Source organism: Choloepus didactylus, chromosome 4 (genome assembly GCF_015220235.1).
Source record: "Choloepus didactylus isolate mChoDid1 chromosome 4, mChoDid1.pri, whole genome shotgun sequence".
In the NCBI taxonomy this organism is placed as follows: domain Eukaryota; kingdom Metazoa; phylum Chordata; class Mammalia; order Pilosa; family Megalonychidae; genus Choloepus; species Choloepus didactylus.
The window spans coordinates 55,019,911-55,164,089 of NC_051310.1; the positions used below are offsets into that span (position 1 = coordinate 55,019,911).

At 36.6% G+C, this 144,179-nt stretch overlaps 2 protein-coding genes and 1 pseudogene across 5 annotated transcripts; 2 read left to right on the forward strand and 1 right to left on the reverse strand.

Moving 5' to 3' along the window:
* Window positions 1-7,143: 7,143 nt before the first annotated feature.
* AP5M1 (adaptor related protein complex 5 subunit mu 1) lies at window positions 7,144-45,949 on the reverse strand. Of its 4 annotated transcripts, none has more exons than XM_037832638.1 (8): window positions 45,495-45,949; window positions 39,986-40,631; window positions 28,550-28,777; window positions 26,718-26,857; window positions 25,286-25,371; window positions 25,074-25,192; window positions 22,083-22,179; window positions 7,144-7,551 (listed from the first exon to the last, which is right to left on the reverse strand). In XM_037832638.1, the coding sequence occupies exons 1-8, from the start codon at window positions 45,566-45,568 to the stop codon at window positions 7,472-7,474; spliced, it is 1,470 nt and encodes a 489-aa protein (XP_037688566.1). In that variant the 5' UTR covers window positions 45,569-45,949; the 3' UTR covers window positions 7,144-7,471. The 4 variants fall into 4 exon arrangements, with proteins under 4 accessions (XP_037688566.1, XP_037688567.1, XP_037688565.1 ...); XM_037832639.1 differs by lacking the exon at window positions 7,144-7,551 and adding an exon at window positions 15,330-19,589 and having other exon boundaries at window positions 40,058-40,631; XM_037832637.1 differs by lacking the exon at window positions 7,144-7,551 and adding an exon at window positions 15,330-19,589 and having other exon boundaries at window positions 45,495-45,948.
* Window positions 41,560-42,647, forward strand: LOC119531423 (annotated as a pseudogene).
* A 23-nt stretch (window positions 45,950-45,972) lies between the features above and the next one.
* EXOC5 (exocyst complex component 5) lies at window positions 45,973-119,527 on the forward strand. The gene is made up of 18 exons (XM_037832635.1): window positions 45,973-46,252; window positions 77,529-77,623; window positions 78,396-78,543; window positions 80,428-80,622; window positions 83,632-83,696; window positions 85,773-85,801; window positions 87,069-87,178; window positions 88,523-88,567; window positions 88,668-88,808; window positions 89,803-89,885; window positions 90,923-91,132; window positions 92,718-92,865; window positions 105,012-105,120; window positions 108,867-108,987; window positions 110,179-110,265; window positions 116,351-116,459; window positions 116,702-116,917; window positions 117,526-119,527. Exons 1-18 carry the CDS (start codon window positions 46,226-46,228, stop codon window positions 117,712-117,714), a joined length of 2,127 nt encoding a protein of 708 aa, XP_037688563.1. The 5' UTR covers window positions 45,973-46,225; the 3' UTR covers window positions 117,715-119,527.
* The last annotated feature ends 24,652 nt before the right edge of the window (window positions 119,528-144,179 follow it).

A 144,179-nucleotide genomic window follows, 5' to 3' on the forward strand; every position in this document is an offset into this window, starting at 1 on the left:
TTTTTTTTTTTTTACAATCAATGGCTTTCAGTATATTCACAGAGTTTTCATCCATCACCACGATCAGTTTTAGAATATTTTCTTTACTCCAAAAAGGAATCCCATACCCCATAGCCACATCCCCCAATACCCCCACTCTCCCTAGCCCTGGGTAACCTCTAATCCACTTTCTATCTCTATAGATTTGCCTATTCTAGACATTTCATATAAATGGAAACATACATTATGCAGTTTGTATGGATTCTTCAACCTAGCATTATGTTTTCAAGGTTCATCCATGTTGTAGCATGATTCAGAAATTCATTCCTTTAAGGCTGAATAATATTCCATTATACAGATATACCACCTTGTGTTTATTCATTATTCTGTTGGTGGGCATTTGGGTTGTTTCCACTTTTTGGCTGTTGATTAATGCTGCTATGAACATTCACGTAGAAGTTTTCGTGTGGACATATGATTTCAGTTCTCTTGGGGATATGCCTAAGAGTGGAATTCCTGTGTCATACGTAACTATATGTTTAAACATTTGATGAACTGCCAGACTGGTCTCCATGGCAGCCGCATCATTTTACATTTCCACCAGCAGTGTATGAGACTTCTAGTTTCTCCACATTCTTGTCAACACATATTATTGTCTGTCTTTTTTATTCCAGCCATCCTAGTGGATGTGAAGTGGTATCTCCCTGTAGTGTTCATTTGTATTTCTCTGATAGCTAGGGTAACCCTTTATATGCAGGCAAAATTGGGTTCACCCACAAGCGCTTTTGTTTGGTTCAAATTTCCACCCAATGAAGCAGAATGCTGATATTGATCAGAGCTGCCCATTACTGCCATTGCTGCTGCTGCTGCTTCTTTATTTTTTTAATTGTGGTGAAATATACATAACATAAAATCATTTAAATAATTTTAAATATACAATTCTGTGACATTAAGTACATTGACAATGGTTTATCTTTTTTTAATTGTAGTATCATATAGACAACAATTTCCTATTTTAGTATACAATTCATTGGTGTTAATTAGATTCACAATGCTATGCTACAATCACCACCAAACATTATCAAAAATTTTTCATCAACTCAAAGAGAAACTATATCCACTAGGCATTGATTCCCCGTGCCTCCCTGCCACCCCATAACCTGTAATCTACTTTTCTGTCTGCATGAATTTACGTATTCTAGTCATTTCATATATGTGAAATCATACAACATTGTCCTTTCGTGTCTGGCTTATTTCATTCATCTTGATGTCTTTAAGGTTCATCCATGCTGTAGGATGTATCAGCTCTTCATTTCTTTTTGTGGCTAATATTCCGCTGCGTGTATGTACCACTTTTTGTTTATCCATTCATCTGTTGATGGACATTTGGATTGTTTCCACCTTTTGGCTACCGTGAACAATGCTGTGATGAACATAGGTGTACGGATATCTGTTTGAGTTTCTGCTTTCAATTATTTTGGATATATACCTAGAAGAGGAATTTCTAGGTCATATGGTAATTTCATCTTTAAAAAACTTTCTGAGGAATTGCCAAACTATTTTCCACAGCAGCTGCACATTTTTACATTCCCACCAACAATGTATGAGGGGTCCTATTTCTTTGCATCCTCACCAAGACTTGTTATTTTGTTTTTCAAATAATAGCCATCCTAGTGGTTGTGAAATAGTATACCATCATAGTTTTGATTTGTGTTTCTCTAATGGCTAAAGATGTTGAACATTTTTTTGCATGCTTATTGGCCATTTGCATATCTCCTTTGGAGAAATGTTTATTCACATCCTTTACCCATTTTTTAATTGGGTTCTTTCTCTTTTTATTGTTGAGTTGTGGGAGTTCTTTATATATTCTGGATATTAAATCCTTACAGATATATGATTTCCAATTATTTTCTTCCAATATGTAGGTTATCTTTTCACTTTCTTGATAACATCCTTTGGTGCACAAATTTTAAAATTTTGATGACACCCAGTTTGTCTATTTTCGTTTTGCTTGCCTTTGAGTGGTTTTAATTGCCACACAGAATTGCTGTTGTAAAATAGACGCTGAATTGTCCAACAGTCCGATGGCCCATGCTGCAAAGAGACCTATCTGAGCAGGACAAAGCTGCTCTCAGAAGGCGGCCAACCCCTCTTTCTTGGAGTTAACGTTGACCAAAGATGCCACTCTAGCATCTGCCTTTTTCTGCTTTTATACCCCCTGGTCTCCAGGGTACAAGTCAGCCTCAGTAACTCTGGATTAGGATTGGTCAAGTGTCACAGCTCTAGGAATCGAGCAGTTTTTCAGTTGTTTTTCTCAAAATACCCTCGAAAGGGTTTCCTGGATTGCAAATTTATAACTCTGACTTTCAATTATAATTACTGACAGGAAGCTAAAACATGATAAGTTAAAAAGGAGCACAGGAGCACTGAGATTCTAGGATTGAAGAAGGGAGTAGGGTGGAGGCTATGAATGCACTCATAGGGAAGCAAAATACTGAGTCAATTGCCCTGTTAAGGCCAGCTCTAAGTTTCTTCTCCAGTTAAAAGGGTAAAAAGGCCTTCATAATGTTAATGGTGGGATATGATGCAGAACAAATCATGGGAATAAAGGCACAGAGAAGCACATGGTTAACGCACAGGTATTTGACAATCGTTAACTGTATTAATAGATGCCTCTCAGAGAATTGAGAATTCCCTTGGATCTCCTTTTTACCAAGCAAATATTGAGGAACATGTAACCTTAACTTTGGGGTTGGTGCAGCTTATCTCTGAATTGTTTTGCAGTTAGATGTATCTGGCACAATGCAAAACAAAAGAAAACAAAACATCCAAAACAAAACGAAGCGGGTTTAGTGAACGGCGTGAAATGAGGGTTGCAGTGATGTTAAGGACACGTGGTCCTTCCTTGTGCAGACAGTAAAGGGAAGCAGTGTCTGTGGAGACTTTACACACAAAAGAAAACTCACCCAAAGTTGGTCTTTTTATTAGCACTACGACCAACAATTCCAAGCAATGTTAGGGATAAACTGCGCATCCCCAAATCTATCTCGCTTGTCTAAATTCTAAACAATTGCTATGATTTTTGAAATAACATAAATGAAAGTTCAAATTAGTGCATTTTGATCATCCTTTACAAAACCTCGGATCCTACTTGTAAGTGATTTTGGAGAAGTCCCCAACATGGATTTAGCAGCTCCCGTATTTTCAAGAGTAAGAAACAAAAGAATTGTTGACGCTTGCTTTGAGGGCAATTTTTGACTCCAATCCTTGTGGTACTACATATTCCTGCATTTTAACAGTGTATTTGAAATTAACAATTTAGTGCAGTGGTTTTAAAGATGAAGAAAATGAACTTCAGTTACTTCGATTCTCTCCTTTTGTGCAGTTTTTTTTAAATTCAATTTTATTGACATATATTCACATACCATGCTCTCATACAAAGCATATAATCAATTGTTCACAGTACCATTATATAACTGTGTTCATCACCAAAATTAATTTTTGAACATTTTCATTCCCTCCCACACAAAAGTAATAAAAATAAAAACTAGAGTGAAAAAGAACAATTAAAGTAAAAAAGAACACTGGGTGCCTTTTTTTTTTTCTTTTTTTTTCTGCCCCTATTTTTCTACTCATTCATCCATATACTGGACAAAGGGGAGTCTGATCCATATGGCTTTCCCAACCACATTGTTACCCCTCATAAGCTACATTTTTATACAATCATCTTCAAGATTCATGGGTTCTGGGTTGTAGTTTGATAGTTTCAGGTACTTACTGCTAGCTATTCCAATTCATTAGAACCTAAAAAGTGTTATCTATATTGTGCGTAAAAGTGCCCACCAGAGTGACCTCTTGGCTCCTTTTGGAATCGCTCAGCCACTGAAACTTATTTCATTTCATTTCACATCCCCCTTTTGGTCAAGAAGATGTTCTCCATCCCGCAATGCCGGGTCTAGATTCCTCCCCGGAGTCATATCCTGCGTTGCTAGGGAGATTCACTCCCCTGGGTGTCAGATCCCATGTAGGGGAGAAGGCAGTGCTTTGTACAGTGTTTTTTTATGTTTAAAATTTACAACAATGAAACAACATGCTAATTCTGGGGTGTACTGTTTGTCTTTTTTTTTTTTTTTTTTGAAAAGTGCAAATTTTATTACAAACATTGTCTTTTACTAAATTTGAATAATACTTCTGTTTTCATTGTTAATCATGTCTTCTTAAACTAACTCAAGAAAATAGAATGTTACATCAGTGATATGAGTTAGTGGTCTAAATTGTATCTTTTACAGATGTTTTGGTTTTATTAAAACTTATTTATCAATTACTATAAGGGGGTAATGCATTACTGTGGTGGACCAATATGTAGGTATAAATTCTCTGCTCCTCCCCTTTTAAAAATACATTACTGTAAATTAGAAGTATTAGCACATTTTTATTTATTTTTACTGTAATATATTTGTTATTTAGTTTTTTTACTGGCATGGTTATTAAGATAATACATACATGTATGTGTGTGTGTGTGTGTATATATATATATATACACATATATATATATATGTAAAGTAAAAGACAATTTTCACTACCTGTATTTCTTTTCTGGTCCTCAGTGTTTCCTTTCATGATCATGAATGAAAATAGTTTTGTTGTATGGAAGCAGCAAGTATTAAAAAATAATTCATGTTGGGTGTCAAATATAGTAGGTATGCCAGTTATACACTAGACTGGTACTACAGTGAGATCTTCTACCAGGATCTCTGTTAACCAGTTGCAGCTTTGCAAATGTGCTTTGCATCTTGACTGGTTGATTTTTCTAGTGATTACTGAGTCAATGAGCTATATAAGACCAATTTGAGCTCCATTATTAACCCCATTAAAAGATAAGAATTCTTATTATTGTAATTACTTTGTCTTTACTGGTTAAATTAACATTTGGTTATTGGGATTGCTGTGCAATATACAATATTATTTCACCTGTGTGTTCAAAGTAGTCTTGTCACAGTAACAGCATGCTAACATGAAAAGCCTTATAGCAAATAGGTAAACACATGTCTTTTGTGAATTAAAAGGGGGGTAATTATGTCAGCTTACTTCATTTGAAGGTGAATAGCTAAAAATAATTGAGGCAAAAATGTCAGGAAATATTTAACATTAAATACAAATAATCACAAGACTGTCATAAGAATGACAGTGACCTGTAAAGCATAATATTTTGTTTCTCATGATAGCATATCCAAATGCAAACACTGTTTTTTTCCTTTCATTTTTAGCAGTCCCAATCCTAGACTACACACTACAGGTACAAATGGTATAATTTTCCTGTCAAAATAGATTTGTGCTATAAAACACCCCCAAATTATTATTTTTATTCTTAAAACTTATCTTTATGCTTCATACAAACAGAAATCAAATAAACCCTGATGTTGAAAATACTTTGGCTTCCTAGGAATATGTAGGATTATACTGTATGGGTGTGCCTATTACTGAGACTCATTTAAAAACAAACACACCAGCACTTGCAATTGAGCTTTAAAGTCGTCTCTGGTTAACTACATACTTATTCCAACGATTCTGCCATTGTGTCAAATCTTTCTGGGAATTCCTTTTTCTTTGTGAATGGCCTTCAAGTCATGTAGCATATTCTTCCAAATATTTGATTTCTTAAAATTGAGCCTCATGAATATAAGATGGTTGATTAAGCTAGAAAAAATGGTTTTATTTTAAAAGAAGAGGCAATTATAAGGTTCATTTCTGTGGCTTCTAAATTAGCTTTGAAGGTATTTCCAATAAGAAGTCCCCCAGATATTTTTCTAGCTATGATAGCTTTGCTGAAATGGACTCTAGAGGTGATTAATTTGAAAGACAATATTCATTTGAATACATGAACTGGTACAGTTGTTAATGATATGAATCTCATTTCTTTACAGTCAAATGGATTCTAATGGCCTAAAACAATGATCAGTGACATAACAAAGTTAACTGTTTGAACAAAAATAAAATACGTAAAGTTAGAAGTCACCAGGACACTATCTACTATAGTCAGCTTCAGGATCATATTAAATTTTCTCCTATCTATTTCTCTTGAATTTTGCCCAGAACATTACTCATGGTCAATTAATGACATTATTTTGAATATATAATTATTCTCAAGTTTATTCAAAAAATGATTTGAGGAAACAAACAATAAAGGACACAATAGTATAAAAAGAAAGATCAGTACCATCGGATAGGGTAGTATAATAAAATGCAATAGAATAAAAATAGATAGATTGAGGCAAAGAAAATTAAGAGTGGGCTAGTAAAATGAAGATAGTACAAAGATAATAACCAGAACTGTATATGCAGAGGCTCTACACAATTTTAAAAGTCAAAATTTCAGTTCTCAGCTTCCTAGTTACCAAAGCAGAGAGGAAAATTTGATACAAGAGTAAGTATGTGTGAGTGAATTTTCTCTCTCTCTCTGTGTGTGTGTGTGTGTGTGTGTGTGTGTGTGTGTGTGTGTGTGTAAGTGAAAGGAGAAGCAGTGAGGCTGGTTAGCTTAAGTGGATGAAAATCTAAACCTGATTTTAGATTAACTTCTAATTTCTCTGTGTTGCAGTAAATAAGGGGATTTAACATTTGGCTTTTCTCTATTTTACTAACACACTGTCGAAAAATAATTGGAATGTAAATAATTGCAACCTCTTTCCAGTTCATAAATTATTTAAAAAATAGAAATAGCTGATGTCATTATTCAAAGAGGAGTGAAGAGGAATGAAAAAGCACCACCTATGTACAATTCACTTTATATTTGCTATATCATTTCATTCATGCACCAACCTTATAAGGTAAGATCCCCATTTTGCAAATGCGATCACCGGGCCCAGGTTCCCCCAATTCAGATACCCTTAAACAGAAATGGCATTTGAATTGAGGTCTGCCTAACCTCAGAGCCAGAGTTTATTCTCCACTGACTCTACTGCTTACCAACCCTTCCAGGGACTTTAGTGGAAAAAAAAAAATCTTAAGTAGCATAATTAAGAGTTATTTCTACTTTAGATTCCCTAAGCATCAATCTCTAAATTTCACAGAGGCTCAAACTTACTTCAGTGTAGACATTTGAATTCCAACTTTGTGTTAGCCATATACCCCCAAACAAAATTTACTCAAAATTTTTTCTATTATACATTCATTTTTAATTTAAATTTATTCAAAGAAAGGAAACTTCATATCACTATGATAAAACTAGTGTGTTTTCCAGAAATAGAAAGAAAATATAAAGTGAAATAACTATTAAGAGAAGTGAGTTCACACAGCCCCAAGGATGTTCCCAGGCACCCCCAGCTGTGCCTCCCAGGAAATTTTCCTGTGCAGGACTGGTAGGTGAGGAAACTCCTTGGATGTAGGGGAGTGGTCTTCAGCAGAGGTTTCCTCAAGGTCGATCCAGGCCTCGATGTTATTCTGTCATTCACATTTCTGCTTTTAGACATCAGAGGTGCTTGGCATGGTGGCAGACTCACCCTGGGGGAGGTGAAGGAATATGCCCACTGCCATCAGAAATCCACAGCTGCAGCTTAGAGACCTTGCTCAATGGAGCTAATTTGGACAAAAGTGATAGATTAAAGTAAAACAAAATGCCCATTTTCTGTAAGACCAGAACAAATTCCTTTCCACTCTTTTTAGCATTAATAAGATTTAAGTGCCCTTATTCTGAAACTTCAGATATTCAGGAAGCTAAGTTTGACACTGCAAATAATGTTTCTTTAAATCAATAAATCGAGCAATTTGACATTTAAAAGCATTTTATGCTGACATTTATGTAGAAATCTATTATTTTTGGGAAAAAAGATTTTGGGAAAATACAAGTGATAATAGTAAGCACTTAAAAGCATTTCTAGATCTTTCAGATAGTAAATTTTGGGAAAGCCAACACTTAGCCTTATCTTTGCATTGTTTCGTATTATATAGGAATAAATATCTGTGACAGAATATTCTGAACATATGCATTTCTTAATCAGACATACAACTGAGGTTGAATCAGTAGTTCATTTTATGAAGTTATGACTCCCACACATAGTTATGAATGGCACAGACCATAACTTGGACATTATAAGGAAAAGATCTCAAGAAGTTAACTGAGCTCTATTAATAGGTTGTGGGTTATTACTGCATTTGCTCAGTGTTCCTATAGATGAATTTGATTTTCACTTAATCCTACTTTTGACAGAATAGGATTATATTTTCAAACCTTGTAATATGTAAATTTTGAGTAAATGTCTTTCCATGAATAATAATTGTCAACTTTATCGAAGTTTCCATGAATAATTATGAGTTGTCAAACTTTAGCAAATTGTTATAAAACATTCCCACCCATTTTATTAATTTCAAGCACCTATCCAAGCAACTGAGTAGGCATTTCTGCAATATATAGCTGAACATTCAAAACCAAAGCCAAATGGACAATTCATGTAATTTTTTAATTTGAGTGCGTAACACTCTAAATTATAGGTAGAGACAGTTTCATGAAAAGGCCATTCTACATCTTTAACATAGATGGAAATGAGCACTGACTCATTAGAACTGTGAATCATTCAATGCTCACAATAACCCTACAAAGTAGGGAGGAAAATGAAGATCACAGAGTAACTTATCCAAGGCCTTCCAGTTTGTAAATGACAGAGCTGGAATTTGAAATCAGGCCTATATAACTTCAACGACTATTATTTTCTTGATCCCACTCTGCCTTTATGGTTAATGGAAGTGTTCAAAACAATTACTCGGAATTCGTGGATACTGGCAAGTCCATTTCATCACTATATGAGGATCACTGAAAGCTGTGGCTTTATGGGATGGGGTAGTCACATCACATCAGGTCACAATATAGCACACCAAATCAGGATTGATTCTGATAAATAGTGGGAGCCCACAAAGCTCACTGTAGGGTGAGTCCCAGAAGGAAATTTCTAAGATAGGTATACCACAAGTTTTAAGGTCCACTGAAGCATAACGGCAAGGAATGTTCCTCTGATGGGCAGCAACTGCAGGCCTCAGTTGTTGCTCATCTAACTGGTTGAGCCCAAGCTCAGCACAGACACTGTGTGAAGAGTGGTGTCATAAATGATGACATATTCTCCGGTAGTGCAAGAGATGTGAATTGCAGGGCAGAATTCACTTGTGCTGACCGTGGATCAAATCACTGTGTGCACAATGACCTTTTCCACACACACATGCAAAACCATAATCACTCAAATGTCATTGATTTGTTTTAGGTAGGAGGGACAATCTGCTCAACCTGCTTTATCACATATTTAATATTTGATGCCTCATTACATCAACACTAAGTTTCTTTCATGTTTCAGGTGGCACTGGGAATACAAAGTTGCAAAGATGAATGTTGTTGCCCTCAAGAAGTTAAAAATATTGGGATGGGAAGTGAGGGAAAGAAACTAATAAAAATCTATGTGAGGCCAGTGCTCTGGTGCTTGCATTTTCCTTGTTCTACTTACACACACACACACACACACACACACACACACACACAAATGTACACGTGTGTATGAGGCTAAGAATGTGTTCCAAGACAGAAGTTCTACAGGATGTGAACCATCCTAGAGAAAAAATTTAGCTTATCAAATGATGAACTATAACATAACTAGCCTATCAATAGATTATATAACATTTTTTCATTTTAAAAATGTCCTTATAATCCTATTTATCCATTGTTACATTTTATTCATTAATAGTGCAGAGGTAAACCTATTAGCAGATGTGAACACATTAAAAACTAGTGAGGGAGGGAGGCAGAGAAGAGATAGAGTGTGCAATGGCAAAGAGGAACAGAGGGGAAGAAGAAAGCAGAGAAGAGAGACTAATGGCTACCGTCTAACAGATCACCTGCACCACCACCACCCACCCCCTGCCTCACGTTACAGGTACCTAAAGCTTGGAGGGAGAAATCACTTCCTCAAGGTCATGCAGGTAACATGTTGGTTGGTTTTGGAACTCAAGTCAGGTTCAAAACGGTATTTATACACTTTTATTATTGACTCTGTATATTTAGTATGTAGAAGTACTAACATTCTTATTTGTATGATACTAGGCTGGAAATTAAATACAGTAATAATTACCCTCCTTAGAAATTTATATTTACCCTAAATATTCAAACCTCAAACATTTGGAGGCAAAAAATATTCTCTTGCATGTATGTACTTAATATGATCTCCTTTTTCGTCTTCTGGTATATTAGACATTCAGGTTTCTGGGATTCTGTTTACTAAAGGGATAGACCTAAAGACAGACAATGTGGCCCCTGGGATGCTCTTCCTTCCTTCATCTGCCTGAAGAACTTCAACCATCACCTCCTTGGTGAAGCCTTTCCCCAAATTTTGGACAATGTCTGTATTAACTATAGGAGTCGTCCATACTAAAATGCTAATACATTGTAGGAGTTATGTACTTAAAAGGTCTCCATTTCAACCAGATTGCTCAGCAGTTTTATGTTTAATTTTATTACTTTTTCTTTTTTATTGTAACAGTTGTAGGTTTACAGAAAAATCATGTAGAGGGACTTGGGAAAATTTGGAAATATTAAACTTCCCCACCTGTGGAATTCCTGATATTCTCGTATTGGGGACTACCATTGTAGTAGGCCAAGTCCTCGATCTTGGGGCTTGTCCTTCTGAAGCTTGTTACTGCAAAGGAGAGGCTAAGCCTACTCGTAATGTGCCTAAGAGTCACCCCCAGAGAACCTCTTTTGTTGCTCAGATGTGGCCTCTCTTTCTAAGCCGACACTGCAAATAAACTCACTGCACTCCCCCCATAGGTGGGATTTGACTCCCAGGGATGTAAATCTCCCTGGCAACAAGGGACATGACTCCCTGGGATGAGACTGGACCTAGCATCGTAGGATTGAGAAAGCCTTCTTGACAAAAAGAAGGAAGAAGAGAAATGAAACAAAACAAAGTTTCAGTGGCTAAGAGATCTCAAATGGAGTTGAGAGGTCATTCTGGAAGTTATTCTTTGCATTATATAGATATCCCTTTTTAGTTTTAGTGTATTAGAATAGCTAGAAGGAAATACCTGAAAGTGTTGAACTGCAACCCAGTATCCTTGATTCTTGAAGACAGTCATATAGCTCATCCAAGAGATGACTGTGTGACTGTGAAAACCTTGTGGCCCACACTCCCTTTATCTGGTGTATGGACAGATGAGTAGATAAAAGGGAGACAAAAAGTAAATGAATAGTGGTGGTGGGGGGGGAGAAGTATGAGAAATTTTGAGTGTTCTTTTTTACTTTTATTTTTTTAATTTCTATTTCTTGGAGTAATGTTCAAAAAATTGATTGTGGTGATGAATGCACAACTATATGATGATACTGTGAACAACTGATTGTACACTTTGGATGATTTTATGATAATGTGAATATATCTCAATAAAATTGCATTAAAAAATCATGCAGAGTACAGTTCCCAACCCCCACCATCACCCCCATCCCCATGTTTCTCCTATGAAAATTTAGCACCATAATGTGGTACCTTTGTTACAATTGATGAAACAATATTACTGTTATTATACTATTAATTATAGTCCATAATTTACATAAGGGTTCACTCAGCATTTTTAAATTTCAAGCCACATCTTATCTTCAATTTGTGTTTAGGCCTTCAATATTAAGTAAAATATTAAGAGCCATTTTAATATGTATGAGGGAAACATAAGCATAAGGCCACTGGTATTCACATTAAAAAAAAGCCATCTGGCCACTATTAGCAAAAAGTGAAATATTACTAACCTTACCAAAAGCAGAGTTAGAGGCTTGGCATCTGCTTTATTTTAGATGATTTTTTTTTTTTTTTTTTTTTTTAGCTTATGGGAAAACACTGAATTCTCCTTATTTAAAATGTTCATTTAAAATATAAAATTAATATAATAATTCGTAACTTTTAAACAACTATTTTAATTGATTCCTTCTGGACTTTAAAATAAATATATGATGTTCTATAAATGTGTAAGTGTTAGACAAATGTTAAATAATAAAATATCTGGCTAAGAGGTACTCAAGAACCTTTATAATATGGGCAAATCATTGATAACTGTGATAGATAAGAATTTTTGACTAAGATTTGGAAGATGACTTTGTCCTGTTGATGAATCTCCATAAAATAGTTCTTCACAACTAGTCAATCCATAAAAGATTACAGAATATTGAACTTGTATTCAACAACACCTGCTAAGAGACCAAGTAAAATATGGTAATTTAATCCCTTTTAAATACCATCTACTATTTGCAAAATACAAGTGATAATTAAATTGTTCATTTAAGATAGGAAAAGTTAAAATTCTTTCTGCATTTTAAATTATTGACTTTTCCCTTATTTTACCAGTACACATATTTATTAAATGTTTAAATGGTCAGGTCAGCATTAGTTCAATTGCTGTCCTGTCAGTTCTCAATTTAGTCTTTACAAGATAATTCAAGATAATTGTAACTCTTAGAAATTAATTTCATCACAATTATCAACAGATATTTCTCCAATGCACATATTATATACCCAATTACTCTCCCACTTCAGTAGTTCACAATTGTTTTTATCTTTTTGTTTATTTTCAGCTAATCATTTTTTTTACACACTGTAGTTCCTGGGAAGAAAGTTACAAAAAGCATTTGGAAGTAATTAGGAGGTGTCTATAAGTAAATGAGTTCCTTTTAAAAAAAAAAAAAAGATGTATTTCCTAGAGACAAAATTTTTTAAAAAGTATTATGAATAAAGTAAGACAGTGGGGAAACAAATGTCATTTCATACATTTTTCTAAAATGTACAAGTGATTTTTTATTATTCATGCTGCACAATAATGGCCTTGGAGAACATCAGGTTGCTTGAAGATGCAACAAATATTCTTTGAACACTTCAATAAATACAGTGTAAACATTCACTTTAATAATCTTTCCTTTGTTAATGTAAAACTGAGTGCATTTTTTTCCTTGCCTCTGGCTGAACCATGACTGGTCTGAGTAGCAACAGCAGAGCGCTGAAAGAATTTTTCAACAGCAATTTGCTTGTTCTAATTTACTTTTCAAGGTTGATGCTCAGGATCATTATGTTGCTTGATCTATTTCTATTAATTTGATCCATTCATTCCACTTGTTCTTGTCATATTTAGTTTCCCTGGCAGCTTTACCAAGTGAGTTAATTGAATCAGAAGTGCCATTAGCACACCAGTTCTACAGTTTCATATACAAAATGAACTCCTATATCCTTTAGAAACAAATATGCTACATCCGTTCAGAAAGTATGGGTATATTGAAACAAATGACTCAGCTATATTACATTATGATGAGGACAGCTTTGTCCTTTGCTCTTCAAATAGTAAAAGACTCTTTCTAGTTAGTAGACCTACGCAATAATACCAAAGCATTGTCCACTTATAACTTTTTTAATAAAGGAATTCTAAGAAGTCTTGTTTCCTGAGCTTGAATACAATCATCGTTTATAAACAAGATCAAGAAATAGAACTCATGCAATTTTACATGACACCAGGTAGGAATATTTCAAATGTATAATATTCTAAAAATGTAATGGGAAATAATCAAGTACTCTCCACATCTTCAATAAACTTCAAAAGAGCAAAATGTTTTCTCCAATGCCCTTTCTGTGATGAGTGTATCTACAGTTCCAATATTAAAAGAACCCCAGCTAAGTGATCTGGAAAGTTCAATGATATCCCATTATTCACATTGAACACAACTATAAAACATGCAGAGAAAAGAAACTCCTACTTCAATCAAATTAACAGTTAACAAAGGTAACAATATAATTAGAATAGATCACACTGTTTTTGGGATAGATGTAAGCATACTATACTTTTAAAAGTGAAAAAAAAAATCACAGGGTTTAAAAAATACAGTCAATAATTATTCTCCTTCTAACCTGAAGAGGGCAGTAAAATCCTTAAAGGAAAAAGTAATCATAAGAGGGATAACAAGAATGTAATTTTTCATTTTTATTATTATAAGGGCACTAAACAATTTTTTACAGAAAGTATCATTTAAAAAGGAGGCCATTTAAAGGAAATATACATTTTGACTCTAAATGTTTAATGGATTAGAGATACAAATTTTCATATGTTCTACTGGAAAAACAATTCAGCGGGTGGGTTACATCCTGGGGTGTCGGTCAATCTGTAAATGCTTATGCACCATACACTAACACCACACGGCAATCAATTACACAGATTAGCCAGGGCTCTGTAGAAAGAAACCTGGACCTCAAAGTAACCTGCTTACAAGGAAGTAAACTGATAATACAAATATGGCATTGCACTGTTCCAGGCTATATATCTTATCATATCCATAAAACAGGTGGTAATAAAAATTAGAAGCTAGTTGAAAAGCCTTTTACTCATAAGAGTTTTAACCATTCTGTAAGACTAATTTCATTAGTTCTTTGGAAACATTCATTTTAATGAATCTCTTCACCACGTATTAATTAACACTGCTTTTTGAGGGAAGATATTTGAATACTTAACTTTAATATTCTTCTTCCTCTGATGATTCTGACATGTTCCAGAGAAACCCACAAAGTGAGACACACTAACATATTAAATATATTATACAAACACATACACATTTTATGTACCTGCATGTTTTACAAAAATATATCCTCTCTTTGATGGTTTATTTTAAAGTATACTGCAACATTTTATTAATTAAATATTTACTGCATGGAGCAGCTAATTATTAAACAACATAGCCAAGGGATCCTACCCCCTCACACTGTTTTGTATTTTCTCTGTCCTCAATTCTGCTGTGGTTAAGTAACTTGCTATCAAAAGATATTTATAAACTGTCTGATTATTAAATTGAAACTAGAGAGGCTGGTTTGGCACCAATATAAGTTAGATATGTACTTCTTTGGGACCTGTTTCAATTTCTAAATTAGATAACAAAACGTTTGAGCCAAAAAAAGTATAATTATCTAAATACCTTTGTAAACTGCTACTAGACTAAGTTATGAAGCATTTAAAAATGTTTTGTCTACAATAAAAATTAATCACTAATAAAAATTTAAGCTTTAAAAACAAATTTTGTTACAAATAATTATTATTTTTAGAGGTCTTGAAAAATACTTGAGGAATAAATCACCTAATTTGAAATCTTCCAAGTAAAAACTGACATTGATATAGATAAGTTTTTTAAAGTAACTCCCTTGAGAAATCTAGCATGAAACAAATCTTAAAATGTCTTCTAAAAAAAACTGTGCAAAATATAATATTCCATAAAATATTTCAAAATTTGAAATTATGAGAGAATAGGTGCCTAGATTAATGACAAAAAGGCAAAAAATTAGGAAAAAATAATCTGGAAAATGGTTATTTTGATAATTTAAAATCATTACTTTCAAGTATTTTGGTAATTGTATAATTTACCTTCTTTATAAAAAAACTTCATTCTGAAAATGAATGCAATTACTCTTATAATGGGAACATACAAGCTTTTTATTTCCTTAAGCAAGGACAAAGTCAAATAAAGCTTTGAAATTAAAAGCTATATATGGAAAATTGTGTATTATAATACTTTTCCCCAATTAGATTTCTTTACCACATAGCATGACATTTTTTTAATGGGGGAGGGGAGAGGAAGAAATCATGCAGTTTAATAAAATAGAAGTATTTTCTCAACCTAAGTTGATTTTTGGGTTATCTTAAGGCCAGTAAGTATACTTACACCCTAGTATGTGAAACAACCCTGGGAACTATATTTAGAATGTAGTCTTCGATTTTTCTTTCTTTGGAGACTGTTTCCTAAAATCATTCTTAGGCAAAGCAAAAAGAAATGTTTGTTCTATTATGTAAGAAATAAACTTTATTTGGTATTCAATTGACTTTCTAACTTAGCAGACAGGACTTTACATCTTCAAATACTGAAAATAAATTGCATTCTTGGCCCTTGCTTTAAAAGGTTATAGAGAATAAATGCACACCCTGGTTGTATTCTAGTGATCTCTCTAATCTCAGTTGCACTTTGTTAGAACGAGGTAACTGGTAGTTAAGTGAAATACCCTAGATCAAAGGGGGATTAATCACCAACTGAATCCTTACTGAATAAACCTGTCATTCAAGAAAATTATTTCCACTGAACTTAGCAGAGGATTGAAGGTATTTGCATAACAGGGACCAACGTACTTCAGCCAGGTTAAAAGGTTCAGAATTCATCCCATGTTTAGCTTTTTGCGTCCTTTTCCTTTCGGCAGCCTGGTACAATGGTTTCTAATCTGATAATACAGCTAACTATCTACATGATGTCAGAACAGGAAAGTATTGCAAAGTTTGGATGAGGGATGGATCAATTTCACTTTCAGTAACTCCTAAATCTGATTTGTTGGAATTTAAGATGTAATCCTAAAAAAGTCCCTTAAACCTGAGGACTGTTTATTAACATCCCTTTTTTGACCTCTGTCTTAGAAACAACTTTTCTGCTGTGGCAGCAGTCTCCACAGAGGCTCTTGAGGATAATTCTACCTACTTCCCTCCCATGGGTAATGCAGAAGTCTATGAATGTCTATAGAGTATTTTGAAATACTATAACAAAAACCAGAAAAAAATAGTAGTTGTTATTTTGTATAAAATGCCTGCTTTGGAAGAGATTAAGTCATACAGTATATAAAACCACAATTTTAACTCATTAGAGATATTGAGTTGGTGTGACATCCAAAGTGATGCTTAACAGAAAAGATTAAATTATTTTATGGGACAAATGTTTAATAAAAACAATTTTTAAAAACAATCCTCATAAGAATTCTTGACAGGGCTAATTACTTCAAACTTGACATTTGAATCACTTATTTAAAAAGTAAAACTGTCACCACTGTAAGGGCATTGCCTACTAATACATAGCTGCTTTAAAAAGTTTTAAAAATACTGTTTGGTAAAAAATGAAGAAAAATATTCTAAGGGGCTTATTATAATCATGAACCTTCTTGAGTTCATTTTCAGAAATTTAACATTTTTTACCTTTTGGGTTTGCTGAAGAATAATTACCACTATGGTAGACATCAGATTTCATAAATCATATTTTGGCACTAAAAAGGGAATTTAGCAATTTTGCATTTAGAGTAGGTCTGACACCATCCAAATCTTTCACTGGAAGTAGTTGCTCATATTCACTGCAAATGCAAAGCATCTTTCAGGTTAAAAAATGCAAAGAATAGTTATCAAAGAAAATGAATAAAATCCATAGTGAGATAATTTTTTAGAAAATGATTGAAGTTTTAACCCAAGAAAGGACTCTTATAGTGTTTTATAGCTTAGAATAAGAACATGCCAATCACGATTAAGCTTCTGGAATCGGAATCCCTTTGAAATGCAGCTGTTTCTTCTTTAATTGTGGCAGCGGACTCTGAAGAAAAGAAAGGTCCAGCCTTAAAGATGAGTAAGGAATACAAAATAGCTCAGGATTAGTTGTGGAGTTCAAAGGTCGCTAATTACACTAAGGAGTTCCCAGACACAGGGAAAACATTAAACAGGTCACCTACCAAATGGGAAACAAACTTTGTCTTCAGAAATTATCCTGAAGTGACAGGTTTCTGGACAAAATCAAAAACATTGCAGCGTGCTCAGCTGATCTCAATGGAATGAAAACATGAATTTGTTTTAGTTCTGTAGCGTTATGCTTAGAATGGAATGGCAACAGATGGCATCAGGTTCCTTATAGCCCTACACTTTTCCAGGAGTCCTAGATTTTCCTCAGCTTCCTAGAAACATCAAATCAAAGATTTACTGGTTTTTCTGACTGTTCATAAAGTAAGTTTTGCCTAGAGGGTTATTATATTGAATTTTTGCCTACTCACTAGATAGGCCTCTTGCCTATCTTAATGTACTTTGCTAAACATTTATGTAAACAAGATTTCCAAACAGCTTTAATAATGCTAACAAAAGTGAACCTTTAAGATTTTCTCAAGTTTAAGGGAGCTCAAACAACTTATGGGGAATGTTTTCTTCTTCTTTCAAAATGGAAGTTTTTATTACTAATTATCTGTGATTAAATTAGAACAAGTTGAAGTCCTGGTCAGGAAACTATTCTGTTTTCTTTGTTACTTGGGATAATTTTTAACATGAACCATTATGCCATGAAAATGCTTGGCAGGAAATGAGAATTTATAATGATTAGGATTGACCCTAATTATAAAAATCATATTCTGAATCCCAAATTTATATGCAATATCCCTTCAAACGATCATAGCTCTTCTCGAGGCATAAGCAAATTCTTCTAAAGTTTTCCTTAGAAGACTCGTTAAACAATGGAAACTAAGATACCACTAGATTGAATAATAATTTGTAATGCATATTTTGCATAACACTCATAACACTCTTTCTTTCAGTTGTGTAAAAAGAACCTTCACATGAATTAAGTTTGAGGATCTTGAGATTTCATTTTGTTTTGAATGGTCACTTAAAAGTCCAAATTGACAATGTACTGTGAAAACAGAATGCAAAATATAATTGTAATTAAGACAGAGAATAGAGAGTAGGACTAGATTTTTCTGAACAAAGCAGTAGAATGCTAATAAGAAAATACACTACATGAGACTGAAATAAGATAATATGGTACAATTGAATGGCTTTTGAATATTTACATGAATTCATTCAATGAATTTTAATATAATAAAACAAGGAAAAAGTAATATTATACCATAATGTATCATTTAAAATTTGACTACAGACATTAAGTGATCTCAAAACACTATGCTCATCTTCTGAAGGAATTCCATCCCTCTTACCACGCTTGCTGACATCCTAAGCAAAATGTTATTGTGGCATATTAGCAGGCACTTGAAAAAAAATTATTCCAGAACAGAGATAAGCACATCAAACAGAACTATGCCATTATAATAATATTCTTTATTAGTCAATAGGATAGATCTAATTAAGAGCAGATTAATATTTAAACAATTTTTCTTTTTCTCCACTGGCTGCTTTTTCAAGAGATTTACAGTTGTTTCTAACGTGGTCTCTGGTATTCTGTAACAATGCATTGTCCTAGGAGCTTAGTAATTTAGGTTTGAAGGAGCAAATAGTTTTTTGTTTTGTTTTGTTTTGTTTTTTTTAATCTTGCATGCCATCTACAGTCTATTGGTAGTGGTCGCCTAGAGCTCTGCACTAAGAGCGAGCCTGAGCCCTTACCCAGGAGGGTTCAGGGAAGAAAGAGGGCTGCCACTGATTAGCAGAGTCTGCTACAGGGGTAGAAGGCACATGGATGGCAGAATGACTAGTGGCCAGCACTAGTACAGCATTAGCCTAAGGAGAACCACTATTGTTTTGTGCTCGGAATCATATTCAAGTAAAATCAAAAAGTAACAAAACTGGAGACATTCATATTTAAAATGCTCTTTCAAACTATACCAGACTAAGGACATAAATAAGAGCACTTTAAATATTTAAATTATTTAATGATTTTTCACTAAGGCCTGTTATAATCATACACATTAAAAATACATGATTACATTTAAGAGATGTTACCATATTATAAATGTTTCTCATTCAAACATGAGACAATTACAATAATAATGATCCATATGCTACTGGAGCAGGAGCTTTAGAATTCCAGATGTAATAATCAGAAGAAATTAGTTTCCGATCTAAAAAAAAACCATAAAATTATTTTATGTTAACAAAAATTTGATGAGAGATCAAACTCATAGTTTTTTAAAACTGTGGAAATGTATCAAGGATTATTATAACTTTTACCACTTTAACAAATGGGCTAATTATTCAATGAACACATCTCTGAGATTATACGAAATAATAAAATGCAAGTATCTTTCATTTATGCCAAAGCTGTCAATTTTTTGGGTCACATTTTTCCCAAATTCTGTTTCTTGTGGACCATTACCTTGACAGCAAAATCATTTAAAATGTTTTATTGGTTTCCCTTCTGTAACCTCTTCACCAGGGTCCTGATTCTGGTCTTGCAATTCTTAATGCATTCAAAGTGCAACAGATACAAGTAATCACCCAACTGTTTCCAGAAACATTCTATATAGGTTGCTTCACTGATTCCTTTTTATAGTTCTGTAAATTTAAGCTCTTTAACAGCTTTGTAGGTTTAGACAAAAGGCAACCTTTTTGAACTTTGGTTTTCTGATTTGCAAAATGGATATGATAATGCTCATTTGGAGTTACACACATGCAAATCTTAATCTTATACATATCACTAAATATCAAATTCAGCCTTCCTACCTTTCTACCTTTCTTCTTCATAATAAAAAGGCTACAGGATATATTACTTGTGTGTGTGTATGTGTGTGTGTTTTAAAAGATTGAGAATAAAGTAACATCAAGAAGCAATATAACACATTGGTCAGGTACAGGCTCCAAAACCAGACTGCTTGGGTTTGATTCCCAGTTCTGCCATTTATTAGCTGTGTGAACCTGACCAAGTTACTTAACCTCTCTGTTTCTTCAGTTTGCTCATGTGTTAAATGGAGATGCTAACAACATTTACATAGGGTGTTGAGGGGATGAATAAGATAATACACATAAAACACTTAGAACTGTATCTGGCACACAGGAGGCAATAAATGTTAGCTATTATTAAAATTAGCATTATTATTCGCATTACTAAAAAATTTTGAGAGCTAAGTTGTATATTGTAAATAAAGATTTTATTGTCAAGATAATGGCAAAACAAAGGTTTCACATAGTTGCACAAACTGGCAGTCATGCTCTGAAACTAATACGGGGAAAAATAAAAGACTGTGGTCATAATAATCCATTAAAATGACCTCTTTCATTCAATATATTTTATATTAAGAAACAGGTATATTATTGAAATTTCCCATCCTCTATTATGCTCTCTGAAATGTATTTCAATATGTTTAGTTAACATTAACAAAATACTTAAAATATTTTAGGCACTATCTAAAGAGACAACATATTTCCCATAGATAAAATCTAAATTATTGGTCTGTATTTAGTGTCTTTTAACCACTGGTTTGTCTAAACTGACATAGTACATCATATCTTCACAAAAACACAAATGCATTATGAATACTTTTTCATGCATTTGTTTAAAAAACAAAAAAAAATGATGTAAAACACAGGAAAAGTCTAGGGAGATAATGAATATCAGTGTACTCTGATTGCATTACATTATTGCCATTCACAAGTAATTGTTCAGAATTCTGTGGTTTTGAGTTCTGTAATTCTCTTGAAACTTTCCAGTAGAGCTGTGTCTTATCCTTCTTCCTGTTTTAGGGACCCAAATTCTTAGTTTAAGAAATACTTATCTAAATATAGTAGGGGAATATCCCTTACTGTAGGAGGCAAAAGTTTCTGCTTAAGATAAGTTTGGTTAACTATACCTCATTCTAGCTACTTTTCTGTTATATATCACTTTCGCAATGATTTGATCTGAATTAAACAATTTTGGATTCATTTATAAATTCTTTTTTTCTCTCTCTGCTTTTACATACAGTATATGCTTTGTTTTGCACCTAATAACCTCATCAAAGGCAGGATTGCTGTCTATGGCACTAATACTTGGTAGAAAGCAAAAGGTACTAAATAAATGCTTGATAACTATATTTGCTAAAAATATTTTAAATTTTTACAACAATCATATCCAACTTTTTTGAATTCTAATATATGCTAAGCATCATGCTAAGAGCTTGGTCAACAGAATCTTATTTAAAACCTCATAACAATTCTGAGGTAAATAATATTTATTTATTTAATATTTATTTCCATTTCATAGAGAAAACTAAAACTTGAAAAGGTTTAAACAAAAGCTAAGTGTCAGAGCTACACTCAAGCCCCTGTCTGTCCGATACCAAAGCCCCTGTGAATCACCTCTGAAGAGCATATTTATTTTAACTAGAGCAAAACAAATCCAACTTTCTAAAAAAGCCCATATCTATCCTTATTTTTACTCACCCAGACAATTTTAAAACAGGAGAAGGCAGAGGGCAATGTAAAGTACACAAACTGTCATGCAAGGTGAGATTAGGCCAGAGTTTTTATATATTTGAATTATTCTCTGATCTTTTGTTACATTTTAATTTTTACCTTCGGTAATAATTGTATAACACCATTTTAATTCCCTCAAGTTAGCATGAATCTGTTCAACTTACGTGTACTTATTTTTGGTTTTCCTGGTGCAAAAACTTGAACTGAATGCTGATCCGCATAACACCCTGTAAGTGTGTAATCTAAGATCCTAAAATGAAGCTGGAAAAATAAGAGAGGTACTAAATTAAGATGATTATTTTGTAAAAATGATAGTCACATTTTTTAAGGGAATTTATTTCACATAGTTTGTCAAATAAAAATCACAAATATTAACCTTGAATAAGTTTATACACACACACACACACACACACACACACTTACACTTTCCCTCTTTGCATTAAAGCCATTCTTTGAAGGCTGCCATTATGAAGTGCTTAACACAGGGCAGGCACTTCTGTAACATAAACTCTAATCCATGATGCTAGGTAAGATGATTATCCCTATTTGACAAAGGAGGGAATCGAGGTTCAGAAACAGAAGCAATTAGCACCCAAGTACACATATATAGCAGAGCTGGCATTTGAATGCAGATCTGACAGATTATGAAAGCTGGTGCTCCTTTCCACATCCGATTAGGTATATTGTATATACCCTTTTATTTCTAGGTCTATTTGGCTATGACATATTTCCAATCATAATTCTTTTACAGGCAGGAATGTATACACCTTCTAGTAAAACAAGACTGCAATTACTAAAATAGAAACATCAGTTCATCTGGTGTTTGGGGGAATGAGCTGCTCTACTTAACTTGATTTTCCAAAAAACTGAAATTTAACCTTACAGAACTAAGTTTAGAAATGACCTCTTTCCTCACCCATAAAACCTTCCTAACTTTTAACCCATGGTTCCTGGATTTAATTGACAGTGTGGAGTCTTCACTATAAATACCAATTATTATACCGTGCTGTAATAGTGGGCCATTAGTCCCTTCTCTGAAGGCATGGCACCGGGGTACCTCTGAGTCACAATGACATTCATGTAATAGACTATGAGAAGTTTTCGTTTTACAGAACTGTGGTTTTCCTCATCTCTGCTATCTATTCTCTGCTGCTGAATGCTCCTGATTTTGCAGTATCCTGAAATCTTTTCTACACTTTATTCCTTCTGTCTTCCTTCCCTGCAAATTTTCTCATCCCCTAACTTTCTCCTTTGGACTGCCTAACTAACTAATCGCATGCATAGAATGAAATTTTTGGATGTTCTCAGTGATTTTTTCCTGTTGCAACTCAAATTATCTATGATAGCATAGGGTTCTTTTGCTTGCTTGTTTGGTATAATTCTGGATGTTGGAAATTACGCCAGGTTTTGACTTTCACATAACTGAGAAATAAAAACCATTTAGTCCATTCATTCATGTATTAAATGCTTTCAGTGAGATTGTAATTGGCTAGGTGCTGGAAATAAATAGAAAAGTCATAATGCCTACCTTTGAAGGACACACAAAGTGGTAACATCCCACATTTTTTCTGAAAATTATCTGAAGTAGGATTTTTTAAATAATAATCCTTGAAAGACAGTTTGTGGACATAGTTGAGTCCAAGACAGAAGAAGAAATGAGTATCACTAGTGTATTTCTGATTTCAGTACTGCCTCCTCTAATTGCCTTTAGGTATAGATTTCAATCTCTCTTCTTTGATTTTCTATGATACAATTCTATCTAGATTTCCCTGCTATCTTTCTGATCATCCCTTCAATTTACATTACTGGTTTTTCCAAATCTGCCTCTTACTTTCTCTCATATTTTTCTGATCTTATTCATTTCCACTGCCTCAACTATTTCTTCTCTGTGGATAACTCCTAAATCTTTATATACAGCATGAGCTCTCTCTCAAGAATTAAGCTTTAGGTTTTTTAGCTAACTACTGGACACTGGGATATGTTTCCGTCACTAGCAATGTATATAATATTAAGCTCACTCCTTCTCACCTTTCTCCAGATTGGAACTTTCTTATAAGTATATTCATCCATTCAACAAATATTTATGCACTAGGCACTAGCCTAGGTATTGGGTATAAAATGTTGAATTAGACTCACATGGTCCTTGCTCTCCTCTTGAATCCTCAAATGTGATGTAACTTACATATTTCTTAAACTAACATCATCTTTGATTTATAGCTATGTCTTGTTTCTCTATTTAATTAGTGACCAAGGCTTAACCTTTATCACAGCTCTTACACCAGGTCCCTTCCTTTTTTCCCTTCCCTGTCTCTCTCTGCTGACACTATACTAGTTCAGCATCACAACTTATTACCTTTCATCTGGAATTCTGATTCAGCTAGAAATGGTTGCTTTGTCTCCAGTTTTTCACTCATCTTCCCCACATGAATTCCAGATTGAACTTCATAAAGTATTACTTTGTGAAAGACTACTCCTTTACCCCCCAAAATATAATATTTTCTGCCAGAGGAATAAAAGTCAGATTCAAACTCTATACAGTCCAGACTTACATTATTTATCCAGCCCCATGTGGTACAGCTGTTTCTAGCACTGGTTCCTAAGCATGTCTTGTTTATCTTTCTCTTCAATCCTCTGATTCAGTCATTTCTTTCCCTACACAAATGTTAGTCAATTTTCAAGGCCTCATATTCACGCTAATCTAGGCCTCAGAGACTGCTTAAGCTCCATATTCACTCCAAAGCTTCCCTTGACTACTTTAGCTGGAAGTGCTCACTCCTTCCTTGAAACACCAAAAGCAGTTAGCACTGATCAATGATTGACATGTACCATTGATAAACCTCTGGAGGGCAAGGTCTTAATCTTATATTTGTTGTATACAAATCTCAAACGTGGTAACTAATAGCCGGCTAGAACTGGGTTAAGTTGGAGTGCTTAGGCTACATTTAAGTGTTTTACTCTGAAATTTTCTAAGTTTTAAGTGAAATAGAAAGTAACTAAAGCTAAACAAGAAGAATCTCACAGAAATCCCATCTGCCCCCAAAAATCTTAGCCCAGAAAAGAAAAGAATTCCAAAAACATTAAAAGTAAACTATATATAGACAATTTAAAAAGAAAGGAGAGGTTTCTAATATAGCAATCCATATAAACACATTTACCTTTACATATGCTGTACCTCCAATACAAATCTGGTCAAATGGCTGCTTTTCATGGGTCTTGGCTCCAAAAGTTACAGTTCCAGAAAGATTAATTTCCATTGATTTTGGGAATTTTTGGCCTAAAAACACAAATACACCAATCAACTACTCTAGATTTAATAGATTCTATAGCATATGAAAGAAAAAACTGAGTAAAATAAAACTTAGCTCACCAATAATCCAGATCAGTAAGCTTTTCTCTCGAAATATTTCAAGTTGGCCAAAACTAACTTTGTATTCCAAATGTGTGATTGGACCTCTTTAAAAAGGACAAAACAGAAAGAAAACATGATCACAAAAGTCATAATTTTAAGAGATGAACTCCAAATATTGCTACTGTTACTTAATATAAGGACAGCACAAAAGTAGATCTGATTAAGCTTGCAGAATGAAGTAGAGCAAATAATGAACATTATATCACTTTTGGTGATGATATACATTCCACTATTAATTCTAAAACTAACTAAAAAACCATATAGAATATATTAACGCAGTTACATGGGTTGACATATAACATTGAAACTATGATTTTACTATATATTAAGGTATACTTTGAAAAGAACTATGTTGTAGAATAAATTTAAAAGTAGAACTGATAAGCAAGTAATCTTATGATATAATTAGCTTATGTCACCAATTGATAGTCGGCCTTGACTTGTATGTAGAGTAGGGCAATTAACAGAAATGAAGCCAGTAGTGAAATACTCCCTGAGGAAGCTACATTATCTACTAGCAAGTTTAACTAGAAAAATGAAGAAACCTTTAAATTTTAGGTGATTATTTTTGCGACTATGTTTTGGTTCATAATCAGCATTCATCTGAATAATGTAAAATCATTTACATCTTAAAAATACAGTAAAAAACAAAGGTGAATCATTTATTTAGGGTAGTGGAGCAGTACTAAGCAACGTAGAACTTATGGTATCATGTTATTTCTACTGTGCCAGTTTGAGTGTATTATGTCCCCCCAAATGCCATTATCTTTGATGTAATCTTGTGTGGGCAGACCTATCAGTGTTAATTAGATTGTAATTCTCTGAGTGCTTCCATGGAGATGTGCCCCACCCAAAAGTGGTGATGACTCTGACTGGATAATTTCCATGGAGGTGGTGGCCTGCCCATTCAGGGCGGGTCTGAATTAAATTACTGGAGCAGTATATAAGCTCAGACAGAAGGAGTGAGCTGGCTACAGCCAAGAGGGACACTTTGAAGAAAGCACAGGAGCTGCAGATGAGAGACATTTTGAAGATGGCCATTGAAAGCAGACTCTTGCTCCGGAGAAGCTAAGAGAAGACAAATACTCCAAGAGCAACTAAGAGTGACATTTTTGAGGAACTGCAGCCTAGAGAGGAAAATCCTGGGAGAAAACCATTTTGAAACCAGAACTTTGGAGCAGATGCCAGCCACATGCTTTCCCAGCTAACAGAGCTTTTCCAGACATCCACTGGCCATCCTCCAGTGAAGGAATCCAACTGTTGATGACTTACATTGGACACTTTATGGCCTTAAGACTGTAACTTTGAAACCAAATAAACCCCCTTTATAAAAGCCAATTCATTTCTGGTGTTTTGCATTCTGGCAGCATTAGCAAACTAGAACACCTACCTATTGTAAAAAGGTATATGAGCTTCACAGAATTCAAAATTATTTTTCACACTTTCATGAAGTTTTAAATTAACTGTTACTTTTAGTTGAACTTCTTCCTCTTTCATTTGATAAAACCCCAAAATTGGTGGGACAGGGACCTGTAAACAAACATAAACAAAACTTTACAAAATTCTCAATTAATGGATCTAAAATAGCAAAGTTGACTGAGAAAAAAGCCTTGTAGTAATAATAGTGATTACGCACAGATATGTATTTAATGACCAAGGGGTTACTCCAAGTTGTTTTGATAACAGCAATGGTGGATTTACATGTGTTCTAAAAGCAAGGATTCTTATCTCTTTCTGTTCTTGGGGATGAGAAAGGTATCTTACAAAGGTATCCAATACATTCTTTTTCCTACTCTTTCTTGTCCATGTTTCCCTCCTCCATGTTCTCAGTGACCTGCAACAGGATATATAGCAGACATATTGATCACTGCTACCTTGCCTACAGTTCCTGCTGCCACATTTGAATCCTGTGACCCTCAACCCCTAGCTCAGCAGATGCTTACTTGATTAGTCAACACCTGATTGAAGAGGAAACAAACCATAGGTTAGGGAAGCCGATCTTTCTGGAACATTTTATGTAAGACACAGAGAGACTTTACTTATATGGTATAGGCCTTAGAGCTGTAAGGTCATGTGCAAGGAGGAAAGACTAGTTGAAAAGAGACTGAGAAGCAAAGATGAGAGAGACAATGTGGACCTTGGGTACAGAGTATATTTAATTTTCAGGTTCTATTCTCAGTACAACCTGGCTCTACTTTTGTTATCCTTGCATGACAGTGAGATTGCCTGTTGCATTCTGAAAATAAACTCCCTTTACTTAAGCAAGCATAAAGGTTTTCCAAACTACTGATTCACAACTAGGACAAGACAGAAAAAGTATGGTAGAAAAGAGGTAGGGATTTGGAATCTGGAATATGTGAGTTCAAATCCAGGCTCTGCCCCGAATCAGTTATATGACCCTGTGCATGTCATTTAACTTCTCTGAAATTCTCCTAATTGACAAAATGGGAATAACAAAATCTACCATAAGGGGTGTTAAAAGGACTTGAGAGAAAACATGTAAAATGCCTGGACAGTGGTTGACCCACAGTAGTCATTCAATAAGTGATAAACAGCTATTAATATTATGTATTTGAAATGACAGCTGCCTGGGATTAGAGGTATTTTATGTTCATGGTTAAAACCATGAATAACTAAAACAAACCAGGATCTATCCTATGACTATGGACTTATTAGGGAACATTAAAAAGATTAATTCATCAACTTTGAAAACCATTTATTTGTTACACTGATTTGCTGGGTAAATGGTGACAGCTTGCAGGATTTTATTGAATGGTGTCTTATGCTAAGAAAATTCTTAACGGATTTATAATAAAGTAATTACAAAATGAGTTCTCTTCAAAAGAATACTGACAACTCCTCTACAAATCACATTAATTTCTCTCTAAGGAGATATGGAAAGAAGACAGGCATTGAGAGTATAGGGTGTAGGGAAGAGAAATTTTATATTTCTTGATCCCAATTTCTTTTTCTTGCTGCTACAACCTTCCCAGATCTTTATTTATTCCAGAAAATAAAAAAAAAAAAAAAGAAAACCATTTAATGCAATTACAGTCAGCAGAGGTCAGTGGCAACATATTCTAAGAATTGGAGCTTCACCTTCATTCATCAATTAATTTCTGGTATTTACTTGTCTGGACCAAAAGTATGAGCGACCTGCTTATCATCAGTATTCAAAAATATAAAGATTAGCAAAATCTCAACTTTTCCAAGTTTGTTTACCTGGGAAGTATAGTAGCATAAGTTGAATGACTCTAAAGGTGGACTGAATGGAAATTTGTAAGGTCCACTAAATGCAGAATCATCCATTGAATCAATACTACTAGAAGTCAGAATGGCGGAGTCAAGAGAAGTCACACAAGGATGAACCAGAATATCCTGAAGTGGAGATCCATTGGTGGGAAGACTCAAGCTGATGGTAACATTTGGCATGACTCCTTCCAAATCACACTGCAGCAAAAACAAATGGCTATTACTAAGATCTGAGAAGCACATGTCTTTCATATAAAGCTTTTCTAAATCTATCAAAGGGTCATTTTCCCTAACTTAACTCATATTTCCCACAAGCTATTCCTCTCCTTGGTTAACAGTTCTACCACTCTCTCAGACACTCAAGCCAGGGATTAGAAGAGCCCTCCTAGACCCCTCTACATATCACTAAAACCCTTAAAAAGTAGTATTATAAATCCACTGACCCCTCTTCATTCCTGTTGTAAGCATGTTGGTACAGGCCTTAAGATTTATCATAGCCCTCAAAATGTGTCCAGATTCACTTTCCTCTAATCAATCCATCCTCTATCAATGCTAGAGCTATCTTAATGAAACATAATTCTAATTAGACTGCTCAAAACCTTTCAGTGATTCCCCTTCTGTTTTATACTACTTTTAAAGCCCTTTGTTATTTGGCTCCTGTCTACCTCGTCAATCATTTTCTACCCCACAATTTATGTTGTGGACATACTGGATTCTTACCAATTCCCTGAATAAATCATGTCTTACCTCCATGTCTTTGGATGTGCTATTACCAGCTATGATTTTTTTTCCCTTGTAAAAGTTTTCATTCTTCAAGTTTTAGCTCAACTGATGTTTTTTTTTGTGAAGCCTTATGTGCCATATTATCACTTCTACAGCCTACCTCTGCCAGGCAGAGAAGTCCAGAACCTTCTTCCCTATGTGGTCTGGGTTATTTGTGCAAGATTTAGAAGGTAGAAGGGAAAGGGAAGCCATTACTCTTGGGAGGTCATGGAAGCCATATGTGACAGCTTCACAGACTTCTCCATGAGCTCCTACTTCAAGGCTGTGGTGGCCAGACACAGCACCTATGTAGCCCTTTCCTTGAATTCAGTTGTAAAAGACAGACATGAATTGGAATAGCTAGAAATAAACACCTGAAACTACCAAACTCCAACCCAGTAGCCTTGACTCTTGAAGATAACTGTATAACAATATAGATTACAAGGGGTGACAGTGTGATTGTGAAAACCTCATGGACTGTATTCCCTTTATCCAGTGTATGGATGGATAAGTAGAAAAATGGGGACAAAAACTAAATGAAAAATAGGGTGGGATGAGGGGGATGATTTGGGTGTTCTTTTTTATTTCTATTTTTTATTCTTATTCTGATTCTTTTTGGTATAAGGAAAATGTTCAAAAAATAGATCGGGGTGATGAATGCACAACTATATGATGATACTGTGAACAGCTGATTGTACACCATGAATGACTGTATGGTATGTGAATATATCTACATAAAAATGAATTTAAAATTAAAAAAAATCAAAAACGAAACAAAACAAAACAGACAGACATGGCAGCTTTTCTGACTTCTCCATGAATTCTAGCTTCTCTCTCTACTCTAGTCTCCAGACTGAAGTTGTTAGTGACTATTCCTGGAAGGCTGAAGCCAGAGGATCTGAAAGTTTTATTCCACCAGCTCCCCCAACACTTGAGTAGGCTCTAATTTCTATATTAAATATTTTGCTCCCTTAAATCTTGAAGTAGCTTTTTTTACTGACCCAATCAGACTGATACACCTTAGTTGTGTGTGTGTGTGTGTGTGTGTGTGTGTGTGTGTATAAGCCAGGTTAAGATCAACAGTTCTTCCTTTGTACCTTGACTCCAACTTGACGTTCACCTCTATTACACCTAATCAAATTGCTGATTGAGCCATATGAAGCTCATCCATAATGTTTTGTTTGGCCAGAACTGTACAAAATTTTAAGATTAAGTGGAATTTCAGGAGGCGTAATGCTTAATGCAAATGCATGCGGCCTAGTTCTATTATAATATATACAGATGCATTGTGCATTAACTATCTACCACCTGTAGGTATTTGTCTGTGCCACTGTTTCCTTCCTGAAGTTGTACATTCTATGAAAGCAAGAGATGTTATCCTCTTCCTCCTATCTCTATCACCTACCAAATGGCTATGCATAGGAAACACTCAAAAAATAACTGCCTAGGAGAACCTAAAATGGCGGCTAGGTGAGACAGGGCAAAAAAACACCTCTGTGAAAAACACTAGATAAAAACCAGAAGGTGACCCAGAATACTGGTTTCAGCAATGCACCAGTTGGACAAGGTCTGCTAGAACCACAGAGACCGTGCACTTGGTGAAACCGGGAGTCTGTATTCTGAAATGAATGAGTAAGCCGGCTGAAAGACCTGCGGCCACACTGCAGTGTGGGGAAGCCGGCGGTTGGCGTTTGGAGATGGACTGGTTCTTTAAAAAAAAAAAAGGGAAAAACCCAGGAGCGGCTGCAGTTGCGACAGTGGGAACTGCACAGTGAAGAACGGCAGAAGCAGGCTGAACCAACCTCTCGTCTGGCGTGGAGGATAGCCCACTGCAGATTCCCTCAGGGCCAGGGGAGTGGAGGAGAGAGCCAAAAGGACAAAGAAACCCTGCTGCTTGCAGCTGGCTCCCCGGCAGGCTGGAGACACTCCTGCCTGGGGCCGTACCCACAGCCCAGAGCTGAGCTGGTTGTCCCAGAGCTGGGAAAGAGGAACTGTGTGAAAAGGAGGGGAGTTGAGACGCCCTATTCAGCCATCTTTGCATCAGGCTGAGAGCGCCCCTGCATGGCCCGGTGGCCCGGGGCTTCCCTTGAGGGATGGCGCGCACTTGTGACACAGCACAGCCTTCCCTCAGCAGAGGTCCTGGAAGATCACAGCTGAGAATGGGGCCCTGCTCGGAAAACCCATGGACGCTAGGTTAATGCCCGTAGTTTGTGGGTCAGCAACAGAGAAAATCTGGAGCAAAACTGAAATGAAGCTTAGACTCTTGCAACAGCCTTGAATCTCCGAGAACACCTGGGAGGTTTGAATATTAAAGCTGCCCTGCCCCCCAACTGCCTTCCAAACACATACCCCACATTCAGGGCGGACAGCTCCAACAACACACCCAAACTGAGCTCACCAACTGAACCCCACAAGAATCATTTCCCCACACACCACAAAGACAAAGTTGAGGGGTACAGGTGACTTGCAGACGCCATCTGCTGGTTAAAGTGTACGCCACCAACTTGTATTTCTGAAAAATTAGACTGGTATTTTTTTTTACAACTTGAAAGAACCCTATCAAGCAAGAGGGCCAAGAGGCCAAAAACAACAGACAATCTTGATGCATATGATAAGACCAGATGATACAGAGAACCCAATCCCAAACACCCAAATCAAAATATCGGAAGAGACACAATACTTGATACAATTAATCAAAGAAGTACAATTGAGGAACAAAAACATGGCAAAGGATATAAAGGACATGAAGAAGACCGTGGCACAGGATATAAGGGACATAAAGAAGACCCTAGAAGAGCATAAAGAAAACATTGCAAGAGTAAATAAAAAAATAGACGATCTTATGGAAATAAAAGAAACTGTTGGCCAAATTAAAAAGACTCTGGATACTCATAATACAAGATTAAAGGAAGGTGAACAACGACTCAGTGTCTTAAAAGTCCACAGAACAGAAAATGAAAGAACAAAAGAAAGAATGGAGAGAAAAATTAAAAAAATCAAAATGGATCTCAGGGATACGCTAGATAAAACAAAACGTCCAAATTTAAGACTGATTGGTGTCCCAGAAGGGGAAGAGAAGGGTAAAGGTCTAGAAAGAGTATTCAAAGAAATTGTTGGGGAAAACTTCCCAAACCTCCTACACAATATAAATACACAAAGCATAAATGCCCAGTGAACTCCAAATAGAATGAATCCAAATAAACCCACTCGATGAGACATATTCTGATCAGACTCTCAAATACTGAAGAGAAGGAGCAAGTTCTGAAAGCAGCAAGAGAAAAACAATTCACCACATACAAAGGAAACAACATAAGACTAAGTTGTGACTACTCAGCGGCCACCATGGAGGCGAGAAGGCGGTGGCATGACATATTTAAAACTCTGAGAGAGAAAAATTTCCAACCAGGAATACTTTATCCAGCAAAACTCTCCTTCAAATTTGAGGGAGAGCTTAAAGTTTTCACAAACAAATGCTGAGAGAGTCTGCCAATAAAAGACCTGCTCTACTTCAGATACTTCTGAAAGCAGCAAGAGAAAAACAATTCACCACATACAAAAGAAACAACATAAGACTAAGTTGTGACTACTCAGCGGCCACCATGGAGGCGAGAAGGCGGTGGCATGACATATTTAAAACTCTGAGAGAGAAAAATTTCCAACCAGGAATACTTTATCCAGCAAAACTCTCCTTCAAATTTGAGGGAGAGCTTAAAGTTTTCACAAACAAATGCTGAGAGAGTCTGCCAATAAAAGACCTGCTCTACTTCAGATACTTCTGAAAGCAGCAAGAGAAAAACAATTCACCACATACAAAAGAAACAACATAAGACTAAGTTGTGACTACTCAGCGGCCACCATGGAGGCGAGAAGGCGGTGGCATGACATATTTAAAACTCTGAGAGAGAAAAATTTCCAACCAGGAATACTTTATCCAGCAAAACTCTCCTTCAAATTTGAGGGAGAGCTTAAAGTTTTCACAAACAAATGCTGAGAGAGTCTGCCAATAAAAGACCTGCTCTACTTCAGATACTAAAGGGAGCCCTACCAACAAAGAAACAAAGAAAGGAGAAAGAGATATAGAGAATTTTAACAGACATATAGAACCTTACATCCCAAATCACCAGGACACTGATTTTTCTCTAGTGATCATGGATCTTTCTCCAGAATAGACCATATGCTGGGACATAAAACAAGCCTCAATAAATAAAATAAAATAAAATTGAATATATTCAAAGCACAGTCTCCGACCACAATGGAATACAAATAGAAGTCAATAATTTTTGAATTGTAACTCCATTATTTACTTCCTACATGATATAAAATACACAAACTCTAATGACAAATCAGTGGTTTTGAACTCAATGCAAAATATGTAATTTTTGACAAGAAATATATAAAGGTGGGGGAATGGAGGAGTATAAGAACATAGTTTATGTGTCCTATTGAAGTTAAATTTGTATCAAAGAAAAACAAGATTGTTATGAATTTAAGAGGTTAATTTTAAGCCCCACAGTAAACACAAAGAAATTATCAGAGACTATGACCACAGAGATGAAAAGTAGAATATGGGTTAGCAAAAACGGGGGAAGGGGCAATGGGGAGTTAGGAAATGAGTGTAGGGTTGCTGTTTGAAGTGAAGCAAAATTTCTAGTAATGGATGGTGGGAAGGAGATAGCATTACAACATTCTAAATGTGATTAATCCCACTAATGGAATGCTAGGGAGGGGGTGGAATGGGAAGATTTAGGCTGTATATGTTCCCACAATTAGGAAAAAAAAAGAAAAAAAAAAAAAGACAGTCTAAATAGATGACAATTGAATGCCAAGGATGACCCTGGATGGGATCTGAGGATGGAGGACAGGAGGCTCAAAGAGACACAGTTGAGACATAAGGAAAAAAAAAAAAAAAAAGGAAATATAGAATGTAAGCTTTGTATCGATGTTGAAACTCTTGTACTTCTTAGCTGCGTTTAATGGGATTACAGAAAAGAATGTTCTTGCTCATGGGAATTGTATACGTGAAATATAGTGTTTGTTCAAGGATGTGTGCAGCTAGCTCTCATATGTTCAGAAGACAGAGCAATAGATGAAGGATGACAGATAGGGAGAGAGGGAGGGAAAGAAATAGCGGTGTGACAGGATGTTAAAGTTGGTGGATTGGGGTTTTGGGGGAGGGGGGTCAGGGTACGCTGGAGTTTGGTGTATGGGGTTTGTATTGTTTTTGCAACTGTTCCTATAACTTTGAATTTATTTCAAAATAAAATTAAAAAAAAAAAAGGAATGCAGCCCTGCTGACGGGATGATTTCTGCCCAGGTAGACCATGTGGGACTTCTGGCCTGAGAACAGCAAGATCATAAATTTTTGTTGTTTAAAAAAAAAAAAAAACTGCCTAAATGGCTATCTTTTTCTAATTATGGACCTTTTTTTAAAAATTAAATTCAGTTTTATTGAAATATATTCACATACCAGTCATCCATGATGTACAATCAACTGTTTACAGTACCATCATATAGTTATACATTTATCACCACAAACTATTTCTGAACATTTTCCTTACATCAGAAAGAATCAGAATAAGAATAAAAAATATATATATAAAAAAGAACACCCAAACCATCCCCCCATCCCACCCTGTTTTTCATTTAGTTTTTGTCCCCATTTTTCTACTCATCCATCCATACATTAGATAAAAGGGAGAGTGATAAGGTTTTCACAATCACACTGTCACCCCTTGTAATCTGCATTGTTAGACAGTCATCTACAGAAGTCCAGACTACTGGGTTGGAGTTTGGTACTTTCAGGTATTTACCTCTAGCTATTCCAATACATTAAAACCTAAGAGGTATTACCTATATAATGCATAAGAATGTCCACCAGAGTGACTTCTGGACTCCATTTGAAATCTCTCAGCCACTGAAACTTTATTTTGTTTCATTTTGCATCCCCCTTTTGGTCAAGAAGATATTCTCAATCCCATGATGCCATGTCCAGATTCATCGCCAGGAGTCATATCCTGCATTGCCAGGGAGATTTACACCCCTGGGAGTTAGGTCCCATGTAGGTTGGAGGGCAGTGAGTTCACCTGCCAAGGTGGTTCAGTTAGACAGAGAGAGAGGGCCACATTTGAGCAACAAACAGGCACTCGGGGAGACTCTTAGGCACAATTATATGCAAGTTTAGCCTCTCCTTTGCAGTAATGAGCTTCATGAGGGCAAGTCCCATGATAGAGGGCTCAGCACATCAAACCACCTGTCCTAATGTTTGTGACAACATCAGCATCAGTCCAGGTGAGGAAGTCCAACACTTCTCCACTTTCCCCTGGCTCCTCAGGGGGGGCCTGTAAATATATTCTTATTCTCTGCCTAAATTACTTTGGGATGTGTCATTATTTCACTCTAACCTATACTAACCTACCATATCTCACTTCCTATTCAAAGTTCCATGTAATTGTGGTGTTTGAACAAACTGACTGTAGAAGTTATATTGTTTAGAAAATATAGATCCTGCACCAAATAGACATCTCTTCCCATGGTCTCACATGGAAGTTGAAGTTTTAAAACACAGTCAGTTTCGACCTTTACCCTTTGGCGCGGTTTGCCCTAGTCTTAGCCAGATCTGTTTCATTCATAACACTAACTGAAGTCTGCGCTCTTTTTCAGCTTTTTTTTTTTTTTTTTTTTTAACAGTTGCTGTCTGTGCTAGTACCAACATTCATATCTGCCGAGCTTTAGCTCTGAGTTTCAGGTGTCACAGAGATATCCATTATTCCAGAGACCATCAGGTTATACATTAAGGCATCAGCATCTTTAAGTTTGGAGACAGCCATTACAGTTCAGGAACAGATTTGATTGCTGTAAGAGCTTACAATCTAGGGACCATTACAATAATCACTCCCCTCTTAGACTGTGTTCTGAGATTCAATTCTGAGTTTACACATTGCAGTTAGTCCACATTGGTGAGGCATTATAGTATTTGCCTTTATTTCTGGGGTACTTCACTCAAAATGCTGTGTACAGGATGCATTCACCTTGTTGCATGTCTCACAGCTTCACTCCTTCTCGTAGTTGCTCAATATTCCATTGTATGCACACACCACAGTTCACCATTCTGTTCCTCCGTCTATGTACCCTTAGGCCACCTCCACCCATTGCAAATCATGAATACTGCCTCCATGAACACCAGTGTATAAATGTCCATTCATGTCTCTGCTCTCAAATCTTCCAATGACATACCCCACAATGAGGTTGCAGGACCTTATGGCCCCCACATACTTAGCTTTTTGTGGAATCACCACACTGACCTTCACCCTTTTTGTTTTGTTTTGTTTTATTCATACACTATACAATCCATCCTAAGTGTACAATCTATGGCTCACGGTATAATCACATAGTTATGCATTCACCACTCCAGTCAATATGAGAACATCCTCATTTCTTTCGAAGAAAAAAAAAATTCCCCTACCCTTTATATCCCCCTATTATTGACAAGTAGCTTTGGTATAGTGCCTTTGATACAAATAATGAAAGAGTATTACGATGTTGATTTTAACTATAGATTTTAGTTTACATTCATTGTATTTTTTCCCCATATAACACCCTATTATTAACACCTTACAATAGTGATGCATGTTTCTAGAACTCCCTTATATTTATACAATTAACCACCATCATTGTCCACTCTGGGTTTCGGTAAGTTAAACAGTCCCAGTTTTTATCTTCTACCTTTCCTTCTGTGAGATATACAACTCTAGCCTTCCTCTTTCAACAATACTCACACTCTGCTTTGTTGATTACTATTGTGCTACCATCACGCAGTAATGTGCTATTCATTTCCAAACCTTTACAATGAACCTTATTGAACATTCTGTACTCCTTAATCATCAAATTGCCCAATTTCTGCCCATTTTCTATATCCTAGTAACTTATACTCTCAAATTTAATTCTCAGAATTTTCTCATTATAGTTAGTTCATATCAGTGAGACCATACAATATTTGTCCTTTTGTTTCTGGCTTATTTCGTTCAACATAATGTCCTCAGCATTCATTCACCTCACTGCATGCCTTCCAACTTCATTCCTTTCTGCAGCCACACAATATTCCATCATATGTATACATCACAGTTTGCCCTTCCTCTCATCAATTGATGGACCCGTGGGCTGCCTCCATCCACTGACAATCATGAAAAATCCCACCATAAACATCAGTGTGCAAATGTCTATTTGTGACCCTACTTAAAGTTCTTTCGAGTATACACCTAGTAACGGGATTGCGGGATCATATGGCAACCCTACATTCAGCTTCCTGTCTTACGTTTCTTTTCATTCTAATACAAAATGCTTCATTTTCAAAATGTTGTATCTTCTGTGGAATATATGTGTGAATTCATTAATGTATCTGCTATGCAATGTAAGCACTGTGAGGGCAGGCATTATAAACAGGACCATGTACAATTAGTGGCTTATAAAGGTCTTTCAATGACAATTACAATAGTCAATCACGTTTGAAAATAAAAACACCAAATGACCTCACTACCAAATTTTAAAATATTTTAGTGTTTTGACTTTTAAACCATCTGCTACTTGTCTCTCTATATATGAAATAGCAAGAATAAATAAACAAAATCTTGTTTTGTTTTGTGATAGATACTTTTAGAGATAAAATGAGCAAATATTAATAGCAAATACAATTAAAATTTTAAAACATTCAGTTTATGCTCATTAAATAATTCTTTAAAGGTTTAACATTCTTAAAGGCACCAGAGAAACAGCAACCATTGCGGAAAACACCAATGAAGTAACCATTATTTATTCACTTAAAATACCAATTCATCAGCCCTTTACTGATGATGAGGACATCAGGATGAGGACAACCATTCTAATAGGAACCTGTGTATTACCCTTTAACCCAATCTGATGCATTTAAATCTGGACTTTAGAACTATAAATTATAAAAAGAGAAGGGACCTAGCAGCTTATCTCATTTTAAAGATGGGAAAAGATTAAAGAAGTTGTATGAGTTGTCCAAGGATACAGCGAATTGGCGGTGAAGCGAGGATTAGAACTTCAGTTCATTGGTTTTCGGTTCACCAGGTTTTCTACCGGGTTTAGATAAAACAAAGATAATTATTTCCTCTTATAATAGGCTTCACAATAAAACTCCTTTAAATATTAAGCTCCTGAGTACTTAAAAAAATGTTTGGCAACAGTTATACCATTTACATACAAAGTTTAAAAAACATTTAGTGTGTGGGTTCAGGCACACCCATCCTATTTTTTTTTAAGAAGAGAGTTTTTTAAAGAAGAAAGTTCTCTATCATGATAATCCGTATCAGACTAAGACTAGAAGCCACTCCAAAATTCCCATAAGTAGTAAACTTGGGTCAGCCTATTAGTGAGCTGAGACATTTAAACACCATTTTAGCTAATACTACATTACATATAACATATTCTCTGTTTATTGCCACAGAGAGAAAACCAGAAAAGGTGAATTTTCCTTCTATTCCATTGAATTAATGAGAAAAAAGGACTCAATTTTTTAATATTTATAGATGACAAAATCAATGAATACCTTAATTTTACTGTGACTTAAAGTAGCCCTTTCCAATTAAATTAGTAACTGATCATGATAGAAATGAGTTTAAAACAGACAAACTTTTAGGTCACTTTAAAGTTAAGAAGCAAAAAAAAGACCCAATTTGCTTGCAAGGACAGCTCTAGTTCTCTGCCTTTGAAGTCTACTTTTATACATAGGATTTGTACATAGCTACTAATCTTTAAGTCTGATATTTTCTAACATTAAATCAGAGAACTCTAGATTAACCTACTGACCTTTTAAAATAAAACAAGAACACACTAAAATGATAACAAGTCAGAGATTTATCAATTCATCCCTAGAGAAAATGGAAAATTGGTGTGGAGGTTTTACAATATATCCACAAATTCTTAAGACACTCTTCAAAAGTTGGAGCCTAATTCCATTTCCCCTGAATGTGGGCTAGACCTAGTGACTTGCTTCTAATGAAGAAAGGAGGGAAATGATGCTATGTGACCCTCAAGTCTAGGTTATAAAAAGGATAGCTTCTGTATGTTTCCCCCTTTCTCTCACCTTCTCTCTCAGATCCCTGAACCTGGGGGAAACCAGTCACTTCTCGTGAGGACACTTAAGTAGCCAGGGAGGAAACCAAAGAGAGCAACAGAGGCCTCCCACCAACAACCAGCATCAACTTGCCAGGCATGGGAATGAGTAATAGTTCAAGTGGCTCTTCCAGCCCCAGTAAAGCCTTTAGGTGACTGTAGCTCCAGCTGACATTTTTACTGCGACCTCATGGAGACTCTGCTAGAGCCACCCAGCTAAGTAGATCCCGAAGTCTGGACCCACAGAAACTAAGAGGATAATAAGTGCTTACAGTGTTTTAAGCCTCTAAGTTTTGGGGTAAATCATTACATAGCAGTAGTTAACTAATAAAATTGGTAAGGAATGCAAACAAGTAACATAAAATTTAGCATGAGTCTAAAATCTAATGACTGCTGCTTAAAATAAGAATCAAGAATGTCATTCAACAATATAAAATATAGTTAGTAAATTTTGCTTTTCTCAATATATGTTAAAGGATATGTTAGAACAAGTATAAGAGAAAATCTCACCTTGCAAGTTACAACTCCAACGACTTGCCACATGTCTGCTATATCCCGCTTATCATATTGCATGGACTTTACCTTTTCAGTGATAGAAATAGAAACTTGTGGTTTTCCTTTGTATGCTCCAACTTTCCAGGCTGGCTGTTTTTGTGGCTGAGACACAGATGCAAAATTAACACCATCTAATGTATTCTGTAAGTTGGCATCTAACAAAGTACCAAATGGACAAGAATGTAGAAGCAAGTCAGGCAACTGGTTCAATTTTGTATTTAGTTCAGCTTCATTTTTTTGACCTGAGTAAAGAAAATCCTGCAACCCAAAAAGAAGTTCAAAGCCTTGTGAAATTCCACTAATGCTAATTAATGGTGGACAAGGAGATAAAGTTTGTTCAACTAGTGGAACACAAGCATATATTATGCCATTCTTCAGAAAAGCAACAACTGGCCAGATTTCTTCACTTTCTACTGGGAGTCCATAGACAGATGTTTTATTGATGCGTGAACAGCCATCACGGCTTTCAACAAAGTCTGTATCACCATCCAATAATCTAAGTTTGAAGAGTAGTGCTTTAAGAAAGGGTCCATCTTCAGGAATAGGTACATAAGTTGCTCCATTGAAGACTTTGGCTCGTTTTTCAACAGTTGGATACCGTCTGTATTATAGAAACAGAAACATTACAGTAACAACAAAAAAATATATATACACACTCAAAAGCCTATAACCAAAAAATATTATATTACACATTAAGTTCCTACTATAGCATCTAACTGTTTCATACTTGGTAAGTTTTCTCAAGTGATAAAGTATCACTATCCACCATTGAAAATACTTAATTCAATTTTTTTTTTAGCTTTAAAAACATGTAATAACATGGTTTTAATTTGAAATGTTGCCTCTTGGCTACTCAGATTCCCTTTTGGTAGGTAAGGAATGTATACCCAGACACATTTTAGGCATCTACAAGAATTTTTTTTTCCTGATACCATTTTTGTATAGTAGGACCAAAAAATGGTTTTTGGATTCGCTGAGATGATACAATTTTAAAAGGAATGTTCTATTCTATTCAAACTACAGTGAGTAACAGGTACCCTGAGTCTTCTTGCTAAGTCCTACAAGAATATGTAGGAGCATTTTAGCAATAATGGAAACTACTATCAGGTAATAAAAGGAATACAATTTGAACAATCTTTTATGGTTTACATGTCCTGGACTAAATAAGTTACTAATTCATCCTTTTCTTGGGGTGGAGGTGGGGCGGGTACTACAGAATTAAAGTTGCTTTTGCTTATTTACAAAACCTGTTCAATACATTTTCTTGGTTCAAAAACAGGTACTTTTCCCTCCACTTTAAAGTCCAGAGAAGAGCCATCCATTAGCTATTAACTTTTGGGTAAATCTCCTAACTTCCTTGAGCCTATTCGCTTATTTGTAAAAGAAAGCGGTGGCAACAAATCAGCAGTTCTTATCAAGAGTTAAGACCACACTTGGCCACTCTTCCGCCGCCATTTTAAATCCAGCTCCATATAACGCTCTGCTGCCGCCGCTACCGGGACTCGGTCTGCGCGCCAGCACCCCCTACCGACAATTCCGCCACCATGGAGGACATGAACGAGTACAGCAACATAGAGGAGTTCGCAGACGGATCCAAGATTACTGCAAGAATCAGCAGGATGACGGTAAAATGTTTATTGGAGGCTTGAGCTGGGATACAAGCAAGAAAGATCTGACTATTTGTCTCGATTTGGAGAGGTTGTAGACTGCACAATTAAAACAGATCCAGTCACTGGAAGATCAAGAGGATTTGGATTTGTGCTTTTCAAAGATGCTGCTAGTGTTGATAAGGTTTTGGAACTGAAAGAACACAAACTGGATGGCAAATTGATAGACCCCAAAAGGGCGAAGGCTTTAAAAGGGAAAGAACCCCCTAAAAAAGTTTTTTGTGGGTGGACTGAGCCCAGATACTTCTGAAGAGCAAATAAAAGAATATTTTGGAGCATTTGGAGAGATTGAAAATATTGAACTTCCCATGGATACAAAAACAAATCAAAGAAGAGGATTTTGTTTTATCACATATACAGATGAAGAGCCAGTAAAGAAATTATTAGAAAGCAGATACCATTAAATTGGTTCTGGAAAGTGTGAAATCAAAGTTGCACAACCCAAAGAGGTATATAGGCAGCAACAGCAACAACAGAAAGGAGGAAGAGGAGCTGCAGCTGCTGGACGAGGTGGTACAAGGGGTCGAGGACGAGGTCAGGGCCAAAACTGGAACCAAGGATTTAATAACTATTATGATCAAGGATACGGAAATTACAATAGTGCCTATGGTGGTGATCAGAACTATAGTGGCTATGGCGGATATGATTATACTGGGTATAACTATGGTAACTATGGATATGGACAGGGATATACAGACTACAGTGGCCAACAGAGCACATATGGCAAGGCATCTCGAGGGGGTGGCAATCACCAAAACAATTACCAGCCATACTAAAAGAGGACCTTGGAGAAGAGAGGAGGAAATACTAAAGTAACCCATCTTGCAGGACGATGTTGAAGATTGGTCTTCTGTTGATCTAAGATGATTATTTTGTAAAAGACTTTCTAGTGTACAAGACACAACTGTCCAACTGTATATAGCTGCCAACTAGTTTTCTTTGTTTTTACTTTGTCCTTTGCTATCTGTGTTATGCCTCGGTGTGGATTTGTGTTTATACAAATTTTATTTGTATGATTTCATGTTAAACCTCAAATAAATGCTTCCTTATGTGATTGCTAAAAAAAAAAAAAAAGAAAAAAAAAAAAGGACCACACTTGGCCAAAACTATTATTTTCACTAATACTACTAATAAAATATTAACGTTTGCTAATAATTTTTAAAAATAAGAATAAGAATGTATTCAAAAGTTATTCATGTACTAGCAAACTTCACTCATTTACATCTGGGTGCATTTTCTTGATTGAGAAGTGGAAAGAATTAGCTAGCACTGCAGTAATGACCTAGCAGGTGAATGCCATTTCTTCTTATAAGACTCTGGATAAGATAGTTGAGAACTCTGGACTAAACTTTAGTTTTTTCTAGTTATCTAGAGAATAAAGTTCTCCTTAAGTACAAACACCTCATGACTGAATGCAAACATAAGTTAACATGGGATCTTATACAATGCCTCAATATATACTCAATAAATATTTTGTTAAATGACTCACCCTGTCATTTCAGATTTATGCTCGGTGTTTTCTAAAACAGGACTCAAACCTTAACTGACTCTACAGCTATGAGGTACAACGCCAACCCAGGCCAGACTTAAGCTGATGCTATTACTATCTGGACAGCAAGCTCTAAACCATAATTTAAATCAAGTTTTGGCATAGGAAAAGGTAGTTAGACAGAGGAGAGATCACTTGACTTCTTAAATCTTAATTGATGGGCATTATCCTCTGGCATGGGTGGATGATATGACAGGGCAGTATCTGTTCAGCCCTAAAACCAGTCCTGAGAGGTCAGAAAACTGAGAATCATAAAAGCTAGGTAATTTGTTCAGTTATACAAAACTTGAACCCATTTGCTGCTTCCACAAAGATGTTGAAAAGCCCACCCAAACATATATAAATTTTTTTCTGAAATATTATTCAGAACACAGTGGGAAAATTTTTCTGAAAACAGGCATGACTTCTTCAAGGAATTTATTTTTTTAAGCTGTAAAAATCTCACCTCCATGAGATATCAAGATAAGCTACAAAGATAAGGTAATAAAAACAGTATGGTATTGGCACAAGAACAGACAAAGTAATATAACTGAGATAAATCAATGTTTATATGGGGTAAATAATAAACATTATTGATGGCCTCACATATCAAAGAAAAAAAAATACCATTTAGAAGATCATGTTAGGAAAACCTGCCCACTGTATAGAAAAACAAAATGGGATTCCTATTTAACATCATTTCCAAGGATGAACTACAGATAGATTAAAGACCTGAATATAACAGATAAAATTATAAAGCTAAGAGAATTAAATGTAGGAAGATCCCTTTGGGAAGTAAGGGTGGGGAAAGACTTCTTAAACAAAACTCTCAAAGCACTAATTGGACTGCATTACAGTTAAGAGATTTTTTGTTGAACCAAGGGGAGTGTAAAGTTAATTGACAAGAACAGATTAAGAGAAAATATCTGTAATATCCAAAAATGACAAGAGACTAATAGCTAGAATACACAATGAACTCCTGCAAATTAACAGGAAAAAACCTGCAACTCTCAGAAAGAAACAGATATGAATAGGCAATTCACAGAAGAAAGGGTTAACAACCACTGTTGCACAGAGAAATGCAAATGAAAGTAAGATATCCTTCACACCCAGTATCCTGGCAAAAATTAGAAAGCTGGATAATGATAAGTATTAGGAAAAGAACAGAGATAAAGCAACCCTCACTCACTGGTGAGAGTGCAGACTAAAAGCATTCTCCTGAGGAGCTTCTGATTTTGTTTGGCAGTATTTAGTTAAAATCAGCATAGGTGTGCTCTGAGGCCTAGCAACATATCTCAAATTCTCATACAGGTCCATAAGAGGACCTGCTTGAGGATGTCCACTGCAGCACAGTTCTAATGGCTAAGAGTTGCAGGTAACCTGGGAAATTATCACTAGGAGAGGGAGAGGATATATACCAAGGAGTACTTATGTAGCAGGTAGAAGCGACAGTCTAGAGCTGCACTGTCCAATATGCTAGCCACTAGCAACATGTGGCTATTTAAACTTAACTGAATCCCTCAGCTACACTAGCCACATTTCAAGAGCTCAATAGCCACCATGTGGCTAGTGACTACAATATTAGACAGCACAGATTTAGAATATTCCCATTTTCATCACTGCAGAAAACTCTATTGGACAACGCTGGCTAAGATGAACACGAAGTAATATGGATGTTTCTTAAAAATAGTGCTGAGTGACAAATGTAAGAAAAGGGCATCTATAGCATACTTCATTGTGTAAACTGAAAAATGCACATATGAACACATAAATAAAAAGGTCAATAGCAAAATATGAGTCACCTGTGAGAGGGAGGAGTATGGGAGTTGAGAATAAAGATACCAACTGCTTAGCAAGGATTTTGCAGAAGAATGAGTTAAAATGTCCTTGAATCATTTGATTAATCAAAGTAGAAATCTGAAACATGGTTGGTTAGTGCTCCATAAGTTTTCTTCCCTCTGCCTTCATCACCTTCATATCAATTCTAAGTAGGTTGAATTGATTATAAGAAATTAACAGTAACAATAGGAAAACATATAACACTTAATATGTGCCACGTATCAACTCATTTAATTCTCTTCACACTGTAAGGCAGTATTATTAAAAATTTCCACTGAACAGATGCAACAAAGGTTAAGTAACTTGTCCAAAGTCACGGAACTGGTTGCGGCCGAGCTGGGATATACTGCATCACAAAACAATGCGACATTATTATACCCATGTTTTCTCTCTGATCCATCATTCCCTGAGGGTTCAGGCTTGCATTTACCTGGAGAATCTCACGATGCCACAAAGTGGAGTTCCCGGTTCGTGGCTTATGAGCCACACTGCTCGCTGGGCCATGATGGGCCACTAAAGGATCAGCCCGTTTCTAATTAAGGTCGCCACCGAGAAGAGCGCAGACCGACTTTCTCCGAATGGACTCTTGCCAGCTGCCTCGAGGCTCATCCTGAACTACATTCTACGCCACCACCTATGGGTCGGGCTCAGCAGAGGAGCTAGCTCCTTCAGGTGTCATAACTAAAATCTTTGAGTCCCTCCTGGCCAATACATGCCACAAAAAGTTCTGGGAATCCACACGTAAACGCTTGAACAACAGCCCAACCACCTAGCTAATTCCTTCCTCTAAATGCCACTTCCGGGACGGTGGCCCGCAAGGATCATGGTTTTTCACTTGCCCGTGCGACCAGTCTCTCTCCGCTTCCCTCGTCTGCCCCTCCCGACAACTTCCCGGGCGGGCGCAGCTCCACTTCCGGCGTATGAGGCGGTGACAATGGGAGCGGCGCGGGCGGCGCCGGGAGGCAGCTGACAGGCGTTTGCGGCTTCGCTTCATGGCCGCTCTCCCGCCCCGCCTGGGCTCTGTTAGGGAGTTGGGGAGCCAGCGAGGACCCGGAGCCGGAGCTGGCGAGCCAAGCAGAGACCTGTGCGCGGCGCCGGTGAGGCGCAGCATGTGAAGAGAGGACGGCATCCAGTGTGGGGCGAGCCTCTCAGCCGGCCGGCATGGCTACGACGGCTGAGCTCTTCGAGGTGGGTCCCGGCGGCTCTTCAGGGGAGTGGCAGGCCTGGGGGTGCAGACACCGAAGCGGGCGGGCAGAGGAGTGGGCGTTCGCCGGCTGCGCGAGAGAAACACTCGGAAAAAAGGTGCGAAAGCGAAGGGGTGGAGTGGCGGCTCCGGTGTCAGCGCGGGCGGAGCGTGACATGGGGGATGGGTGATTTCGAGACCGAGGTGGAAAAGTGGGCATGGAGGGGAAGCCCTGAATCCGAAAGGAAGAGGATTGGTTTTCTTCGCTGGGGAGAGGAGACCCTCAGAGGTTCGGGCACTGGAAGATTTCTACTCTGGAGTCGTAGTGGGAAGGGCTGACTCAGGACATGAAAAGAGGATCTAGGAGCTCCAGCTCGGGAGAATCACGTTTTGTCGCTTGGGTGTTCGCTAAGGAGGCCACTTGAGATGGGGGACTAATGGGGACTTCTTGGTTGAGTGATTTTTTCGTTAGTAAATGTGGGAAGTGGCACTCATATACCTGCCTGTTTACCTTTACGTTTGAAAAGGCTGTGTTTTTTTTTTTTTTTTTTAGGACTGTAAAGACCTATTTATATTTAATTCTTCAGACTGAAGAGAGCAAAAACTGAAATTAACGTTTGTGTTAATAATAAGGAATTTAGGTGTATTATAAAACCAAGTAACTGGTAGCTAGAGAATCCTTAACGCGTGATAAGACGAGCAACATCTTAATGCATTTTCTTTAATGTTTTCAGTATCTAAAATTTAAAATTTAAATTTGATGAAGTCCAATGTAGTAAACTGTGATGTTTGAGGTAATAGAACTGATTGGACCACAAAACAATGAAACGTATGAAGCATCTCCTTTTAGGAAAGAAATGCAGAAATCAGATGTGGAAAAAAAAAAGACTCTTGTGTTTTCTTGCTTCTTGTTTCCTACTGAGTAACAATAGTGTGAGTAATAGAGAAGGCTGCAGTTGACAATAGAGAATTCCTCCAAAAGTGAAAATTATCCTTTCCCTGTCTAAAATTCAGCAGTGTTTGTGGCTTAAAATTTGAATGCCACAGTTTTAGAACAAACGGAATTCTTCATTTGCTACTGTTGCTCCATTTTGGGTTTCAGACAGAATTTGAATAGATAATACTTGTGTTGAGAAGAATAACATCATGCGCCATTCTCATAATAAGTTGTAGTCAAATAGTAATGTGTGAAGGAAGGGTTATAATTACAAGAAAGACTTCAGAAATATTAGGTGCATTTTCTCAGATTTTAGTGTTGGGAAGTATATTACGTTCACTTCTCTAATCTATCTGTTTATCAGATTTCTTCTTGCCAAGAGCATTTACTGTGTGTTCCTAGGCAAGATACTAAGTCTTTCAGTAGTTCTTGTTTTATTTTTCTTATTTTGTAACTGTAGAAAACTGTTTAAGTTGTTTGAGATCTTTAATTTACTTAATGAAATGTATGACAAGCCAGCTGTTAACAGAAAACTGTTATTTAAATACAGTTAATATTAACCTTTGAGTTACTAAATCCTGCTTGGCATTCGTAATTATATCTTGGAGCATATAATGCATATTTTTCTTTAAATGTTTGACCACATGAGTCCACATATTTGATTCCTGGCCCCTGGGGAAGAAGGAGGTAGAGAAATACCTATTTTGCTTTCTAGTGTCTTGCCATTTAGTAAAGCAGTTTAACCAAATTAGGGTTTAACCAAACTCAGTAATGCCAGTTACACGGCCAGTAAGATTTACTTGTTGGCCTGGGACGATACACGATAGTGCTGTGGTCAGAGGGTTCTCAGAGCAACTTTAAATATAATAGAAGTCTTAACTGGTGTGAACTTCCTCTTTCCTGCCATTAGTTACTTGTTGCTTCATCAAAATTAAAAGCTTATTATATGTTAATAGTTACAGTAAGTGTCAGTAGTTATGATTAAGAAATTTATTTATCTTTTCAGCTGTACCGTGGACTCTCTGGTCTTCAATAAGTTTTGATTTCTAAGTGAAAAGTTGTCCTCTTTGCTTTAGAGGGAAGAGGATAAAAACAAAACAGCCTGCAGTCACTGCTGTTGTATCCTGTTGCTACTGCCATAGAAACTAGGTTGTAGGACAAGTCATGGAGTGTTTTACTCCTGCTTCCTTTCCTTAGTCACATTTGGAGAACTGTGGAAAACAGATCAGGATGTAGTCAAGGATATTTTTGTTTTTATGTATCCTGCTTTTCATCAACTGTTAAGTAGAATTGTGCTTTCATTCTTCATATTGAAAAAAGAGAGGTTAAATCAAAACAAATTTAAGCTTTTTGAATCCTAAATTTCATAAGTTCATGCTACTTTTAAAATCTCATTGATCCTATAACTTTTTTTAAAAACATGAACAACAAGCTCAAACTATGGGATATTTCCTCAGTTTACAGAAATTATTTAGTAATAGATGGTTCAGTTATTTTATTAATAGGATAATTCCAGGGAATTGCCCAGAATACCTTCTTAGTTTCAACCCTTATTGACAAATCTTTCTAAAAGGATCTATCTGCAGTGTTTTTAAATGATCACCATAGGATGGACAGGATAGACATTCTGAACAAGTTTTGATATGTTCTGTTCTTGTTTTCATTCATCTTGAAATATTTACTGACTTCTCTTGCAATTTCTTCTTTGACCCACTGATTGTTTAAGAGTGTATTCCATATATTTGGCAGTTTTCCAGTTCTCTGCCTGTTACTGATTTCCAGCTTCATTCCATTATGGTCAGGGAAAGTGCTCTGTATAATTTCAGTGTTTAAAATTTGTTGAGACTTGTTTTGTGACCCAACATGTGGTCTGTCCTGGAGAACGATCCATGAGCACTTGAGAAGAATGTATATCCTGCTGATGTGGGGTGCAGTGTTCTGTATATGTCTGTTAGGTCTAGTTCTTTTATCTTAGTATTCAAGTTCTCTGTTTCCTTATTGATCCTCTGTCTAGATGTTCTATTTATTGGTGAGAGTGGTATATTGAAATCTCCAACTGTTATTATAGAGAATCTGTTTCTCCCTTCAGTTTTGCTAGTGTTTGCCTTGTATTTTGGGGCACCATGGTTAGGCACATAAATATTTATGATTGCTATTTCTTCTTGATGGATTGCCCTTTTTATTAATATATAGTGTCCTTCTTTGTCTCTTATAACATTTTCACATTTAAAGTCTTATTTTGTCCAGTATTAGTATAGCTGCCGCACCTCTTTTTTGGTTGGTGTTTGCTTGGATAAGTTTTTCCAGTCTTTCACTCTCAACCTATTTGTCTTTGGGTCTAAGGTTCTCTTGCAGATAGCAAATAGTTGAATTGTACTTTTTTACCCATATTGCCAATCTGTGTCTTTGGATTGGGGTGTTTAATCTGTTACCATTTAATGTTACTACTGTAAAGGGTAATACTTAACTTCAACCATTTTAACCTTTGGTTTTTATATGTCATATCTTATTTTTATCTCTAGTTTTTACCCTTTTAGTTTCCCTTACTGATAATCTTCATTTCTACACTGTCCTCCAAGCCTCTCTGTCCTGTCTTTTCCTTTCAACCTACAAAACTCCTTTTATTATTTCCTGTGTGGGAGGTCTCTTTGTTGATGAACTCTTTCAGTTTATCTTTGAAAATTTTAAACTTGCCCTTGATAGCAGGATAAGTAGAAAAATACTCAATGTAATTCTTTAGCGGAAAATGCTTAGTATAGTCTTCGGTAGCCCAAAACACAAAAACAAACAAACAAACAAAGCATTTATTAAGATCACTTCACTCAGGCAGCCTTGAGTTATTCTAAGCATAAAAAGCTCTTGTTAAAATAACTTGCTGCTGCTCTAATCTCAACAACAAAAAAACTTAATCTGTTACCAGAATCTTTCCCAGCATTGCCTACAGGAGAATGCAAGGGATAACACCATATAGTCTGATAACTAATGTCTTCTTGAAAAGAAGCCTGAATGAGGAGAGGACTTTGGGATAACAGTACATTCTGACCAAACAGCTTTTTCTCTTCCATTTTTTTCCCTTATGCTTTCTTCTGAATCCTAGCCATTCCTTTGTCTGTTTGGGGTCATAAAAGCCCAAACCATTCTTCTGGCTCTGAACTGGTCTTGGAACGTTTTTTTTCCCTCCAGTTCCTTGTTGATGCATATTCGATAAACTCACCTTCTCAGCAAAGCAAAGAGACTTGTTTCTCTGTTTGATGTGGGATCAGGTAGGCCTGACTAGGACTGTATTTACTGATAGTAACACTCTTGTTTTTGAAGGACAGTTTTGCCAGATAAAGTATTCTTGGCTGGTAGTTTTTCTCTTTTGTGACTTTTAATTCTACCATACCATTGCCTTCTTGCCTCCATGGTTTCTTTTGTTTGTTTGTTTGTTTTAAGAATCTTAGTTTTTTTTTATTTGCAGAAAAAATGGACAAATTCTCCTTTCCATCAAGGCATCAGAAGACATTAGGTAATAAAGGGGGAAAGTGCAAATCTTATAGTCTTCTAGTGATTTTCTCTTAACTCTCCATAGAAAACAACAATGAGAAAGTACTCTCAGGTTTTGAAATCTCTAGGTACAATACAGATGTGCAGGAAAGATACAGATTTCTCATCTTGTTTATAAGTTCAAAGTTCTAAAGTCTTTCTTCAGAGGAAATGCATATGATCAATTACTGAAATTAATTACACAGTTCTGCTTCAACTAGACTAAAACGCAGTGTGCTTAGTCTTAAAAACATCCTCAAGAAATAGAATTATTCATTTTTACAGTACCACAGGATCTATCCTAATATTCAGAGACCCCACCTTTACATTAGAATTTCTCTGTAAGAGTCTAAGATGACGTATTGTGTATTTTAGTAGGTAAATATATGAAGACTAATCAAAAAGTTTCTTTAAGAATAAAATATCTTTTATCAAATCAGAATCTGGAAGACAAAAGAAGGTATATTATTTTTAAATATACAAACTATGTGTGCTAAGGCAAAAAAATATAATGTCCTTTAGTTCAAGCCAAAGCTGTGTCCATGATGCTGTCATTGGGAACTTGCACTAGGCGACTGGTCTGCACACTGAGGGTCACTCCCACCTGTTTCTAATAATGCTGTGCTTTCACTATTATCTTCTTTAAAACTGGCATTATGACGTGGCACAGATTCATTAAAGGAAGATGACGGTAAGTTGTTTCTATCATTTCTGTCATCGTCTTGTACAATACTACTCAAATTGACAGCTGAAACACTTTCAGGAGGAGATTCTGGAGTGGGCATCTCCGGCACATCCTCAGCCTCTCCCCAGTATCCCAGGGCTTTGATGACATCAGGTTTATACATTGGACAAGTTCGGTGATCCAAAAGCCATGGGTCAGTGCTTGTTCTATGAAAAATGTGCTTGCATGGCAGAATTCTGAAGATATCCTTTACTTTACAATTTTCAGTACATACTGCAAAATTTTCAGCATGAATATTGATTCCCTTTTCTCCATACTTTACAGTATGAAGAGGAAGCTGGCCAACAACTTTCTTAAGTTTCTTTTTTATGGCTTTGATTTCTAAACTGTGAGCCAGTACACAGGAAATGCTGTATATAGTAAAAATATCAGCTAAGCTAGTGAAATGATCATCATGGTGATGAAGGCAATGGCTACAAACAACACAGACTGGCCACTGATGAACTCCTGCACATGGCAGGTGCCAAGCCCAATGGCCATTTTTACCGGAATTCCTTTTTGCACCAGGTCCAGAATTTCTCTTCCTTTTGGGTAGCTAACCATAATTACCACTGTATTTCCTATTCCCTTGTGGGACATGGGCACCATGAGGTTCCCATATGCTCCTTGCTGTAGACCACCACGGCTGAGGCATTCCTCCGTGCTGCTGCCACCACCTTGTCCTTGAAGGTTCAGTCCCCGCAGGCCACCAGGGCAACCCAGGGCATGGGCGCAGGCACGTGGAAACGAGTGTCATGCATGTAGGGGATGCCCTGCATGCTGTCCTTGGGTGAGCTGTCACCGGAGTGGCTGTCCTCTGAGATGCTGGACACCATCCAGTTCGTCTGCAGGTCCACATACGCAGTGCTCACCAAGGCTGAGTATGACTTGAGCGCCTGGCCCTGGACCCCCAGCACATACAGTGCCAGCGCGCCGCAAGCCCAGACTCAGGCCTTGGGCCACCACTGCCAGGCCATGGCCACACCGCGGGGCTGACGAGGACTGAGCCCCTCCATGGTTTTCGATGTCTTATTGTGGTTCCCTTGTATGTGGTAAATCACTTTTCTCTTGCTGCTTTTGGGATTCTCTATTTGTCTTTGACATTTGACATTCTGATTAGTATGTGTCTCAGAATAGGTCTCTTAGGATTATTCTCTTTGGTGTATGTTGTGCTTCTTGGATGTGTGTATTTATGTCTTTCATAAGAGTTGGGAAATTTTTGGATTCTTTCTGCCCCTTTTCCCTTTTCTTCTCCTTCTGGGATATCCATGACACATATGCTTTGTGCACTTTGTGTTGTCATTCAAATCCCTGAGATCCTGCTCAGTTTTTTCTGTTCTTTATCTTTTCTTCTGTCTGTATGATTTTGGTTGTCCTGTCTTCCAGGTCATTGATTCTTTCTTCTGCCTATTCACATCTTCTGTCATATGCCTCTAGTGTATTTCTAATCTCTTCTATTGTGCCTTTCATTCCAATAATTTCTGTTGTGGTTCTTTTTATGCTTTCAGATTCTTCTTTATGCTCACCTAGTGTCTTCTTAAAATCCTTTATCTCTTTAGCCAGTTTCCTTCATCTCCTTGAATTAATTTAGGAGATTTCTCTGAACATCTTTCATTTTTGTTCCAAATTCTGTCTCTCCTCCGAAGTTTTAATTTTTTCCTTTGACTTGTCCGTATCTTCCTGTTTCTTTGTAAAGCTTGTTATTTTTTGCTGATGCCTAGGCCTCTGATTATCTTAATGACTTTACTCTGAAGATTAGTTTCCCCTGCCTAGTATTTTATTGTTGATTGTCTTTGTGGAAAGGCTCTTTTTGCCTCTTGGTTCAACTTATTCTAGACATTTAGATATTGCCCGTGTTTAACTGATCAGATTATTTCAACTCTTCTTCATCTGATTCTTGCCCTGGATATGCAGTACAATTTTTAAGATTGTACTATTTGTACAGTTGCTTTACTCCCCAGGAGAAAACTTCCTTTCCTTGGTTCCTTCTCTGGGAATCTAGATGTATTAGTTAGGGTTCTCTAGGGAAACAGAATCGACAAGAGATAACTGTAAATATAAGATTTCATAAAAGTGTCTCACGTAACTGGGTATGCATGAGTCCAAATTCCGTACAGTGGGCAGCAAACTGGCAACTCCAATGAAGATGTTCAAGGAACTCCTCAGGCAGCGAACTGGCAACTTCAGTGAATATGTTCGATGAACTCCTTAGGAAATGACTGGCAGCTTTGATAAACTCCTCAGGAGAACTGGAGGTCTTCTATCTGTCTCACTTAAAAGTCTTCAACTGATTGAATTAAATCCAGCTGATTGCATTCTCTCATTATGAAAGACATGCCCTTCGTTGACATTGTCAGTCACAGCTGCAGCCAATTGATGATTTCCCAACTAGCCTTCTGGTTTATTAACCAGCCACAGATGTCCTTGCAGTAATGGTTAGGCCAGCGCTTGCTTGACTAGACACTTGGGTACCATCACCTGGCCAAGTTGGCACATGAACCTAACCATCACACTAGATCTTTTCTTTTTGTTTTTGTTTTGCCTCTGTAGTGTTTTTTTCACACTGCCTTTGTTTACTCTAGCTGCTTTTGCCTAGAGGGTAAATTCCAGGAGGAGGGTCACTCCAGAGAGGACTTACCCAAGCCAGTTTTTCTGAGCCAAAACAGGGCCAGATTCCCACAAAGGGGGTGCAGACCCAGCTACAAAGAGCCCTGTGGAGAAAATCAGGAAAGATGCCAAAAGTCTTTTTGACAGCTCCTGAAGCTGCACTTTTCTGGCATGCCCAGCAGATTGCACCCTTCAGCAAACTGTTCCCCACAGCCCTATGTAAGCACTGTGTCTTTAAACCTGCACCACCTATGCCCCTGTCAGGGGTGAAATTGAAACTGGCCGCAGCCATCCTTGTCTGGGACGGGCTAAAACAGCAGCTCAGAGCCAGGACACAGTGATCCAAATTTGCCAAACAGAAGACGTGATCAGTGTCTGTCTGTGCCTCCCTCTTCTTAGGGAAGAGGACTTCCACATCCCTCTCTGTCCACAGCAGCCAACCAGGGACCAGACCCTAAGGCAGTCTGCCTTGAGAGTGGGGTATGGCTGCCAGCAGCTGCCATGGAGTGAGCTATTCACACAGTTCTTTACCTCATTGTCTCAGCCTCTTCCTTCTGCTCTTCCCTGGATGCTATACAGTGCTCCCCTGGCCTCCAGAGCCCCGGAACAGTGGTTTCAACAGTTCCGGCCTGTCCATTAGCTGTTTTAGGGGAGGAGTGAGTAAGTCCTAGAGCTCCCTGTTCTGTCATCTTCGTGCCCACTTTTTAATTGAGTTGTCTTTTTGTTGCATTGTAAGCAACAAAGTTCTTTATATATTCTGGATATTAAGCCTTTATCCAGTATGTGTTTTGCAGCTATTTTCTTCCATTTTGTCGGTTGTCTTTTCATATGGTAATATACTCAAGATAAAGGTATAAATGGTGTTATCCAGTATGTGTTTTGCAGCTATTTTCTTCCATTTTGTCGGTTGTCTTTTCATATGGTAATATACTCAAGATAAAGGTATAAATGGTGTTAAATAGTTCTTGATAAAGTCTATAGGAGTTCAGAGAATGGAAAGATTACCTCTAGAAGAGGGAAAGGATTAGAAGGTGGTATTTGAATGATCCACAGAGGATAGGTTAGATTTGAGTTTGTGGAACAGGGTAGAGGGACTTCCCAGTAAAATAGACAAGAAAAGCCAAAGCATTAGAGGAGGTAATTGTGTGCCCTGGAGACAAAAGGAGTTAGTTCATTTTGAGTGGAGTAAAGCATGTGTGAAGAGGAGTAGTGCCATGGAAGTCAAACTGAGGTCTAATTGTGGAGGTCTGGGAATACCAGAATTAGGAATTTGATTTTTTTTCCCCGTGTAAACATAGGAGCTTTGATAATAGTGCTTGAGCAGAAAAATAACAGGTAATTTGCATATGGTGGCAGTGGTTATTTGACTTCCAGATTAGAATTTGAATAGCCAAGAACTCATTTTCCCACAGAAACACATTTATGTGTCACTTAGATTTTTAAACCAAGTTACAAAAGCTATTTAAACCGGCTTGTTTAAAAATGTCTCTCCTGTTCACAATAAAGCCAAGTATATTTTAAGGAACATAACTAAGGACCATCTTTTTAACTTCAAAATGCTGAAAAACAGTCTATTATAGCCATATTAGTTGTTAAATAAGCATATGTGGAAACTGGCTACCAATTATATTATCAGTTATATGAGAAAATTTATTCATTCAGTAAACATGTATTGAGTACCTGACCTACCCTTATGCCAGGCATCATTGAGGCAGTGGAGTTAAAAGATGATGTTCTGGTTTGCTAGAGCTGCCATTATGCAAAATACCAGAAATGGCTTTTATAAAGGGGATTTATTAGGTTACAGATGTTCAGTTCTAAGGCCATAAAAGTGTCCAAACTAAGGCATTAGCAAGAGGATACCTTCACTGAAGGAAGGCCAATGGCATCTGGAACACCTCTGTCAGCTGGGAAGGCACATGGCTGGCATCTGCTGGTCCTTTGCTCCCAGTTCTGGTTTCAAAATGGCTTTCTCCAAAATGTCTCTGGGCTTCTGTCTCTCTTAGCTTCTCTCTCTCAGCTCCTATGCATCTTTGCTTGTTCTCCCAGGGCATATCTCTCTAAGTGTCTGGGGGTCCTCTCTTAGCTTCTCCAGGGCAAATTCTGGGCTTCATCTCTTGGCTTAGCATCTTCATATGTCCTTTTGTCAGCATCTGTAGTTGGCTCTTGAGCTCTTTTAAATACTCCAGTGAACTAATCAAGACCCACCCTGAATGGGTGGGGCCACACCTCCATGGATATAATCTAATCAGCAGTCTTACGTACAGTTGGGTGAATCACATTTCCATGGAAACACTCAATCAAAGGTTCCACCCCAGTCAAACTTATAAGTCTGCCCCTATAAGATTGCATTAAAGTACATGGCTTTTCTGGGGGACATAATAGATCCAAACTGGCACAGATGGTTTGAGTTAAAAATCTGGTTGTGGGAGACAGACATGTTAACAGATAATGTAGTTCAGTGGTAGTATAGCACTTCCTTGGGTAATTAGGAAAGGTACCATAGAGTAATGACATAAAAATTTTGTCTTATTGAATGGGTAGAACACTTTCAATTACAAGGGCATTCCAAGGCAGAGACAAGAAGATGTAACATGCGCAGTGGCTCCAATTTGTAAGGTGAGGTGTGCTCAGGAGATATTGAAATGAGATAGGATATGTATATGCATGTTTTAGGAATAGGGAGTGGCAGTTCATAGCAAGGTATTGAAACCACAGGGGAGAAACTACTCTGAGAAGGCTTTCTGGCTGTGCTTAAGGGGGCTGACATGACTTTTTTTGCAGATTATGATGATGATAGTGTGAAGAATGACCATAAGGAGAGAGATTGTTAGTTGGGAAAATAAGGGGACTTGGGCAGCTTGGCATATTTCTTGCCATTTGTTTGGTGTTCTAGAATTGTCTCTTGGTTGATTACTCTAGGCAGTTGAAATTGTGACATAATTCTGTGGGGACAAAGAAAACAGGAAATTTGGGTGATATTTTGGAGGTAGAATTGAAAGAATTTGATGAGTGAGGAATTGAGTGGATTCCAAATTTTTGAACTTTGGAAAGTAGGTAGTTAGTGATTCACTAACTATTACAAAGAAATAGGAAGAACCCTTTTGGGGGTGAAGGAATAATGTATTCATTTGAAAAAATATGTATTTTGTCAGTTTGAGTTTTTAGCAAGACATCCTGGTGAAGAAGTTCAGAAGACAATTGAAAATAAGAATTAGTATTTCAGAAGGAGGTCACAGATAGAAATAGCAATTTAGGAATGATCGTCTTACACAGGTAGTAGTTTAGACCTGGGAGTATATGACTTCTCTGCCTCTTCCTAGTTTTGTGATCTTGGGCAAGTTACCTTTTATTGTCTCAGTTTTCTCATTTGTAAGATGTGGGTACCTCAGAGGGTTATTATGAAGACATAATGAGTTGATAAATATAAACTGCTTATAAGAGTGCCATTAGAAGAGGGGTAGCTATTTTTTAGTTAATATTGGTATTAAGTGGATTAAGAAGAGTATTAGCTTAAGGAGCTATTGGGAAGTAAAGCCTACAAAGGAGACTGGGAAGAAATGATCAGAGAACTAGGAGATTATACTAGGAGAGAATTTGGAAGATTGTGTTTTCCAAAATGGCTGCAGCAAGATCTTCCATCCAAAAATGTGATTTTGATACTCTTCACATAGAGATGCAGACTGCATGTTCCCTTCTTAAACATTATCCTTGTACCTTTCCATTCTATCTCTAAATCCCATTTTGCTAGCCTGAGACAAAACAAAGTAGTTCTCTCAAGAAATAGATATTCAATAAACATAATTCATTATTCAGCAACCATAAAGATTCCAGTGAAAGTCAAATCAGATGAGATTAGAAAGAAGGAAGTCAAACATGGTAAAATTCATTTAGTTCTAGTCTCACAATTTTCTTCAGCTCACAGTTGGTTAGTATTACAGTCTTGGATTTATAGCACCATATTATGTCTGTTCTTTATTTTGGGGTGAGGGTGGTGGTCCTTTCTGTTTGGTTTTGGATACACAGATCAGGCTGATTTTCAAGATCCTTATAGAGGATTTAGCCATGGCCCCACTAGCTAGTGTTTTGGTTTATTATGTATCTAATGTGTGATCAGCAATGTTTTGTTGGCCACAGGTGGAAAGCAGGAGAGGTGTAAGACAGATCCTGCCCTTGCTTTCAATTTGAGTGTGAAGAAAAAAGTGAAACTCACAAAAAAGGTTATAAAACAATAAATGACAATTAGTAATATATTGCTCTGTGTTGGGATTTGAGTTTTTAAGCCTTATAGGGATTTAAGAGTGGAAAAATAAGTGGAGACCATGTAGGGAAGGAAGCCTTCAAGGAGGAAATGGGAATTGAGCAGTCTTTGAATAAATGGTATAGTGGTGTTTGAATTGTGGAAGGAGAAAGGGCATCTTATGGGGTGAGTTACCTTTCCATAGGAAGCAGCAATGGCATGGATCTGAAAAGAAGAATGGAATATGCTGATAGGAATATGAGTGTTCATTTTGGGTTGTAGAGAAATTTGAGCAGGTAGTACAAGATAAGAACCTTGAAGGGTAGGCATAGGAGTGTGAACTTGAGAGTGTAGTAATCACAAAAGGAAGTGTCTGACTAAAAGAAAGCAGATTTTTAAAGATTTGTTTTGCAGTGGTGTGCAAAATAAAGTTAAGGAATACACATTATAAGTAGTACTTGAACCCTTGGGTTAGTTGGTTTAATAGGATACAGAAATACCTCTCTCTGAAATCCTCTGAACCTTATTTTTTTTTAACTTAGGCTGGAGAAAGAATGTTTTAGTTTCTTTGAATTTGTGTGTGGTTCTTTCACATTCTGTTAGATCTGTTCTTGAAAAACGTGGTGTAAGAAAATATAAAAATTTAGTTGGGTTTTTCGCAAAGAAACTGTTAAATTAGGGATTTAGGTTCTTGTCCAAGGGCTTGGTGCCATTATTTTATAGCATGACCACAGACACCATGTTTCATCTTACAGTTGGCAGCATTTGTAAATAATGATACCAGTTCAACAGCAACACAATAACCAATTATGTATTATTGAATCTAGTATGATAATATCTTAGTCTACAGTGCATAGTGCTTAGATTTTTGTTTTTGTTTTGTTAATTTTTGTGTTTAATTACCATAGTAAAATAGAAAGTGAAGTTATATCTCTGTCAAGGTCGCAAAATTTTAAAATATTTTTTCGGTAGATGTTAACAGGTATCTTTGAGAGGCCTCTTCGGTCAACTTGGTCATTTAAAGGTTTTAGGTGCTTCAGCTATGCCTTAAACAGGCTAGTCCAGTACTCTAGGACAGACTGGCAGCTTCTGGGTGGTATTGTTTGTGGTGTGACCAATGGATACATGGTTGTGGACCAATTCCCTTACCTCCTTTGCTGTAAAGGCCTCTTGGTCTAAAGTGATATGTGGGATCCTGTGCTAGGAGAATAAATATTCCCTCTGAGGAAAGGCAGACCTAACTCAGAATATGTGTCTGTTCCTGTCGGAATAAGCTACTGTTCCTTCCAGGGTGGAAAGAGCCCAGTGTAGTCAACTTGCTACTCTATGAGGCTGGTTATTCTTGTTGAAAGGTGGTGCATCTTCTGGGGTTTCAGAGTTAATCTCTATCATGGGCAGGCTGGATATTCGCCTTTTGAAATAGCTGAATCAGCAGTTTTGATAAGTAGGACTCCATGCTGTTGAGTTCTTGTGTAGCCTCTCTGTATTGTGTCTACCTTTCATGTGTTCATTGTGTGAATTTTGGGTAGAGATTGGTTGATGTAAACTGGCAGAATCTTATTTTGTGTACTTGGTTGTGTAGTTCCTCTTCCATGGCGAATGGCTCTGGTGGCTTGGAGTTGTGTACCCCAGAAAAACATGTTCTTAATCTGTTCCTATGGGTGTGAACCCTTTGTAAATAGGACCTCTTTTTTTTTTTTTTTTTTTAAGAAAAGTTGTAGTTTACAGAAAAATCATGCCTAAAGTAGAATTCTCATATATCACCCTATAAAAAGGACCTTTTAATAAGGTTACATCAGTTCAGGTGTGGCCCAGCTGAATCAGGTTGGGGCTTAATCCTATTACTGGAGGCCTTTTAGAGAAGGCCACAGAAAGAAAAGCCATGGGGAGCAGTCAGAAGTTGGAAGTCAATGGAACTTGGAAGAGAAAGGAGAAGACACTACCATGTTCATTGGCATGTAATAGAAATGCTAAGTTTAGTGTTCACTGGCAGCCAGTCCTGGAATAACAGCCCTTGGAGAGAAAGCATCATCTTGCTGACACCTCGATTTTGTACTTCTCTTTGCTTCAAAGCCATGAACCAATAAATACTGTTTTCTGAGCAAACCCATTGTATGGTATTTATTTTAGCAATCACGAAACTAAATGCCTGTGAGTCCATATATAGTTAACCTCAATCCAGTTTTCTGTCCACCCAAGAGGGTGGCAAGGTGCATTTCTTGAAGCTTTGCCTATTGAGAGGATTTTCTCTTGCCGCTGAATTTCAAAGCCACTCCTGAGTGAGTCTGTAAGATGCAGCTGCTATATGTTTTCATTGGCACCCACATACTCAGCCAACTCACCACTGACCAAACTTAATCTTTTTTCTTCTCCATAAACTTGAGATCCTCCATAAGGCCATAGGTATGAGCTGACGAAGGGATGCTAGTGCAGTATTGGTGAATGACATGGCAGTTTAGGCTACCTGCTTATGCCTTCTAGTCCTGTTCGTGTTTGATCCTTGATTTACCACTTCCATCTTATGATGGATAGTTCCTGGGTCCACTTGACATAATGACTTGGTGGTCTCTTGTAACCCAGATCATTATCGATAGTTCTGGACGAATGGTCAGGTGTACCATTTCTGTCAGTTTCTAGTAGCACACCCAAAGTTGTTTCTCAAAAGGTATATAATTATCTGCTGCAGATAATGTGGCCTTGCTTTACAAACTAGGGATTTGCATTGTGATTGTCCCACTGGGGCTTTCAGTAACTACACATGGCATCATTTCCAAACACTGATACCTTTAATACTGTCAGGTTTGCCAGGTTGTATGGTCCAGGTGGCAGGGTTGGTTGTACCATGACCTGGACCTTCTGTGGAGCTCTTTCCTGCTTTTGTGTACCCTGATACATGTGCCAGAACAGGTGTGGAATATGCTGCCTCCAGAACCTGAAAAGGCCTACCAGGTGTTGTGTGTCCTTCTTTATAATGGGAGAAGCAAGATGCAGTAATTTGTCCTTTACTTTGGATGGCATATCCCAGCATGCCCCTGATCACTGGACTCTTAAAAGTTGTACAGGTTTAGTGTGCCCCTAAATCTTGGTACCATATGTGTCCTGCCCACTGGAGCATGTGTGTCTTACCAAGGCCTCCAATGTGCTAGCCTCTTCTTGCTCATTCAGCCTGATTAGCATGATGTCTGTTAGTTTGATGGATCAATGTGATGTTATGCAGGATGTCCAGATGGTACAGATCATGTTGTAATAAAAGGTTCAGATAGCCCTGAGGCAAAAATATAAATGTATACTGTTGTCATTTCCATGTGAAATGTGAACTGTGTCTGATTTCTTTGTTGATAGGGATAGAAAGAATGTATTCGCCAGATTATTGGCCATACACCATGTACTGAGGCGGGAAAATACTACATTTGGCATAACAGATGCAACTGGGATTACTTTTTGGTCAACTTTGAGGTAGTCATACTGTTAGAAACAAGCATTATACGTTAAAAATGCTCACCCGGTTGTGGAGGAAAAAAGAATTTATTTACGATCTTGCAAGAACGGACACACAGCCAGACACATGTCAGGCGTGCCAGAAAAAGAACATGGCAATAGTTATATTCTACCCCTAATACGCAGGTCCCTCCCCCGTTTCCCCATGGGCTGGGTACTCCAGAGGTTACAGCCTATCGGAGAGAGCTAACTAGCCCACCTTTGAGATTTTGAATTGTACAGCCTATCAGAGAGAGTTAACTAGTTTAAATTTCCCACCGAGAGTTCCTACTTTTGATTATACCCCATATCCCTTTACATTCCAGTAACCCTGGTTATTTTTCCCATATAAGGAGCTGGCGCTGATTCTAGGCTTACGTCATGGCTTTCTCTCTCTCCTTCCCTTTACCAAGGAGCCTGTTTAAGCCAGTTCTGCCACATTTTCCCTATTCCATGTTGCCTTTATGTGAAAGCTGAACTTAACCCTTTCTTACAATCCTCCAGAATCGAGACTGGTAAATTAACTTGGAATATGATGAATAACATTATTCCTGCATCCTTTAGATCAGTAGTCACAATATTACAGCTTGTGTGATGGCTACCTGTTTTCAAAGTTTTATTGAAACAAGGCATCTCCATTTGTTTATGTATTACCCATGGCTTCTTTTGTACCACAATGGCAGAGTTGAGTGGTTGTAATGAAGAATGTATGACCCGGAAACCTAAAATAATTACTGTATGGCCGTTTAGAACAAGTTTGCTTCCCCTACTCCCCTTTAGATCCTTAAAGATGGCACTAATTTTTGCCATCCCACTTGGTTTGTTCCCTTGTCTTGAGGAGGTCAGTTTCAGAGACTTCCACTTGGGCTTCTCCAGTATGTCTCTTCCCCTAGAGGCCAAGGACCCAATTGGGAGTTAGTCATCCACCATATATGTGTTCTTAGTGATACATTTGTGAACCGGGGAAATGGTCACTAGATGGGCTGATAGACTGATTGGATCTACTGTGAGCTGGATGTTGGGCAGAAATCTGTTTACTGCTTGACACCAGAATGTCCCACTCTGACAGGGAGTCCATGATTCTTTGGTTCAATTAAGTGTCAGTATCAGCTGAGACCCTGTATCTAATAATCCTCAAAATGTTTGGGTAGGATCAAGATGGCAGAATTAAAAGCTTCAGGACTCCTTCACCCCAGAGAAGCTTTTAACAACCAGCATGAACTAATAGAAACGTCTTTGTTCAAGTTCCGGAAAACAGTTAAAGGATTGCAATAATACAGCAAATGCTGAATCAAGAAAATCGCAATTTAAAAGTGGTCAAATCTCATGGTGCCCTGGCTGGCTTCTCCCCCATCCCCCATCCCTTCATCAGCTCAGCCCGGGGCTGGTCCATGTTCCTTGTGCAAGTCCCTGATCCTGGTTCTAGAGAGAGCAGAATAATGCGTGTGTACATACTGGGAGCATATATGCCTGGTCCATTTTGTCGGTGGCAGTCTGAGCTACTGAACCAGGACATTTGTCATGGGTTCACCATTGCATAACCTGCCCTGCAGGTGGAAGGCAGCTCAAGAGCTCCCCTGCAGAACACTGTGGGAGAACAGTCGATTCATGGCTGCCTGGTGTAAGAGATTGTTGACTATAGGACATAGAATGCATCTCTGGGAACCATGAGGAAACTGTTTCCTAGGGAAGAGTTTGACACTTGTACCCATGTTAGTGGGTGATTTCCTCGGACCACATATGCATGCCCAAGAGAAGACTCAGGTGCAGAAAGGTTCAGGTAGACCTATACATTTTGACCTCGCTAGTCTCCGAACTCATTGTATGGAAAACCTGAAGGAGGGCACTGGAACAGGTCAATTGACAAAGACTGGGAAAGGTCTTTATTCCTCCCCTCTCCTCCCCTCCCCTCCCCTCCCCTTTCCCTCTCTCCCCATGTTAGGTCCTGACATTCAAGGAAAGCCCTGTCATACATAGCACTGGCTGGATATAAGCTTAAGGAGCAGATGCTGCAGTCTAAATTCCAGTGATAACACATTAAAATATCAGGTTTCAACAGAAGATTACAAAACATACGATGAAACAGGAAATGATGGCCCAGGCAAAGGAGAAGATCAAAGCATTAGAAGCCATCAATGAAAAGGATCAGACCTGGGACATACCAGACGAAGAGTTTTAAAAAATGGTCCTAAATATGCTCAAAGAGTTAAAGGAAAGCATGGACAAAGAACTAAAGGAAATCGAGAGCACGATAGATGAACACAAAGGGAATCTTGATAGCAAGATGAAAATTATGATAAAGAACCCAACAGGACTGAAGACCACAGTAATGGAAAATAAAAATGCCCTAGAGGAGTTCAAGAGCAGATTGGAAATGGCAGAAGAAAGAATCAGTGAACTTGAAGATAAGACAGTTGAAATCATCCAGTCTGAGAGGTAGAAAAAGGAATGAAGAAAATTATGCAGAGCCTGAGGAACTTGTGCAAGACCACCAAGTGTACCAACATATGAGTTGTAGGGGTCCCAGAAGGAGAAGAAAGAGAGAAAGGGGCAGAGAGACTATTCAATGAAATAATGCCTCAAAACTTCCCCAGTTTAATGAAAAAACATGAATATATACAAGCAAGATGCTCAACAAACTCCAAACAGGATGAACCCAAATACAACCATACTGTGGCATATTATAATTAAACTGTCAAATGCCAAAGATAAGAGAACTTGGAAAGCCTAAAGAGAGTAGCAATGTGTCACGTAAAAGGGAGCCTCAATAAGATTAAGTTCTGATTTCTCATTGGCAACCATGGAGGGAAGAAGGCAGCGGGGTGACCTATTTTAAATGGTGAAAAGAAGAAATTTCCAACCAAGAATTCTATATCCAGCAAAACTTTTTCAAAAATGAGGGAGAAAAACCCCCAAATCAATAGTATTTCTATACACTAGTAATGAACAATCTGAAGAAGAAATCAAGAAAAAAATTCCCATTTGCAATAGCCATGAAGAGAATCAAATTTTAGGAATAAATTTATCTAGGGCTGTAAAGGACTTGTATGCAGAAAACTATAAATATTCCTAAAAGAAATCAAAGAATACCTAAATCAAATGGAAGGACATTTTGTGTTCATGGATTAGAAGACTAAATAATGTTAAGATGTCAGTTCTACCCAAAGCAATTTACAGATTCATTGCAGTCCCACTCAAAACTCCAACCTTCTTTGCACAAATGGAAAAGCGAGTCATCAGATTTATATGGAAGGGTAAGGGACCCTGAATAGCCAAAGCCGTCTTGAAAAAAAAAACAAAGTTGGAGGACTCACTTCTTGATACTTAAACTTAATACAAAGCCACGGTTATCAAACCACCCACATGCTACTGGCACAAGGACAGACTTACAGACCAATTTAATCAAACTGAGAGTTTAGAAATCCACCCTCATACTTTTGGACAACTGATTTTTGAGAAGAGGGCAAAGACCACTCAGTTGGGAAAAGATAGTCTCTTCAGCAATTGGTGCTGGGAAAACTGGGTGTCCATATGCAAGTGAATGAAGGTGAACCCTTACCTCACACCATATACAAAACTAAGCTTAAAATGGATCAAAGACCTAAATGTAAGAATGAAGCTTTTCAAACACCTAGAAGAAAACATAAGAAAACATCTTCAGAACCTTGTGTTAGGTAATGGTTTCTTAGGCTTTACATCCAAAGCACAGCAACAAAAGAAGAAAATAGATAAATGGAACCTCATCAAAATTGAAAACTTTTGGACATCAAAGGACTTTTTTATGAAAGTAAATTGACAACCTGCACAATGGGAGAAAATATTTGGAAACCACCTATCTGATAAAGGTTTAACAAAGAGTCCTTCATCTCAACACAAAGAGACAAACAACCCAATTAAAAAATGAGCAAAAAGCTTAAATAGAATTTCTCCAAAGAAGATGTACAAATGACCAAAAAGCTAATGAGAAGATGCTCAACATCATTAGCCATTAGGGAAATGCAAATTGAAACCACAATGAGATACCATTTTATACCCTTTCAAATGGCTACTAATAAAAAAACAAAATTACAAGTGTTGGAGAGGATGTGGAGAAATAGGAACACTCATTCATTGCTGGTGCGAATGTAAAATGATGCAGCTGCTGTGGAGGACAATTTGGCAGTTCCTCAGAAATCTAAGTATAGAATTGTCATGTGACCTAGCAACCCCATTTGTTGGCATATACCTGTTCTAATTTGCTAATGCTGCCCGTTATGCAAAACACCAGAAATGGATTGGCTTTTATAAAGGGCGTTTATTTGGTTACCCAGTTATAGTCTTAAGACCATAAAGTGTCCAAGGTAATGCATCAACAATCAGGTACCTTCACTGGAGGATGGCCAGTGGCGTCTGGAAAACCTCCATTAGCTGGGAAGGCATGTGGCTGGCATCTGGTCCAAGTTCTGGTTTCAAAATGGCTTTCTCCCAGGATGTACCTCTCTAGGCTTCAGCTTCTCTCCAAAATGTTACTCTTAGTTACTCTTGGGGCATCTGTCCTTTCTTAGCTTCTCTGGAGCAAAAGTCTACTTTCAAAGGCCATCTCTAAAATGTCTCTGTAAACTGCAGTTGCTCTCTCAGCTCCTGTGCATTCTTCAGCGTGTCCCTCTTGGCTGTAGAAAGCTCGCTCCTTCTGTCTGAGCTTATAAAGTGCTCCAGTGAACTAATTCAGACCCTCTCTGAATGGGCGGGGCCACACCTTCATGGAAATTATCCAACCAGAGTTATCATCCACAGTTGGGTGGGGCCTATTTCCATGGAAACAACCGAATCCAAACTTGCAACTTAATGCCCACTAATATGTCTGCCCCCACAAGATTGTATCAAAGAACATGGCTTTTTCTGGGGGACGTAGTATATACAAATTGGTACAATACCCAAAAGAGTTGAAAGCAGGGACTCAAACATATATTTGCACAATGTTGTTTAACAGTGGCATATTCACAGTCACCAAAACATGAAAGCAACTGAAGTGTCCATCAACTAATGGATGGATATACAAAATGTCGCATATACACACAATGGAATATTATTCAGCCATAAAAAAGAACAGTGTTCTGATACATGCATCAATGTGGATGAACCTTGAAGATAACCACATTGAGTAAATAAGCCAGAGACAAAAGTATAAATATTGTGTGATCTCACTGATAAGAAATAAGTAGCATAGGCAAACTCATAGGGTTAGAATTTAGAATATAGATTACCAGGGAATGGGTTAGAAGGAGGGAATGGGGAGTTAAAGCTTAAAATGTACAGTTTCTATTTGGGTTGATGGAAAAGTTTTGTTAATAGATGGTGGTGGTAGTTGCATAACACTGTAAGTGTAATTAACAACACTGAATTATATGTTTGAATGTGGTTAAAAGGGAAATATTAGGTTGTATATATATTACTAGAATTAAATTTTTTTAAAAAAATTGTTGGGACTGCAGAATACAGTGAATCCTAAGTTAAACCATGGACTTTAATAGTATAATTATAAAAATGTGCTTTCATCAAATGTAACAAATGTACGACACCAATGCAAGGTGTCAATAAAAGGGTGGTATGTAGGAACCCTGTATTCTATGCATGATTTTTCTGTAAACCGATAACGTCTCTAATATTAAAAAAATAAGGGGAGGTGGTAGATTAAGACATTCCCAGATAAACGAAAGCTGAGGGAGTTCCTCACCATTAGACTGGCCCTACATGAGATGCTAAAGACAAGTCTGCAGGTTGAAAGGAAAGGACAATAGACAATAGATTGATGCCACATGAAGAAAACAGATCTGTGGTAAGGGTAACAACACAGTAAATATAAGTGCCTGTACTACTGTATTTTGGTATGTAACTCCACATTTTACATCCTGCAGGATATAAGAGGAGATGCATAAAATGTAATGATAAATCATTGGCTTTGGACTCTTAATGTATAAACATGTAATTTATGACAAGAACTCCACAAGGGTGGAGGGACGAAGAGGTCCTAGGAACATAGTTTGTGTATTGAAATTAAGTTGGTATCAAAGTAAACATGATTGTTCAGCTTTCAGTTGTTAAAATTTAAGCACTCTGATAACTATAAAGAAAATATCGTAGAATATGCATGCTCATAGATGAGAAAATAGAGCACTGGTTACCAGGGTCGGGAGGGGGAGTGGGGTTTAATGCATAATAAGTGTAGAGTTTCTGTTTGGGGAGATGGGAAAGTTTTAGTAATGCAAGGCGGTTACATTACCGCCATGTTATAATTGTGTGGCTAATCCCACTGAATGGTACACTTCAGAATGGTTGAGATGGGCAAGTTTTTGTTGCATATATGTTTCCATAATTAAAAAAAGAAAAAGGGAAAGAAAGAGCAACTTATGAGACAGTGACAGTTAAGTACATTGCATGATCCAGGACAGGGAGGAGAAAAGGCTCAAAATGACAATGTTAGAACTTAGGAAAAAAATTGTAATATAGACTCTAAGCTTTATATCAGTATTAAATTTCTTGAACTTGGTAACAGCACTTAATGTGGTTGCATATGTGAATATCCTTGTTCTTAGGAAATGTACATGGAATTATTAAGTGTTCAAGGAGCATGATGTATATGGTCTACACCAAAGTGTTCAGAAAATGGATTAGTAGATAGGTGGCTAGATAGAATGATAGAGTAAATGTGGCAAAATGTCAAAATTGATGGATCTGGGTATCTGGGAGTGCGGGTAGGGATATGTTGGAGTTCTCTGTAAAAATGTTTGGGTATTTCCGTTTTCCTAGTGTACAGTTACTCAAGTAAATGGCCATGGCTGTTTTTGGGGGAAGGAATGGAGGAGTCATTGCTGTGAATATTTGCCAACATACTGCAGGGTACTCCCTCCTGTAAATCTGGCCTCCTTTTCAATCACTGGCGTGCGGGGTGGGGGGGGGGTAGGTAATATTTTATACACTACAATACATTGGTACTAGCTCTGAACTCTCACTACCCTTTCTGACCTCATCCACAGCTGTTCTCCCCTTCACTTACCCTGCTCTAATCACACTGACCTCTTACCATTACTTGCATATTGTTTGTTTCCAGTGCTTAGAGTATTCCTCCCCTAAATCTTTACATTCCTTTGCTACATTCTGGTCTTTGCTCAAAATCTTTTTTTTTTTTCTTTGAACTTGCCTAATCATTCCGATCAAAAGTAATCTCACTCTTACCCATCTCTTCTGTATCCTCTTTAATTTTCCTCATAGTACTTACTACCTTATTTATCTGCTCATCTGTCTGACTGTCACTTTCCCCTACTTAATCCATAGAAGCAGAGATTTTTTTTTCTGCCTTGTTTATTGCTATCTACTCTGTAGCATGTAGTAGACTCTTATTATTTGTTGAATGAAGGAATACTGTATTTTGAGAGAATTGAAAATATTTCATATGAAAAAATGCTTATTTTTCATGTCGTTAATATGTATCTATTGATTTATATATGTTTAAACATGTCATTTAGTAATGCTGATACATTGAAATTCAAGAACAGTATAATATGTTTAATTGAAAACAGCAGTTACTCAATAGCTAATAAATTAAATGAAATTAATAATACATGAGAGGTGAGGAAGATGGCAGATGAGGAGAGTCAGGGCAAAAAAGTCTCTGTGAAAAAAGACTAGATAAAAGACAAAGTGTTCCGGAATACAAGTTCCAGCATTGCACTGACTGGACAAGGTCTGCTAAATCCATAGGGACTGTACACTTGGTGAAACCGAGAATCTGCGTTCAGAAACGAGTGAGTGAGGCTGCTAGGGAGCCAGCAGCCATGCACAGTCAGGAGAAACCGGGGTTGGCATTTGGAGAGGGATTAGTTTAAAAACGCCAAAAGTGGCTGCAGTTCTGGCAGCGACAGCCACGCAGTCAAGCATAGGGGCAGTGCCTTCCGCACCCCAGACATCTGCCTCAGTATCTGGCACGGACATAGCCTTTCGAACACCCGCAGCTAATTGTCCTGAAGCTAGGAAGGCAGAGGCCCGCAAAAAGGGGGAAATTACCATGCCCCCATACAGCCATCTTGTCAGCGGGCTGGGAATGCCCTTGCATGGCACCATGGCCCAGAGCTACTCTGCACAGTCAAGTGCGGTGGGAAGTGCCTTCCAAACCCAGGGCACCCACCTCAGTGTCTGGCGTGGATAATAGCCTTTCGCACATCCACAGCTAATTGTCCTGGAGCTAGGAAAGTGGAGGTCTGCTGAATGGGGAATTTTCCATGCCCTGTATAGCCAACCTCTCAGCAGTCTGGGAACACCCCTGTGCAGTGCAGCAACCCAGCACTTCCCTTGGAGACTGCTCTCACCTGTGATGCTGTGCTGTCTTCCCCCCACGGAGGACCTTGGAGGTGGGACCTGCACGGAAGTCTCAGGGGCCCTACACCAATACCAGGGACTTGTGGGTCCGTGGCAGAGACACAGTCTGGGGAGACTGAGCCAAAGGTTTGGACTCCTGCAACAGTTTTAAGTCTCCAGGAATGCCTGGGAGATTTGATTCTTAAAGCCACCCTCCCTTCCTAACCACTCAGACACACCCCCCACATACAGTGCTGGCAGCACCAAGTACACACAAATTTGGAACACTGATTGGACCCCACTCACCACATAGACAAAGTTGGGGAGAACTGGCTTGAGGGTAGAAGGTGGCTTATTGGCGTCGTCTGCTGGTAACTCAGAGAAAGTGCACTCCACCAAGCTGTAGCTTTGACAAATTAGAGATAATTATTCAAATAAGCTTGCATATCCTAAAAGAACCCTTTCAAGATAAGCAAATGCCAAGAGGCCAAAAACAGCCGAAAATTTTAAAGCACACGAAGAGACCAGAAGATGTGGATAATCGAAACCCAAACACCCAGATCAGAAGATCAGAGGAGACACAGTACTTGGAGCAATTAATCAAAGAATTAATGACAAACAACGAGATCACGGCACAGGATATAAAGGACATGAAGAAGACCCTAGAAGAGCATAAAGAAGAATTTGCAAGAGTAAATAAAAATGTAGAAGATCTTATGAAAATAAAAGAAACTGTTGATCAAGTTAAAAAGATTCTGGATACACACAGTGCTACATTGGAGGAAGCTGAGGAGAGAATCAGTGAGCTGGAAAAGGCCAGAATGGACAGTGAAAGTACAAAAGAAAGAATGGGGAAAAATTGAAAAAATCAAAATGGTCCTGAGTGATATGATGAAAACACAAATCACACAAATATAAGAATCATTGGTGTTCCAGAAGGGGAAGAGAAGGGTAAAGGTCTAGAAAGAGTATTCAAAGAAATTGTAGAGGAAAAATTCCCAGACCTTCTAAACAACATAAGTACACAAGTCATAGATGCACAGCTAACTCCAAACAGAATAAATCCAAATAAACCCACTCTGAGAGATTCTGATCAGATTGTCAAATGCTGAAAAGAAGAAGGAAGTTCTGAAAGCAGCAAGAGAGAAGCAGTTCACCACATACAAGGGAAACAACGTAAGACTAAGCAGTGACTACTCAGCGGCCACCATGGAGGCGAGAAGGCAGTGCTATGACATATTTAAAATTCTGAGAGAGAAAAATTGCCAACCAAGACTTCCTTATCCAGCAAAGCTCTCCTTCAAATTTGAGGGAAAGCTTAAATTTTTCACAGACAAACAAATTCTGAGAGAATTTACTAACAAGAGACCTGCCCTACTTGAGATATAAAGGAGCCCTACCGCTAGAGAAACAAAGGAGAGAGAGGTATAGAGAAAGGTTCAGAACTAAAGACACTCATCTTCGACATAGGGACACAAAGAAATTGAAAGTGAAAGGATGGAAAAAATATTTCATGAAAGCTACAGCCAAAAGAAAGCAGGAGTAGCAGTATTAATCTCAGATAAGATAGACTTTAAATGCAAGGATGTTATGAGAAACAAAGAAGGTCACTACATACTAATGAAAGGGACAATTCAACAAGAATAAATAATAATCATAAATGTTTATGCACCCAATCAAGGTGCACCATAATACATGAGACAAACATTGGCAAAACTAAAGGAAGCAATAGATGTTTCACAATAATTGTGGGAGACTTCAATACATCACTCTCTCCTATTGATAGATCAACCAGACAGAGGACCAATAAGGAAAGTGAAAACCTAAACAATCCGATAAATGAATTTGAATTAATGGCCATATATAGAACATTGCATCCCAAATCATCAGGATACACATTCTTCTCTAGTGCTTATGGAACTTTGTCCAGAATAGATCATATGCCGGGCCATAAAACAAGCCTCAGTAAATTTAAAGAGATTGAAATTGTTCAAAGCACATTCTCTGATCACAATGGAATACAATTAGAAGTCAGTAACCATCAGAGACTTAGAAAATTCACAAATATTTGGAGGTTAAACAACATGCTCCTAAACAATCAGTGGGTTAAAGAAGAAATAGCAAAAGAAATTGCTAAATATATAGAAATGAATGAAAATGAAAACACAACGTATCAAAACTTATGGGATGCAGCAAAGGCAGTATTGAGGGGGAAAGTTATAGCTCTAAAATGCATACATTAAAAAGGAAGAAAGAGCTAAAATTAAAGAACTAATAGAGCAACTGAAGAAGCTAGAAATTGAACAGCAAACTAATCCTAAACCAAGTAGAAGAAAAGAAATAACAAGGATTAAAGTAGAAATAAGTGACATGGAGAACAACAACAACAACAAAAATAGAATAAGTAACACCAAAAGTTGGTTCTTTGAGAAAATCAACAAGATTGACAAGCCCCTAGCTAGACTGACAAAATAAAAAAGAGAGAAGGCCCAAATAAATGAAATAATGAATAAGAGAGGTGACATTACTGTGGATCCTGATGAAATTTAAAAATTATAGGAGTATACTATGAACAACTGTATGCCAAAAAACTAGATGATTTAGAGGAAATGGACAATTTCCTGGAAACACATGAACAACCTAGACTGCTCAGAGAAGAAATAGAAGACCTCAACCAAATAATCACAAGCAAAGAAGTTCAATCAGTCATCAAATTAAATTAAATTTGCCAAATCCTCCACTGGGATATCATACCGGTCTATTAACAAGGCTTTTCCCAAACCTCAGCTTCTCTCTTTCCTCAGGGCTTCCTATATGTACTCTAACCATGCCACTAAAACTTTAGCCTGCATCAGAATCATCTGGAGGGCTTGTCAAAACACAAGTTCCTGGTTCCCATCCCCAGAGATGCAGATTCTGTAGGTGTGGGGTAGGGTCCAACATGTGCTTCTCTAACAAGCTCCCAGGTGATGCTAATGTCCCTACACTTTGGCCACTACTGCTCTGATTGACTTCTGTAGAGCACAGCTCTGCCCGTGGCCCTCCCCTGTTCTCGATTCTCCAGTGGCTCCCTAGTACTGACAGGATAAATTCCAAAGTTATTCATTCTGGAATTCACATGGCTTCCTGGAGGAAGAGGCAAATTTAAGACTCTGTAGATGTGGACCAGTTAGGATGGAGGGAGGACAGACTTATGATGGCATTAGCAAAGCCCTGAGGCCACAATCAGAGGAATACACGCTAGGAAGGGCATAGCAGGCAGCCAGCTCACTGTGGGGGCCACATGGGTACATCCATGCCTGACTGTGTCCCTTCCTCCATGTCTCTACATTGTTGAATCCTGGTCCGCACCCGCTTGTCTGTCCCAGGCATCTCTGTGTGTTTCTCTGCTCCTATCTCTGTGTCCACATCTTGTCTGTCTCCCCAGTGCTGTGTCTCTGTCTTTGTCCTCACCTATGTCCTTGTTCCTAGATCCCTGTTTGAGTTCCAGTCTCTATAAATGTTTAGTTGTTAGTGACTTGGTGGAACCCTCATAAGGCCAGCAGTTATGGTCCACACTTGCTCATGCAAAGTCAGATTATTTATTTTTTTAGATGGTTGTATTCACACACCATACATTCCATCCTAAATAAACAATCAGTGGTTCCCTCTGTAATCACATAGTTATGCATTCACCACCACTATCTATGTAAGGATGACATTTCCATTTCTTCCACAAAGAAAGAGGAAGAGGCAAAAAAAAAAAAAAAAAAAGTAAAAAGAAAAGGAAAGAAAAAAATGACAACTAAAAAGCAACAAAAGAAAAAGTAAAATTAAAATAAAATATAATGAAAAAGTCAGACACCACCACCAATGCCAAGAATCCCATACCCCTCCCTTGTATCCCCCGTATAGATGTTTAGCTTTGATATATTGCCTTTGTTACAATTAATGGAAGCATATTACAATGTTCCTATTAACCGTAGACTCTAGTTTGCATTGATTATATTTTTCCCCAGTATCACCCCATTTTTAACACCTTGCAGAGTTGACACTCATTTGTTCTCCTTCATGTAAAAACATATTTGTACATTTAATCACCGTCATTGACCACTCTAGTTTTCACTAAGTTATACAGTCCCAGTCTTTTTTTTTATCCTTCCTTCTGGTATCCTACATGCCCCTAACCTTCCTCTAGCAATCATACTCACAGTCATCTTTGTTCAGTGTATTTACATTGTTGTGCTACCATCACCCAATATTGTGCTCCACACTTCTCTCTCCTGTCTTTTCCTATCTGCCTGCAGTGCTCCCTTTAGTATTTCCTGTAGGGCAGGTATCTTGTTCAGAAATTCTCTTAGTGTCTATTTGTCTGAGAATAGTTTAAACTCGTCCTCGTTTTTGAAGGACAGTTTTGCTGGATTTAGAACTCTTAGTTGGTAGTTTTTCTCCTTTATTATCTTATATATATCATACCACTACCTTCTTGCCTCCATGGTTTCTACTGAGAGAAAGTCTTTTTGAGCTTTCCTTGTATGTGATGCTTTGCTTTTCTCTTGCTGCTTTCAGAATTCTCTCTGTGTCTTTGACATTTGATAATCTGATTATTACGTGTCTTGGCATAGGTCTCTTCGATCTGTTCTGTTTGGAGTGTGCTGTACTTCTTGGATCTGTAATTTTATCTCTTTCATATGAGATGGGAATTTTTCAGAGATTATTTCCTCCATTTTTGTTTCTGCCCCTTTTCCCTTCTCTTCTCCTTCTGGTACACCTGTGACACATTCACATGCTTCATGTTGCCTTTCATTTCTCTGAGATGTTGCTCTTATTTTTCCATTCTTTTCCCTGTCTGTTCTTTTGTGTGTAGCATTTCAGATGTCCTGTCCTCCAGTTCATGACTCTTTCCCTCTGCCTCTCAAGTCTGCTATTATATGTATCCATTGTGTTTTTCATCTCTTGTGTTCCCCGTAAGTTCTACTGTTTTTTCAAACTTTCGAGTTCTTCCTTACATTCACCCAATGTCTTTTTATATCCTTCATCTCTTTTGCCATATCTGCCTTCAGTTCATTGATAGATTTTTTAATTGATTTAGATTTGTTTGATTAATAATTAGTTGTATCTTAGTTGAAGTGTAAGTTTGTTTCTTTGACTGGGCCATATTTTCATTTTTGCTAGTGTGATTTATAATTTTTTGTTTTCTTGGCCTCTGGTTTCCTTGATTACCCCAAGCAGATTTTCCCAGACCAGATGGGCCAGGTCTCAGGAGGAGGCTGTATTCAATATCAGATTTCCTTGAGGGTGAGACGCAGAAGATGGACTGACTTTCCTTTAGGCCTCTTGACACTGTGCTTTTCCTGTCCTGCCCAGCAGGTGGAGCTTGTTAGCCTGCAGCTCCCCACCAGTGTAAAGAGGTTTGGTATATTTAATTCTCTCTGGACCCTGTCCTGGCCATGCCCAAGGGTTTAAGAAGCCAAGCTTAAGTTGTTTCTGGGTCTCACCCTCCTTATCTTAGAGAAGATACACCCTTTAGGGAGTTATCTTCTACACTTGAATTCCTCCTTTGTCTCTCTGACTCTGTTAACTCCACCTTTACCTGGGTTAGTGCTGACAATTGAAAATGCCTGAGGCTTTCTCTAATGAGCTACTTAAAATGAGAGAAAAAAATAAAGAGAAAAGAGAAAAAAAAATCAGGGGAAAAGAAAGAAGGCCCCTTTTCAGAGCCAATCTCCAGCTGGTCAGTCAGTGTTGGTACCTGGTTCTCTGTGCCCCTTTTCTTTGGATACAGCCGTTTTCCATTATTCTGAGCTCAGCTGGCTCCAAAAGCCTCTGCTTTTATTTAATTATTTGTTTGTTTTTATTTTTATTTTTTTCCGTCAGCCCTGCCTCCTTTCCTCCGGGAGGAATCTCAGGTTCCTTTCCTGTTTGCTTTGGGTTTATCTATGCGTGTAACTTGTATTCAGTAGTCCATGTTTGCTAATTAAAACCACAGTTGGAGCTTGGTTGAGTTACTTTCCCTCGCTTCAGGTAACCTGCTTCTTTTTTCCAGAGGGAACGTTTCAGGTCAGTCTGCCATACCATTGGGGGGGGGGGGGTGCCAGCGCTGCAGTTAGGGGAGCTTTACTTACATTTCTATGCTCCAGTCTCAACCATTCCACCCATTTCAGGCTGGTGTACGATGTGTGTCCAGTCACAGATGTCCCCCAACAGTTGTTGCAGACTATTTACTAGTTGTTCCTGGTTGTTTACCAGTTGCTCTAGAGGACTAACTAAATTCCACACCTCTCTATGCACCATCTTGCCCTACCTCCACTATTGCAGTTTTAATTTATGTTTTTTTCCCTATTAGACCATGAATTTCTTGAGTCTGTTTTTTACACTTTTTATTCCATAATATAACAATGCTTGGCACTGAAAGTTTTTTGTTGAATAAATGTTTATCAGTGAAAAGTATTAAATGGAAAATTTTACAGATACAAATTCAAACTGGAATCCCCAGTAGCTAGCAATTTAAGTTATGTGCCATTGTAGACAATAGTGGGCATCCATTTGCCTGAAAGCGGTTGGATGCCAAGTATGTAAATTAGTGTGTATTAGTCAAAACATGTATTATTTGCTGATGGTGAACATTTGATTGAGATGTCTGTTCTAATATCTTTTTGTAAAGTTATTATTTTTGCCCTGAGAAAATTAGAGCATTTTGTATCCTGCCTTTTTCATCTGATATTAATTATATTGTGAAAAATTTTCCTCATTTTATTATGTTTTTTACAACATGATTTTAATAGGTGCATAGTCTTTCATCCTGTAAATTTGTCATTTATGCCTTTGTTGAATATTTATGTAAACAGTTTTTCAGTATTATACATAATGTTTCATTGAACATTCTGCAAAAATTGTTTTGTTCATATTTGTTTTCCCTTTAGAATTTTAAAAGTAGAATTTTTGGGTTAAAGGTTATGAGCATTTGTAACACTATCGATACATTTTACCAAATTGTCCTCCAAAAAGATAAAAACTGCTAACATTTCTAACAATAGCAAGAGAGAAATGTCAGCTTACCCTCTCCTGCATTGCATCTTACAATTAAAAAAAAAGATTGTTGTCACTTTTCAAGGTGGAAAACAAGTGATAATTTGACTATTTGATTATGAATCAGGCTGTGTATTTTTCATGATTCTTGGCCGTTTGTATTTCTTTTATAAATTGCCTGTTTTTGTTCTTTGCTCATTTTTCTGTTGGGGCATTCTATTTGGTCATTACTACTGTTCTTGTATTCTGATATCTTAATTTTCATCAAGTAATTTTTTTTTAATGACTGAGAAAAATCTTGTATATTAATGATACAAATGTATTTAAATAATTAGTAACTTAATTTCATTTATGTTTTTACATGGTAGAGCTCTGTTTTTCTTTTGTAAGTGGTATAAAACTTTGTTAAAGAATATTTATTTTGTAAACTAGGAGCCTTTTGTGGCAGATGAGTATATTGAACGTCTTGTATGGAGAACCCCGGGAGGAGGTTCTAGAGGAGGAGCAGAAGCTTTTGATCCAAAAAGGTGAAGTAAAAATATGTTTATTTCATAGATCCAATCAAGTACAAATTTATTTTTGGAATAGAGGTAACTGTTGGGTTCCCTTCTTAATGTTCATGTAAAGGGATTTTAGTTAACAATTGGCTAACAAAAGATAAGCAATCTAAACTGAGCTTTAGAAGTTTGGGATTGTGCATTTCCTTTCATTTTAGAGAAGGTCTTTAACTGGTGTGAGGGAAGAGCTTTTATTGAGTATAAGAATTTAATTTTTTTCAATTTTAAGAAATTAGAAAGGGTTGTTTAAGCTGCTAAAAAAAAATAACATGTTGAATATGTTGTTTCAAGTACAGTTATGAATCAGTGGAGCAGAAAATCACTGTAACCCTAAATGCACAGTATTATTTTTATGTAGTACATGTACCTTCTTGATTGTTTCAAATAGGCTACAAAGTTGGTTTCTACTCTAGAAGTTAATGGGGAGTCTCGGTGAGGTTTTCATTCACTGCAGAGATAATCCACTGAAAAGTTAATTGAAGATTGGCTGTATTTTGAAAGTTATGTTTGTTTTAAAACTATATGCTTAGACAGAGCTGTGCAGCATTCATAAAGTAACCCAGAGTACTTGATCTCATTGATTAAAGAAATTCCTAATAAGCTGCTACCAAGAAAATTCACGTGACCGTCTCTAGCTCAAGGAACTCTTCTTAAGACTTTATTTGTAATTGTAAGTGAACTGGTAAGCTCCTAACAAGTAATCATAGCTGGGTTGATACATATTGTATCTTTCCTCTATTAGATTATTAGAAGAATTTGTAAATCATATTCAGGAACTCCAGGTAATGGATGAAAGGATTCAAAGGAAAGTAGAGAAACTAGAACAACAATGTCAGAAAGAAGCCAAGGAATTTGCTAAGAAGGTACAGGAGCTCCAAAAAAGCAATCAGGTACACATTTAGCTAAGCATTGAATAGTTTATGTAGTCTGTAATGTCTTTATTTCTTTCCTGTTTTAAGTTCTTTTAAAAATCTAGTGAAATGACAGTAATTGTGGAGTTATCTCTTTATTGCTCCCCTCCCATTGTTAACTATTGCCTATTATCACCTACTTGTGACCTTGGCTTGCTACTGAATTTTGGTTTGGGATGAGAGTACTTCTGTCTCAGAAAGTGATACCCAGCTTGGTATGATCTTTTCTTCCCCTCTGACAGCCCAGATTTTCAAGGATGACACTTCAGCTGACTTGCACTTTTAGGGGCTCTTTATTAGCTTGAATATTTAGGCAATTATTTGCATTTTCTTTGAATCGTAACACAAAGTAGCATAAGACCAACTGTTGCCTGGATCAGATTTTTTTCTAGAGGAACCCTGGTCTGAGAAGTTTCACAAAAGCTGTGAGTATATGTCCCAGTGAGAATTCTAGTGTTACTCTGAGAAAAGCAGATGCAGAACTCTCCCTTCATCTATTCTGGAGTAAAATCAAGCCACTAGATTTGCTCTGGGGTTAAGTAGGCCAAGCTTCTTAGCCGCTCCTAGGCCCTAAACTTAATCTGGAACTTCTGAACCATTTTCACAGCCCAGGCCTGATCTGGCATTTGACTGCCCTTTCTAAGTATAGTATGAGGAGCATTGTTTAGCTCTGCTACCTACCAGAGACAATTTGTTCTTTAGTGTAAGGGATTATCAAATTGGTTTCTGTTAAAATTTCATCTATTTTGGATTCTTTCACTTAAGTATTTATGTCTGTAAGAAAATATTTGATAAGGAAGTCATTAATTTAAATAAGATGGGGAATGTGGGTTTTCAGGGTGGGGAAGCAGGGTTGTTGATGTGTTCTTAAATAGTTATGGTGATGGTTACCAACATTCCTAATGCAATTACCCTTGGAAATAATAATAGCATTAATGGTTAAACTAACAGGTTCTGGAGCCAGCCTGCCTGAGTTTGAATCACAGCTCTGCAACTTATTATTTACATAATCTCAAGCACCTTAACCTTTCTTTCTTCAGTTTTTCATCTGTAAAGTGGGTTGTTGTGAGGATAAAGTAAGTTAATACATGTAATATGCTTAGAACAGTGTCTAGCACGGAAGTCCTCAATAAGTGTTAACAGCTTCCCTCCCCATCCCTCAGTTTAAAGTTAGAACGAACGAACCATATTTAACTATCAATTTTATTAGCAGCAATGGTAAAGCATTTGTTGCACGCAATATTTGTGTGCCATAGGATAATCAGTGTACCCTGGGAGAAAGGGAAGAATATTCTAGGAAGTAATGTACCTTTGCCTCTGTAGAATTACTGCAGTTTTTTCTGTTTTCAAAGCAGGAGAAAAACAATTTTTATTTCATATGTAGTATTAGCATTGCTCTTTAAATAACTAAAATATCTCTTATATACTCTATTTCTAATCAGTTTCTTTTACCTCTGACATTTTGACTCTCTTTTTGTCTAGTAGCAAAAGAATCAATTCTTCAGGTGTCTTGTCCCTTTGATACTTAGTTCTTTGTTTTCAGAGTCATTATTTAGGGCTAAATGGTCCTGGGTACTTTGTTAAGCAGGATAGATAGTAACTTTAAAATTAATAAATGTGTTTATAATAAAATATGATTATTTTAATAGTTAAAGGTGTAAATGTTTGCAACTTGGTGAAAAAGTTTTCAGATCATGTTATGCTACTGAACATGAATTTTTTTTTAGATTGTGTCATATGTAACTATGTTATCTTTAGTTACCTAAGTTAGAGAGTAACAATGAGATTAGTTATTAAGTTTTAATATGTATCAACTTACAAACAGGATTCTCTGTATTTTATGCTTATGCATGTTTTTCCTAGGTTGCCTTCCAACATTTCCAAGAACTAGATGAGCACATCAGCTATGTAGCAACTAAGGTCTGTCACCTTGGAGACCAGTTGGAGGGGGTAAACACACCAAGACAACGGGCAGTGGAAGCTCAGAAACTGATGAAATACTTTAATGAGTTTCTGGATGGAGAATTGAAATCTGATGTTTTTACAAATTCTGAAAAGGTAAGTATGGTAGAAAGATGAAAGCAAATCACAGCATTAATAACATTGTCCTAATTATAAGCTACAAATATTACTCTCCAGAGTTCTGAAGTGTAAATTACCACACTTGTCTGCATATTGCTAATGAAGTGTTGATATTCAAATATTTAACTGGGTTGATGGCCCATATGAAATTATGTGCCATTTAGAAATGCTGAAGTAACTGTGTTCATAAATATTTCTTTTCCATAAGTACCTTCTAATGTTAACAGAGTACCTATAGTTTTTGAATAATTATATTCCACTGGGCAGTCTGACTTAAGTAAGCTGTAATGTCTTTCTGTACAAAGAATTCAGAGCTGCTAGTTATTTTTTTAATTCTTGAATATTGATTCCAAATAATTAAAGCATAGTTTGGGCCAAGGAGAATTGAAAAATCTGAATTAATTGTTTATGTTAAGCTTTTCTTAGCACTAGTCACTTAATTGTAGTTTAAGGGTACATGATATTGGCTGCTGTACAGTCTTGTAAGAAGTAGTTTACTCACTTTCTTCCCCTAAGTAAGGGAAAAAAAATCAGAAGGCATGAAAAAGGAGACGCTCTTATGGGTAGCATATGCACATAGTAACATTGTCCACTAACGTAATAAATACAGTCTTCCTGAATTATTCCAAATTTACTTCATAGAATATCTTAGATAGTGCTATGTTAAAAGCTAAGTAAGTATGAAAAATCAACAACATCTGTGAATAGGATGCTTAGGGTTTTAGAGTTTATCATTTTTAGAGATCTTGGAAAAATAGGCTTCATATGTATAGATAATTTGTCTAAGAAAAGTATTTTAAAGAATGTGTTTCAGTAATTATATTTGTGTTATAAAGTAAAAGTGATAAAATTAGATTTGTAAAACACTGGCAGTATCTAGCTTTTGCACATTTACGTGATTTTTCTGTATAAAAGTGTACACAAGGCTTGAACACTGAACTGTTTTTCAGGATTGTTTATGAAATGTTTTGTTTTTATTTTATAAGTTTTCTAAAAATAGGCATACATATTTATATTAAATTATTAAAATTTATTTTATAATATACATATAAAAATGTTTTATATATAAAATAATTGTATATAATTCAGGTCATACCTGTTGGGTTGTTCAGTGTATTTATGCTCTATTATAACCAAAACGCAGATATTTTACCCAGTGTGAGCTGGCTTGTCTATTTGAATGCCATTCAAAGCAGGCATTTGGATTTTGATCGATTAACTTATTTTTAACCTGTTTTGTATTTTTTTGTGATGTTTTACATCATGAAATTATATTCCTTGCTCTTTATACTTTTTAATTATTCTCAAGTAATTGTGTAGCTCTATTATTATTGTCTCTTAATTTTTGAGGTCTTACTTGAAAGAAAAAATATTTCTATTCTTATGAGTTCATTCACTTGGTCACTCAGCTATTTGTAATTATTTAGGAATAGGTATAGACTAACAGAGTGTTTAAGCTAATTTCTCTTAATTTGTTGTTGAGTTGTAGGAGTTCTTTAAAAAAATATTAATGTTAAACCCTTATCAGATACGTGGTTTCTAAATATTCTCTCCTATTCTGTAGGTTGTTTTTTTACTTTCACGATAAATTCCTTTGATGCACAGAAGTTTTAAATTCTGAAGTCCCATTCATCTATTTTTTTTTTTTCCTTTTGTTGCTTGTGCTTTTGGTGGAAAGTTGCAGTAGTAATTTTAGCTGATGGACCTAAGGGCTAAAAACTGTGCTTTAACAGGGTTTTTTTGTTTTGTTTTGTTTTTTCCCGAAATAGTTAGCTGTGGGGATTCAATAAAACAAACATTATTTATTGCTACACTACTTACTCTATTAAGTGAAATTTACAAACAGCACTTAATGAAAGCATCCATCCTGTAAAAGAACAAGGACAAACTCCTGGAGAAAACACAGAGCTGGCTGTTAGCCAGGCAGTTTCCTTCTGAAGGGAGATAGATATTGGTCGCTAGTATGACTAAATGGCATGGTGAAAAATGGTACTGCAGTGATACTTGTGCCCATGCACAGCAGGATAGAACGACTGTTGGTAACTGAAAATGACAGTGACGTGCTGACTAGGAAAGAAGAGGTAACTGAAGCAGAAATGTTGTATTCGTTATCAGTTGGAGCAAGAGACCCCAACAGTCCTTGCTGTTGTTATCCACAGTTTCTTGCCAGATTTCAAATGGCTACTTATGTAGAAATATCTATATTGATGTTCTTAGCTCTTCCTTCCCATTTGTAAGAGTCTTTGAATGATCATAAACTGTTATTGAACTGTTAACACTTTACTCTGTGCCAAATAAAACTTAGTACTAATGGGAAATTTAAAGAAAAAGTGAACATTATATAAATACCATATACTGTGGTATGAAGAACAGTCAAAAATCTGCATTTTCAGAACTTGAGGCCCTTTGTCTAAGTCCTTTACTTTTACAGTTTGAATAAGTACACACATATACTTTGTTTTATTCCAGAGACTTTATATTAAACTTTATCTTTGCCTTTAGAACATGTTATAAATTTAATGTTCACTACATAACAGAGAATTTTGTTTTGTTCTGTTTTATTAACTTAGCTTAAAGTAGGATATATATGAAGCAGTATGACCTAAATTATTTTTATAAACTTTATCCTTTTTGTATTCATAAACTTGTAATAGACTTACACTTCTGCTTTCAGCCTGCAATGATTTGAATTTTTTCAGAATAATCTCGAATTGCGAGTTCTCCTTCGATGGGGATTGTAGCCTCATAAAATTACAAAATTCTAGTATTCTAGAAAGAGAAATGTTTATTTTAATGTCTCATTATTGGTAATTCCCCACATGTATTCCTGTTGCTTACAAGGTTTTATTTGTTGTGGATTTTTAAAAGAAAATTGTTTGGGGGCAGTACTGTGGGCGTTATTACTATTTTCAAAAATACAATTAATTTGGGGGATGAATAAGGTGTTTTTTTTTTAATTTTTATTTATTTATTTACTTTTAATAGATAAAGGAGGCAGCAGACATCATTCAGAAGTTGCACCTAATTGCCCAGGAGTTACCTTTTGATAGGTATATCTTATTTCTCAAGATACTTTATTTCTCAAGGGCTAATTTGAATATATGTTGTACTTTATAAAATAAAGTTGTATTTTTCCTTGAATGATTTTCTTTTCCTGTTAATTCAAGAATTTATTGAGCACCTTCTTTGTACAAGACACACTATAAAATAGTTGATTGAAAAAATATGATCTATTCTTAATATCTAAATTTAATGATATATCCTGAAATAATTTCAGCCTTTTGTTTTTCTTCTGAAAAAAAGATTTGATGAAAGGGAAGTTTGAAATTGAGCAAAGTGAGATTTTGAATTTTCATTTTTTTGGACATCGAGATTCAGCATGGTAGGGGATAGGAAAAATTTAAGCATAGGGTAGGTCAGCTGCTTTTCTTAGGCTTTTTGGAATCTTGGTTACTTTTGAAAGCTGAAGAATGCTATAAACTTTTCTCAAATAATTAAGATATGCACAATTAGACTTTTTAGTCTGCCCATAGAACCCTTAATTCAAATTAAGAATCCCTGTTTTAGATGCAAGCCCCCAGAGCCATTGTTAAGTTAAGTATTAACAGTTTCATCCTAAAAGAAACTGTCTACTGAAAGGGAACATCTTTCATGATGTTCTCTAGTCCAGGTAATGTCAGATCCACTAATAAAATCTTGGTAGTAGAATGCCTCCCTCCCTCCTCGCCATGTGACTATCTGAAAAAAGTGTCTTTCCTTTGGAATTATCTGTTTTCTTTTGGTGATACATCAAGCTCTTCAGGTACAGATCAAATATAGATGTATTAATATACTAAAAGCTTGATGGTTATCTCCCAAACAAGTGGATTCCAAAATTGTATATTTTTTGCTCTCAATTCTTTATATCTTCTTAAAGGATTATCAGTAATGATCATCTGTCTTTATTTTGCTTTTATTAATAATCTTATCCTTGCCCAGCATTATGAATTTAACTTATTGTAATGATTCTTAAAGTCATCCATCAAAACTCCTCTTAAACTTTATCTTACTTGAGAATTAGACCATTTACTTAAATGGTTAAAATGTCTGGCTCAAAATAGGTGCTTGTTAATTGTTGGCTATATCTCCCACCTCTCTCTCCATCTTATTTTTCCCCTCCAAAACACATACATTCATCTTCTCCCACCCTGCAGTACATACTTCACTTGCAATTTTGTTTTAGCCTCTAAACAAGCCTTGAAGTTGAATATATATCCTATTCCGATTTAATTTTTTCACACGGATTGATATGGTCTTATATGTACCCTGGTACCTACTGTGACTTTGATATATCCTATTTGTGTAACTTGAGTTTTTCTTTCCTGTTTCATCTGTCTTTGGCATCTCTTTTTGCCAACCACTCAACTCTCTTTTCAAACTGACTGCATAGGATCTCTCAACATTAATTTTCCATGCTATGCATTCTCCTTTGATATTAGAGATTTGAAAATTTTCCAGTGTATGGTAGATGTGTATTTTAGTTTTTGACTTTGTGAAGATCTTGTGGTTACTCTTGCTAAGCATATTGCTGGATCCTTTTTACAGCCTTTATTTTTCTAGTTTTAAAATAATTCACTTTTATATACTTATTTTTTACTGTTTTCCTTTTAAATAATAATAATGAAACTTCATTTCATTAAACAATCACAAGAGGGGGGGGGAGAGAAAAATGTCAAGTGAATTTAAAGTGCTACTGAACATGAGTAAAGACAATAACTCAGTGTTCGGACTGACGTGTAGTTAGAGCCTCATGCAGAACTCCTCAAATTGCATGTCCCTCTTTAAAAGAGAATTGGTTATTCAATCTGAATTTTCTAAATGAGAACCAGCTACCTCATCTGAATTGTCCAAATTCAGTTTTGTCACCTGGCATGTTCCCTGTCAGTACTCTTTATCCTTAGGCTTTTTTTTTTTTTTTTTAATAGCCTTTTTATTTTATGTTAGTTTTAGATTTATAGAAAAGTTGCAAAGATAGTGAGAAGGTTCCCATATAGGCCAAACCCAATTTCCTCTTTTGTTACCATCTTACATTATTATGGTACATTTGTCACAAGTAATGAACTTCATCATTGGTATTTATATTTCAGATTTTCAGAAGTGAAATCCAAGATTGCAAGTAAGTGAGGTTCTGTTTATTAAAAATTTTTGAATAGGTAACAGAACTACTTGTGTAAAAGGGGGAAAAAAAAAAGCAAAACATAGAGGAGGAGATATTGGGAGCAGTATCATCTACCTCATCCCTGAATTTGATTCCCATCCCTGAAACAACCATTAACAGTTTCTTGGGTATTCTTCCGGAATATTCTATGGATATGCAAGCACAGGACATAAGTTATATGTGTGTGTGTGTGTGTGTGTGTGTGTGTGTGTATGGGTATGTATATGTATATATGTGTATATAGTGTGTGAATACATTTATCTGTATACATATACACATGAGTAAATAGAAACACACATAAATACCCACACACATATCTGTGTTACTCCTATCTCATTTATTTTTAAATAATTGGTAGCATACTATACAAATAGCTTTATACTTTGCTTTTTAAATTTAATAATGTATATCTTGAAGATTGTTTTGTGTCCATACATATATCTCTAAAAAGGTAAACTCATGAACAGTTCAATATCTGTTTAATTCCTTACATGGCTAGTTTGCTTCTTGCCAATGTTTGTGTTACATTTTAGCCTAAATTCCAGGTTTCTGGAAAGACCACTGTGTTTGCTTGCTCCATGGTAGCCTGGATCACTGTTTGGGAAGATTCATAGAAGAGTCATAAAACCACCTATTGTTCCAAAGTTCTTAAAATATGGATGACATAGATAGTTGAACTTCCTTGGAATGCTGTTAATTGATATAGATTAGTCCAAAGTTCAGATGTCCATTCAGAACTATACTAGCCCCAAGAATGTAGTGAATCAAATCCCACTTATTGTCTTGGGATGAAATTTGATGCTTCAACCAACTATTGTTCATGATAGAGGCGTCTGAACTTTAGTAAAGTTTTCATAGTCCTCCTTGCCCTTTCCATAGCTTCAGCTTTCAGATTTTTCCTATTTTTTACTGTCAGAAATGGTGTCTAGAGGTTTTTTCCCCCAGTTGGCTGCTGTTTTTGAGAATCAGACTATGGGGGAGCTCAGCTGTTGTAGCAATTTAGAAGATTTTTGCATCTTCAGAAATAAAGATTATAAACCACAGTATATTATAGGAGTTAGGCCCACTATATTCTCATATTGTTTTTGTAATTCTTTCAAAAGTGGGCTAGATCTGTACTCATTATATTTGTAAATATATAATGTAGATATAATTCAGATACTTGTATATAACTTGATACCTCATGTACCTCATTATAGCTGGTTGAATTTCTTTTTCTTTTTAGGTAAGTACCATGATTTAGAATGTCAACTGATTCAGGAGTTTACTAGTGCTCAAAGAAGAGGTGAAATATCCAGAATGAGAGAAGTAGCAGCTGTTTTACTTCATTTTAAGGTAAATAGTTTTTTAAAAAAACAAACAAAACCAAGAAGACTAGTCTTCAAGGCTTTATCTGTTATGGTCTCTGATTTTCCCCTGTTAGTTAATTTTCATTGTTTTGAATAGTTTAAATATACATTCTCTATCTCTCCATAAATGATCTTAAATGTTAGGTATTTAATATTATTTAAATAAGAATTATATTCAATTATCTTAATATTTTATGAATGACTCTTTTATTTAGTTTGATGTAGAAAACCATATTGTCTTCCTTTTTGTTTGTTAATGTATCTTTTCAGTCAGATGTGTATAAGTCAAAAAGCAAAAAAGATTGACTGTAAATATTTGGAATTTATGAACAAGAATTAGATGGAATGTGACTAGTGAAATTAATTGTACAGAACTAATAACCTAATATAGATGCCTTTCCCCAGTTACTTTCTGTAATGAAATTGATCAGCTGGATCCTAGTTGGACTTTAGACAGAAAGAAGGAGATCCTCACAGGGATCTCAGATGATAATACAAAGGAGTGTTGATTCTATGATCATGGAACTGTCTTCCTGGAATTTGAATTGAGGAAAGAAGCCCTGTTAGGATTTCTGCAAAGGTGTTTAAAGAAATTGTATCTCCTTCAATCTGCATCTTCATATTTATATCAGTTAGGGAAATGGAAGCAGTTTGTTGGACTTTTTATTGAAGCAACATATCTGAATGAGTAGTGAGGGTGGTTCTTGAGACAACGGTATATTTTGCTTGCTTTACTTATTTTTAGGTACGATTTGTTAATAGGCAAATTATATGTAGCTCATATGAGCTTACTATTTCAAATTATTTTGTTTTAAATACACTTTGTTAGAATGGACTCAATTAAAGAAGTATATTTCCAGGCTGCCGGATGTAAGGCTCACACACAGCTCTGTCCAGATTCTAGCAAGGGAAGGCAATTGCTTTGAATCTAAGAGAGGAAAGAAGTCAATTATACATAAAACCTTTTCTCAAGACCATGAATATTTGAGCATGTGTGCATGTGTGTTTTGTAGTTTAAAGGTGATGGCTAGGTGATCATATGGCAGATATTGAGGAAAAATTTCAGCTATACCTCAGCTTCCTTCTTTCTGTCTAAAGTCCAACTAGGATCCAGCTGATCAATTTCATTATAGAAAGTAACTGGGGAAAGGCCTCTATATTAGGTTATTAGTTCTGTACAATTAATTTTATTTAGGTTATTAACTATTACTATTGACCATTCACCAGGACACAAACCTAGCTTTATTATATGTAACGCTTTTTTGTATTGAGGTTATTTTTAAAATTTAACCAGGACAGTGATAATAATGTATTTCTTTACTTTTTGTAGGGTTATTCCCATTGTGTTGATGTTTATATAAAGCAGTGTCAGGAGGTAATACCTTATTGAATTTTATTTTATTTTATGCTAATTTGTGTTTTAAAAACCATTTTAAAACTGTATATTTACTATGTAAAATGCCTCTGCTCTTTAGGGTGCTTTCTTGAGAAATGATATATTTGAAGATGCAGCAGTACTCTGTCAACGGGTGAACAAACAAGTTGGAGATATCTTTAGTAATCCAGAAACAGTACTGGCTAAACTTATTCAAAATGTATTTGAAATCAAATTACAGGTAATTTTAAACAGTGACAAATTAAGTAATTCTTAAGGCAATGTGGTTTTTTCCTATAATTTAAAAGTTCTTAAAAATTAAGTTTACTTACATAGTGACCTTAGAAATAGTAATCTACTTATGCATTAAGGGGGAAAGTGTGCCTATATCATGTTGTTATGAAATGTTGTGTTCACCAAGAAAAGGTGTTAATTACTAAGTGTCATCAAAGCATGTGCTTGAAATTTGTGGAGTATAATAGTAGTAATAGAGTGTAGTAGGATAGCCTTAGATTTTATTTTTGATCCCCACTGTGACCAAGAGATGGCATTTGTGAAATTGAACCAGAATTACAAGTGCAGTCTATAGAATTTTTTTATTATATGGTACTAACATGAAAAGGAAAAAGCAGGAATGTAATTTTCAACCTTGACTTGCATGGCACTAGACTTTAAAGCAGGATTTCCTAAACTGTTTACTACTGGATTAAGCAGCATTAGATGTGTTTGTTTTTTAAACACAATTCAGGACTTTTAATAATCTTTAAAGGTATATTATGTATTGTGATTCTCTGGGAGTGGGATGTAATATATAGCATTTCCTAAGTTTACTGGCCATGGAATCCTAGTATAGAGTAATGCCTATGTGTGTTAACCAGACCACGGTTTTGGGAAATGCTGCTCTAAAGAATTTACTTCATTGATAAAGCCTTCGTTTTTTTGTTGCTGTATCTCATGAAACAGGATAGGCTGGTTTCAAAAGAAAAGGTATTTCTATATTCGTAATACTTTTCCCAAGAGTTATATAGTTCTTCTATAGTTAATGTCAGATGCAATAAAAATTGAAAACCTGCTTTCTTATTTTTTATGATTGGTCTTTTTCTGTGCATTGCCTTTTTCATTGGATTTTAAATCAGAACAGTTCAAGAATGTGGAGTAATTTTAGAGGAAAAATATATCTTGAGAAGTTACAGAATTTAATATTTGACAGAATGTTGATTTTTTTTTTCTTTTAGAGTTTTGTGAAAGACCAATTAGAAGAATGTAGGAAGTCTGATGCAGAACAGTATCTCAAAAATCTCTATGATCTATATACAAGGTATATTTTTAATTATTAAAATATTATAATATGTGTCATATTTTCTTTTTATAATAGGAAATGGGGACATATTCAGGTATTTTAGAATAACAGTATGTCAGTTAGCAGTATACCTTTTAGCACTAAAAAATGATTAGCTGTAAGACTAGTATTGTACAAGAGCAGCATAAATTAACTTGAGGAACTAGATATTATCCTTCATAGTAATGGAGTACTTTAATGAAACATAAAACCTTATTTACTTTTTTTAAACTAAGATTTGAGAATTTTGTTTATGATTTTAATTATGATATAGTTTGCTACTTAATTTTTTTCTAAGAACTAGTATAATTATATTTATCTGCAGTTAAAACTTTGAAATTATGAAAAAAAGTAATATTCTTAATGAATGTCAGTCTCAGCCTTATGTCTGATGTGGAAATTTGTCTTGTGCGTTTGTAGGTGGCATTGTTACTGTTCAGATATTTTCTATCAGAAGCTTTTTTGGAGTTGTTTTTTTTTCCCCTTGACTTTTCTCAACCTATTGCTGTTCTTCAGTGTCATCATTTTGGGATGAGGGTTTTCAAAAGTAACCATTATCATGAAGTCCATCTCAGTAACAGCACTGTTGTGACCCTGTCTTCAACGATGGGAAATAGGAAATTAGAGGAAAGTCCACATGGACAAAGACAAAAGAGGGTGAAAAGAGAGTAAACTTCTCAGTGCTCTGACGTGGGTACCGTTGAAGCATACGTGAAGCCATTCTGCCATTGTCGCCATTTGTAGACTGGCTGATTGCCCCACAGTTTCTTCTCCTAGGTTATCTCTAGGAGTTTACAGCAAATCTCAAGCACAATGCTGTTTGTAATATTCCATTTTACCTTATATATAACCTGTAGAGCTGCTTTCTGCATCTTAATATACTCTCCTAAAGTTTAAAACATGATGGTTTAACAGAAGTCGTTTAAGTCACACTGTAAAAATGTATGTATACTCCTTAGTATTGTTACTATACCTAAAATATGCATTAATCTTTTTTCTCCCTTTTCCATGAAAAGAACCACCAATCTTTCCAGCAAGTTGATGGAGTTTAATTTAGGTACTGATAAACAGACTTTCTTGTCTAAGCTTATCAAATCCATTTTCATTTCCTATTTGGAGAACTATATTGAGGTGGAGACTGGTTATTTGAAAAGCAGAAGTGCTCAGATCCTACAGCGCTATTATGATTCAAAAAACCATCAGAAGAGATCCATTGGCACAGGAGGGTGAGTGTTTTGTTAAGTATTATAGTTAAAACTAGAGATATTAAGAATTTTATCATTTTGGACAAACTTGTCAAATATTGACTGTTATTTGGGTTATAATATGAAGAACTCATTTAACTCAAGTTGTGCACACCATGTATCAAAACCTGTCTCTTATGCCACGTATTAAAATGACCTAACACAACGTGATTAAAATGTAAAGCAGAAAACCAGTGTTACAAAGGGTTCCTTAGTTTCTTTCTTTCTTTTTTTTTCAGATTGAGTAAATTATTCCAGGTTATTGACAGGAAAGTCCATCATTTTGTTGTTGTTGCACATGTGAAATAAAACAGCAAATAAACAGTACACAATTTGGGTACCCTTAATTGTTGAACTTTTTGGTGATGAGCATAAAATTACTGAGTTCATGCCTTAAAAGCCTGTGATTATTCACATGCTAGAGGAAAATGATTTACAGTAAGGATTAGTGGTACTTCAGTTGCCCATATCTCAACTATCTAGAGTCCAGTTGATTCCAGAAGGAGACAGAATGACTTCTGTGGAACCATACAGTTAGAGTCTAGAGTCCACACACATAACCAAATCAGTTTCTTATTTCCCATTTTGTCATATATTAAATAATGATTGGGAGAGGTTGCAGTTAGGAGCAAGAGGTAGCATATGAAAGGCAGTAGCAAGGAAGGGAAGAGTAAACTAAAGAACACTCATAAGAATTTTTCTCAAAAAGTAGTTCGCAGTAGCCTGGAACTATATATTCTGGGAGCAAAGAAAAAAATCTGAAGTTCTAAAGAAACCACTATGTAATAAATGTTCAAAATGACCCTCAGTTAAATTATGTTTAAAAATCTTGTTTAAGGTAGTGAAGAAATGTACAATATGTTTAAATGGTTAAATATGTTTGAAAATAGTTAAAATGTTAAAGGTTTATTTTTTAAATACCTTAGGAATACTATTAATGTATTTTAACAAAATAGCATGCTGCTTTGACTAATGTCCTTACACAAGGACCTCATAAAAAACAACAACAGAACAGTAAATCGATGGAGAAGTTAAAGAATTCCATACTAGATACATAAACTCAACCTCAACTTTTTAGAAGAAACACTAGGAATGATCAGATTATAAGATCAGTGAAGGTAAGATCTGGCAAAACCAGATCTTGTAGCACCAGATGAAGCCTCAGATTGACACTTGCCACAGTCTTCCATGAAACAGCCTATCACAGTAGTGGCAGTTTTGTTTAAGTTTTATTTTTAAACAGGATCATTTAGTTGTCTGGAATATTAACTTACTGAAATAACTCACTCCTGAGGAAACCACACAAATAAGGAGTTTCTGATTATACAGTTAGAGTTGGCAGAGCTGAAAGGATTTAGAGATTACTCACTCCAAATTTACTCATTTTCCAGATGAAAAGTCTTCTGTTCAGAGGTTGAGGCTTGCTTCATTTCATAGAAATGGTTACTAGAATTAGAACTTAGGTGTCTGGCCATTGCCCATTTTTCTTTCTTGTGTATACAAGTACTTGCAGTTGAAATCTGTGTATAGTAAAATGTTCTTTTTCATTTGCCTGTATGGTGTCCAGTATTCAAGATTTGAAAGAGAGAATTAGACAACGTACCAACTTACCACTGGGGCCCAGTATTGATACTCATGGGGAAACTTTCCTATCCCAAGAAGTTGTGGTTAATCTTTTACAAGAAACCAAACAAGCCTTTGAAAGATGTCATAGGGTAAGAGTTATTATAAATTCATTTTATTTATATATGGTTGTATATTTTAAGTTTTACCTTGTTTAAACCAATATAACTTTTTTTCTCATTTTTTTAATAAGATTGTTCACATACCATCTAATTTACCAAAAGATCCAAAGTGTACAATCAGTTGCCCATGGTACCATCATACAGCCGTGCATCCATCACCACAATTAGTTTTTTGTTCAGTTTTTAGAACATTTTCATGACTCCAGAAAAGAAATAAAGACAAAAAAAGGAAACTCAAATCCACCCATACCCCTAACAACCAATATAATTTTAAATTTAAATTAAGCAAGATATGAAAGGGAGGGATAGACTTTTCCCATAAAGAAATGGAGAATCAGGGAGAGAAAGAGGTTTTAAGAACATGGACATTAAAGGGAAATAGTGAAAAATTGACTCCATTAAATTTAGAATTTCTCTTCACAAAACTCACTTTAAACAAAGTAAAAGGTAATTCACAGCCTGCAAGAAGGTATTTGTAACAAGTTTACTAGCAGAAGATTATGTAAAACAATAACTGGCTAATCATTTTATAAAACATACCATATTCCAGGAAATATTCTAAGCACTTTAAGTATATATTAACTCATTTTAATTATCATAACCATTTTCTGAGATCATTATTATTCCTGTTTTACAGATGAGATACATAGCTCCTAAGTAGTGGAAAAGAGAGTTGAGGCCATCTTAATTTTTTACTTATATTGATTTATATGGTTTATATATTTATATTGAGGTGCAATAAATAAATATGAATTATAAATATATATTTATAAATCAGAAGACAAATCAAAGGATACACAAATAATTTATGGAAAAGGAAATGTAAATTGTCGGGAAGGCAATAATGAGGGAATTGAAACTTAAAATAGGGAAATACCATCTCATTCTCATTAGGTTGGCAAAAATCAAGAAGTCTGATGATACCAAGTGTTGGTAAGGATGTGGAGCAACAAGAATTCTCACATAGTGCTGGTGGGAATGAAAATCAGTACAATTAATTTGGAGAGTAGTTTGGTACTTCCTTAGAGAAACTCCTATTATGCATGTGACATGTCTAACATCCATAGTGGCATTGTTTGTCATGGTGAAGTTAGAAGCAAATGAAGTGTCTTATCAAAAAGAGAATTGATGAATGAACTGGTATTGTTCATAGTCTAGAAAACTAAACAGTTTAAATGAGCAAACAGTTATATGCATCAACATGAATAAATCTCGGAAATACAGTATTGAATGAAAAGAGCAAGATGGGAAAAAGATATATTCACTATAAAACCTCTATATAAATTTTAAAAAGTAAAACTGCTGTATTTTTGTTTTGTGTGTGTGTGTATGTGTGTGTGTTCAAACACAAAACATAAAGCCTGGGAATAATAAATTTAGAATCGTGATTGCCTTGAAGGAAGGATACTCAAGGGATTTGAACTCTGTGTGTGTGTGTGTGTGTGTGTGTGTGTGTGTGTGTGTGTGTGTGTGTGTAGTTGTATTCCTACCCCCTTCACCCACCTGCTGCACACGCACACCCCAAAATGAAAAAAAAATCTGAAGCACAGGGGGAAAAATGTTAAGATTTGACACATCTGGTTAGGTGATGGGTACCTCTGATACAGGAATTTCTATTCTTTTCTGACCTGGAAGTGTATTACAATATTTCTCAAGCCTCAGATCCTTGAAAATGAAGGTGCCAACATTTTTGTTTATTACTTGAATTGTGACACTTAGCACTAAATTATGACCTTCTGTCTGGAAAATCACAAGATGGAAATTCAATTCAGGGCAAACTGATCCAACAAACATTATTGTCTATTTACTTTGTACCAGTCACTGTTTTAAACACTGAGGACATAAATATGAATAAGAGAGGTATGTTATTTTTGAATATGGGGAAAGGAGGTAGACATATAAAGAATTAGTACAAAGTAGGGGTACACTGCTGAAACCAAAGAGTAAACAGCTGACTGTGTCTGGCTAAGGAATTAGGGAAAAATATTTATCAGGAAAGGTTTCAGTAAGTAGAATTCCATCAAGAGGATGATTCTGGAAGGCTGTGTCAGGCAGAGAAAACAATACATTTACAAAGACATGTACAGAAATCCACCATGCATAATGAAATGCTTGAAATATGGGTGCATGTGGGGAGAGTAGTAGGGGAGGAAGCTAGAAAGGTAGATAGAAACTCTTTGTATATTATGCTTATCCTTATAGGTGATGACAGAAGATTTAAAGGGTATTAAAAAAGGCAAATCAGATCGGTAGGTTTTCTATTTTTAAAAATAACTTTATTGCAATATATTGACATTCAATAAATTGCATATGTTTAAACTGTAAAATTTGATAACTTGGTAAATTAGGTGTACCTTTATGAAGTTATTATTACAATCACAATACTGAACAGATCCATCAGCCCTAAAAGTTTCCCTGTCCCCTTTTTAAAATCCCTAATTCCCTCCTTCCCACTTCCATCTTCAGGTAACCACTGATCTGCTGTCACTATATATTGGTTTATATTTTCTAGAATTTTATATAAGTGGGATCATACAGTAAGTACACATTTTTTGGTTTGGCTTCTTGGACTCCGGCATAATTATTTTGAGATTCATTTATGTTGTGTGTATTAGTAATTTGCTCCTTTTTTGGGGGGAGTGGTATTTATTGTAGGGACATGTCACAATTTGTTTATGCATTAAACTATTGATGGATATTTACATTGGTAGTAGAGTTTGACTATTACAAAGATGTTGTGAACATTGATGTACATGTCTTAGTATGTATACGTGCTTTCATTTCTCTTCGGTAAATACTTAGGGTTGATATGGCTGGGTTATATGATAAATGATTGTAACTCGTTAAGAAACTGCCAAACTGTTTTCCAAAATAGTTGTTCCATTTTACATCAGCAGTGTCAGGTTTCAGTTGCCCCTCATGGTTGCCAGCCCTTAATAAGATCAGTCTTTTTAATTTTAGACAATCTAATAAGGTGCAGGGGATATCTCATTGTGGTTTTAGTCTGCATTTTCCTAACAATGACGTTGAACATCTTCTCAGGTACTTATTTGCCATCCATATATATTTGGTGAAGTATTTATTCAAACATTTTGCCTCTGTTGTTAATTTGTTAATTGTGTTCTCTTTTTTTAAATTATTGAGTTTTTAAAATATATTCTGGTTACAATTTATCAGATATGTGATTTATAAATGTTTTCTTTGAGTCTGTGACTTGTCTTTTTATTCTTTTAACAGTATTTCAAAGAATAAAAGTTCTTAATTTTGATGAAATCCAATTTAATAATTTTTTTTCATGAGTGGTGCTTTTGGTGTCTTATATGAGAAATCCTTGCCTAACCGAAGGTCACAAGTATTTCCTATGTTTTCTTCTTCTTTTTTTTTTTTTGTTCCTGGCCTTTTTTTTTTTTTTTTTTTTTTTATTTTGAAATAAATTCAAAGTTACAGGAACAGTTGCAAAAATGATACAAACCCCATACACTGCATACCCTGACCCCCCTCCCCCGATACCCCAATCTATCAACTTTAACATGCTGTCACTCCCCCATTTCTTTCTTTCCGTCCCTCCCTGTGTATCATCCATCATCTATTGCGCTGTCTTCTGAACATAGGAGAGCAAGCTGCACACATCCTTGAACAAACACTATAATTCACATGTACAATTGCCGTGAACAAGAACATTCTTTTATGCAATCCCATTAAGTGCAGCTAAGAAGTTCAAGAAATTCTACATAGATACAAAGCTTACATTCTGTATTTCCTTTTTTTTTTTTTCCTATGTCCCAGCTGTGTCCCTTTGAGCCTCCTGTCCTCCATCCTCAGATCCCATCCAGGACCATCCTTGGCATTCAACTGTCATCTATTTAGACTGTCTTTTTTTTTTTTTCTATTGTGGAAACATATATACAGCCTAAATCTTCCCATTCCACCCCCTCCCTAGCATTCCATTAGTGGGATTAATCACATTTAGAATGTTGTAATGCTATCACCTTCCCACCATCCATTACTAGAAATTTCCCTTCACCTCAAACAGCAACCGTACACTCATTTCTTAACTCCCCATTGCCCCTTCCCCCACTTCTCATAACCCATACTATACTTTTCATCTCTATGGTCGTATTCTCTGATAATTTCTTTGTGTTTACTGTGGGGCTTAAATTTAACCTCTTAAATCCATAATAATCTTGGTGTTCTTTGATACCGACTTAACTTCAATAGGACCCATAAACTATGTTCCTATTCTCCTCCAATCCCCTGCCTTTTGTAGTTCTTGTCAAAAATGACATGTTTTACATTGATTCCAAAACCACTGATTTGTCGTTAGAGTTTATGTATTTTATATCCTGTAGGAAGTAAATAGTGGCGTTACAAATCAAAAATTATTGACTTCTATTCATATTCCATTGTGGTCAGAGAATGTGCTTTGAATATATTCAATTGTTTGTTGTTGTTTTTTTTTTTTTTTAATTTATTGAGGCTTGTTTTATGTCCCAGCATATGGTCTATTCTGGAGAAAGATTCGTGATCACTAGAGAAAAATGTGTGTCCTGGTGATTTGGGATGTAAGGTTCTATATATGTCTGTTAAAATTCTCTATATCTCTCCTTTCTTTGTTTCTCTGTTGGTAGGGCTCCTTTAGTATCTGAAGTAGGGCACGTCTTTTATTGGCAAAGTCTCTCAGCATTTGTTTGTGAAAAATTTAAGCTCTCCCTCAAATTTGAAGGAGAGTTTTGCTGGATAAAGTATTCTTGGTAGGAAATTTTTCTCTCTCAGAATTTTAAATATGTCATGCCACTGCCTTCTCACCTCCATGGTGGCCGCTGAGTAGTCACAAATTAAGTCTTATGTTTGTTTCCTTTGTAGGTGGTGAATTGCTTTTCTCTTGCTGCTTTCAGAACTTGTTCCTCCTCTTCAGTATTTGACAGTGTGATCAGAATATGTCTTGGAGTGGGTTTATTTGGATTTATTCTATTTGGAGTTCACTGGGCATTTATGCTTTGTGTATTTATATTGTGTAGAAGGTTTGGGAAGTTTTCCCCAACAATTTCTTTGAATACTCTTTCTAGACCTTTACCCTTCCTTCCCCTTCGGGACACAAATGAGTCTTAAATTGGACATTTCTTTTATCTATCGTATCCCTGGAGATCCATTGCGAGTTTTTTGGGGGTTTCCCCCCTTCTTCTCGGTGCGCTCCCTAGGAGCTGAGGTTCAAACCTTCGCTAAGCTTGTTAGAGTATCCAGAGGCTGGGTAAGGGGGCCAACAGTCGTATGTCCAAAGATCAGCTATGTTGGATTTACTCTTGCAATCTTATGTCCTTATTCTGTGCCATGTTCTTCTTCATGTCCTTTATTTTTTTTTGATTGCTAAAATTCATGTGTTTATTTTTCTGACACATTTTTTTAATCTTCATTTTATTGAGATATATTCACATACCACACAGTCATACAAAACAAATCTTACATTTGATTGTTCACAGTACCATTGCATAGTTGTACATTCATCCCCTAAATCAATCCCTGACACCTTCATTAGCACACACACAAAAATAACAAGAATAATAATAAAAGTGAAAAAGAGCAATTGAAGTAAAAAAGAACACTGGGTACCTTTGTCTGTTTGTTTGTTTCCTTCCCCTATTTTTCTACTCATCCATCTATAAACTAGACAAAGGGGAGTGTGGTCCTTACGGCTTTCCCAATCCCATTGCCACCACTCATAAGCTACATTTTTATACAATTGTCTTCGAGATTCATGGGTTCTGGGTTGTAGTTTGATAGTTTCAGGTATCCACCACCAGCTACCCTAATTCTTTAGAACCTAAAAAGGGTTGTCTAAATTGTGCGTAAGAGTGCCCACCAGAGTGACCTCTCGGCTCCTTTTGGAATCTCTCTGCCACTGAAGCTTATTTCATTTCCTTTCACATCCCCCTTTTGGTCAAGAAGATGTTCTCCATTCCACGAAGCCAGGTCTGCATTCCTTCCTGGGAGTTATATTCCATGTTGCCAGGGAGATTCACTCCCCTGGGTTTCTGATTGCATGTAGAGGGAAGGGCAGTGATTTCCCATTTCAAGTTGGCTTAGATAGAGAGAGAGGGCCATATCTGAGCAACAAAGAGGGATTCGGGAGGAGACTCTTAGGCACAATTATAGGGAGGCCTAGCCTCTCCTTTGCAGCAACAGTCTCCCCAAGGGTAAAACCTGTGGTAGAGGGCTCAACCCATCAAACCACCAGTCCCCTATGTCTGTGGTCATGTTAGAAACCATCAAGGTGGGGTAGGCCAATACCCCTGCATTCTCCACAGGCTCCTAAAGGGGGCTCTACATATTTTTTTCCTTGTTTTTTTTTAACTTTTTTTTTTTTAAATCAACTGTATGAAAAACAAAAACATTAAAAACATTAAAAAAAATAATTAAAAAAACATACAATAAAAGAACATTTCAAAGAGACCATAACAGGGGAGTAAGAAAAAGACAATTAACCTAAGATAACTACTTTATTTACAACATGTTCCTACTCTACCCCAAGAAAGTTACCTAATATAGCAACATTTCTGTGAACTTGTTCCTACTATACCCATCAGAAATTAACAGACCATAGTCATTCCTGGGCATTCCCAGAACGTTAAATTTACCCACAATAGCTTATCTGTTCTTCTTGGATTATTGTTCCCCCTTCCTTAATTGCTCTCTATTGCTAGTTTGCCTACATTCTACATTATAAACCATTTGTTTTACATTTTTCAAAGTTCACATCAGTGGTAGCATATAATATTTCTCTTTTTGTGCCTGGCTTATTTTGCTCAGCATTATGTCTTTAAGGTTCATCCATGTTGTCATATGTTTCACGAGATCATTCCTTCTTACTGGCGTGTAGTATTCCATCGTGTGTATATACCACATTTTATTTATCCACTCATCTGTTGAAGGACATTTGGGTAGTTTCCATCTCTTGGCAGTTGTGAATGATGCTGCTATGAACATTGGCGTGCAGATATCTGTTCGTGTCACTGCTTTCCGATCTTCCGGGTATATACCGAGAAGTGCAATCGCTGGGTCAAACGGTAACTCTATATCTAGTTTTCTAAGGAACTGCCAGACTGACTTCCAGAGTGGCTGAACCATTATACAGTCCCACCAACAATGAATAAGAGTCCCAATTTCTCCACATCCCCTCCAGCATTTGTAGTTTCCTGTTTGTTTAATGGCAGCCATTCTAATCGGTGTTAGATGGTATCTCATTGTGGTCTTAATTTGCATCTCTCTAGCAGCTAGTGAAGCGGAACATTTTTTCATGTGTTTCTTGGCCATTTGTATTTCCTCTTCAGAGAACTGTCTTTTCATATCTTTTGCCCATTTTATAATTGGGCTGTCCGTACTATTGTCATTGAGTTGTAGGATTTCTTTATATATGCAAGATATCAGTCTTTTGTCAGATACATGGTTTCCAAACATTTTTTTCCCATTGAGTTGGCAGTCTCTTTACCTTTTTGAGAAATTCCTTTGAGGTACAGAAACTTCTAAGCTTGAGGAGTTCCCATTTATCTATTTTTTCTTTTGTTGCTTGTGCTTTGGTTGTAAAGTCTAGGAAGTGTCCGCCTAATACAAGGTCTTGAAGATGTTTTCCTACATTATCTTCTAGGAGTTTTATGGTACTTTCTTTTATATTGAGATCTTTGGTCCATTCTGAGTTAATTTTTGTGTAGGGTGTGAGGTAGGGGTCCTCTTTCATTCTTTTGGATATGGATAGCCAACTCTCCCAGCCCCATTTGTTGAAAAGACCATTATGACCCAGTTCAGTGACTTTGGGGGCCTTATCAAAGATCACTCAGCCATAGATCTGGGTGTCTATCTCCGAGTTCTCAATCCGATTTCATTGATCTATATGTCTATCTTTGTGCCAGTACCATGCTGTTTTGACAACTGTGGCTTTATAATAAGCTTCAGAGTCAGGGAGTGTAAGTCCTCCCAGTTCGTTTTTCTTTTTTAGAGTGTCTTTAGCAATTCAAGGCATCGTCCCTTTCCAAATAAATTTGATAACTAGCTTTTCCAAGTCTGCAAAGTAGGTTGTTGGAATTTTGATTGGGATTGCATTGAATCTGTAGATGAGTTTGGGTAGAATTGACTTCTTAATGACATTTAGCCTTCCTATCCATGAACATGGAATATTTTTCCATCTTTTAAGGTCCCCTTCTATTTCTTTTAGTAGAGTTATGTAGTTTTCTTTGTATAGGTCTTTTACATCTTTGGTTAAGTTTATTCCTAGGTACTTGATTTTTTTAGTTGCTATTGAAAACGGTATCTTTTTCTTGAGTGTCTCTTCAGTTTGTTCATTTCTATCATATAGAAGCATTACTGACTAATGTGCATTAATCTTGTATCCCGCTACTTTGCTAAATTTGTTTATTAGCTCTAGTAGCTATATCGTCGATTTCTCAGGGTTTTCCAGATATAAGATCATATCATCTGCAAACAATGACAGTTTTTTTACTTCTTTTCCAATTTGGATGCCTTTTATTTCTTTGTCTTGCCGGATTGCCCTGGCTAGCACTTCCAGCACAATGTTGAATAACAGTGGTGATAGAGGGCATCCTTGTCTTGTTCCTGATCTTAGAGGGAAGGCTTTCAGTCTCTCACCATTGAATAGTATGCTGGCTGTGGGTTTTTCATATATGCTCTTTATCATATTGAGGAAGTTTCCTTCAATTCCTACCTTTTGAAGTGTTTTTATCAAAAACTGATGTTGGATTTTGTCACATGCTTTTCAGCATCTATTGAGATGATCACTTGATTTTTCCCTTTCAAATTGTTAATGTGTTGTAATACATTGATTGATTTTCTTATGTTGAACCATCCTTGCATGCCTGGAATGAACCCCACTTGGTCATGGTGTATGATTTTTTTAATGTGTCTTTGGATTCAATTTGCAAATATTTTGTTTAGGATTTTTGCGTCTATGTTCATTAGGGAGATTGGCCGGTGGTTTTCCTTTTTTGTAGCATCTTTGCCTGGTTTTGGTATTAGATTGATGTTAGTTCCATAAAATGAGTTAGGTAGTGTTCCATTTTCTTCAATGTTTTGAAAGTGTTTAAGTAAGATTGGTGTCAGTTGCTTCTGGAAAGTTTGGTAAAATTCCCCTGTGAAGCCATCTGGCCCTGGACATTTGTTTGTGGGAAGATTTTTGATGATTGATTGGATCTCTTTGCTTGTGATGAGTTGGTTGAGGTCTTCTATTTCTTCTCTAGTCAGTCTAGGTTGTTCACATGTTTCCAGGAAATTGTCCATTTCCTCTACATTATCCAGTTTGTTGCCATACAGTGTTCATAGTATCGTCTTATAATTTTTTTAATTTCTTCGGGATCTGCAATTATGTCACCCTTTTCATTCATTGTTTTGTTTATAAGGGTCTTCTCTCTTTTTGATTTTGTCAGTCTAGCTAGGGGCTTGTCAATCTTGTTGATCTTCTCAAAGAACCAACTTTTGGTGATATTTATCCTCTCTATTGTGTTTTTGTTCTCTATGTCATTTATTTCTGGTTTGATCCTTGTTATTTCTTTTCTTCTACTTGGTTTAGGATTGGTTTGCTGTTTATTTTCTAGCTTATTTAGTTGATCCATTAGTTCTTTGATTTTGGCTCTTTCTTCCTTTTTAATATGTGTGTTTAGTGCTATAAATTTCACCCTCAGTACCAATAATAAATTTCCCTCTCAGTACCAATAATATATGCGTTTAGTGCTATAAATTTCCCCCCCAGGACCAAGTGAAGTCCTTATCTCTAATTTATCAGATCTACAGCTTCATGGACTACACTTTCTCTAACTAACCAGTAGGTGGCATCCACGAGCCACTTGTTCTCCACAAGCCAGTTCTCACCTGCTTTGCCTGTGTGGTGAGTGGGGGAGTGAGTCTTGTGGGGTCCATTTGGTGTACAAAGCTTGCGTGTGTAGTTGGTGTTGCCCGCCCTGTATATGGGGCGTGTTTCTGGGCAGTCAGGGAGGGGGGGTGGCTCTAACAATCAAATCTCCCTGGTGATCCTGGAGTTTTAAAGCTGCTGCAATAGTCTAATCCTTCAGTTCAGTCCTGCCACAGTTTGTCTCTGCCACTGACCCACAAGTTCTTGATATTGGCGTATGGCTCCTGAGACTTGCTAGTGGGTCCCTCTTCCAGGCCGTGCACCCCCTGATCCTCTGTTGAGGGATGACTGTGCTATGTCACAGGTGAGTGCCGTCCCCCCAGGGCGGTTCTGAGCTGCTGGGCTGTGTAGGGAGGCTCCCAGTCTGCTGAAATGATGGCTGAATGGGGCTTTGTTAATTCACACTGCTCCACCTTCCCAACTCTGGGACAACTAGCTGAGGGTGCAGGGCAGGCTAATGTCTACGCCCAGTTTTGTGTTGGGTGCGTGTTATTTGAAGCACTTCCGTCACACTGGGTTGTCTGGGGCAGCTCTGGGCTTTGGTGGTGGCTACGGGCAGGAGTGTTTCCTGTCCACCAGGATGATGGCTGTGAGCAGACACCCTCCTTTTCATGGGAAGTTGTGGTGTTTAGTGAATTTTCTCAGCCACTGGATTATTGCCTTTTGTCTCAGAGCTCTCTTAGTTCTGCTCTTGTCTTGACCTGCCCAAATTGCAAGCCTTGAGGCTTTCTGTATTGGGCTTCTTAGAGTAATTGTTTTAGAAACAGAAAAAAAAAAAAAAAAAAAGGCCCTCCTCTCAGATCTAATGGGTTATTGAAATGCTAAGAGACAAAGCAATTAGGGCCATTAAGGAAAGATCCAGGGGGCAGAGAGATCAGTTTTTCTGTGGGGTTTACACGTGAGCCTCAGGGCCTGAGCTCTGCCCTTCCCCTTTCTATGTTCACCAGAACTCCAAAAATCCTCCGCTTTTATTTTGGAGTTTTTCTTGCTGTTTTTTGCTATGCCTGTTTCCTCTCTGCTGGCCTGGCTTCTCTCAGATTCTCTGGTGTCTGGTCTCAGTCTGTCTATGGTTGGAATTTGGATTAGTAGAATGAGTTTCCGATAAGAGCTGCCACTACAGTTCTCCCTTCTCCTTCCCAGTGCTGACGGCCCCTCCTCCCATGGGACTGAGTCTTGTAGGGAGGGGCGCGGGTCCCCTGGCCGCAAAAACTTACAGATTTCGCTGATCTCAGCAGTTTGATGTGTTCATGAGTGTTGTATGAAGTATGCCCAAAGTCAGATTGCTCTGTGGTGTCCAATCCACGCAGTTCCTGGCTTTCTACCTACTTTCTTGGAGGAGTAACTAAAACATACAGCTCACCAATCCGCCATCTTGCCCCGCCTCCACATTAACTTCGAGAATAACTTTTAAGGAGGATATCATTATCTCAGCATAACTACTAGTAATTCTTGTACTGAGTAGCTAGTTAATCAGCAGCAACAGCATAAAAACATTTCTTGTGTGATTACTGTGTGCCAAACTGTTAAAAACACTTCACGTGCATTTTCATATTTTATTCTCACCTCAATTCTAAGAGGTAAGTTCTGTTAATATTATTCCCATATTACAGGTGAAGGAATTAAGACTTGTTGGGGTTAAAAAATACATCATATGTCACTCAATCAGGAAGTGATGAAGCTGGGATTTGATCCTGTTGTATTTTATAGTACCTCTCCTACTGATTTACCTACTCCAAACCCCTAATAAAATAAAGCATCTTTTTGTTCTGAGTTTTGCTAGCCCTTGTTCACTGGCTCTCAAACCTTTTTGGCCATAATCCATAATAAGAAATACATTTTACATAGCAACCCAGTATTATATGTATGTATATGTGTGTATATATAGTGTGTGTGTATATATAAATTTGATGAAATGTATTTACCTTTATTGTGTTATTACTCTTTATTTTTTATTGGTTTTGTCTTTTCTCTCTCTTTCATGTCACAATCCACTAATGAATTGCAATACAAATTTGGAAAACATCTAAGCTAAGCCAAGAGAGTTGTGGACAAATATAAAGCATTATAACTATGTGTGTATGAGAGAGATGTTTTATCATTTTGATACCTGAAGTACTATGGTTTATTCAAAACTGATTGCTAAAAAATATTGGCCTTTTTAAAAGGTGGACTTGAGGAGTGATGCATGTGTTTTGTGTTTTTAAAGCTCTCTGATCCTTCTGATTTACCAAGGAATGCCTTTAGAATTTTTACCATTCTTGTGGAATTTTTATGTATTGAACATATTGATTATGCTTTGGAAACAGGACTTGCTGGTAAGTATATTTTTGTTACACTTTCTGTCCAATTCCTTTTATCCTGCTTGGTTCGACTATTGGCATAATGTTGTTCTAGATAAAGCTACATAGAATTCATTTCTTTGTAACGAATAATGCTTTTTGAGCTGTAACAAGGATTTGCCAGGTACGGAAAGCTATGCAAAGATGCAATTCCCTGTATTGTTTACACTCAGCAGAACCGGGTAGGCTACATAAGTTACTGCAGTGTATGGTGGAATATATAATTCTGTAGCTCATGAAATGTTAAGGAAGCAGAAATGAAAGCTAGAGCAATTCTGGTTGGGAGAATTAAGTTGTAAGGTGTAGAAAGGAAAAAGAAAATATTCAAAATAAATCTAGAAAGAAATAGATTCATGTTTAAAATTTTCTTTTGCTTTTGTCTTTTGGGTTTTGCTGGTATTAATAGGATAATAATGACCTCTTACCTGAGTTCCAGTCTCATTAATCTAATTGCACACTTGATCTCTCCACCTGTATGGTCAGTGCACATCTCAAATATAACATATCCAGAATAAAATTCTTTATCTTCCCCCTAAACCTATTCCTCTCCATTTCTTCCATGCCTCATTAAAAGGCCTTACCATCTGCTAGTTGCTCAAGCTCAAAACCCGTGAGTTGCCTTAATTCTTCATCTTCATCAACGTTGATAACTTAATCATCCGCAAATTCTGTCAGTATACTTCTAAACATAACTTGAATTCATCTACTTTTCATCATTTCCACTGACGTCAACACTACTTTAAACATTGTCTTCTTTCTCCACTCCTAACTGATTTCTCTATGTCCATTCTTGCCTCCTCAAATTACTGATGCCATACAACAACTAGTTTATCACTCTCTTATTATCAGTCAGGGTTCTCCAGAGAAATTGAACCAGTAGGAGAGTATACACACATGCCCACACACATATAGATATATACTTACATATACACATATACAGATTTATTTGAAGGAATTGACTCACAAGATTGTGGGGGCCAGCAAGTCCAAAATCCATAGGGTAGGCCAGCAGGCTAGACACTTGGGCAAGAGTTGATGCTGCAGTCTTGAAGCAGCTTTTCTTCTCTGGGAAACCTCAGTTTTTCAGGCCTTCAGCTGATTGTGGATGTTAATAACATTTACAAAATACCTTCACAGCAACACCTAGATTAGTGTTTGATTAAGTAACTGGGTTCTGTAAGTCTAGCCAAGATGATGCACATGACTTAACAATCACATGTTCATTTAAGTCCCTTTAGTGACTTCCCATTTTACCTAAAAGGGAAAACAAGAAAACTTTACAGAAGCTTGGATTACAGGGCCCTATGTGATCTGCCCTCTTATGTATTCATCTTTATCTCATATTACATTTTCCTTCAAGGCCCCAGCCACTCTGACCTTCATTCTTTTTTTTCACTCAGATTCTTTGCACTTGGTATTTCCCTATCCCAGACTTTTTCCTCAGCTCCTATCATGGCTGACATTTCAGATTTTTAATCTCAACTCAGATGTCACCTTCTCAGAGAGGCCTTTGCTGACCAGTCTAGCTAAAGTAGCCTTCCTCTTTCAGCGCATTTATTCATTATCTCATCACTGAATTAACTTTTTTATAGCACTTATCAAGTGTAAAATTTTTATCTGTTAATTGTCTGCCCACACTTAGCAGAATTTATTCATTCAATAAATATTATTAAGTGCCTACTCTGCACTCAAGAAACTTACGTTATTTTGGAAGAGATTGACAATAAGCAAATGAATAAAAAGTGCAGTGAAGAACAGTAAATCTTTATAAGGGAACAGAGTGGAAATAGGGATGTGGGCAAAGAGTTCAGAGACAGAGGGCTTTTTAAGAAAGGGTGGTCAGAGAAGGCCTTTCTGAGACCCACAAACCAGAGATCTGAATAAAGAGAAGGAGTAAACTGAATATTTGGAGACAGGGTAGAGAGAATTGCATGTAAACTCATGAGGATGGGAATCTTTTCTGTCTTATCATTATATTCTAACACCTAAAAAGCACATAGTAGATGCTCAGAAAATCCTTGTTAACTGTGTGTATAACATCATTCCATAAGGTTTTAAACATTGAAGCAAAATTACCTATAATTTCATCACCTTGGCTCAACTGTGGTTTATTCTTACCTAGTTTTTTTTACATAGTTGTTCTCATGGTGTAGCTAGGCATTTGTATCCTGCTTTTTTTTTTTTTTTAAACTTGACTACAGCACACTGTTGATATCAAGTATTTAACATTTGCCATTTGCAAATGACTTGATGGTGTATAACATGTAATTTGGACTAGAATAGTACTCACCTCAAAGATATTAAGAAGATAATGAACAAAATAGTAACTAACATGAATTTGGATCTGTGTGGTATGAAGGATTTGTTAATTTAGTTAGTATGGAAACCTAATATCTTCATTTTAACAGCATTCTCAATTTGAAATTTCCTTGTACGATGGAGCATTCCCTTATAGTCATGAGCATTTTTCATGCAGCCATTTAGTTAGTACCCATCCCCTATTATTAGACATCTTGGATCTTTTCAGGTTTTTAGTAATACAAATAATGCTGCAGTGAACATTTTTATAGAGCTTAGAGTGCTCTCCTTATTTTGAATTATTTGCTTTGCATAAAATCCCAGAAATAAAATTATCATGTCAAAGTATTTTGCCCATTTTTTGCTTTTAATTTTGATACATATAAACTTTTTTCCTAAAAGTCCCCCCACTCCCATCAATTTACATGGCTACTAGCATGTATATGTGTGCCAGTTTTCTGCACATCATTGATATTCTCTAAAAACTTTAATAATTTAGTGGTCAAGAAGTTTCATTTCTTTTGTTAATAACAAGGATTATTGTTTTCTGTGTGTGTACTGAGTTTATTTTTTGTCTTGTAAGTTCCTGTGTTGGAGTTTCTAGTTTTCTTACTAGTTGGTGATTTTGTCTTTTGTGGGGGGAAAAACACCTTTCTTTGCAATTTTTAAAACTTTTCAAAAATCATCATCCTTTAGAGGAACTCTATACTAATAAACTTTTATTTTCTCATTTGTTGGGCATATTTTTTCTAGTTTCTTGTGTCTTGTAATTTTGACCAGAAACAAATATCTAGAACTAAAGGAAGAAACTGAAATCTAGAAAGGTCAGCTGACCTTTTTGGGAGTCAGAATGTGGAGTGATTTGAAAATCCAGAATTTATTCTGTAGATAATGAGAAGACGAGTGGAGATATGATGAATGAAAAGTTTAAGGCTAAGTTTAGGCACATTACTATGGCAAAAGTATATATGAGATAAAGGGTAAAAAGACTTGAACCAAGAAGACCAATTAAAAAACAGATTTTAACTGTTAGCAGAAATAATGAGGCCTGATTATAAGAATAATGGTAGAAGTATATTGATGGTTCATGTGAATAATTGGGACACCATAGAATGGGGGGAAAGGTGAAGGATAAGGTCAAGTCCAAGACGGTCCATACTTTAGTCTTTTTTACTTGGTAAATCATGAAAACTGCATAGTTGGTAAAGATTTGGGTATAAAAATAACTTTGGATGTATTCTTAGTAAGTATTATTAACAAGCTTTATTTTCCTCTTCTGTTCACACACACACACAAAATCCTTGCTGATTTATTAAAACAACAGTATTTTTATTCGTGTTATATGCATAAAACCACATCCTTTTTCTGTTGCAAGATGGATTTCTTCCAGTATGATTCTAGCATATTGTATCTTCCAATTTTAGGAATTCCTTCTTCAGATTCTAGGAATGCAAATCTCTATTTTTTGGATGTTGTGCAGCAGGCCAATACTATTTTTCATCTTTTTGACAAGCAGTTTAATGATCACCTTATGCCACTAATAAGGTTAGTCAATGATTTTCACTGGTATTTCAATGAATATTATAACATAAGATTTATACTGTATATCATTTGTTAATTTATAAAATGTGATACATGTTTATAAAAATTCAAACAGAACAGGAGAGTATGTAATAAAAAGTAAAATTCCTTCTCCTTCTCCCTTCCCTTTCCATCTCCTCTTGCTACTATGGTATTTATTTTGGTGTATTTGACTGAGTCAATTATAAACCTGAATCTGATGTGAAAGAGTATCTCCAGCTCAGAAACTAAGCACATTTGACTTCCATAAAATGATCCACCAGTCATCCAGTGTCCACTTGTACCTATTTGTTACACTATAAAGACATGACAAAAATTTTATGAGATTGATAGAATTGAGTTTGATAGGGCACTGAGTGAGTCTTAGATTATGTTTTCATATGAATTTATATGAACCTTCAAAACATGAAGATTAAATAAGGTTTAACGATTTAAAATTGTATGTTTAGCATATACAGAGGGAAAATATTCATATAAAAGATATTTATTATAAATATGTCAAGAAACTATCAAAGACACTTACAGAACACTTGTAATTCCTGAATCACCTTTAAAAGGAAATCTTTTTACAGAGCAGTTATGCCACATTGCAAAGAATTCACATAACTAATACTTTGGTTGTCTTTGACATTTGGGTAGCATTCAGAAGGTAAATATGATTGTCAGGTTTTTTTGTTTTTTTTTTTTTTAATTTGGAAAACCTAAATACAGCTGGATTGGATGTTAGCTTTAGAATTTTAATTTGCATGATTAACTATATTGTTAAGAACATGTTGACATCCTGTGACTTTTCTTACTGTTAAACTAGATGTTTAGTTATAAAGGAAACCAAATAATTCCAAATATTCAAAACAAATGTTTGTATTCTTAAGGGATGTCTCCTCAAAGATGAGAATAACGAATCTAAATCTTCCTCTTCTCTTTTAATATGTTCATTCTTCTTAGTGTGACTATTATAATGAATTGAGTATAGTGAATACTAAATAATTAGCTTACTGTTTATGTGCTTCTTAGATTTGGGTGGAATAATGTACATTTATAATATATGTGTACTGTATATATAAATGCATATAACATACATGTGTATATCTGGAAAACTTCTGGAAATTACGAGATTGTTAATAATGTGTTTTTCCCCCTTTAAATATTCAATAGCTCTTCTCCCAAGTTATCTGAATGCCTTCAGAAGAAAAAAGAAATAATTGAACAAATGGAGATGAAATTGGATACTGGCATTGATAGGCAAGTGCTAGCTTTATTTTTTCTCTCCTGGATTTTTTTTTTTTTTAATTGTAAAAATATTATCAAAGCAGCATTAAAGTAATTTTTTAAAAAAATTTATCTTAATTCCATCATCCTGTTGTAACATCTGATTTCATTTTTACGTATTGCTTTCATTCCTTATTAGAATATTATTTTTATTGAATCCTAAGTTTATTATTTTAGGAAGCCAGTGTGTTTAGATATACTCTTAAACCATATTCAATTGAAAACCTCTTTCTATAAGCATCCCTACATGCACACAGTCTCTCTTACACACACAACACACACTCTAATAAACACACACAGACTTGTTAAAATGACATGTAGTTAGAGGATTTCATTTTTATTTAGAATTTGAAGACTTGAGTATGAAATGCTTTAAAGGAATAATGATATTCTCTAACAATAACTTCTATTAAGGGGTGCAAACTTTACATTCAAAAATTTTGTAATGCTTATTGTGGTAAATTACCTGTTTGTAGTAAAGAGTAGTGGGTCTGTATCATTTTTGAGATGGTAGTGAAATGTGCAACACACTCTCCTGGGATTATGTTTATTGATGACGATAACAGCTACCATTTGTCAAGTACTTACTATGTGCCAGGAACATTGTAGGACCTTTATCTGTTATTTCATTTATTAGGTAGGGACTGCAATTTCCATTTTATAGTTTGTGGAAATAGAGGCTTAAAGAAGTTACTTTGCTCAAGATCACAGAGCTTGTAGTAGTGTAGTGTAGTGTAACTGGGACTCTATAACTCTAAAGCCCATGTTAATAAGGTTTTAAAAATCTTTATTTGCTATAATTCTGCTCCTTTCTCTTCTACTCAAGAAATCATACTTGAATGTAAGTTAGTGAGTGTGCTGGCTGTAATAAGGATAACCTGGAATCCATTCAAATTTATGAAAAAGTAGATAAGTTTTACTTTATTAGTAGTGATAAATTGCTTGCAACTCACCCCCTCCCCCCAACTGATCTTGGCACTAAAGTTGAGAACTCCCATGGAGTATGTGATAATAAATGGAAGAAAAATAAAACTGTAAAAAATAATAATGCTGTAGAATTAATCACTTGGTCAAACTAGTTTCCTAAAGAATTATATGCTTAGAAGAATCCTAGAAAGTGGTCTCTCCTTTAGTTTTCAGTCCAGACCACATGAGATTGCAGATATGTAGAACTTCATTTAATATGTTATAATATATGCATATGCATCGTATATATATATATATCAGCATTTAATAAATTGTAATCACTGCTAAGAAGTATGTATTTTCTTAATCTAAATTGTTCATATTAACAACTTAAGTCCATTTCTTTTTGCCTTGCCTCAGAATACCTGAAAACCATGTTTTTGGGTGATGGAGAGGTTGGATACATTAAGCTTTCAAAAATATATCAAATGTATAATTCCTAGTTTTCTTCTTTATAAATTAGGTAACTTCTTTCATATTTCCTTAAAAACCTCAAAGTCTTTGCATTAGTTACTACATTGAAGGCACAATGGTCTCTTGAGGTTTCTTTAGTGTAATTCTAATTCTCCCTTACTATGGAGCCAGAAGGTGGGCTTGCCATTCACTTGCAACCTTGCTGATGTTTTCACACCAGTTATTTATTTACTAATATGTCAGAAACCCATTTGCCGTTGAAGTTCACATAATCTAAGTACACCATCATCTTCCCTTTCTTATTGCTGTCATCTGTCAGTCATTTATATATTATTGTTATTGAGGATTTAAGCACCTGGCTCATAGTCTGTCTTTTTTTTTTTTTTAATTGAGATTGTTCACATGCCATGCAATTATCCAAAGATCCAAAGTGTACAATCAGTTGCCCCCGGACCATCATATAGCCGTGCATCCATCACCACAATTAATTTTTTTTCAATTTTTAGAACATTTTCATTACTCCAGAAAAGAAATAAAGATAAAAAAAGGAAACTCAAATCCTCCCATACCCCTTACCATCTCCCCTCCATTGTTGACTCATAGTATTGGTATAGTACATTTATTACTGTTGATGAAAGAACATTAAAATACTACTAACTCTAGTAAATAGTTTGCAAAGATATATTTTTTTCCCAATATGCCCCTCTATTAACTTTTAGTTAGAGTGTCACACATTTGTTCTGGTTCCTGAAAGAGATTTCTAATGTTTGTACAGTTAATCATGGACATTGCCCACCACAAAGTTCACTGTTGTATACATTCCCATCTTTTAACCTCCAGCTTTCCTTCTGGTGATATACGTGACTCTGAGCTTACCCTTTCCACCACATTCACGCACCATTCAGTACTGTTAGTTATTCTCACAATGTGCTACTGTCATCTCTGTCCATTTCCAAACATTTAAGTTCAACCTAGTTGAACATTCTGCTCATAATAAGCAGCCGCTCCCCGTTCTTTAGCCTCATTCTATATCCTGGTAACTTATATTTCATGTCTATGGGTTTACATATTATAATTAGTTCATATCAGTGAGACCCTGCAATATTTGTCCTTATGCGTCTGGCTAATTTCACTCAATATAGTGCCCTCAAGCTTTCTTCATCAACCCATTTTTTTAAGACAGTTTTGTTCATACACCATACATTCCGTCCTGAGTAAACAATTGATGGTTCCCTGTTTAGTCATGTCTTTATGTATTCACCACCATCACCACTATCTGTATAAGGAGGAAGAGTCAAAGAAGGCAGAGAGACAAATGAAAAAGAGAAAAGAAAGAGACAAAAAAAAAAAAAAGAACCATGACAGCTGGGAAGCAACAAAAGAAAGATAGCATTAAACTAAAGTAGAATAAAGAGTCAGACAGTATTACCAATGCCAAGAATCCCATACCCCTCCCTTATGTACCTCTCTTATATGCATTTAGCTTTGCTATATTGCCTTTGTTACGTTTAAGGAAGCATAATACAATGTTTCTGTTAATTATAGTCTCTAGTTTGCATTGATTGTATTTTCTCCACAATACCTCCCTACTTTTAACACCTTGCAAGGTTGACATTCACTTGTTCTCCCTTGTGTAAAAACATACTTGTACATTTTATCACAATTGTTGAGCACTGTAGGTTTCACTCAGTTATACAGTCCCAGTCTTTACCTTTCCTGTTTCCTTCTGGTGTCCCACATGCTCCTAGCCTTCCTCTTTCAACCATACTTACAGTCACCTTTGTTCAGTGTACTTACATTGCTGTGCTACCATCACCCAGAATTGTGCTCCACACCTCTTGCTCCTTTCTTTTCCTGTCTGTCTGTAGTGCTCCTTTAGTATTTTCTGTAGAGCAGGTATCTTGTTCACAAACTCTGTCATTGTCTGTTTGTCGGAGAATATTTTAAGCTCTCCCTCATATTTGAAGGACAGTTTTGCCGGATATAGGATTCTTGGTTGGCAGTTTTTCTCTTTCAGTATCTTAAATATATCACACCACTTCCTTCTTGTCTCCATGGTTTCTGCTGAGAAATCCCCACATAGTCTTATCAAGCTTCCCATGTATGTGATGGATTGCTTTTCTCTTGCTGCTTTCAGGATTCTCTCTTTGTCTTTGACATTTGAAAATCTGATTATTAAGTGTCTTGGCGTAGGCCTGTTCAGATCTATTCTGTTTGGGGTATGCTGTGCTTCTTGGATCTATGATTTTATGTCTTTCATAAGAGATGGGAAATTTTCATTGATTATTTCCTCTGTTATTGCTTCTGCCCTTTTCCCTTCTCTTCTCCCTCTGGGACACCCATGACTTGTTCATTCAAGCGTTTCATGTTGTCACTTGATTCCCTGAGACGTTGCTCATATTTTTCCATTCTTTTCCCTATCTGTTCTTTTGTTTGTAGGATTTCAGATGTCTTGTTCTCCAGTTCCTAAGTGTTTTCTTCTGCCTCTTGAGAGCTGCTGTTGTATGTCTCCATTGTTGTCTTTCGTCTCTTGTGTTGTGCCTTTCATTTCCATAGATTCTACTAGTTGTTTTTTCGAACTTTTGATTTCTACCTTATGTACACCCAGTGTTTACCTTTCACGCTTCATCTCTTTTGCCATATCTTCCCTAAACTTTTTGAATTGATTTAGCATTAGTTGTTTCAATTCCTGTATTTCAGTTGAAGCATAAGTTTGCTCCTTTGACTGGGCCATACCTTTGTTTTTCTTAGTGTAGGTTGTAGTTTTCTGTTATCTAGACCTCTGGTTTCCTTGGTTACCCCCCAGTCAAGCTTTCCCAGACCAGAACAGGCTCAGGTCCCAGAAGGAGGAAATATTCAGCACCAGGTTTCCCTGAGGGTGTGCCTTAGAAGATTGACACACCCTGTGAGGACTCAAGGCACTGTGCTTTTCCTAACCTGCCCAGCAGGTGGCGCCTGTCAGCCTTTCGCTCCCAACTGGTGTAAGGAGGTGTGGCCCCTTTAATTCTCAAGTAAGTTGTTTCTGATTTGATTGTTTCCCCCCAAGCCCTTGGGTCTGGTTCTGAATGGAAGGCAGGTAGTAAAGCTGGGTACCACCTCTTTCCTCTTAGGGAAGATACATCCCCTAAAGAATTTTTGTTTGCATTGAAATAGGTTCTTTGTCTCTCTGACTCTGCTATCTTCACCCTTGTCTGCGTCAGAGAGCGGCAAACTGAAAATGGCTGAGGCTTTCTCCACTGAGCCGCTCAGGCTGAGAGAGAGAAAAAGGGACAGAAAGTCCCCTTTCAGGGTCAGTCCACAGCCCTCAGTTTCACTCGTTAGCCAGATATAGCATCTGGTCTTCCGCGCTCCCCCTCCTGAGACAGAGAGGTCCCCTGGCTCTTCAAAGTCAGTCATCACCAAAAGCCTCTGTCCCCTTGTTGGGGATTCACAGCCTGCATTGAGCAGTCCACGTTTGCCAATTAAAACCCCAGTTGGAGCTGGCCTGAGGTATATTTGCTAGTTCAGAGAGTGCTGCTCTCTATTTCAGCGAGGCTTTGCAGTTTTTATTGCCATGGGGGAGGGGCCTCCCGGCTTGCGTCCACAGTTTCTTCTCACAGATTCCATGCTGCGATCTCAGGCATTCCTTCCAATCCAGGTTGGTGCATGATGTGTGGACAGTCATGGTTGTCCCCCAGCAGTTATTCCAGATCATTTACTAGTTGTTCCTGGTTGTTTATTAGTTGCTCCGGAGAGACTCACTTCCGTCCACTCCTCTCTATGCCACCGTCTTCTTCTGTCTCCCCATAGTCTTTCTTTTAACCTTAATTCTTAGGTTATTTCCACTTCCATGTGAATGACCCACTCATTTACTTTTCTCCATTTTAGCTACCCACTGCCATACCCCACTGGACCTCGTTATTACTTGTAACAAATGACTTGACCCTGCGTAATTCCACACTATTTCTACAACCTCCTGTTCCTCCAACTCCTTAATTCTTTCTGACCTCACCAGGACCTCTAGCTCTTGAGCTCTTCATTTTCTGCCAATCTGTTATCTTTTTCTAGCTTTACTTCCTTCATTATGTTGCCCATCTCTTGGATAACTCCCTCATAAGTACCCTAAAATCTCTTTCCTTCAACCACAACTGCCTTACAGATCATGAACTCTGGATCAGTGCAGTCTCTTTTGTTATAACTGGGTGGCTGATTGCTGTTGCAGAATATGACAGAACTCACACATTATTTGGTGACAATACATATCCATGCTGTCACTTCTCAGCTGGATCTTTAGTACCACTTGTCCATCTTCCTCCTTGTCCTTAGACATTGAGACGCATGTTCCTTTCACCTGGCTCTTCCAAGATTGTTCCTCTTAAGCCCTCTCTCTTCAACCTTCCTAAGCATTCTGTGTTTTTGCCTTTGCAAAACCTCAGTTGTTAAGGAAATAAATTAGTGACAGGTAGTTAAGATCGTCAAGAATGTGGTAAATAAGGTATTGGGCAAATGAGTCTTTGTTCTCTGTTTTATGCAGGAAGTTGATAAAACTAAGAACTCTTTGATGTAAAGAGCTGGAATTTACTTTTTCTAAAATTCAGGTCTACCAATCTTTTTTATTTAATTTAGTGTGAATAATATTAATAAAATAAATATGTAGTAAATCAAGTGGAACAAATATATTATGTTCTTATTTCCTTAGGACATTAAATTGTATGATTGGACAGATGAAACATATCTTGGCTGCAGAACAAAAGAAAACAGATTTTAAACCAGAAGATGAAAACAATGTTTTGATTCAGTATACTAATGTGAGTAAAATGATTCAATTTGCTAGTAAGAATATCTGCTTTGTCAATACTTTGGTTAACATTTTCATTGGTTTATCTTAGTACGCTCAAGGTTTTTTTTTCTTTTTATACTAATGAAAAATAGCTTGTATTTTCTTTTTTCATTTTATATTAATGAATATATTAATGAAAAACAGCTTGTATTTTCTTTTGAGCTAAGCTAATATGCATTTCTATATAATAAGTATAGAAACATTTTACAGGCCTGTGTTAAAGTCTGTGCTTACGTAAGGAAACAAGTAGAGAAGATTAAAAATTCCATGGATGGAAAGAATGTGGATACAGTTTTGATGGAACTTGGAGTACGTTTTCATCGACTTATTTATGAACATCTTCAACAATATTCCTACAGTTGTATGGGTGGCATGTTAGCAATTTGTGATGTAGCTGAATACAGGAAGTGTGCCAAAGACTTCAAGGTATGTATACACAAATATCAAACTTACAGATAGGCTTGGGAGCATAAGTGAGACCATTAAAAGTCAGTTTGTATTGGACTTATGATTAATGATGTTTATAACTTTTGTTTACATTAAAGTGAGATGGATCTAACATATCCAACCTGAAAAAAGTACTGTTCCAATCATATATTCAAAATTAATGCATTTTTGCTTCAAATTTAATTTTAGAAAAGGCCTTTTTGATGTCCATGGCTAATGCTTTATATGTCACACGTCAAGAAAATATGTCCTTTCTTCATGTATATATTTCTGTTCATTTTCCATAAGGGTTAGATTATTTAAGGAAAGTGCTATTTAATCATAACTAGTCCTAATGCCTAAAAGTACAAAAATGATTGTTGCTATTAAAGAAAACTGACATTCTATGAATCTTTTCAAAGACTACGGTGAGCTTTTGTAACTTTTGAAATCTTCGAGTTTAAAGCTTCAGAAACTTATAAACATTCTAATCTACTGAACTGCCCTTCTAATCTGTTATGTCCTGACTGACAGTATATAAGCAAAAAGAATTATAAAACTGGAAATTGTTTTGTTTCAATGTTTTTTTCTTTTTTCTCTCAATTCAGATTCCGCTGGTATTACAGCTTTTTGATACTTTGCATGCACTTTGCAATCTTCTGGTAGTTGCTCCGGATAATTTAAAGCAAGTCTGCTCAGGAGAACAACTTGCTAATCTGGACAAGAACATACTTCATTCCTTTGTACAACTTCGTGCCGACTATAGATCTGCCCGCCTTGCTCGACACTTCAGCTGAGGTTGAATTTACAAAGGAAATGTGTTGTACTTTGTCAGGCTTCAACTGATAGAAAGCACAGGAGATTCCTTATGACACAGCCAACATTTTATGGAATAATAACTATTTGGAAGAAAACAGCAGCCATACTTACCCTTGAGATTTTATTTGAAATTTGAACACCTCTAGCCATATTTTGCTTTTTCCGTTGAAGCTGAATTTTCATTCTGTTCTTGAATTTATAAATTTCAAATTCTGAGAGACTACATGTCTCTGTTTTCATCCTGGAAAATGTTGGTGTCAGATGGCAAATGAAATGTTACCAGTGTTTCAGTTCTTGTTCTTAACATACTCCATTAGGAAATTTCACTGTCCCATTTTACATTACTAATGGATGAAATACAGCAAAACTGCATTTATTACTCTTCAATTTTTAATGACATTTTCTGCACTGGTAATTGTTATTCAAGTTATTTTATGTTTTCCTAAAGAACTTTTTGCCTCTTTCAAAAGGTTAATATTTCAGCATAATTTATGTAGGTGGGTGATTGGATTTTTTCTGAGGTGCAACAAAAAATACTATTCCAAGAAAAATGTTATAAATAAAATGATGAAATGTTTTATGTAGATAGTAGGAGTGGATAAGAATACATCTGCTTTCTGGGTAAAACTTAAGAAAGTTTACTATTTCATATTTGGTAAGTGGATTTTAAGCCAACTGTAGCAAATAAATAAAACTACCTTATTTTATATTTCACTTAAGATAAGGTGGAAGACCTTAAAGGACCATATTTATTCATTATTTTAATATTATAAGGGAAGTAAAAAGTTGAGGTATAGTCTAAGTGGTAAGTATAATGGTAAGAAATATTGACAATATTTAGCAACAGTGCAATTCTTTAATATTTGTATCTTAATTCTAAACCTGAATAAGATGGGATAACTATACATGCAAGGGGTCTTCTATTTTAAGAGCAGTTGATATTGATAGATAACATACATTCTAAGTTTGGAGGTGAACTTTGCAAAGAATAGTTGCTTTTCATATTTATCATTTCTTTCATTGTCCTTCTTCAAGGCATTTCTGAAGTGATTCCTATAAGATGTAGTTAATTGAATTGGCTTAATATGGTGACAGAATAAATCACTTATAAAATTTCGAACATCATGTGGAAATTTAGAAAAGGCCATCCATCTATATAAATTCTGTAAACTTGCTTTGGGAGAATGCATTCTAAACTCTGTAGTGTTTCAGCTTCCATTTTGTTTTTATTCATAGCCTTCTAGGAACAGGTAAACTTTAATGTTTAACTCATTCTTGACAGTTTTTTTTAATGTAGGCCTTTTGGCCTAATTTTGGAAAACTGCTGTCTTCTCAGAATCTGTGTCTGAATGGTTATCAACTGTACCAAAACTTCCAGGTCCAGAATTAGCTATTAAGTTACTCTTGACTTGAATTTCCTCATCTTCTGTTTAGCCCAGTGTTATCAAGGTAAGCAAGAGAAATGAAGTATGCCAACTTTTCTCAGAGCATTCTAGGAAATTGTGGCAGCTTTAAAAGGCTGTCTAGTTTTCTATTCCTTAGCCAAGAGAAAGCCAGAACAGATTTTGGATACTAGAGAAAGTCATATGCTTGTACTATTGCCATTTTAGAAAGCTCTGATGTGAATTCAAATTATACCTCTGTTATTTAAAGCCAATAATTTTAAGGTGATAGTTTTACTGGCCATTTGAACTCCTTTGTACACAATGTCGATTTGTAAAAAAAAAAAAAAAAAAAAAAAATCTCAAATAAAACATGAGATAACATTTTAAGACTTCCAGAACAGAGAAACGCTTCAAATTATTTTGTTTGGATTAGTTTTTAAAATGTAAAAATATACTTGTTGCTTAGATGTTTTGTTAATTATTATTTCCATGCTTGAGTTCCATGCAGTATTTTCCATTATGTCCATTGACCAGGGCAGTGACAAAACCCATAAGTGAATATATTTAAAAAGTGTTAACATTATTGCTCAATAAACAAATTCCCTCAAATTGTTTTTTTTATTTCACTCCATTTTTATATTTTAAAATACTGAATTTTATAAATGATTTTTTATTTTAAATTTAAGATGCTCCTTATTTTTCATAGCATAGGTCTTCTCATTTCCTTTTTTAAAAGAAAAATACTTGACTATATAACCACAATTACAAATTTAACCTGAACAGATTGCCTTTATCTAGGAAAAAAAAAAAGTGTGTATGAAGCAATATGCATTCTTAGTATTTGGAGCTTTAAAGTATTTTTCATACAAGCCATCAGAAAATTTTGCCCACAATAGATGATCAGTAAGATATTTTTCAGTATACACATGGTAAAATTTGGGGTAGAGATAATGGAGCTTTGTAATTAGTTAAACTTTAACCAACATGTAAATAAGAGGAATCTTAGCAGTATCCCCCAGTTCCAGATGAGCTAACATGAAATACTTAGATAATGTGTTAAACATTGAAAATATGCTCTAAAATACCAGGAATTGTTTTTTCTAAAACTTGAGTACATAATAGTCACATAAAATGGTACAGAGTAAAACACAGACAACAGATTTACGAAGGAAGTCTAGTTTCTTAAATTATGATATTGAAAATGACTGTAACTAGAGTAAATGAATAGCCCTTGCAAAAAATTATGAAATAATAGCTGGATTGATTTGCAGACAGGGACCATCTGAGCATTCTAAGATAATTGTTTGCCTCTTTTTGAAGATCACCAGGGTTGTAAGTCCCTAGAACCTTCCTCGTTTTAAAAAGAGCTGTTAAGGTAGGTTAATGTATGATATATTTTAGAACATTTTCTTCTCCCTTTCACTTTTAAATATTTAACTTTATTAGCTTTCTGGTCTACAGTGAAATAATTTCATTATCAGCCAGTAGATCGATTCGAAGTAGAGAATTTACTGATTCCTTAAGACCCCTTTTTCATCATGGTGAATATTTACAAGTGTCCAGGTAAAAGGATTTTGGTTTCTGAAATGCCACAAAACCCCTTGAAGTAGTCTCATTTATAAGGATAGTGCCTAAGGCATGCTTGAACTGTTTGTAAGAGCCAATAAGATGTGCTCAATATATAATTTATTGGTAACTGTAAAGCTCACATCTGGGAGTTTACCTTTTTTTTAAATGTGAAAATATTCTGTGCATTGCCCATTCATTGTTAGTTCATTTCTCTGAAGTGTGAGATGTTTTCCAGAAGCATGTTGATTTCTGGTAGAGAATTTGACATAAAAACCATTGTTTTTTCACCCAATTAGTTCAACCATATTCAGTTCTTATACTACTTCTCTCTGCTTGAGAAGGTCTGTCCTATAAGACATTGGGCACTTTGGAAGAAAAGGTCTGTCCATATTGTTGAACTAAACAGTTCTACATGAAGTAAAAACAGGCAGCAATTTTTTTTCTTTTAATGCACAATAAAAATAATTATATCCACATTTATCAACTTAAGTCCCAAGCACCATGATAAGCCGTTTGTATATATTATGTCATTTGATTTCCAAACAATCTTTAAGAGTTAGGTACTATTGACAAGTGATAAATCTGTGGCAAAAGATTAAGCAGACCTGCTCAGGGTCCAGAGCTAGTAAGAGGCTAGGATTAAAACTTAAATCTTTCTGATTTACTCATGCCTCTATACGCTAGTCTCCTTATGTAACCTTATAACCTTAAATAGATCCTTCAGTTTGCTTGTTAGGTTTGCTTAATCTCATTTTCCTTTCATCCAATATTTGACACTGATTGTAGACTTTAGATTATGAAGTTAGTGTTCAGGGTCAGTATCTAATTTACTGTTGGATTATTTTTTAAATTAGTCCAATGTGTGATTACACTTCTTAAATTTGGTTTTTTAAATTGTATAAGTGGTCATGAAATTGAATTGATTATTAAGTTTGTACCTAATAGAATGCCATCAAAAAGTTTTCTTTTAGTGAGTATTATTTTCATAATACTGTTTCTGCTTAATAATTTCACAATAGAAAGAGTCCAGGTATTTTTACCATGCCCTTGTAAATAGGAACTATACATGTGGAAGATACAAAGAGATCAATATTTCTGCCTTCAAAAACACTTTTAAGTGCCATAAGCTTGCAAACTCTATTACATATTTAGTGCATTGGTAGCTTTTCAGTGGCTGATGTTGGAATGAAAATGTAGGGCAAAATGTACCTGGTGGTATTAGCAATAGGTAATGATTTTCATGAAATCAAAAATTGCATGTTAAGTCTTTTTTTAAAAAATTGTGTTACCTCTTAAACTTTTATTCCTACCATTTATCAAACATTTCTCTTTCCAAATTTAGGTAGGTGGGGGGCCTTAAATGTGATGGGGAGAAAAACCTGACAAATTAGAAAATAAGAATTTTAATCGGTGATTTGGAGCAGTGAGGCTGATAACTCTGGGCTCAACAAGTTTCACATATTTAAAGTAGGCCCTATGGATTCTAATACTGTTATTTGGTAGGTACCAGTAAACTTCAGTTCCTGTAATTAAATATTAAATGAGACAAGTAACTAAGCATACTTGCTCATTCTTTAAGTGGTTTAGAAGGTTGCAGTCTGCCTCACCATGCAAAGCCAATTTAAATATGAATATATCACATCATACTTCAAACAGCAAACAACCTCAGAGGAAAGTCATTTATTCAAAAGGCATAGATTTGCACTAGACAGCAGTGATGCATTACAAATATATAATTATTTGCACTAATATTTGAGCAGGTGGAATGGATTAGAACATGGTCAACATTATGCTGCTGATAACATGTATTTTTCTATATTAATATGTACTGTGCAACATGTATTAAAATTGTCAATAATTCATTTTAGCAAATATACTAATATTTGTATTACTATGTTTAAGAGACAGTATCCAACTGAGCCACTTTTAATTTAAAAGTCTGAAACTGGAATTAAGTTTACTTTTAGAAACCACTCAAATATATTTTATAGTCAGTGAAAGGTCAGTAAAACATAGAATTACCAGTGACTAGTGGCTTAATGGTGGTTAGGCAAGGAGCATGGATGTTAAGAAAGGGGGTTGGAGTCTGGAATGAGTAAATTGTTTCATTTATAACTCAGGTGTGACTTTCTTTTGTTTCACCATTGGTATTCTTAAATGGAAGAAAAATGTCTTATCCCTTCCAGCATATCTTCATATTAGTAAGCTGAGCCTGAAGATTGGACAGCACCTATTCCAAGGAATTAATCTCCAATTGTGGACTTAAATTTTTTTAGATTAAATATTGAGGGGTGGGAAGCCTTCCTAATGCCCTGTAATCTTAAATAGGCAGGTGCCTTGGAATGAGGCCATCCTTTTTGCCTGCCTATCATTTTAATCTTTATACTATGGGAAACTTTAGTTCATTTGAACTCTGGGCTCGCTCTTGTGGCAGTTCTGTCAGACCTGCAGCTTTTTGCTATAGGTAATATTGCCAAATAGAATTTGGACAATGCTGACCTAAAGAAAACTGTGAAATTAACTTTGAGTATATTGTTTGCAAATACACTATTCAGAGGATAACATGGGGGTAAAGTATATATTAAATTATGTGAACATACTTTATAAGGAATAATACTAAGTGCCTCTATATAAGGATTCTCCAGTAGAATGTATTTCCAATTTTTGCCACAAGGGGGAGAAATTATTTTTATAGTAATACCTGCATTTTTTTTTTATTTTAAAAATAGAATTCACATAACTTCTCTCTATTGAAAAGTACTTACAAACATGTCACTATCCTAATTAATAGGAAGAGTGTGTGTGAGTGTGTGCACATATGCTTAAATAAGATTCTGAAAGTCGTGTTTGAGAAAAATTTCTTGGAATTAATGACACAGAACAAGCAGTTTTGAAGAATGTGTATGCTCACAGTGAATACAGAATCCACTGTTCATCATAATTAATGTTCATCATAATTAAAATTATGTTTGAAATCATATCTCATTTAATTCTTTTATCAAATCTTTAAGAAGGTTAAAACATGAGAATTTGATTCATTTTCTACATTCTACTTTTTAAAGAAAAAATTTTTAAACAATCTCAAACTTACAGAAAGATTATAAATACTGTACAAATAAACTTTTCCCTTTTGAAAGTAAATTGCTATCATGATATGCCCCATCACTCTCTAATACTTTTGTATTTCCTACAAAGAAAGATGTTCTCCCATGTAACCACAATGCAACCATCAAAATCAGGAAATTAACTGTGATATATTACTATCATTTACTCCTCAGACCTCATTCAAGTTTTGCCATTTGTCCCAATAATGTCTTACAGGATCCAGTTCAAAATGATGTGTTGCCTCAAGTTGTAGTGTCTTTTTAGTCTCTCACTCTGTAACAGTTCATTTTCTCTTGGCTTTCACGACCTTGGCACTTTTGTAGATTATAGGCCATTTTTTTGTAAACTGTCCCTACATTTGGATTTATCTAATGTTTCCTCATGGTTAGATTCAGGTTCTGCTTTGTAGTCAGGAATACTATAGAAGCGATTCTATGTTCTCATTGCTTCCTCTCAGTGGTGCATAATTTTAGTTTGCCTCATTTCTTACAATGTTCATTTTGATCACTTGCTTAATGAACTACCTGTCAGGCTTTTCCTCTGTAAAGTTAACTATTTTCCCCTTTGTAATTATTTTGTGGGAGGTACTTTGAAGCTATATGTATATATCCTGTTCCTAATCAACTTTTCAATTTATTGATTTTTAGTATCTTTTTGGATTTCTGTTCAATAGATTATAATGTTATTATTTACTTTGAACTTCAAAATTTTCCAGATTTGGCCAGTGGGAGCCCGAAGTTGACTCCTGTGTCCTTTTGTCATGTCCCCATCATTCTTTAAACACTTTCTTACTTTCTGGCACAAGGGGATGTTTCAAGCTCTTGTTGTACTTGCCTTGCCCCCGCTGTGGAATCAGCTGTATCTCCGCTTTTTAATGGAGATTTGTATATAGAAGCCAAGATTTGGCCATGAGATCTGCTCATTATGATTGGGATATCACCTCCCCCTCTCCCTCTTAAATGGACAATGCTAGGGGCTGTATGTATGTATATATGTTTATGTGAATATATATACTAAATATTCAAATGTGTGTATACATAAATACACATTTAAATCTGTGTGTAAACATATATACATATTTACATCTATACTTCTGTCTATGAATATCAAAAACCATGAATTCACACTGATATATCCACTTCCAATCCAACACCAAAAATTCTATTTCAGTTTTTTCCCTTTCCATAGCTGTACCTCCTTTTTCTAACAATAGAAACTTGGATCCCATTATCCTTAATACATTTATTGATTTGATCAATACTCTCTTAACCACTCTTCTCTGCTGCCACTCCCGCCCCTCTGTGACACCTTCCTTGCTTCCCTTGAGCTCCAATACCTCATATTGGGCTTCCTTCCTCCCCATTTCAGGAGGATGCCCTCCTCTCCCCACGTGGCTACCAAGGTTTTTACTTTAGAATCCAATTGGGGGAGTGAGAAGGGGTATTACAGGAAATGTTAAAGATAAATTCTAAAATAAAAAGTGACTCAATTTCATCACTCAGAAACAACTACTTAGCATTTTGGTGTTTTTCTTTTACTATATATTAACTTAGTAAATTAGTAAAACTGAATTGAGTATTCATGCTGAGAACACAGAATTTAAATTTTGAATTAAATTTGAAATGCATATCAAATGTGCTTCCATAATATATCTTCTTGCTACTATGAATAATTGCTACTTAATGAATACATCACAGAAACTAATTGTGTGAATGGAAATCTGATCATTAAGCACTGAATACCAGTAAGATGTTTTTACTAATAAAGTTCAAAGGAAAATAATCACACAATTGTCTTCTTTTTTTTTTTTTTTCTTTTTGGTAGGCCCAAAGAAATACATGTTAAGTAAAATAAACTTCATTTGAGAAAGAAGACTAAATCTGAGCTGGAGCTAATATATGTTCCTTGTTACATCTCTGATCGTTGCCAGGGAATGCAGACATTCTATTCAGAGCTTTTAGTGATGCCAGAAATAGATTAGCTCAAGAAGTGAAAGTAATGTCAAGTCCACTTGAAAGTGAGAACTATCCTTCCCCAATGGCACCAGCATGTAATGGACATACACCATTGTGATATAGAGTGAAGGCTCTTGAATCAGGATTCAACAGATAGTACGTGTACGTCTTGGCTTTGTCACTTGCTAATTATGTGACCTTACACAGATTAGAAAACTGAGCTTCAGAGAGGAGGAAAGACATTTGTGATCATTTTTACCCTTACTCCCTGAAGATATTTTCTGTGTTGTCAATCCTATGTGGGATCACCTCATTCATTCATTCATTCATTCTTCATCAGACAAGCATTGAGATTCTGCTCTTTGCCAGACACCTCATTAGAAGCTAGAGATATTAAAAAGATCCTGCCCCCAAGAGTCTCCAGCTTGTGAAAGACAGAATGTATGCAACAAATTGTGGTATGCTGTTATTAAGTGCTGCAATAGTTGCATGGAACCAGGTGCTCTGAGAGCCCAGAGGGAGCCATTATTAAATTTGTGGGATAGGGGAGGGGGATAAGTATTTAAAGCTATTATAGTTAGCCTCTTATTAAATACCTGCTATGTGTCAGCACCTTGCCAATTACATTTGTTATTTCATTTGCTAGTCACTGGGAGAGAGGTACTGTTATTATCCCCCATTCTATAGATGGGGAAACTTAGGCACAGAGAAGTTAAGTAACAGATTGAAGTTACACAGCCAAAAAGTATCAGGCTTCAAACCCATGTCTTCAGGCCTCCAAAGCCAATACTTGAATCACTTCATTCCATTTTCTCTTAACATTTCACAAAGTAAGTTACATTCCAGCTGGTCTTTAACAAGACAAGTAGCATTTCTCAAAGTGGGGAAGGGACATTCCATGCAGAGGTGACGTGCATGTACAAAGAAAGGTGTGGTGGCATGAATCACTGGTATATTCACTGAGTGGGAAGACTCCTGTGTGATGGAGCTCACGGTGTGTGGTTCATCAAAAACAAAAAGTAAAATGGATGGTTGGGTTAGGCTTAGCTTATCAAGAGTCTTAAATATGCCAGTTCATCACCAAGACAACAGAACCATTGAAGATTAAGTGAATGACATGAACCACTTTTGAGTTTTAACAAAAGATGACTAGTTAGGAGTGTGTACAGTGGACTAGAGGAGGGAAAAGAGCAGAAGACAGGCTATTGCATTAACCTGGTTGATGAAGGCCTGAAGTGGAAATCAGCACAGGAATGAAGAGGAGGTGATGGATTCAGAAAATATTTGGAAGATAAAATCAATAGGACTTATCAATGCTTTCTTGAATGTAGGGAGGAAGAGACAGGATACTAAAAGTTTTGACTTACATTGTGTACATTAGGAAACATAGGTTTAGGGAGAAAGTGAGCACTAGAACATCTATTCTTTCACCAGGATAACTTGGTTAAGATCATGTAAAAATTTTAAACTTTTTTGAAGTGGACATGGGTTTAATTGGGACTTACTGATAGGAGGTGGTGGTCCCATGGTTGTGGCCAGCCATGGAATGTGAACTGTGCAAAAAAGAGGGAGGAGTGCCAAGAGGGGAGGCACAACGGAGTTTCTTGCAAGATTTGTTTACAAGGTCTCATGAGATTTGGTTACTAACAGTGATTAGGGGAGGGAAGTTTCAATGCTTTCCCCCTGTTGCCTGGTCATGTAGGCAGCTGTGTGTATCTCATAATGGAGGAAAGGGCGGGGCCCAGGCCTCGCATTCCACCCCCATGCAGAAGACTGACCATAGGACAGACATTGCAGGATAAGAGACAGCACAATGCTAGAAGTCCTTCACACAGAGATCCAGATTTTTTTGATGCATTGAATTCTAGCAGGCCGGCAGGGTGCTTCACGCAATCCAATTCACAGGGGTCACATTCCGAGGAAGGCCGGTAGTGCATGAAGATGGCAGACCCAATATTGGGTTCAACTGTGGGCATGAGTTATCATTGAAGCCCACCCTAAGGCACTACGGTGAAAAGAGAGATGTTTATGGGGAACATAAAGGATAATGACATGCTAGAGATCCATTGATTGATAACAAGGTGCCAGACAGAGGAACATTATCGGGAGGTTTTAAATACCAAATATTCTCTTTCTGCAAACGTTGAGAGTTTTCTACTATTACATCAATTGTTAATCTGGGCATAAGAAAAGTATACATAGTCATGCATAAAGTTCCCGTGGGAATAGGAGGCCCCAGATTGGTGATAAAAGATTTTAACGGATTTAGGCTTTATGACAATATTTTGGGTAACTCATATTCCCCAGGGTCTTAGGATTCCTAAGTAACACAGCTGCTTAGGCACACACCAAGGCCAAAGGATGTCATTTTTCCCATTTTGTATGGTATGAGGCACAGGCAACAAGTTATTGCCATTCCCCCTTTGGGCTGTAAAGTGGCTGGCCCTTTAACTTGGATTCTCAGTGCTTGCATTGGTCTCAGTGTTAGCATTTCAACTGGGGCCAGTGCAGCAGCCCTCAGTGTTTTGAGTTGAGGCCTGATAGAGCTTTTTAGTCCATTGTTGTAGGGATTTCTTAGTCCATAGCCCATGCTTGGGTCATTTGTCCAGTGAAAGGGATCTCCTGATCACTGTCTATTTGTGTAGGTATGCCATACAGTGCGCCACTAAACAACAGATGATGGTCTGCTGATTAGTCTTCCCCATCTAGAAAGCTAATAAAAGTCCTGTAGCTATGTCCACAGCAGTAGAAGCATACCTCGAGAGCAGAAGGGGAGCAATGTAATCCACGTGTCCCATCTGGTGTAGTAACCTATGTGGTCAATGAGGGAGCATGAAGGGCACTCTGAAGTAATGTCCGCTAGCTGTTGGCAAGTTACCCTTCATCATCATCAGGCGTCCCAGATGTCTTTCCACACTTCTTGTTCCCAGAGGGGGCAATCTCTGACTGTCCATTGTTCCTGCTTTCAGGTTGCCATCTAGCTTGTAAGGCCTTTGTAAACAGCCCACCTGTTGGTACAGATGGTTTGCACATCTCCTGGTTCATGCACTATTATCATCCACACTGCTCTTAACTTAGCCCATTGTCTATTTTGGGTTGCACTGTCACAGCTGTCCATGTGGGAGGCTGCCTGCTAGTGGACCCATCAGTGTACCAAGGGCATTTCAACATCTACCTCAGGTGCAGCAACTTTAGCTGTTGAATCCTCTATATAGGACACTGGTCCAAGAAGCTCGTGCATTTTTGCACACAGAGAGCTGGTATTGAAAATGGTGCACTGTACTAGGTAAGCTATCAATTTGGTCAGTGTGTTCAGTTGAGTACTGCCAGAGCATGGCTTAGAAGCTGTGTTGGTTATCCACCCCTGAATAGGGATGGCCGTTATTAAGCTGACTGGGCATCTTTGCATCAGTCCCTCCACTTGTAATAAGGCATTATGTGCAGCACACTATTGCTTTTTTAGGGGGCTGTATCTCATTTCTGCCCTTTCCAGAATTGTGACCAAAAGCCAAGGGGCATTCATTTAGAATGTTGCCTTTGACAGACCCCACCCAAACCCAATATTAGTGCTGGCTACATCCAATTCACAGGGCAGGCCTGGATCTATGCCCCTGTGCTTGTGCCTGTGCTACTGTACTTTTTCCCTTTTTAAATGCAGCCTATTGGGAGGTGTCTCATTCCCAGGGATAGCCTTTCCTAATCAAGACATACAAAGGTTCTATCATTTGGGCTAAGTGAAGAACCAAAGGTCTCTAATACTCCAACAACTCCAAGAAAGCAGTTAGTTGCTTTAGTGTTTGTGGCACAAGCAAACATTGCACCTTATCATCTGCAAGTTTTTCACATAGCCAGATCTCAAGGCAGATGGTTGGGCTATATAAATAGTCTTGGGGAAGCACAGTAAAAGTCCATTGTTGGCTTCCTTAGGAAAAGGTGAATGCAGGCTGGCTTGATTTTCCTAGGAAAATATGATGGAAGATGATGGCCTCATAGTTGCAGCTGGCCATGGAATGTGAACCGCGCAAAAAAGAATTTAAACTCTATTTTTAATCTGCATTTCTTTCCCCAGAAATATTAGAAATTGTGGCAGAAGAAAAAATCCATTCTATGACTTTGAAATAGGAGATTGATTTTGAAATTTTAAGAATACATTATTGGGTGAATGTATAACTGAGTTTTATTTTTTACTTAAAGCAAAATTTTAAAAAAGATTTCTAGCATTTTAGTGCATGGGTGTACTGCGTAGACTTGAATGGAATGACAAATTCAGTCCTTTAGATAATCTAAATTGGGGCATCTCAGGGGAGTGAATCTCCCTAGCAACGTGGAATATGACTCCCGGGGAGGAATGTAGACCCGGCATCGTGGGACGGAGAACATCTTCTTGACCAAAAGGGGGATGTGAAAGGAAATGAAATAAGCTTCAGTGGCAGAGAGATTCCAAAAGGAGCCGAGAGGTCACTCTGGTGGGCACTCTTACGCACACTTTAGACAACCCTTTTTAGGTTGTAAAGAATTGGGGTAGCTGGTGGTGGATACCTGAAACTATCAAACTACAACCCAGAACCCATGAATCTCGAAGACAGTTGTATAAAAATGTAGCTTATGAGGGGTGACAATGGGATTGGGAAAGCCATAAGGACCACACTCCACTTTGTCTAGTTTATGGATGGATGAGTAGAAAAATAGGGGAAGGAAACAAACAGACAAAGGTACCCAGTGTTCTTTTTTACTTCAATTGCCCTTTTTCACTCTAATTATTATTCTTGTTATTTTTGTGTGTGTGCTAATGAAGGTGTCAGGGATTGATTTGGGTGATGAATGTACCACTATGTAATGGTACTGTAAACAATCGAAAGTACGATTTGTTTTGTATGACTGCGTGGTATGTGAATATATCTCAATAAAATGAAGATAAAAAAAAAAAAAAAAAGACAGTCTAAATAGATAATGACAATTAAATGTCAAGGATGATCCTGGATGGAATCTGAGAATGGAGGAGAGGAGGCTCAAAGGGACACAGTTGGGACATAAGAAAAAGAAAAAAAAAAGGAAATACAGAATGTAAGCTTTGTATCAATGTTGAATTTCTTGAACTCCTTAGCTGCGTTAAAGGGGATTGCATAAAAGAATGTTCTTATTAATGGGAAATGTATATGTGAATTATATTGTTTGTTCAAGGATGTGTGCAGCCTGCTCTCATATGTTCAGAAGACAAAGCAATAGATGATGGATGACAGGGAGGGAGGGAGGGAGGGAGGGAAAGAAAGAAATGGTGGCATGACAAGATGTTTAAAGTTGGTGGTTCAGGGTATCAGGGGAGGGGGTCGGGGTATGCTGGAGTTCTGTGTACGGGGTTTGTATTGTTTTTGCAACTGTTCCTGGAGGTTTGAATTTATTTCAAAATAAAATTTAAAATTAAAATAAATAAATAAATAAATAAATAAATTGGGGCGTCTATAGACAACTTTCTCTAGTTGGACTGTTCACTTGCTGGGAATGTTTTATGTTCTGATTCCTAGTTTGAAGCCAGCATTTTCCATTTCAACCTTTAGGGTGTTGAGTAGTAACTTCTTGGGGGAAAGCAGTACAGATCATAAGGCACTATGTATCTGTAACAGTTCTCAACCATTATATTTTAACTGTAATCCCAAGTGACTCCTTGGCAATAATATGTGGAAAGCATAATTGCAATTTATGAAAACACCACAAACTAATTTTATTTGATGGATTTCAGGCAGGTGTTTTGAAAGCATAATTTGGATCATTTGGAGGTTTGACATAACCAGGGAGTATGTTGCCTAAGTGAAATTAAGCTAGAAATAAAACATTTACTAGAAATTTTCCATACATTTGGAAATTAAGTTTTAAAAAAATCACAATGGTAACTAGAAAATATTTGAACTGAATAGTAAAAAATACAGCTTATCAAAATTTGTGGTATGCAGTTAAAGATATGCATAGAGAAAAGTTTACAGCCTTAAATGCATATATTATAAAAGAAAGGAAGCTGGAAAGTCCTCTTTAAAAAGCATTTAAGGAGGCAGATCTAAGATGGCAGCATAGAGAGGAGTGGAAGCTAAGTAGTCCCCCTGGAACAACTGAAAAAAAAAACAGAAACAACTAGTAAATAATCCGGAATAACTGCAGGGGGACAAACGTGACCATCCACTCATCATACACTAACCTGAATTGGGAGGAATGCCCGAGATCACAGCATAAAATCTAACACTATCAAGCAAAGCAAATGCCAAGAGGCCAAAAACAACAGAAAATCTTAGTGCATATGATAAAACCAGACAATATGGAGAACCCGATCCCAAACACCCAAATCAAAATATCAGAAGAGACACAGTACTTGGCACAATTAATCAAACAATCACAATCGAGGAACGAAAACATGGCACAGGATATAAAAGACATGAAGAAGACCATGGAGCAGGATAAAAGGGACATGAAGACACTAGAAGAGCATAAAGAAGAAATTGCAAGATTAAATAAAAAAATAGAAGATCTCATGAAAATAAAAGAAATTGTTGGCCAAATTAAAAAGACTCTGGATACTCATAATACAAGATTAGAGGAAGTTGAACAATGACTCAGTGTCCTAGAGGTCCACAGAACAGAAAATGAAAGAACAAAAGGAAGAATGGAGAAAAAAATTGAAAAAATCAAAAAGGATCTCAGGGATATGATAGATAAAATAAAACGTCCAAATTTAAGACTCATTGGTGTCCCAGAAGGGGAAGAGAAGGGTAAAGGTCTAGAAAGAGTATTCAAAGAAATTGTTGGGGAAAACTTCCCCAACCTTCTACACAATATAAATACACAAAGCATAAATGTCCAGCGAACTCCAAATAGAATAAATCCAAATAAACCCACTCCAAGACATATTCTGATCAGACTCTCAAATACTGAAGAGAAGGAGCAAGTTCTGAAAGCAGCAAGAGAAAAGCAATTCACCACATACAAAGGAAACAACATAAGACTAAGTAGTGACTACTCAGTGGCCACCATGGAGGTGAGAAGGCAGTGGCATGACATATTTAAAATTCTGAGAGAGAAAAATTTCCAACCAAGAATACTTTATCCTGCAAAACTCTCCTTCAAATTTGAGGGAGAGCTTAAATTTTTCACAGACAAACAAATGCTGAGTTTGCCAATAAAAGACCTGCCCTACTTCAGATACTAAAGGGAGCCCTACTGACAAAGAAACAAAGAAAGGAGAAAGAGATATAAAGAATTTTAACAGACATATATAGTACCTTACATTCCAAATCACCAGGACACTTATTTTTCTCTAGTGATCACAGATCTTTCTCCAGAAGGGACCATATGCTGGGACATAAAACAAGCCTCAATAAATTAAAAAGAAAACAAAACAAAACAAAAAAAAAAACAATTGAACATAGTCAAAGCACAATGTCTGACCACAATGGAATACAAATGGAAGTCAATAATTTTTGAATTGTAACTCCGCTATTTACTTCCTACATGATATAAAGTACACAAACTTTAATGACAAATCAGTGGTTTTGAACTCAATGTAAAATATGTAATTTTTGACAAGAACTATATTATAAAGGTGGGGGAATGGAGGAGTATAGGTACATAGTTTATGTGTCCTATTGAAATTAAGTTTGTATCAAAGAAAAACAAGATTGTTATGGATTTAAGAGGTTAAATTTAAGCCCCACAGTAAACACAAAGAAATTATCAGAGAATATGACCATAGAGATGAAAAGTAGAGTATGGGTTAAGAGAAATGGGGGAAGGGCAATGGGGATTTAAGAAATGAGTGTAGGGTTGCTGTTTGAGGTGAAGGGAAATTTCTAGTAATGGATGATGGGAAGGTGATAGCATTACAACATTCTAAATGTGATTAATCCCACTAATGGAATGCTAGGGAGGGGGTGGTATGGGAAGATTTAGGCTCTATATATGTTTCCACAATTGAGAAAAAAAAAAAAATCTAACTAGATGACAATTGAATGCCAAGGATGACCCTGAATGGGATCTGAGGATGTAGGACAGGAGGCTCAAAGGGACACAGTTGAGACATAAGGAAATATAGAATGTAAGCTTTGTATCATTGTTGAATCTCTTGTACTTCTTGGCTGCGCTTAATGGGATTGCATAAAAGAATGTTCTTGTTCATGGGAATTGTATATGTGAATTATAGTGTTTGTTCAAGGATGTGTGCAGCTAGCTCTCATATGTTCAGAAGACAGAGCAATAGATGATGGATGATAGATAGGGAGAGAGGGAGGGAGAGAGGGAGAGAAATAGCAGTCTGACAGCATGTTAAAGTTAGTGGATCAGGGTATCCGGGGGAGTGTCAGGGAATGCTGGAGTTCTGTGTATGGGGTTAGTATTGTTTTTGCAACTGTTTCTATAACTTTGAATTTATTTCAAAATAAAATGTAAAAAAAAAAATTAGTGAAAAAAAAGCATTTAAGTATCCATTTTGAAAAGTTAGAATAAAGCATTAAATTAAACCCAAAGGAAGAAAAGCAATGATATAATGAAAGTAACAGCTGAAAATAATAAAACAAAGCAAACATACAGGAGAGAGAATATAGGCAAACAATGAACATTTACCTCCTACTTAATACTGTATATACAAAAATCAATTCCAGATCTGGTTCCAGATCAGCAGCAAAATGTAGCCCTCTCCCAGCCTCATGGAAGAGAGCATTCAGTCCACTTCCTCAGTTTTCCCAAAGCTCTTTGTGAGTTAGGGAGACCAACAGTACCCACCAGAAATGCTCGTGTTGAGTCTTTCCTGCTCTTTAGTGACTCTTTCAATCAGAACTTCTCGTTCCCAGGCTTTCTCTGGCCTAGAGAAGAAAGATGACACAGTACAGCTCTCTCCTCCTTAAGTCCTTGCTCACTTCTATCAGTTCCGCTGTACCTGCTGGCCTCAGCAGCTACTCTTCTCAGAAGAAGTCCTTGATCCCTGGACCAGTATGGTCTGTAGGAGACATGTTTATTCTGCCACCTTGCTAAAACCTATCAACATGCAAATATCCCTGGGAGCAATAGCACATAATCTTTATCATTTTACCCCAATATTAATGAATTTATTAGAATGTTTTCTGGAAATCTAGGTTTTTAATTTTATTTTTTAATTTATTTTTCTCCTTAAAGACCGGAAGTAAGAGAATGTAAGCATCTTCCTTGCCCTTACTTCTCATAGTCAATATTTATTCTGTCTCTTAACTACTTTTCAAATGCATCTGACTCTACCACAGTCAGAGGATTTTTTGTTATAGGCTTGCCCTCCCCCAATCTACTCAGTACATGCAGACTGAATGATCTATCCAATATGCAAGCCTAATCACTCCTTTCTTGAAATCCTTCAGTGGCCCCCAATGTGTTTATCTGACCCTTCATTACCTGGGTCCTGATGATCTCTCCGGCCTCATCTCTTACCATTCCCCATTCTTGCCATGCTCTAGCTGTTTTATGAGTGACTACAGTACCAGGCTCTTTTTTGTGCTTCTCTGGGTCTTTGCAAGGTTTATTCTCTATGCCTGGGTATCGGAGAAGACTTATAAATTACTTTGAAGCTGAGATTTGGCAGATGAATAGGAGATTTGTAATCCAGATACTCATTACTGGATTATGTGCTTTTGTAGCATCTTGTGTTTAACTTTCATTCATTGATGAATTTAACAAATATTTTTTAAGCACAGACAAAAAAAAAATCCCTACTTTCATGAATATTATATTCTAGTGGGGGTAGAAAGTCATTAACAATATAAATGAATATATATGTTAGATGATGGTGATAAGTACCAAGGAGAAAAATATATCAGAGAAAAGGAGTGTTGGGGAAGTCATAGACATGCTCAGAGACCATTTCTCAGCCTTCACCTATCCCCCTTCCTTTTCTTTGCATGTAGATGCTTCAATATGTTTCCATCCCGCAGCCCAGGGGAGACTTTAGATGTAAAGGAATGGCCTGACTGCACCTTAAAGCCAAAACTGGGAACAAGCAGCCCCAGCTGCTTATCAGGGTGGGAACTCTTCACAAAGGTTTCTTGATGCATGCTTTTTACTCAGTGGCAGGGCCTCCTCCCCCCTAGAGTGTATCAATACCCAACACACAAACCGCACAGGGTCTCTTGTCTCTAACACAAAGGGCATGCTAAGATGCCATCCACTAATCCTGACTCAAGGGAGACTAGCCACAATGGGATATCTTCCTCTGCTGTTTTGGACCCTTTGTGCTAGGTAGTAGAGTGGTCATTTGCTGAGAATCTTTGCTGTGCCTGAGCCTGGGCTCCTACAGTGTACCATGTAGCAACCCACTCTACAAGGGGTTAGGAGCACTGGAGGTAGAGGGGGTTGCAGTTTTAAACAGGGCAGTAAAAGAAGGCCTTCTGAGAAGACGACATTGAATAAAGACTTGAAGGAGGTGAGGAGTAAGCCATGTGGCTATCTGAAGGAACAACTTTTGGGGCAGAGAGACTAAGTGCAAAGGCCTGGAACTCCTGTAGATTGGCAACTAATGGGCAATGGGTGGAGATCACCAGAAGAGGAGAAGACAGAACATGAGGTTGGAGGTACAGAATACAAACCTTACCTATTTGAGCCCTTCATCAAATGCAATCCCTTCAGCCACAGAAAACTTGGTTTATTCCTTTCCTAGGATATTTATTATATTCTTCCATATGTTATAGTTATTTTCGTACAAGTTTTATTCACTACAAGTATGAAAAGATCTAAAGATTTAAAAGGTATAAAGAACTTTTCTGGAGGACATCAGTTTTAATGTAAGCCACATCTTTTTCATATTAAAAACCATTTTATCCCTTGACTTATAATCATAGGAGAAGGGAGAAGGTTTTGGAAAAACATACAACTAGATAGACAGTGTCTGTTGTTTTCTGGCATGTCTTACTAGCTGTCCTGTGTTTGGAAGTTTATCCTTCTCACTCAAAACCTTTGGAATAGAATAATCTCTTTCAGAGTAACTAACCAGTGATTGCCAAAGTTAGAGTAGCAGTGGACAAGATAAAGTCAGTACTGGCCAAGAGAACAGAAAGCTGTGTGTGGTTACTTTTTGCTATAGCCATGATGGTGAGCAAGACCAAAGAGAATGACCAAAGAGAAGCAACCAAGGAAACCACTGTCCTCATGAGCTCCTGAGTGGGGTCTATTTTGTACCTTTAGCAACAATGGTCAATGAGGTATGAATGCAAAGAGCAGCATAGGCAGGGGCTACAGGGGCTGATGTGATGTGCGGTCCAGGCCTGATTTGTGCAGGAAATGGAGCTCATCTCAATAAGGCTATAAGCCTTATTGTAAATCACAAGAGACAACTTTAGTCTGCAGAATTATTTTCCACCAGCAGTGTGGGATATGCAAATGCATAGAGATGGATAAACTAGTTGAAAAATAAGAGCAATTCTGGAAAACAGCAACAGCATCATGGCAGAAGGACATGTACATTAAGAGACTAAAATCAAGTGGATACAGGGGTGTTTGGTGTCCTGCAACAGTCTGCCAACATACTGCTGGGGGCATTGCAACCCATAGCAGTCAATCAGCCCAGCAAGAACAAACATGGATCCAAGATGAGACAAGGCAGTGTGAGGAGGTACAAGACCAGGTCTGAGAATGCAATCTTTCCACTCTGGGCTAGAAGAAAATGTGTAGCATTAGAGAAAAGACGTGGAATAGAGTGAATTAAGTGTGCTCATTTTAGTGGACTCACGTCATTTACGCATAGTCGATTTTGTGTCTTACCAGTTCATTTCTTTGCTTACGGAGACCAAGGAGATCTTCATTCAGGCATTTAAGTAGAATAGAAACAAAGAAATCTTCTGCACCTTGCTAACTTTCAAGCCATGATAATGGTTTTACCAGGGACACTTAATTGTCAGCCCCTGGTTTCATAGACTGTTGTGATTTTGAGTTACAGGAAGGCAGATGGGCACTGGGAATGGCAACATGGCCCTTGAGTTTTCATTTTTTAACTGAGCATTGTGCCAACCACAGGCAGGGAAAGAGTTAAGTGTGTCAAATTGCAGACGCAAAACAGAGGAGGAGAAAGAAAGCACATTTTTAAACAAAAGACATGAAAATGATGGCTGTTCCGTGTATGGAAAAATTTTCCTTTTCATACATATTGACAGCCAGAGGGGGGTTATTATTGAGAATATGGGTAAGTTTACTGCCAGTTTCTGCTGGTACTCATGTTTAAAAAGAAACTATGGAAACCAGGAGAAAGAATATTAATTAAGTTCAAATTCAGAATGTCTTTGCCAGGAGTGGATGAATGATTTCAATGAGGCAACCTGTTGGGTTGTAATTCAGTGTTTTGTTAGCAATTTAATAGAATGATGAACTTTTCATAAATTAATACTTTGTTTAATAATCTTATTAAAAGGTTATTTCTTGATAAGGTTAGTCCTGGAATGTGATTTTTTTTAAACTTAAAGAACTGGCGTATATTTTCTTTTTTTTCATAATTTTTAATAACCACCTTATTGGTTATGACTAATTTTTAAGTATTACATCTACATGTTACAAATAAAAAGCACAAAATAATATAGACAAGTGAATCTCTTTGTCACTCTGGCCACTATCCGAACAAACCAGTTATCAGTTTCTTGTATATACTTTGTCTCTCTGGCCACTATCCGAACAAACCAGTTATCAGTTTCTTGTATATACTTTGAAAGATAGTATCTTTCATATGCAATCTGTTTGCTGTTAGGCTTATTACAATTCTTAAAAAACTTTCCTATTACATATAAAATATAAAATATTTCAAGGTCCTTACACAATTACATCTTTGGGATATTATTCATTAAGAACTCATGCCTTTTATATAATATTTTCTAATACTGAAACTAATATGGATGTCTGGAGAGGGTAATGTTAATGAGAAAATACAAAATGGGAAAATTATTCACCTGAATAAATCTGGAGAGTTTACAAGTAAAGCTTCAGTGGTCACTGCAGGGTTTCAAGGAAGTTTCCACTTAACAAAGTGAATGTGTTGTGGTTGTCTTTGTTCTTAGCCTAATTTGCTTCTTTCTGGTGGTAAGGATAGCAATGGTGAGAAAACACTGACTAAACTGAAAATCAGCTCCATTTAAATGTGAAACTGCATTCTAAACACACTGCATAGTCTGCTGAAGCCTTCTGAACGTTAAGCTGCGTGCCTTGCTGAGTTTTATTCCAAATATATCGTAACAATGCACTTCTCCTCGGTGGTAGCAGGGAGGCAGTCTTGTTTCAAGTAATACTATTTCTGGGCAATAATCCAAAATGCACAGTAGGCAGAAGTTAAAAGGAAGTGCTTGCTTTTAGGTTTTTAAAATATATCCCTTAATCCTGGGTGATGATTGACAATCATGATTTAGAGTATGAGGGGCCCCTCTTTAATCCAGCAAGTTTGATGTTATTTGTGTATCTAGTAGGGCTTTTATTCAACTAAAACTAAGTGGAAGCCTGTGCAATTGATGCCGCATTTCAGAAATGATTCCTGGCCTGGTACTCTGTTTACAGATTAGTGAACGTGCAGGAGCCATCCTCCTCATCTTTTTGAAAGTCTAAGGTTCTAAAAGGCTCATTTACAATTAAAATGTTTCTTGCTGTGTAAGACTATGACCAGGAGATGACTCCGCCTCCCCCATAATTTAATTTCCTGAGAAAAGCAGTCTATAAGATTATATTAATCCTGATTTGATTATTAAAATATAATATTAGCTACTGGTATTTACAAATGATTAAAATTTTGTCATTACTGGCTTTGTGTGGTTTGTACTTTACATGTTTTGAACAACTCCCCAGCTTCCTGCTCCCACGACAAAGTTTTTCTAGCGATGCTTATATAAACAATAGATCAATGTTCAGCCATCTCACTCCTACCGTTTTATAAGCTGCAACGAAAATTTGATTTAAACGCCTATGTTTTTAGTAGACAATTAATTAAATCATAAACTCCAAAACAAGACATAAGAGAAACTGCACTGGATAAAAGTGAACAGGCAAATCTTAAAAGAGTAACCATAAAAGTGGTTTTCTTTGGGGTACTTTAGCAGTAGTGTGAATGTCTCTCCATCACAATTGTATTAAATCAAAGTCACATGGGCTTATGAGAAGTGACAGAGGGGTATATGTGAAGCCCAAGTGATCTAGTGTGTGCCCTGTGTTCTCATTATATTTTTAGTTATGGAAATTTTTGAAAAATGTTAAGTACAATATGCTCATTACAGAAAATTTGGAAAATATAGGATATATAAAGAGGAAATAAATGTTACCCTTAATACCAACTTTTAGATCTAATCACTGTAGAGTATATTCTTCTATTATTTTTTTTCCCTGATCTTGGAGAGTTGTAAAGATCCAGATGTAAGAGCTAAAATATACTGCCCAGGAGATAGCCTGGCTGCTGGGAGCTTGCAGAAGTGTTCAGAAGGGATTCTCTGCAGTCTCTGATATGGGAGTTGAGGGAGATAAAGTGCTACTGGTTTGGTTCATGTTGACCCCATCAAAGCTGCATCAGCAGAGCTTTTTCCTATACAAACTCCAGTGAAAAGATGTTTGGTGTTTAGAATATCTAACCTGGTAAGTGAAAATGTGTATAATTCTTTCAGTTAACATTTCAAACGTCCTTTTTTTTTTTTTTTTTTTTGCTGCAGAATCATGTATTTGATGTTTAAAGACTAATACAAAAGTCCAAGTGATAGACTAAATAGTATGAAAATCATATGACAATATCTATAGCAGAGCTGTTATTAAACCCAAATTTCCTTTTTGCCTTAGGACTTGCAGTTGCTTGTCAATAAATGAGTGCTAAAATGAAAAGACTACTTGCCTGCAGCTTTGCTCAATTTATTAGTAAGAACTGCATAGATAACTCATCAAATCTTAAGAATTTTCTAAGTGTAATAGATGGATCTAAGTCCACAGGCTTACCACAGGCTCAAAACTTAAATCCCTGAACCCTTACACTCCCAAATCCAGAGAAAAATCAAGGACCTTCTTCTTCAGTCAGTGATGGCCATCTAGCTAGAAACCTGTCCTCTAATATGGATTTCCCTCTGCCCGGAATGTGCTTTCCCTTCCCAGTCACTGGCTGTGGCTCATCCTTCACACACAGCTCGACTGCAGCTTTCCATCCTCTGGTTTCCACAATTTGTTTATTGTTTGTCTCCCCCTTTCCTGTGAGCTACCACAGGGCATTTTTGTATCCCCACAGCTGGCCTAGCATAACATTAAAAAATGATTTGTTGACTGATGACTTATTAAATGGATGAATAAACAAATGGCTGGATGAATTTACCAATGAGATAAAGGTATCTAGCACCTAGCACTGCACATATAGCACAGAGTTAATATGCATAAAAGCAATAGTAACAACTTCTGATGCCTATTGCACTTACTGAGTAGTTATCAGACATTGGGTTCAGTGCTTTAATGAATTATAATTTACTCCTCACAACAGCCCTTTATGGTGAGATCATTACTACTCTTATTTCACAGAGGAGGAAACTGAGGCTTAGAAGGGTTAAATCACTTGTCCAGAGTATGCAACCAGAAACTCACAGACTCAGACTCAAACCCATGCTGTCAGATTCCAAAGCTTGTGTACTTACCACTACCAAATATTGCCTTTGTCTGCAGCAGGCAGTCAATACTTGTTGAGTGAATGAATGAATGAATGAGTTCTCTCCCTATATGAGAAAAAATGTAGTAAGTACTTAGCACCAGGTGCACAAGTGCTTAATGAATGGCAGCTATTATTTTTGATTCAGCAAGACAATGGTCTATTAGCAAACAACTAATGCAAATATCATCCCTGAAAATCCGACATGAAATTAAGGCTGAATTGAAATATGTGAGCAAGGTGGACAGGGTAGTAATGTGGTACTTTTTTAGGCCCTCTTTCTTTAAATACTTCTTCAATATTTGTTTAGTGGGGAGGGGTCAGCACCAGCAAGGATACTTCCTCTTAAAGTTCCTTTTCTTTTCTTTTTTGTTTCTTCCTTTTTCTTTTCTCCTTTTTAATTACTTCTGAAAGGTGCCATCTCCTTCAGGGGAAATGGGACCATGTTACATGGCGCCCATTGTGTTGGGAGATATGTATAGAGAACTGAGTCCACTGGCAACATATTTCTGTAGTATTTTTAGCTCTCCAAATATATTTGTGTTACAGGCATTTGTCTGCTTTGTCCACTCCATAATCTGGCTCTGTATAAAGAGTGATATTATTATGACAACTGCCAAAAGATGTCACAAGTGCCAGGTGATCTAAATGGTTTGGTGATTCTCAACCCTAGTTTTGAGTAAGTTCATTTGGGGAGGTTAAAAAAAAATCTTCAGATACCCAGCACCTCATTGCAGTTTCTGATAAGGAAATGTAGCGGGAGGAGGGTTTGTATCTTGACATATGCATTGTAAGAAGCTCAGCCCTGAGGGTTCTGATGTGCAGCCCATGCTCAGAACAAAAGAGATAAAATATATAAATGTCTTTTGAGTGTCTGTCATATAAAAATATTCAATTAATTTTCCTTACCCTGAAACCTCATAAATAGGATGGCAGACAGAAAAGGGGAGTATGGGTTTATTTCCAGCCCTCTCTGAGGGAGAGAGGACTTTGTGGATAAACTAATCTGTTTAACAGGCATAGACAGTGGCTCGCAAACTATGCTTTTTCCTGGGAATCAACTGGAGAGTTAAAAAAATAACCTGAGTTCATTGCAACCCATTTCTGTGGTATTTTTAGCACCCCTAATACATTGAGCTATTAATCTATTAATAGATTGGTATTAATGGGCTCTTACCCAAAGGGATTCTGATTTAATTAGTCTGGGGCATGGCCTAGGTATCAGGACTTTTTAAAGTTCCTCAGGTGATTCTAATGTCCGGGAAAGTGTGAGAAACACTGGTCTAGTTGAAGAGGTTCTAACAGACATAGGGTGACTGTATCTCTGTAGCAATATTTCTTCAACAATTTTAGACTCTCAGATTGATTCTTCTGCCACTTTCAAAGTCTAATTCTCAGAGGGATGGTCCTGTTTCAAAGACAAAGAAAAGGTGATGCAACTAATATGGCTTTAATGCAAGAATCTCTGGTTTTCCAGAAGTTCCAGACTGAATATCAAGAAGCATCTTGTTGAGGCATTTCTTTCATGTTTAACTTTGATCTACCTATCTTCTCACCAAGAAAACTCCTGACCTTAACTTAATTTCCTAAGTTGTAGACTTTTCAACATGTGTAGTCCATTTGGCAATCAAAGATCACAATAGAAACAAGTATATTGGGGCTATTTCTCTTGTGAGGTAGATGAGTATGAAGTACCTTATGAGAGCCTGATCACCCTTAGTTACTGTGCTGGTTTGAATATATTATGTCCCCCAGAAAAAGCCGTATTCTTTAATGCATTCTTGTGTGGGCAGACATATTAGTGTGGATTGGGTTGGAACCTATTGGTTCAGTGTCCATGGAGATGTGACCCACCCAACTGTAGGTGATAACTCTGACTGGATAATTTCCATGGAGGTGTGGCCCCACCCATTCAGTGTGGGCCTTGTTTAGTTTACTGGAGCACTATATAAACTCAGACAGAAGGAGCTCATCCCTAGTTAGAGCTGAGACAGACATTTTGAAGAAGGCCGTTGGAAGCTGATGCAGACATTTCGGAGAACGCCATTTTGAAACGCAACCTGGAAGCAAGCAGACCCCAGCCATGTGCCTTCCCAGCTAACAGAGGTTTTCCGGACGCCATTGGCCATCCTCCAGTGCAGGTACCCTTTGTTGATGGACACTTGATGGCCTTAAGACTGTAAACTTGTAACCAAATAAACCCCCTTTTATAAAAGCTAGTCCATTTCTGGTGTTTTGCATTCCAGCAGCATTAGCAAACTAGAACAGTTGCAATGATAAAACTGTGGTGCAGAGCTCACAAAGCTGAGAACTCTGCTTTCTTGGTGGCTCTACCAATCTGTCACCATTTGAAGCTGGTCCAGAAAGAGATAGCCAGCTTTAACTCATCTCTTTTACAGGAAGACCCAAAAACACCTCCATGGTGTTTACCATGTTGAATAAATCAGGGATTCTTACTCTCTCAGCTGTATGCTGGAAATTATGGATAGTTTTTTGAATCATGCCTAAGAAGGAACATATGTTGACCCCATGGACAGAAATTGGAGATAACTAAAGGACCTAAGTACAGCCAACATGAACATCTGTCAAAGGGAGATGTATCTGAGAAGCAAACCATGAGTTAGAATGATTCTAATGCATGTGTCTAAAGGACCCTCCAATTCTGGAACCTGCAAAACTCTCTAATGGAGATGAAAATCATAGGATACCCACCTCCACAAGGAACAATTTCAACACGGAGGACTTCTTTCTGCCAAACTCAAATTCTCTTTCTGCCACATGTCAGTCTTATAACCTGA

What these genes read in the sequence shown, in the direction of transcription:
- AP5M1 (XM_037832637.1), bottom strand. Translation starts at nt 45,568, where the DNA reads ATGGCCCAGCGAGCAGTGTGGCTCATAAGCCACGAACCGGGAACTCCA. An exon ending in GAGGTACAGCATATGTAAAG is followed by an intron (nt 22,180 to 25,073) that starts GTAAATGTGTTT and finishes TTATTTTTCCAG; the next exon opens with CTTCATTTTAGGATCTTAGA. An exon ending in AAAACCAAAAATAAGTACAC is followed by an intron (nt 19,590 to 22,082) that starts GTAAGTTGAACA and finishes GTTTTTTTTTAG; the next exon opens with ATCGGAAACTAATTTCTTCT.
- EXOC5 (XM_037832635.1), top strand. Translation starts at nt 46,226, where the DNA reads ATGGCTACGACGGCTGAGCTCTTCGAG. An exon ending in TTTGGAAACAGGACTTGCTG is followed by an intron (nt 105,121 to 108,866) that starts GTAAGTATATTT and finishes TTCCAATTTTAG; the next exon opens with GAATTCCTTCTTCAGATTCT. An exon ending in AGTGTGCCAAAGACTTCAAG is followed by an intron (nt 116,918 to 117,525) that starts GTATGTATACAC and finishes CTCTCAATTCAG; the next exon opens with ATTCCGCTGGTATTACAGCT.